Genomic DNA, 144,179 nt, shown 5'->3' with positions numbered 1-144,179 from the left:
CCCCACACAGTTTATTTCATTGTGTGACCTATCCTGCATAGTTCCAGGTCAATTGACTGGAAATCAATGCAGGGAATGTCTAATTTGAAAGTTGGTTCAAAAACAAAAAACAAAAACAACAAAACCTACTGTGACCATTTACTGGTTTGAAGTTTGCTTTTATAATATGACTAAAAGGAATGTTTTTATCCCCTCTCTTTAACTCTGTAACTCTTCTACCTTTGCAGACAGTTCAGCTATATTTATCAGAGAGAGAAATACTCAAGTCAAGAGTGAAAGGCTACAGAGCAAGGAGAGGGAGGATAACAATTCACTTCAACAACAGCAGCAGCAACAACAACAAACTGACAAAACAAGCAAAGAAACCCACCTTACCCATCTTTTTGAGAAGTAACTCAAGAGCCATCATAATGGTATATATATATTTATATAAAAATATATATAAATATATTTTTAATTGTGATTCTCCTTTGAGGGGCCCATACCACACACTAGCTTTCTATGATTGTCTGTTGGAGAAGCCCATACTCTGGCTCTCTAGTGTGTCTTATTTCCTTTGTTCAATGACACTTTCCCTTGACCTTTAAACTTAAGCCTGTGTTATCTCCAATCCAGCCTTTGTCACACAGGCTATGCCTGTTTCCCCAACAAAGTCAGGAGTCCTGGTTTGGCCTGATCGAGTCCCTCAACATTTGGAGAAAGGCTTCAGGCTGCCATGTGACTCCTCATAGCTGTGTCTCTGTCCCCTTGCTACTGACAAATGAATCTTGGCAGAAGGAGACTCTAGGCTGAGCTCTGGAGAGGCAGAGAAGTGGGCATCAGTCACTCAGGTACTCACACCCTCACTGAGGACCACAGGCAACCTGCAAATATCTGCACAACCATAAGAGCACAGCAAAGAGAATCTCACCAGATCAAGCACAGAAAAGGGATACACAACTCCCAGGTCCCAGGGTCTAGTCTACTCAACGTGGCTTTTTTCTTCTGCTCAATGACCTAGGTTTGGGAGTGCTGTAATTTTCTCATTCTTTCCAGAAACTCCAAGGTCTATCTACTTTTTTTGTTTGTTTGTTTCTTGTGTTTTAATAAACCAATGAAAAGAAACAAAACCCATGAAACAGACAAGCAGCTCACCTCAGTGCTGCGGGGTAACCTAGTCAACCTTTAAATTAAAAAGCCTAGGGCTCCCAGCAGTCTGCTCTGAGCGTTCTGAGTGCAGCCTGTCTCCCTGCTGATAGGAGAAATTCAGGAACTTTATCTTAAGAAAGAAAAGTCTGGGACAAAAAGCAGCAAGGGATACAAGCAAAACACAGCAGACCATGAAAAGAAGCCCAGATGCAGGGAGAAAGGCAACTGCATCGCCTGTGTGGGCAGGAGAGCAGCCATCTTTGCAGGGACGGGACTGGTTTGAGGTGTTTGTCCATGAATAACAGATGTCAGTTTGACTGCAATTATTGCACTACAGCTTTTAGATGAGAGATGTTGTACATATGACTTTAAAGAGGACTGAGAAAACGTGGTAGTTGCTCTGTGAATTATAAATGAAAAGGCTATAAAAAAAGAAATTAGGGCAAATTTTTCATAAACAAAAAAAATTGGATGTACTGATCACATTTGAAAATAGTGCTTAAACGCTGAGAAGAATGAGACTAATAATAGCCAATAATATCTTTTTATATGAAGAAATCTCATTAAGTCATATTTGATATGGTCAAATTTATTTTTGTACAATTTAGCTCGTAAATCAAAGGTTGGACTGGTCTAGAAGGTGATTCAAAATTCATAATTAAAGCCATCTGGCCTGTTACTAGGAAGACAGAATAATCTTTCTTTCACTGCATAGCTAAAATAAAAGTCCTTGGCCCTGTTTCTCCAAATTCTTTTTGGTGCTATCATGAGTCCTATTGTTAATTTTGTTCTTTAGTCTTGTCATGCTTTTTAAAAAGGGTTATCTTGGTATCTTTATTTATGTGAATATGTGTGCATGCATGTATGCATACATGTATATGACTGCCCCAGGACACCAGATGAGGATGCTGGATTCACTAGAGCTAGAGTTAAGAACATTTGTGTGACTTCTGACATAGGTACCAGGAGCAAAATCTCAACATCCCCAAACCACTGAGCCATCTTTTAGCCTGGGTTGGTTGGTTGGTTGGTTGGTTGGTTTGGTTGGTTAGTTGGTTGGTTGGTTGGTTGGTTGGTTGGTTGGTTGGTTGGTTTTTCTGTTTGTTTTTTATCTGACAGTCACTTCTTAGAGTATAAAACAGCTTCAATCTGAGAAGAAAAAGAAATACACCTTTACCTACAGGTAATGAGTCAGAGGATTCAAGACATACAACATAAAGTTCCTTTCAGTCCACACCCGTATCTCAAAGGTGGCCTGAGTCATTCCAAAGCAGAAGGCTACAGAGGAGACTTGTAAGGGAAAAGGGCAAAACAAAATGACCCCCAACCCATATCACCCCACCCCCAAAACACCAAAACAAAAATCATGGAGATTAGCATTTTGATTTTCTCTGTATTGCCAGCATCAGAAAGGCCATGCCACATTCTGATGTTTTGTTTGTTTGTAAGATGAAACATTGAGATTTTATTTTTTTCCCCAAGGTTTATCTTTATCATGTGTACAGGCTGTGCCTATGCGAATGGATGTCATGTGTGTGCAAGAGGTCAGGAGGCCCACAGACGATGTGGAATCCCCTGGAGCCAGAATTATAGGCCATTCCTGATGTGGAGAATAGATACAGGCGAAGTAGGCTCTTTGAGGACAGCAAAAAACACAAAATAAAATACTTTTACCTGCCCAGCCAACTTACGACCCCTGAGAAATCACCATCCTTGATGCTTGAACTTGTTTTTAAATTTATTTGTTTTTGTGAAATTACTTTTATTGTGTCCTATACTTATGACATATAAAATAGGGTGGTTTTTCTTTTTTTTTTTTTTTTTTTTGAAGAATTATTAAGTTCTTTCCATAAAACAGAGCAGCAGGATGAATGATGAAAAAAATGTGAGCAGACACTTAGGGGCAAATACTGGGCCTTAACAAGGTAAGGTTAGCTACCCATCCCCAATATGCCAATTAAAGAGACAAATGAGAGTGAAAAGAAGAGAAAGGACAGTCATTCAATGTGACCATGTTTAGGTTCATTGCCCACCCCTGTGCCCAGTCCATCTGTGTTGCACTAACTTAAGCTTAAGTTTATACAGAGGAAGGAACACATCTTCCTGGTGAAGGAGAGGTCCCATCCATCACTGTCAGGATCTGTTATGCAAGTTACTCCCGTGGCTGCGATGCAGACCTCAGCCTTTTCCTCCTCCCAGCATCTGATTCCTGGGAAGTTTTTTGATTCTATGGGATCCACGGTTTCAACAGTCTTGTGTCAAAAGTTCAAAATATAGACTCCTCTGCCAGGACAGTTGCAATCCCACTGAGAAACAGCACAAATGATGCAGGGTCCTATCGAAAGTTCACAGGTGTGATTAGAACACAGAGGGTCCTGAGAATTCCATTATTTATGGAGCTTGCATCACGTCAGGCCCTTGCTAAACTCCTCTAATTATTTTAACCCATTCTCCCAAATAATTCAATAGTGGAATTGTGTCCATTTTAGATCAGGAAATTACAGTTTAGCAAAGTTAAGCAAATGATTCAGGTGCCGTAAGTGTCACTAAATTAGTATGAAATTGCTTTTTTTTTTCTTATGAATACAAATTGTGATAGCTAATAGTGGTTGTCAACTGGACTACATTGGGAATCAACTAACACCCAAGCTACTGGGTGCTCCTAAGAGGGCATTTCTTTAATCAGATTACTTAAAGCAACTAGCCTAAATATGAACTGTAATTTCCAAATAAGAGGACACAAAAGAAGGAAATATTGCTTTTTGCCTGCTTGGCCTCAGGCTCCCTGGAAAGGTCATCAGTCCTGAGAGGATGCTTAGGCATTCCTTCACTGATATTACTCCAAACTTCTTTAGGATCCCAATCTAGACTGAATACCAGCAGCTCTCCAACGCCAGACTGGAGCTGTTCAGACATCCAGCCTTGTGGATTGAACAACTAGTAGATTCTCAGACTTATCAGTATGAGATAACTATTGTTGAACTACTCAGACCTCAGCATATCCTCTAAGCATGTACACACACACACACACACACACCCAAATGTGAGTAAAACAGAATTAAAGCAAGAACCAAACAGATTTTGAAAGTACTGCCTAAAGAAGGTTGGCCTTTTGAAAACCCAAGTCTACTGAAACCTGTTTCTGTGCTGACTCTTCAGTCCAATCAGGTGGTAGCAACATTTGTCTCATCTTGCAAGGAAAACAACCACCTCAAACCAAATCTCTATTTAGGAAGGTCATGGAGATGGCCACTGGAAGGTTCTCCTCTAGTATCATGGTGTAGGTTTGACTTCTTCCTACTAATTTTATCAAGGAGCAGTACTTGGATGCACCTTAGTTTAGCAACCAGAACAATACGATGCATTAAACTGAACCCACACTTGCCTTTTCCTAGAAAACAGAACACACACACACACACACACAAAAAAAAATTACCCCTGCTGCGAACAGCCAGATTCTATGTGCAAAGAGGAAAACTAACAAATTCTTTCTTGATAGACAAAGGATAGAAAGTCCAAGCGAGACAACCAAATCCATTCTTTAATTTGCAGCCAAGTAATTAGACTGCAATGAAATGCATCCTAAGTCCCTCGTACAAAACCCAACAAACAACCAGAGAGGGAATGCAATTATTTAAAGACAGTGGAAGTTTGTATATATGCTAATGACATGATAGGAAATAAATCCCTTACCAAAAGAATGTCTAACGACTGTGAAAAGTGCACAGCATCCCTATGATGAAAAGAGATAGAAAAACGTAGTTTTCTTAAATTTATCAGTCTCTAAGTGCCGCTGCTCATCAGGCAGGGAAACCTGGGGATGGAGACTAGTCAGCTTTTAATCCTCATGTTCTTTCTTGTTCAGAATCGATCATAATACTTTGGTATTGTAGAAATGTAGTTCTTTGAGGCTAGAAGAATATTAAAACTTGGGTGTCAAACATCTCATTAAATTGGACAGTTTTACTTGTTTCCAGACAACAGAATAACTTAAAATTGGAACCTGATATTTTTATTATACAACCATAGTCCCATATTTTTAAATCAAAAGTAATAAATGTGTTTGTTTTATGTGTTCTGTACCAAAAATTTCTCTGAAAGTGTTTTACATACTGTAATTATATAGAATTATATGTACTTGCTGTTTGCATAATTGTAAATTTTACAAAGAAGTAAGAGTCAAATTGTAGGCTGGCATTTTTAAAAATATGTATTATATACAAATTGCAACTCAAGTAACATATACTTTTGCATTTACTGAGCTGAGAACTTTTGTATTGCAGACTGGAAGTGTATTTCTGTGTCATTAAAGAGAATCCCAAGCCCATTGTCAGCTCTTTATTATGATAAATATGATATATATTTATATTAACATTTCCTTTCTGTTTCTAGTTAAGATTTCTTATTCTATTCTTCTTAAGATATGCTTAATTCCTTGAGTAAATTAACATTCCTTTCTACTCCTTCAGAAGCAAGGCACTTGGGTTTGATAATTGTACTCACTCATGGGTCACTAATTACCTTTGGTTTTGTTCTCTCTGACTCCATGACTATTTCAGTTCTTTTCTTTCATCTAACTTTCTGTTTTCATTTCATGTGTCCCCCTCAGATTAATTAGCACATGGATTTGGTTTTTGTTGTATGGTGGTTGGGGTGAAAATGGCCCAAAGTGGGCAGGTCCCTGTGTTTGCACACTCAGTTCACAGTTGGGGAAAAAAATAAGAGGTGTGTCCTTGTAGAAGCAGCTGTGTCCTTTTAGAAGCAGCTGTGTGCTTGTGGGAGGAGGTATATCACTGGGGATGGGTGCTGAGATTTCTTTTCTTCTTTCTTTTCTTCCTCTTCCTCTTCTTCACCTTCATATTCAAGATTTACTTATTTTATATATGTGAGTACACTGTTGCTCTCTTCAGACACACCAGAAGAAGGCATCAGATCCTATTATAAATGGTTGTAAACCACCATGTGGTTGCTGGGAATTGAACTCAGGACTTCTTGAAGAACAGTCAGTTCTCTTTATTGCTGAGCCATCTCTCCAGCCTGAGATCTGAGATTTCAAAAACCCATGTTAGGCCCAGTGTCTCTGTCTCTCTTTGTCTCTCTTTGTATTTTTCCACACACCCCCTCCTTCTGTTTCTCTGTCTGTCTCTGTTTCTCTGTCTGTCTGTCTGTCTCTCTCTCTCTCTGTCTCTCTCTCTGTCTCTTTCTCTGTCTCTCTCTCTGTCTCTTTCTCTGTCTCTCTCTGTGTTTCTGTCTCTGTCTCTGTCTCTCTCTCTGTCTCTCCCTCTCTCTCCCTCTCTCTCTCTGTGTCTCTGTCTCTCTGTCTGTCTCTGTCTCTCTCTGTCTCTCTCTCTCTCTCTGTCTCTCTCTCTCTCTCTCTCTCTCTCTCTCTCTCTCTCTCTCTCTCTCTCTCTCTTTCTCTGCCAGCTGCCTGAGGATCAGGATACAAAGTTCTCAGCTACTCTAGAACCATTCCTGTCTGCTTCTAACCACAACCATCATGGACTAACCCTCTGAAATTATATGCAATCACCAATTAAATGATTTCTCTTATAACAGTTAGTAGCCTTTTTCAGCTTCTCTCTTTAACAGCAATAGAACAATAAATAAGTCATGCAGTTTTGGCAGTAATGAGAGTCAGAGAGCCAGCTCTATACTGACAACTTTGGCAGCCTGAAGAGGTCCCTAAGTCTTTTAGGAATTTGACTCAAACCAAACCAGGATTCATGGCATTGGTGCAGAAAAGAATTATAGCCATAACCAGTTAGATGCAAAGCTGGAGGTTTGGTTAAAGATACTTTCGTGTAGGCTTTAAGTAAGGGTTTCGAGACAGAGAGGTATGCATACAGAAACCAGGACATATCCAAGTGAGCATCATGAAGGAAAATAGGGAGAAAGTAGGAAATATCTAAGTGTGAGTATGGGCTCCTCAAAGGAGAGTCACTAGTGATCATATTACTATTATCCACACACACTATTTTGGGTAGCTCATATACTGAATTTCTAAAGGTTGCTGTGAGGGTCATTCTTGGTTGCCAAGTTACATGCATCAAGAATTAACTAAAATAAAAAAGAAATAGAGGGGAACACCTGTGCGGGACTCTTGGTTAATATAAAGTAGGAGAATCCCCTTCTAATCTAGATCTTTGAGGTAAGAAGGCATACCTTTAATCCAGATCTTCTAAGATGAGAAGTCTTACCTCTAACCTGGGCCACATCTTCTGCTTCAATCCTATATAGGGACATTGGAAGAGCAAACTTTTGCTCTCTCTGTCTTCTTGCTCCCACTTTTCTAATGACTTACTTTATACATTCCATCACTCTAGAGAGCTCTGACTCATACAGTTGCTACAAAAATGTATTTTTTTCTTTTACTCTTTTCTGTTGATGGAAGTAGAGCATGATTGTGCAGCTGCTTTGGATGGAATTATAATCTGATCAAATAAAACCAAGAGACACAAGGCTTACATAGAGGAGTGGAGATTAGTTCATGTCCTTTGTGTCCAAATGGGATTTCTGGTGAGATTTCTCCCCCCCCCCCCCCCGCCCCGGTAAATGCCTATGAGGGATTTTCTTTTTTCTTTTTTTTTTAATTAGGTATTTTCCTCGTTTACATTTTCAATGCTATCCCAAAGGTCCCCCATACCCACCCCCCCAATCCCCTACCCACCCACTGCCCCTTTTTGGCCCTGGCGTTCCCCTGTACTGGGGCATATAAAGTTTGCAAGTCCAATGGGCCTCTCTTTGCAGTGATGACCGACTAGGCCATCTTTTGATACATATGCAGCTAAAGACAAGAGCTCCCGGGTACTGGTTAGTTCATATTGTTGTTTCACCTATAGGGTTGCAGATCCCTTTAGCTCCTTGGGTAATTTCTCTAGCTCCTCCATTAGGGGCCGTGTGACCCATCCAATAGCTGACTGTGATCATCCACTTCTGTGTTTGCTAGGCCCCGGCATAGTCTCACAAGAGAGAGCTATATCTGGGTCCTTTCAGCGAAATCTTGCTAGTGTATGCAATGGTGTCAGAATTTGGAAGCTAATTATGGGATGGAACCCTGCATATGGCAATCACTAGATGGTCCATCCTTTCGTCACAGCTCCAAATTTTGTCTCTGTAACTCCTTCTATGGGTGTTTTGTTACCATTTCTAAGAAAGGGTAAAGTGTCCACACTTTGGTCTTCGTTCTTCTTGAATTTCATGTGTTTGGCAAGTTGTATCTTATATCTTGGGTATCCTAAGTTTCTGGGCTAATATCCACTTATCAGTGAGTACATATTATGGGAGTTCCTTTGTGATTGGGTTACTTCACTCAGGATGATACCCTCCAGGTCCATCCATTTGCCTAGGAATTTCATAAATTCATTTTTTTAATAGCTGAGTAGTATTCCATTGTGTAAATGTATCCACATTTTCTGTATCCATTCCTCTGTTGAGGGGCATCTGGGTTCTTTCCAGCTTCTGGCTATTATAAACAAGGCTGCTATGAACATAGTGGAGCATGTGTTCTTCTTACCGGTTGGGACATCTTCTGGATATATGCCCAGGAGAGGTATTGCTGGATCCTCCAGTAGTACTATGTCCAATTTTCTGAGGAACCGCCAGACTGATTTCCAGAGTGGTTGTACAAGCTTGCAATCCCACCAATAATGGAGGAGTGTTCCCCTTTCTCCACATCCTCGCCAGCATCTGCTGTCACCTGAGTTTTTGATCTTAGCCATTCTGACTGGAGTGAAGTGGAATCTCAGTGTTGTTTTGATTTGCATTTCCCTGATGATTAAGGATGTTGAACATTTTTTCAGGTGCTTCTCTGCCATTCGGTATTCCTCAGGTGAGAATTCTTTGTTTAGCTCTGAGCCCCGTTTTTTAATGGGGTTATTTGATTTTCTGGAGTCCACCTTCTTCAGTTCTTTATATATATTGGATATTAGTCCCCTATCCGATTTGGGATAGGTAAAGATCCTTTCCCAATCTGTTGGTGGACTTTTTGTGTTATTGACGGTGTCTTTTGCTTTGCAGAAGCTTTGCAATTTTATGAGGTACAATTTATAGATTCTTGATCTTACAGCACAAGCCATTGCTGTTCTATTCAGGAATTTTTCCCCTGTACCCATATCTTCAAGGCTTTTCCCCACTTTCTCCTCTATAAGTTTCAGTGTCTCTGGTTTTATGTGGAGTTCCTTAATCCACTTAGATTTGACCTTAGTACACGGAGATAGAAATGGATCAATTCGCATTCTTCTACATGATAACTGCCAGTTGTGCCAGCACCATTTGTTGAAAATGCTGTCTTTTTTCCACTGGATGGTTTTAGCTCCCTTGTCAAAGATCAAGTGACCATAGGTGTGTGGATTCATCTCTGGGTCTTCAATTCTGTTCCATTGGTCTACTTGTCTGTCACTATACCAGTACCATGCAGTTTTGATCACAATTGCTCTGTTGTACAGTTTTAGGTCCGGCATGGTGATTCCACCAGAGGTTCTTTTATCCTTGAGAAGAGTTTTTGCTATCCTCGGTTTTCTGTTATTCCAGATGAATTTGCCGATTGCTCCTTCTAATTCGTTGAAGAATTGAGTTGGAATTTTGATGGGGATTGCATTGAATCTGTAGATTGCTTTTGGCAAGATAGCCATTTCTACAATGTTGATCCTGCCAATCCATGAGCATGGGAGAGCTTTCCATCTTCTGAGATCTTCTTTAATTTCTTTCTTCAGAGACTTGAAGTTTTTATCATACAGATCTTTCACTTCCTTAGTTAGAGTCAAGCCGAGATATTTTATATTATTTGTGACTATTAAGAAGGGTGTTGTTTCCCTAATTTCTTTCTCAGCCTGTTTATTCTTTGTGTAGAGAAAGGCCATTGACTTGTTTGAGTTAATTTTATATCCAGCTACTTCACCGAAGCTGTTTACCAGGTTTAGGAGTTCTCTAGTGGAATTTTTAGGGTCACTTATATATACTATCATATCATCTGCAAAAAGTGATATTTTGACTTCCTCTTTTCCAAATTGTATCCCCTTGATCTCCTTTTGTTGTCGAATTGCTCTGGCTTACTTCAAGTACTATGTTGAAAAGGTAGGGAGAAAGTGGGCAGCCTTTTCTAGTCCCTGATTTTAGTGGGATTGCTTCCAGCTTCTCTCCATTTACTTTGATGTTGGCTACTGGTTTGCTGTAGATTGCTTTTATCATGTTTAGGTATGGGCCTTGAATTCCTGATCTTTCCAAGACTTTTTATCATGAATGGGTGTTGGATCTTGTAAAATGCTTTTTATGCATCTAACGAGATGATCATGTGGTTTTTGTCTTTGAGTTTGTTTATATAATGGATTACATTGATGGATTTCCATATATCAAACCATCCCTGCATCCCTGGAATAAAACCTACTTGGTCAGGATGGATGATTGTTTTGATGTGTTCTTTGATTCGGTTAGCGAGAACTTTATTGAGGATTTTTGCATCGATATTCATAAGGGAAATTGGTCTGAAGTTCTCTATCTTTGTTGGGTCTCTTTGTGGTTTAGGTATCAGAGTAATTGTGGCTTGATAGAATGAGTTGGGTAGAGTACCTTCCGTTTCTATTTTGTGGAATAGTTTGTGAAGAACTGGAATTAGGTCTTCTTTGAAGGTCTGACAGAACTCTGCACTAAACCCATCTGGTCCTGGGCTTTTTTTGGCTGGGAGACTATTAATAACTGCTTCTATTTCTTTAGGGGACATGGGACTGTTTAGAAGGTCAACTTGATCCTGATTCAACTTTGGTACCTGGTATCTGTCCAGAAATTTGTTCATTTCGTCCAGGTTTTCCAGTTTTGTTGAGTATAGCCTTTTGTAGAAGGATCTGATGGTGTTTTGGATTTCTTCAGGATCTGTTGTTATGTCTCCCTTTTCATTTCTGATTTTGTTAATTAGGATTTTGTCCCTGTGCCCTTTAGTGAGTCTAGCTAAGGGTTTATTTATCTTGTTGATTTTCTCAAAGAACCAACTCCTCGTTTGGTTAATTCTTTGAATAGTTCTTCTTGTTTCCACTTGGTTGATTTCACCCCTGAGTTTGATTATGTCCTGCCATCTACTCCTCTTGGGTGAATTTGCTTCCTTTTCTTCTAGACCTTTTAGGTGTGTTGTCAAGCTGCTAATGTGTGCTCTCTCTAGTTTCTTTTTGGAGGCACTCAGAGCTATGAGTTTTCCTCTTAGGAATGCTTTCATTGTGTCCCATAAGTTTGGGTATGTTGTGGCTTCATTTTCATTAAACTCCAAAAAGTCCTTAATTTCTTTCTTTATTCCTTCCTTGACCAAGGTATCATTGAGAAGAGTGTTGTTCAGTTTCCATGTGAATGTTGGCTTTCTATTATTTATTTTTTTATTGAAGATCAGCCTTAGTCCATGGTGATCTGATAGGATGCATGTTGAGAGCCAGTACGTGCTGCGAGCAATCGTGTGCGTGCCGCCAGTAATCTCTGAGGAGAGCCGTGTGTGCCGCGAGCAATCGCCATTATAAGATGGCGTGGGCCTCTGTTGTGCCTAACTAGTAAACAAGCCTTGTACGCAGGTGCAAGAGTGAATTCACTCCTAGTCACTCCCATTCTCGGGGTGTAATAGTGGGGTGATGGGCAAGCAACGAATTGGGAGCTGTCACGCCATATCAGGTGCTGAAACGTAACGCTTCGGATTATAAAAGCAGCGCCATTTTCCCAATTTGGGATCTTCCTGAGAAGCAAGCAATAAAGCTTTTGCCGCGGAAGATTCTGGTTTGTTGCGTCTCACCGAATAACCCAGGAACTGTCATCACACTGGCGCAAGGAAGATCCCTCGTTCGCGGGGCAGAATCAGAACCGTGGGACAAAAGGCTCTACAAGGTACGTACAATCTTGAAATTTCTCCAGAGTTAGAAGCCCTTTTGATTGTTTGCACGGCGATTACACTTTTCCTTTTGGTTTCGTTTTGTTTCCACCACTGGAACTGCTGACTGGTTCTTAGTCGCGGTCAGGCCTGGACAGCGCCTGGACAGCGATCAATTTCAGTCGGGTCATGCCTGGACAGCTGCAGTATGGGAATCTCCCATTCTATAGTAGTGGCCTTATGCTAGGTCCTGAAGCAGTGTGGCCTAAAAATCGCCACTAAGACCTTAGAAGGATTTGTCAGAGAGATAGACCGTGTTGCACCATGGTATGCTTGCTCAGGGTCATTAACTGTCGCCTCTTGGGACAAACTGAAAGGAGATCTAGTTAGGGAACAGCAGAACGGCAAACTTAAAGCAGGGATTATGCCGCTATGGAAATTGGTGAAATCGTCAGCAAATGGTAGAAGCGGGGCAGAAAGTTCTGGACGAAATTCAAGAAAGGTCTATCAGAGGTAGAGCGGGGAGAGAGAGTAAAAGTAGAGAGGAAACAAAGTGCACTGAAGAATTTAGGCCTTTCCACGGGCCTTGAGCCCGAGGAAAAGAGATATAAAGGAAAGAATGCCTTGGGAGAGATAAGAAAAAGGGATGGAAAGGGAGAGAAGAAGGGAGATCGAGCTGGAGAGGCACATAAGGAAAGGAGCCTCTACCCGCCACTGGTTGAATTTAAGCAGCTCTTAGTAGCTCAGAACCAGATGAAGGAGTTAGCGCCTCTGAAGAAACGGACTTGGAGGAGGAATCAGTTCGTTATAAGGGAGAAAGGTACCAGCAAGATAAAATGTAAGCTACTCAGTCCAGAAAAAGGCAAAAAGCGGCTGGCGAAAGCCAGCTTGCTGCTCGGCCTCCAGACTGTCGGCTTCAGGGTCCTAGTGCACCTCCGCTTTATGTGCAGAGGTAGTTGTCAATTTTTACCTACTCCTCATGTAGGGGTAAACCCTCGTGGTGTCAGGCCATTACAGGTCTGGCAAATGGATGTCATTCATATTTCCTCCTTTGGGAGAAATCAATATTTACATGTTTCTATTGACACCTGCTCTGGTGTAATGTTTGCCACACCTTTAACAGGTGAAAAAGCCTCTCATGTTATACAGCACTGCCTAGAAGCGTGGAGTGCTTGGGGCAAGCCCACAATTCTTAAAACGGATAATGGGCCAGCATATACTTCTACTAAATTTCAACAATTTTGTCATCAAATGGATGTTACTCACTTGACTGGCCTTCCTTATAATCCTCAAGGACAAGGCATTGTGGAACGTGCCCACCGCACACTCAAATCTTATCTTATAAAACAAAAAGGGGAGTTGATGAGACTCTGCCCTCAGTGCCAAGAGTAGCGGTATCTATGGCACTCTTTACACTTAATTTTTTGAATCTCGACGAGCAGGGACGCTCTGCAGCTGAGCGACATAGCTCAGACCCTGATAGACCAAAAGAAATGGTCAAATGGAAGGATGTTTTAACTGGTCAGTGGAAAGGCCCGGATCCTATCTTAATCAGATCCCGGGGAGCTGTTTGTGTTTTTCCACAGAGTGAAGACAACCCATTTTGGCTGCCGGAACGACTCACCCGCAGGATATTCATCAAGGATGGTGCAGAAGATGCTGACCTCCCGAGGACTGTTCCTGATCCTGACAATGCTGAACTTGTCTCAGGTTCCTAGTATAATGGGCGAGCAGAGATGGACTATTCTCTCGACTTTTCCTAAACCAATGCCAGTTCACCATGATGCTATAGTTTTTCCAAAATTCTTTACTACTGATAAAACAGTGGATTTGCCATATTTACCCTATGATCCCACCTGAGCACCATTAGGAGAAAATCGCTCTTTACTAGAACAGGGTTCTTTATGTTTTCAAATTAATGGACCAGGAAATTGTATCAACCTCACAGCCTGAGCTTTGGGGAAGTTTAATGAGCATCGAGGAGGTTGGGTGAGCACAACCCAAGATACTTCCAATGTAGATATAATCTTTACAAATCGGACCTTTTGGCAGGAGGTAAATTTGGTTAATGGTACATTTCTACCACCTAACTTTTCAGACAAAGAACGTCCACACCAACCAAAAATAGCCCCTCATTGTAGTTTGGAAGATGAAGGGCTGATCCTGCCTTGGTCTGATTGTCAATCCTCCATCACTCGTTGGGCAGATCAGAGTAAAACCTTTTCCTTTTCTCCCAACATGATAGATGACCCAGAGAAGGAATTTGTTATGAAAAAGGGACTTTTCATACAGGACTTTAGAATGCATCCCTTTCACAGTGGGTGCTTTGTGGAGTCAATGGCAGTTGTACAGAACTCAATCCTTTGATCTTTATCCAGGGAGGAGCAGTTGGAAAGGCTTCTTTTACTGGCATCTCAAGATTTGCTCAGTATTGGGGAATACATGATGCCTTCCAGGACTCTTATGGATATACTAATACCAGTGTAGAGATCACTGGGTTCAATAAAACTTTGGTAAACCAGATTAATTATCCATCTACCCCAGTCTGTGTTTACCCCCCTTTCTTGTTTATTCTTTCAAATGATTCATTTGAAGTCTGTTCCAATGATTCTTGTTGGATTTCTCAATGTTGGGATGTAACAAAGAACACCCGTGGGATCATGGTGGCACGGATCCCACATTGAATCCCTGTTCTGGTGGAAACACCCTCCACCTTATCTATGTTTCGACAAAAGAGAGATTTTGGCATTACTGCTGCCGTGATCATAGCAATTTCAGCCAGTGCAGCTGCTGCTACAGCTGCAGGGTATGCTATGGTTAGTGCGGTTCAATCAGGCACAAAATTAAATTAGCTTTCAGCAGATCTGGCTGATGCCATCACTGTCCAAACTTCTGCTAGTACCAAGTTAAAAGGGAGGGCTGATGATTTTGAATCAGCGCCTTGACCTGGCGGAGGAACAGATAGGTGTTCTATACCAGATGGCCCAGTGGGCTGTGAAAGAAAACTGGAAGCTCTGTGCATTACCAGTGTCCAATATGAAAATTTTACTTATGCAGCTAATCTGTCTAGACAGCTTTCTTTATATCTTGCAAGAAACTGGTCTGAATGATTCGATGAGACCCTTGAGGCCCTGAGAGCAGCCGTTCTAAAGATCAACTCGACACGAGTGGACCTGTCATTGACAGAGGGCCTCTCCTCCTGGATTTCATCTGTCTTTTCTTATTTTAAGGAATGGGTGGGGGTAGGTTTATTTGGTGTTGCCACCTGCTGTGGACTTGTGGTCATGCTCTGGTTGGTTTGCAAGCTCAGAACCCAACAAACACGTGACAAGGTTGTGATAACTCAAGCACTTGCTGCCATCAAGCAAGGGGCCTCCCCTGAAATCTGGCTATCTATGCTCAAAAATTAACTGACATTGGTGGCTGGCCTCTTTTATAGAGTTCGCCCTAGGTCATTTAGTAGTTAATGTCACATAGCACTGCGGTATCCAGGGACAGGCAACTTTCCTCATGCACAGATCAACCTAAGACACGGGGCCCGGTGGCGATAGGGTTACCCTATGACAGGAAAGGCTGTGACATTGGAGGAACGACCTAAGACAGGAGCCACAACGGATGGGCATAATTACACAGGCCTAGACCAGCCTCAAATTTTAATAAAATAAAAAGGGGGAGATGTGGAGAGCCGGTACGTGCTGCGAGCAATCACCATTATAAGATGGTGCGGGCCTCCGTTGTGCCTAACTAGTAAACAAGCCTTGTACGCAGGTGCAAGAGTGAATTCACTCCTAGTCACTCCCATTCTCGGGGTGTAATAGTGGGGTGATGGGCAAGCAACGAATTGGGAGCTGTCACGCCATATCAGGTGCTGAAATGTCACGCTGCGGGTTATAAAAGCAGCGCCATTTTCCTGGTTTGGGATCTTCCTGAGAAGCAAGCAATAAAGCTTTTGCTGCAGAAGATTCTGGTTTGTTGCGTCTTTCTTGCCGGTCGAGCGGGATGCAATAGATGCATGGGACAATTTCAATATTTTTGTATCTGTTGAGGCTTGTTTTGTGACCAATTATGTGGTCAATTTTAGAGAAGGTACCATGAGGTGCTGAGAAGAAGGTATATCCTTTTTTTTAGGATAAAATGTTCTGTAGATATCTGTTAAGTCCATTTGTTTCATCACTTCTGTTAGTTTCACTGTGTCCCTGTTTCGTTTCTGTTTCCATGATCTGTCCATTGATGAAAGTGGTGTGTTGAAGTCTCCCACTATTATTGTGTGAGGTGCAATGTGTGCTTTGAGCTTCACTAAAGTTTCTTTAATGAATGTGGTTGCCCTTGTATTTGGAGCATAGATATTCAGAATTAAGAGTTCCTCTTGGAGGATTTTACCTTTGATGAGAACGAAGTGCCCCTCCTTGTCTTTTTTGATGACTTTGGGTTGGAAGTCAATCTTATCAGATATTAGGATGGCTACTCCAGCTTGTTTCTTCATACCATTTGCTTGGAAAATAGTTTTCCAGCCTTTCATTCTGAGGTAGTGTCTATCTTTTTCTCTGAGATGAGTTTCCTGTAAGCAGCAAAATGTTGGGTCTTGTTTGTGTAGCCAGGTTGTTAGTCTATGTCTTTTTATTGGGGAGTTGAGACAATTGATATTAAGAGATATTAAGGAAAAGTAATTGTTGCTTCCTGTTATTTTTGTTGTTAAAGTTGGCATTCTGTTCTGTGGCTGTCTTCTTTTAATTTTGTTGAGGGATCATCTTCTTGTTTTTTCTATGGTGTGGTTCCCGTCCTTGTATTGGTTTTTTTCTGTTATTATCCTTTGAAGGGCTGGATTCGTGGAGAGATAATGGGTGAATTTAGTTTTGTCCTGGAATACTTTGGTTTTTCCATCTATGGTAATTGAGAGTTTGGCTGGGTATAGTAGCCTGGGCTGGCATTTGTGTTCTCTTAGTGTCTGTATAACATCTGTCCAGGCTCTCCTGGCTTTCATAGTCTCTGGTGAAAAATCTGGTGTAATTCTGATAGGCTTGCCTTTATATGTTACTTGACCTTTTTCCCTTACTGCTTTTAGTATTCTATCTTTATTTAGTGCATTTGATGTTCTGATTATTATGTGTCTGGAGGAATTTCTTTTCTGGTCCAGTCTATTTGGAGTTCTGTAGGCTTCTTGTATGTTCATGGGTATCTCTTTCTTTAATTTGGAAAGTTTTCTTCAATAATTTTGTTGAAGATGTTTGCTGGTCCTTTGAGTTGAAAATCTTCATTCTCATCCACTCCTATTATGAGTAGGTTTGGTCTTCTCATTGTGTCCTGGATTTCCTGGATGTTTTGAGTTAGGATCTTTTTGCATTTTCCATTTTCTTTGATTGTTGTGCCGATGTTCTCTATGGAATCTTCTGCACCTGAGATTCTCTCTTCCATCTCTTGTATTCTGTTGCTGATGCTGGCATCTATGGTTCCAGATTTCTTTCCTAGGGTTTCTATCTCCAGCGTTGCCTCACTTTGGGTTTTCTTTATTGTGTCTACTTCCCTTTTTAGGTCTAGTATGGTTTTGTTCATTTCCATCACCTGTTTGGATGTGTTTTCCTGTTTTTCTTTAAGGACTTGTAACTCTTTAGCAGTGTTCTCCTGTATTTCTTTAAGTGAGTTATTAAATTCCTTCTTTATGTCCTCTACCATCATCATGAGATATGCTTTTAAATCCAGGTCTACCTTTTCAGGTGTGTTAGGGTGCCCTGGACTGGTCAAAGTGGGTGTTCTGGGTTCTGATGATGGTGAGTGGTCCTGGTTTCTGTTAGTAGGATTCTTATGTTTACCTTTCGCCATCTGGCAATCTCTGGAGTTAGTTGTTATTGTTGTCTTTGTTTAGAGATTGTTCCTCTGGTGATTTTGTTACCCTCTATCAGCAGACGTGGGAGACTAGCTCTCTCCTCTGAGTTTCAGTGGTCAGAGCAGTCTCTGCAGGCAAGCTCTCCTCTTTCAGGGAAGGTGCACAGTTATCTGGTGTTTGGACCTCCTCCTGGCTGAAGATGAAGGCCCAAAACAGGATCTTTCCCAGAAGTTGTGTTGCTTTGGCTAGGAAGGTGGCCGGTTGTCTGTAGCCGAAGATGGCACCGCCTCAGAAGCTCTCTGGCTCTCGCCTGTCCCAGAAACGGCTGGCCTCTGTATTCCACACGGTCACCCGTGCAGCCTTCCCTCCGAGGAGTCCTGGAGCCAAGGTGGCTCCCGCCGGGGCCTGAGGCAGAAACCTCTCAGGCCGGGCGGACCCCTGTGCTCTCACCAGGAAGGTGGCCAGTTGTCTCTCTGGTGAGATTTCTAAAACTTCTCAGGTTTATAGCTGGAAGGGGAATAATGCCATAAGTGGTTCTTAGTAGTTCTGGGATTCTTAGCTCTGGGTTGGTGAGAGGCTTCGGCTGGATCCTGGGTGAGAAGCTCTACTTCATCCCCTGTGTTCTCATCAAGGCTTCTGTTTCACGTGTACATCCGTCAGTTATGGAAGGGGGTTTAAGTTTGGCCAGTGAAAATATGGTAACCCTAATCCTAAATGCATATATAAAAACTCTTGGATTAGAAGACAAAGGAATCATTAGAATTCAGATGTAAATATTTTTATTACCGAGAGAAGCAAAAAAAAAAATCCTTTACACAAATTAATAATAGTTCTATATAACTGGTATCTAACTTAGCCTTTATTGAACTTAAATCTTCTGTTCTTTGGGTTCACCAGTTGCTGCTTCAAGGTGTACACATATCTATATTTTATCGGACGCGATTGTCTGTAGTCACTGTTAATTGATATTCACAGAGGATTTTTGTTTTGTAATTACATTATTGATCTCTGGAACAGCATTATACAATATTCTTAGATTAAGAGGACGCTAGTGACTTTAGTGCTAGACCTGAGTTTAGTAGGCATTAGCAAAACAGAAGTAAAGAGAAAACGCAGTCACTTCTATCTCCCTGTGGGACATGGGAAGGAACATTTGGAAAGATCTTTGAGGTCCCCGCTACTTCCTAATTATTGATATAAAAATTTCTGAAAATGAATTTCTGGGACTACTTACTGAAGATTTAGTACCTGCCAGGTACAGCTCTTAGTATTTGACACATGTGAATCTACTTTAGATTTTAAATCCCCAGAACAAATCTTTCTGAGCTCATTTCACCTGTGAAGAAATTGACACAGTGAGCTACACAGCTATGTATATAAAAGAATCAACACGTAACAGCTTCAGTGCCAGACTGTTAACCAGAACATTGTGCTTCTCTAGATTTGTCCAGGAAAACACACATGTATGCACGCATGCACACATGCATGTACATGCACATGCACACACTCGCATACACACACATACACCACACACATGTATACACCCATACTCATACACACACCACACCCATGATACACCCATACTCATACACACACCACACCCATGATACACACAATCACATACACACACACACACACACACACACACACACACACACACACATACACAGACCTGAAGCCAGATTCCCAGTTACCACATCCGAAGTCCCTGCTCTCATCTAACAATACAACTGAGGGATGATGAACTCAATCTTCCATTAGCTCCTCCAGATCTATTTTATGCTGCTCTGTCTCAAGAGCCTCCTCTGCTATCCTGAAAAAGGAGTCAGGAAGAAGAACCCAGTAAGTAACTCTCCTACCTGCTTCGTCTTACCAAAGGCCTCAGGTGCAGTCAGGTTGCAGTAACCATGTTTACTTTGTGACTTCCTGCCTCATTGTATTTCCTCATGTGTTTGTTCATTTCTAAGGCACAGTTGTGGTTGCTTCTCTTCTAGGCTCTCCTGCTTGTGATGGTTGACATGAATCACCCATTTGACAGGATCTAAAAGCATCTAGGAGACAAACCCCTAGTTATATCGGTGAGCTGGTTTCTAGATGGAGTCAACTGAGATGGACACCTAAATTTGGGTGTCTCTCTTCAATAACCTCGAGGTGAGGGTTGAATAAAAGAAGAACGTGATCTGAGTACCAGCATTCATCTCTCTCTGCTTCCTGACTGTGGATGCAATGTGCCTAGCCACCTCACATGCCTGGTGCTATGTCTTCCTTGCTATAATGGGTTGTACCCTCTAAATTGTAAGCTTGCATACTCCCACTCATTCTTAAATTGCTTCTGGTTGGGTTGGGTATTTAACTTCAGCAATGAGAAAAGTAGCTAATACAAGTCCCTTGATTATAACACCACCAGTTATACAGACAAAACATGCATGGGCAAGTTTTGATAAATAGACTGCTAGATGCCCTCCCCTGTTCTCCTAACCTCTTGAGTATTCTTGGGATGTCAGAGTCATTAAGGTATGTGAAAGTGACTTTTATTTGCCAGATGTATTGTCACTTTGACAGTTTGCTGCTGAATAACCTCACCCTTTCTAGTTCTTTCTGAACTCTGGCTGGCTAGTTCAACTCAGCTGTTCTGGTTCAAAACTCATCTCCAAACTGACTGATTCAAACTGGCTTCTCTCAGCTTCTCACTGAATTGCTCTGCTTGGAAAAACTGCCTCTGAATTCCATGAACTGAACTGCACTGACAGCACTGATTGCATGAACTGAAGGGAACTGAATGGAACTATACAAATTAAACAGAACTGAACTCAACTGACCTTCACCATATTGCATGAAGTCAACTGAACTGCACTCTCCTGAACTGCCCTCTCTCTGACTCACTCTGTGCTGACCTTCAGTAGCCTTTCTTTCCTACCTGTTCTCCTGAGAGTTGGGTGTATCTTATCTCTGACTCATTCTGTCAAATCTTTCTCTGATTCATCACTTTGTTTGCCCTTCTTAGATGTGGCTTTCATACATGGCTTCTTCCTTTTACAAACTAAGTTTGCTTTCATTCTGGGGTGGGGTGGGGGAGGATTAAAGATGTGTGCTAAGGGTGTGTCTGTATTCTAGCCAGATCACATAGACCTAGAAGGTTTTTGGATGTGATCCTTTGTCAGAGCAGCCATGTTGCTGGATTAAAATTCTTTTACACTGATATATGTCAATATATATGGTATACAATGAGACATAACAGGAAGGTTTCCATTATTTGCACTTGTTTATTCAAAAATATTTTCTGAGCATTTATGACTAATCAGACGTTGTGCCATGCTCTGGGGGGACAGCAATAATTATGACAGAATAGAGCCTTTCTAGCATGCAGCTTACATTTCAGTGGGTGGAGCAAAATTTTTTTTTCAACAAACTGTATAATTTGGTAACTGCTATGAAGAAAATAATTATAATAGTAATGCAGAAAACAGCTGGAGGCTGAGGATTTGCTGTTTCCCACATGATAGTCTGCAGAGATTTCTTTGAAAGTTTTCTTTTGAATCTAAGATAAAGGAAAGCAGTTGGTGATGTGGAGAACTGGAAATGGAGAGTATTCCATGCTAAAGCAATGACTACGAAAGGCTACAAAGAACAGCAGCACTTTTGATGAAATGAAAGAAAGTGAATGTGGTCCAAGCATGACAGGGAATAAGGAGAGAGAGGTATATAGGAAAAAAAACATATAAGACTTTCTAATTCTTTAGAAACTGTTCATTCTTTGGCTCCTAGCAAAATTTAAGATTCTGTACAGATTTTAGTCATGATGAATATGAAGAAATCTGGGTGAACAGAGTCCAAGGAAGGCAAATATAAAAACAAAGGTGAGCCATCTTGGCTTGAAGGGCCTGCAAGGATTCTGCTATCTGAAATGATTCTTGTTCAGTTGCTGACATTTTCGAGTTGGAGAGGACATGCCCCAATGGATAACATGCATGTCTCTGAGAAGTGAGAAAATCTTCTGATGAGTAGAGGACACTCAGACGTTTGGAGAGGTTTTATTTCTCCAGGGTCCTCTTCAAACCACATAGACGGGTAGTTCACCTATCTCTGCAAACATCCCAGAAGTAATGATAAATGTTCATTCAGTTCTATGTTAATTCAGCATCCCTCAACTGGCTGAAACTTTCTGATAGAATGTGTTTATTTTTTTTATGCTCCCCGCCATTTGCTTTACTTCAATTTCTGATTTGCACATTTTAAATTTTCTATTTTTATTTATCCTCCAAGAGGGATGAACAGCATCCAGAAGTGCTAATACACACGCAAACACACAGACACACAGACACACACACATACATACACATATATAATATCCTGAAGTTATGAAGTTTTCAAAGTTGCCAGTACTGGAATTCTACATAAAGAAACTTCACTTCTATGGGCAAGGTAGGTTTTAGCTTCACTTCAAGGTTACATTCAAATCCCCTGAGACAAATCTTATTTCCAGTTCACTACAAATCTAAGACTTTCTCAATTCCATAGAGTAGGCCTGTCCTGATTCTGCCATTTAGACCACTAGAGCTTTTCTGAACCTCTCCAGCGCTTGTCTTTGCTGTGATGCTCATCGGTTTCTGTGAGGCCCATGCACTTGGGGACTCTGCAATGATTCACATGCCGAGATCAGCTGAGGCTGAGATAGAAGCGGCTTCTGGCAGACACCATTCTTAATGAGCAATCCATCACTCCCTTCGCCCCATTCTGAGATATGTCTTCTCTCTTTATCTCTCAGCTTTCCATAGCCTCTTTTCTCCTTTGCCTTTTCCTCATCCCATCCTTAACTGATCTACTCAAGCTTTTCGTGCTCCTCACATCATTGACCTGCTTCATACATTTAGCAGTCCATACTGCCGGATAGACTCAGTGAATCTATATTCCACTGTGGAAATGCATCTCCAGATGAAGGAAGAAAGAATAGAAACTGGATCTTCATTTTTACCTTGCATAACTGAAGTGTTTGAGGGCACAAAGGTCTTGCAGAAGTTAGAATGACTTTGTTTTAAAATCATGTCTAAGTTTACTTGCTTTCATCCTCCATGAATTAAACCTGACATAAATATGAACAACAAAGCTTAAGGAGGTTGAGGAGATGGCTTCATGGGTAAAATGGTTGCTGTGCAAGCATCAGGACCTAAATTTGTATCCCCAGCATCCATGTAGATGTTAGGTTTGGAGGCATGTGCCTGCAACCCTTGCTCTGGAAATGTGGAGACCTGGAAGTTTGCTGTTCACCTAGTCTAGTCAAAATAGGAAGTTACAAAGTCAACGAGAGACCTTGTCTCAAAAAATGAAAATAATAAAAGTGGCAGAGGGCCCAGGAGATAGCATCGTAGGTTAAAAAATAAATAAATAAAATCAACCAAGCAACTATAAGTTCAGATCCCTGAAACCCATATAAAAAGTCAGACATGGTAGTATGCATCTGTAATCCCAGCACTCCCAGAGCCAAGATGGCAGTCAGAGACGAGAGGGTACTCTGAAAACTAGCTGTCCAGCCTGGAGTGCCAAGCATGGTGGCAGAAACAAGAGTGGCTTGCCATAAATCAAGTAAAAGCAAGCACTGACTCCCCTGAATAATACACTCACACCATGGCATGTGTTCACACACAGTTGTTATAATGACTATAAGTTATTTTTAGTCAAGACAGTTTGTCAGCAGCATAAACAGGGGCCAAAAAAAAAAACCATAAAATCCAACTGGGTTTCAGAAAATGGGAAGAGGGATGCTTTTCTCTCCTCGTTTCTTTGGCTAAATTGAATGTAGTGGAAAAACTACCTGTGCAACCTCAGAGAGGACAACAATATCATTTAATGAAGTTAATGAGGTCAGGGAGTAAGAACATACAAGCCTGGGTGTGATGGTTTGAATAGGCATGGCCCCCATAGACATGTGTGTTTGAGTGCTTGGCCTACAGAGAGTGGCACTATTAGGAGGTGTGGCCTTGTGGAAGGAAATGTGTCCTGGTGGGAATGTGCTTTTAAGGTCTCCTATGCTCAACCTACGCCCAGTGTGACATAGAGTCTCTTTCTGCTGCCTATGTATCAGGTATAGATACATCAGCTCCTTCTCCAGCAACATTTCTGTCTGCAGGGTACCATGCTTTCTGCCATAACAATAATGGACTAAACCTCTGCAACTGTAAGCCAGCCTCGGGGAGGAGTATGTGCCCTTGTACCTTGATTGATTGGCTCTATCTCTAGGGGCCTGACTGATTCTATAATTGGTTAGGGCTCCGGAGACTTTCCAAAGTGGTTACTTACTCATTCTAACTACCTATTATTGCTTCAGGCCAGATGACAAGGTGTCCTCGGATTGGTTGCCCGAAGCTGCGGTTGGCTGACCATAGGTTCCTGTGTTAAATGTTTTCTTTGTAAGAGTTGCTGTGGTTGAAATGTCTCTTCACAGTGACGGAAACCTTAACTAAGACACTGGGTAACTTAGTTGTTTTATCCCCTTCTCTATGCTAAACACTCCAAAAGGCAAAGTCATTTAAATGAGCAAATGGATATTCTCTGGTGTTACTAGACACATCTAAGAAAATAAGCCCATAACCATCTTGAAGAGATGTCAACCACTGACTATTTTTCAGGGAGAACGGTGTTCTACTCATAGAAACCTGAGAATGTCAACTGAGAAGAAGTTGATTTTCAAAACAGGTCAACCTCCATCATTTCAAGAGGATCAGTTAGAGTATAGCGTTTGAAATAATTAATTAAATAATAATAATAATCCCTTTGGAAATCACAGGGTATTTGTTGTCCCATGGGAGAGTGTCTGAAGTCACTAGAGCTGGTCTGAAGAGCAGGGGAACAGAAAGATTGTCGCTTCCAGGCTCAGTTTCCCTCTCAAAACCACATGTATTACTAAGAGTTTAAATCTCAGTTACAGCAACCACATGAAGATTTCTCAAAAGCATATTAATAAGCAAGGAACAAAAACATTACATTGCATTTTATCACGGTCTTAAATGAATTTACATGACCTTGTATGGCGGACACAAACACCCATCTTCAACAGAAACCCAAAACTCCATAGGTTAAATTCAAGGGAAGTTGAAGAAACAGAAAACAGTAACCTGGGTTATGTAAACACCTTTCTCCCACTAACATGTTTTTTTCCTCTACACTAAAGTAGAACAAAACCGCAGGAACCCAGAGATAAACACTACCCCAAAAATACTTTTGCTGCAAAACAATTTTAGGAAGAAAATAAAAGCTATCCTCAAGGAGGCAAAAAGCAGACAAGGTAACTTTTAAATAAGATAAATAAGACAAGTCCAGGGCAAAATAAAAACAAAATGAAGTCCATAGCAGAACAAGGGAAGTCACTGGTGGCAACTAAGAACTGGTTATACTGAAAAGATGGCCAAGAGTGCAGTGGACAGAGTCAGGGGGCTACAGTCAGGTTGTTTCGATAGAAATCGATTTGGTTACTTATTAATTGTATAGTAGTGAGAAATATCCCACAGTTGCTCTATTTCTTCATATGTTAAAGGAATTGATGAGAAATATGTCCCTGTACTACTATGAGGGGTCTGGGGCACAACACGACATAAAGTATGGTAAGGTGATCAGGTAAAGTCCTACTTTGAGAAAGAAACCTGCCATCACACCTATTCTAAGCACACAGCAAACACTCTCACACATGTTAATTATAGCTGAAACCATAAAAACTCAGACATCCTGGCGAAACGCTGAATCTGCAAAGAAGAGGAAAGTAGCCGCCATACTCCGGCTACTGAAGAATAAACATAGATATTTAAAATTTCTTGGAAACATGGTGATCAAGACAAGGAAGTCCAGAAATTTATAAACGGCGACTTTCCCCAAAGCACATAGACAAAGTGGATATTAGCTGATCTAGATAGTCAGTTTACAAGATCTGCAGTCACCATGGAAACAAATCCCTGGGTGTGCCTTCAAGGGATTTTTTTTCTTTTTATAGATCTGATTAATTGAGGAGCGAAGATGAACCCCAAATGTGAGCAAAGCATCCTTAAACTGAGATCCATGACTGAACGAATGACGGAGAAAGCCAGGTGAGCAGCGTTGGTTTCAGTTGGACCAGTTGCCTCCTGCAGCTCTGGCTGCCTTGACTTCCCACCTTAGGGCGCTGTACCCTGGAACTCAGACTCCAGGTAAGATCTCCCCTCTTTGTCAGGTATTTTGCCACGGGAATGAGACAAGTGATAATCTCTCACTATTAACAACGTAAACTAAGAAAACGCTCCAAAACATAGTAACATTACAATTAGGAATTAGTTTGACCAAGAGTGAGCCCAAACTAAATTCTCCACTCCTCCTCCCGTGTCTTCTATCTGACCCCAACACAGTGTTTTTCCGCTGCATTTATTGAACAGCATAGGAAAAAATGGTATGAGAATAGATAAGCAAAGTGCGCCCCGCCCCTTTCTCCTTGCAGGCTGTTGGCCACCAGCCTGGGGGAACAAAGGGAGCGGAGGTGGGGAGCTGGATCAGCCAATACTGCAACAGAAGGACCTCTGGGGTCTGCTGCTGTGAGCAAGTCTACTTTGTTTCAGAGATAGGGTATAGGTAGAAGGGGCTAATTGGTCATAGCAGCAAGTGGACTGGAAGGGCTGATTGGTCATAATACAGCAACTAATTGTCATGCGGGCAGGAAGCCATAGAAGGATGTGTGTGCTGAGAGTCCTGTACGAGGTCACTTTTCAGACAAGGCGAGCCATGGCCACCCACCTGTGTCCAGGGACACTCTCCGGACACACTCTGCAGACAGAGGCAGAGTCATGGAAGCCCCGCTAGAAGAGGGGGTCCCCAAGTGTGCACCAAACTCAGAATGGCTACCATAATAACAGTGCTCTCCAATAGGAATTCTTTACAGAAAATTTTAATAGGGTTTTACAAAGGAGGAAGTTTTTTATTGATTCCAGCTGTAGTAGTTTGAATGTTTGGCCCGGGGAATGGCATTGTTTGGATGTGTGGCTTTGTTGGAGGAAGTGTATCACTGTGAGTATGGGCCTTAGACCCTCATCCTAGTCCCTGGAAGCCAGTCTTCTCCTATTTGCCTTCAGAACAAGATGTAGAACTCTCAGCTCCTCCTGCACTGTGCCTGCCTCAATGCTGCCCTTGACGATACTGGACTGAACCTCTGAACCGGTAAGCCAGCCCCAATTAAATTAAATTAAACAGTTCCAATTAAACAGTTGCCTTGGTCATGGTGTCTGCTTATAGCAGTAAAACCTTAACTAAGACACCAACTGACGCCAGAGTAGCATTTAAAACCACAAAGAGATGTTATCAACCTGTGTTCACATGCTGAGTACAACATTTATAGGATATGTGTTTAAGGCTGCTTTAAACAGCAAATGCTTACAATTCACATACATTATTCTGGGTCAAAGGCATGGAAGAATACATAACTCAAGGTTAAAGCTATGTATTAGTTTATGTTCCAAAGGCTGATTACGTGAGCTAACCAAAGCCTAATAAGGTTGGTTGCACTGTTTTATTAGAGGTGGGTTAAACCTAAATAAGCTGAATAGAAGGATATCAGGCTAAATACATAATTTTAAGTGACCTTAAGGCATAATACTAACTTGGCTGCAAAGTCCATCAGAAACTCAGTCTCTTTGGAATCAAGAGATGCTTTCATAAAAATTTATCCCCACAGTATCACAGAACATTTACATATTAACTTTTCAGATGAAAGTGACATCTGCAAAAACACTCAGTAACATATATATCAATATATACAATCATATATATTGTATATAGCATATAATATATATATGTCATATATAATATATGTCATATATGATATATTCCTAAAATGATTTATATTATATTTTACATAATTATATATGGATATATAAATTATAAATTATTATATATAAATAATATAAATTAATATATTGTAAATTATATATTATATATGTTGTATATATTATATATATACATACATATATTTGTTAAAATGGGAAAATTAACTATTTCAACTTTTTTTTTTTTAAATCCTGGATGCTGGGATTCACAGTGAGACCATGAAAGTTACTTCTTTATGGATTAAAGTTAGGGTTACCCTTGATATGTACAGTAAAAACCCTGTAACCCATAGCATGCATTAGTCCTGAATGTGAGCTGAGGTATTGTAGACAGTGTTATCTGTGTGCGATGAGACAGCGTGCAGTGTAGAGCAAAGCACCCATGCTGAGTTCTCAGAACCATGGTTATGCGGGACCAGCGACAATATCAGAAATTGTCTCATGCCATTGATACTGAATTAGTCATTGGTCAGTGAGTGTTTAAGAAACCTTTTATGTTGTAGAGACTTGTAATGGCCCCACCCCTCCCAATTTGGTTATGCAGTTCAGGGTCCTAGAACACATTCTGTAAGTCACAAGCAACGTATCTCTATTTAAATCTTTTAGCTATTCCCAATAGCATGGTTGTAAGGACTCCTGGTCATATTTTTTTCTAGCTAGAATGGCAACTGAGGGGCTATTTATTCCACTCCAGTCAAGCATGAAAGAAGTCAGGGTTTTTACAAACAAGTTAAAAAGCAAGGATTCTTTAAAGTATAAAATGATTTATGTAAACACCATCAAAGGATTAGAAAATATTAACACTGGGCTTTGACTTCCGATGTTAGGACTTAGAAAACAAATATTTACAGGCACTAAGTAGACTGGTTCCAAGCAAGAAGCGCTTGAAGAAATTGTACGCTGCTCTTCAGTAACTGTGTCTTGCCTCCTTGAGTTTCTTAAGCCCTTGAGGCAATCGGAATACTTGCAGTTTCTAGTTTAGAAACAATGTTAAAAAACCAGATCAAATCTGATTTTCCAAAGAGCCCCTTTATCTAAACATCCAATCCTGTATTTCCATTTTTAGTAAGATCTGAAGTCAACATGTTTAAAAGGGAAGTATCTCTGGTTAAAAAGTTAAAAGAAGCAGTGGAGAAAAATATGCCTTCTTTTCCAGAAAGTTGGTATGGAAAAAAAAATCATCTTAAAACGTTTATTTTAAGCTGTTCGGAGAGATGGATGGGAGATACACATTAACAGGAAGCTGGCAGCTCTGCCAAGCCATGGGCCTGCCAGTGTGCATGGAACTTTCCTGTCAAGCCATGGGCCTGCCAGTGTGCACCGAACTTTCCTGTCAAGCTTCTTATAACTGTACTCAGTTTAGTTGATATGGTGAAGTTTGATATTTCCGTGGCATTTCTCACTTTAAATGTCTGCAACCTTTTTAAACTTTCGTACATGGAGATCGGGGCGGGGGGAGGGGGAGATTTTGTTATTAAAAGCTAAAGCAAAAGAGAAGGTTTTAGATCGTCTGCCTTTGGTAACCTTGTGGTTCTCAGACTCTGGGTCTGAAACCTGCAACCTAAGGTGAAGGAAAAGGCTTGGCGTCCAATGGGCTCTTTGGAAGGCCGAAGTTTCTGGGCTTTCAGACAGCTCTCCCTCTCTAGCTTTTTATTATTATTATTATTATTATTATTATTATTATTTACCTTTAGTGTTGCTCTTTGCTTTGGACCTGTTTTGGTTTCTGAACTATCAAAATTCATTCTCTTTTGTTCTTTTGTGACTGTCTTCTCTTTTATCTATTGAATTTTTTGGTTAGTTGGTTGGTTGGTTGGTTGGTTGGTTTTCAAGACAGGGTTTCTCTGTTTCGCTGTGGCTGTCCTGGAACTCACAATGTAGACTAGGCGGTCCTTGAACTCAAAAGATCCACCTGCCTCTGCCTTCCAGTTTCTGGGACCATAAGCATGGGACACCAACACCCATAAGCCTATTGACTTTTTGAGACAGTGTCTCCTATAGCCCAGACTTCTCTCAAACTGGGAATTCTGAGGACGATTTTGGATTTTTGATGACCTCCCTGCTAGTGTGGGGATTACGGGCATCACACCTGGTTCCTGTGGTATTAGGGACTTGTCCCAGGGCCCTGTGCATGCTAGGCAAGTACTCTAGCAATTGAGTTACAAACCCACTTCCTATCTAAATTTGAAACCACTTGTTATATAATATATAATTATTTATCCAATTTAATGGTTATTATAGTAGAAGTCAGTTTGGTTAAACCATTATATGATAGATAAATTAAAATCACTTAAATTTATTTATATTTTTTAAGAAGACCTATTTTGTACCCTAAAACATTTCTGAGGTTTATTTTAATGTATTTGTGTTCTTATTTCTTTATTAAAGAGAATTCATTGTTCTACATGAGCAAGCTCAGAGAGTGGGAGAGAATCTCTACCAACTCTATACTTGATAGAAGATTACTAGCCAGAATATTTAAAGAACTCAAAAGAAAAAATATAAAGAGTCAAGAAAATAATAGATCCAATTTAAAAATGGGGGCTGAACAGAGTTCTCAAACGAAGAAATAATAATGGCTAAGAAACATCTCAGAGTGTGTTCAACAGTCTTAGAGATTAGGGGAAAGCAAGCTGAAACAACTTAGAGATCCATCTTGCTCTAGTCAAAGAAATGATTGAGCACATTACTGCTGAGACTGTAGGGAGAAGGATTTCTCATTCACTTCTGGTGAGACTGCAGACTGGTGCAGCCACTGGAGAAATTAGGATAGAGAATACTCAAAAGATTTTTGTTTTTCAAATATTATTTATTTATTTTTATTTATATGAGTACACTGTAGTTGTCTTCAGACACACACCAGAAGAGGGCATCACATCCCATTACAGATGGTTGTGAGCCACCATATGGTTGCTGGGAATTGAACTCAGGACTTCTGGAAGAGCAGTCAGAGCCATCTCTCCAGCCTGATTTTTTTTTTTTAAATGTTTCTTAAACTGTTTTCTAATTTCACTGTTCCTCCTCAAACAATTCTCTTCTTTCAATGTTCAGAGTGTCCTGGAGTCTTTGTCACCAGCTACAGACTATCCATGTGTGCTAGGGGTGGGAGAATTGGCCGGCACCTCTGTGGGAAGGAGTGTCATAGACATTGAACCATGGAGAGAATTTTCCATGTTTGCTTTTTGATGGTTTTTCATGCATTCCGAATACAAGTCTTTTCATGAGTTCAAATATCTCCATTCAGTTCCCTTGGTCTTGCCATTTTATCTACAACTTTTAAATGGTAGAACTTCTCAAGTTTGATGACATGTAATTGACAATCAGTCCCTTTATGTTTTGTATTGAAAAGTTGCCCTAAGAGATTCCCTAAATGTTCTTTTAAATTTATTACAAGTTTGAGTTTTGTTGTTGTTTTACTTTGTTGTGGATTCTTTTCTTTCTTTTTTTCTTTTTTTGGTTGAGACAGTTTCTCTGTAGCCTAGGTTGGCCTCAACCTTTTTATGTAACTGAAGCTGGTTTTGAACTCTTGATCCTTTGTCAAAGTGATGGTATTATAGGCATACACCACATCCTGCTCAAAGTTTAGTTTGAAGTTCATGGATGATCTATCTCATATTGAATGTTGTATATGCTACTTTAGCACTGTTTGAGGGACAGACTATCCTTTAGCCAGAACATTGCATTTGTATCACGTAAGCCCGCTGTCCACAGATGCTTGGATATATTTCTGTTCATTTCCTTTCTTTGGCACTATTGTTTTATCTCTATGCCAGTATGACTGCTCTTGAAGAAAGGTTCAGTGAGTTGTAGAGGTTTTAACTCTTATTATTTGTTTTGGTGGAGGGTGAAGAGTGGAGAAGGACCAAGGATTTAGTAGTATTGACTCAATAAGTCTTGAACCTAGCCCAAGCTCAAGTGATCCTTGCAGATCAGCCTTTGAGTGCTGGGAAAATAGTTGCACATCATTGGGCCCATTTAAAAATATATTAGAAGTATACATGGCCGGGGAGTGGTGGCACATGCCTTTAATCCCAACACTTGGGAAGCAGAGGCAGGCGGATTTCTGAGTTCGAGGCCAGCCTGGTCTACAGACTGAGTTCCACAATGGCTAAGGCTACACAGAGAAACCCTGTCTTGAAAAAAGAAGAAGAAGAAGGAGGAGGAGGAGGAGGAGGAGGAGGAGGAGGAGGAGGAGGAGGAGGAGAAGGAGAAGGAGAGGGACAAGGATCTACATGGCAAATTTCAGACTAGTTAGAGCTAAATAGTTAAGATCCATTCCCAAAAAAGAAAAAAAAAAAAAAAGAACTGAGATTTTGATGAAGTTTTCCTGAATCTGCACATTAATTTGAGGAATAATTTGCATCTTAAAATGCAGAGCCTTTAAACCCATGACTGTAATTCCATTTATTCATGAGTTTTTCTCAGCAATGTTTTACAGTTTTCTAAGTCTTATATATATTTGTTACTTTAAATCTTAAGTATTTTTATGTTTTAATGCTAATGAAAATTATATTATTTAAATTCTGACAGTATACAAGTATGCTACTTATATATAAAAATATAACTAGTGTTTTACATTGCCCTTAAACTGTTCAACCTTATTTAATCCACTTTTTTGAGATTTTTTTCATAGATCTTGCTGTGAAGCAAGTTTTTCTTCTCTATTTCAATATATGTGCCTTTACTGTCTTCTGATTGCTTCTGAAGCCTTCCCTTTGAAGTGTGTTGTCCAGATCACAAATGGCTGAGAAGGAGGGACTTTCCCTATAAGCTTGGGCGTGGTCCTTAATAAGTGCCCCCTCCAGGGGAAAGTTTTCCTCCTTATTTCTAGACATTCTGGCAGCCCTAAATTCTGTCCTTTGATACCTCAGTAAGAGATTCCTTGCTTGAGATTTAACGGTCATGTTCCCTGTAAGCTGAAGGGGGCCCTTTGAGAAATAGTTGTCGAAAACTGGTTTTACTCAATGTACATCTTTACTTTCAAAGCTGAAATTCTGAAATTCCTTCAGATTTTTGCTTGCTTTTGATCATTCTCCAATGCCAGCCTTGTTCTTTTCTTTAAAAAAAAAATAGCTTTATTTAGAATTTATCATTGTCATGCTCAGGAGGAATGGGGAGGCAATTCTCTATGATGCTACTAAACATTTCATGGCACATTTTGTCTCAAAAATTGTCACAAAAGTGTTTGAAAAAGTCCTGAAATATACAGCTTCCTACTCCAATACATTATGAACAGTAAGATCTTTTACTTTGAGCCCAGAGTCTCTATTTCGGTAGTATGTATTGGGGGGGGGGGGGGCGCACTATGGCAAGTGAACTTGTTATCTTGAGAGTCCAGTAAGGCTGAGACCTTCCACGATCTTGACAATGTGCTAGCTTCTCCTGCACCCTTACTCTCTTATGACCAAAAGTCTAAATGAGTAATATCACATGATATGATGATATGTTAACACATTTAACACAACATTTCCATATTAATGGACATTCTGTTTGTCTTAGAGTTTCTTGCTAGCTCCCACTGCCACTTTGAATAATATAGCCGTACATGTATCTCTTGTCAAAATTTCATTCTATTTTGGCATGTGTATTTTTCAGTTGCTTAGATTGCCAGGAACGTGACTACTCTTTTTATGCTGTAATTCTGTGTTTATTATCTTTTCACCACAAGAATATTTTACTGTTTGTGAAGTCAATTAAATATACTTGTGCATGTTTAAAAGTGAGTCTTTTTAGCCATAACAACCAAAGTGACTCTAAGTGCCGGAGTTGGTCCCTGTGCGACAAGTTGTGATGCTTGCTGGCACCAGTCACCCTCATCCTTCAGCTTCTTCTTGGACATGAGGTGAAGACCTTAAGGTTCTCCAAGAACTGAGCTGCTGAGAATTCCAGAGACTTTTCTCTGCTCTCCCAGACCTGGTGGTAGGTGATGGTAAAGGCTGTGGTGGTAGGAGTCTGCCTTACTCAATTAACAATCTTTGGGTATTTTCAGTGTCCCTGTTGCCTTTGAGCCTCCAATACTATGTGCCCAACTTTCTACATTAAATGTTTGGTGTTATAATTAGTGTATGTCTTGCTTTCCTAAATGGGCCCTACTATACAATTATTTAACACTTTAGAGTCTGGTGGTTGAAAAAGAACAGACCTCATAGGTTCATATATTTGAATGCTTAGTCATTACAAGGATTAAGAGGTGTGGCTTTCTTGGAGGAAGTATGTCAGTGGGGATGGGCTTTGAGGTTTCAGAAGCCCTATCTAGGTCCAGTGGTGCTCTCTCTTTCTCTCTGTGGATCCGAATGTAAAAGCTCAGCTACCTCTCTAACACCATGTCTGCCTGTGTGCCAACATATGTCCTGCCATGATGATAATGCCTAAACCTCTGAAATTGTAACCAAGCCCCAAGTAAATGCTTTAAAAAAAATTGCTGTGGTCATGCTGTCTCTTCACAGCAATAGAAAACTGACTAAGAAATAAGTTAAGTCTTTAAACAATAGCTTGTGCTTATATTTTCTTACATTTTTCTATAGTATTTAACTTTTTACACATTGAAATCTGAAATTAAGTTGGAATCATGGTATAAGGGAAAATTTTACTCAAAATGATTGTTTATTTATTATAGCAAGTATTTCTTAACTGATCCAGCCTATCCTCACTGAGTCAGAAAATAAAGATATGTTGTCAGTTACCATACATTAAGATGTGTGTGATTAACTTCTGAAACATGATCAATTTCTGATTTCTTCTGGTCTCCCCACCATGAGAAGACAAATAAACATAGTGCTTAATATTTTAAAAAATCTTGGAGTATACAAATGATAAGTTGTGGTTTGTTTGTTTGTTTGTTTTTTACAAAAGTAAGAATTTAATTTCGGGGCTTGCTTACAGTATCAGACAGTCCATGAACATCAAGGTAGGGAAAATAGCAGCAGGCAGGTAGGCGTGGTACTGGAGAAGCAGCTGAGATCTTATATACGATCCACATTCTTGCGCGCGCCCTGCCTCGCCAGCAAGAACGATGCTGCAACAGGATCCTTTTGCACATGTTTATTGGGAGAGCTTGATTGCAGAGGCGAAGAGACCCCAAGCCCAGAACTGGTGCTGCTTATATAGGCCTAGGAGAGGCGTGTCTCACACCCGGATTGGTTATGCATGGGTTATGCTTACCACCTCATTTACATGTCTCACATCTGATTGGTTAACTTGTCTTTCATCTGATTGGTTAACTTCTCTCTCATCTGATTGGTTAACTTGTCTTTCATCTGATTGGTTAACTTGTCTCTCATCTGATTGGTTAACTTGTCTCTCATCTGATTGGTTAACTTGTCTCTCATCTGATTGGTTAGCTTGTCTCTCATCTGATTGGTTAAATCTTAAAACCTCATCTTGGCAAAATAACTTTACTGCCTATGTATGCATGGTGAGCAGCAGTAGCCAGTGCCACCCTGCAACGGCACATGTGGCTTCCCACAAAACATGATGCAGAGAGAGAGACAGAGAGAGAGAGAAACGGAGAGAAGGGGAGCGAAAGAATGAGCTAATTGAAAATGACAAATACATAATTTTAGAATATCATATATTTTTCTTTATGTCTATGTTATACAATGTTGAGTTTAGCATTAATATCTTTCTAATATAACTTTTACTGAAATCATTCAAAAGCCTTTCTTCTAACTTTTCACAAAAAAAAAAAAAAAAAAAAAAAAAAAAACCACCCAGCACATTATCACTGTCTTTGGTCACCCACTATTACAACAGAAACAGTAGAATGGTTCTCGTTTCTCTCTTGTATCAATGTGGTTTGTTTCCCTTTTATGGGACTATGGTGGGTGTGCCTTTGACGTAGCCTCTCATATCTTCCAGGTAAACACTCAGGTGTGGGATTGCTAGGTCATCGGCCAAACAATCGTATTTTTGATCTTTGAGGAAGCTGCACACTGTTTTCCACAGTGGCTGCGCTGATTTTTATTCTCTAACAGTGAACAAGGCTTCCTGCATGTGTCGCTTCTTACCTTGTTTCTTCCTCAAAATAGCTAGTACAACAGGCGTTACCCTAATGAAGTGTTTGCATCATTAGGTCATGGAGTAAAAGCACATTAAAAGGAGGAGAAATTTACTTTGGGTCCCAATTCCAAAGTTTTCAGTTCACGTTCCGCATGTTCCACAACCTTTTGGCGAGACCAAACAGCTTGGGAGGGTGCGCTCTTTGTCTCGGTGATGCTTGTGTTTTGGGGTATGTGGTCATTGTTTTCTCCGTTCATGTTTTCTTTTTCCATTCTAGTTCTCTAAGCACAGAGACGAGTCCTTTATTGAAGATCATCATGTCTTTTTTGATATAGACACTGAATGCTATAACCTTACCTTTAAGTACTGCACATATTGTGTCTTGCAGGATTTGGTATGTCATGTCTTCACTTTGATTTCTTTCAGGAAAAATAAATTTGATTTATTTCTTCAAAGCCAAGCACAGGGGTATATGCCTGTAATCCTTGCTCTAGGGCATTGGATGCAGGAATATTGCTTGAGGCTAGCATTTGATACAAAGTAAGTTCAAGGCCAGCTTCTCCTATATAGTGAGAGAACAAAAAAAAAAAAAATTAAAAACACTGAAATTTACTTCATGGTCCCCACCCCCTTGATCCATTGTTATAAAGTAGGTTATACAGAGGTGGAGATGTTTCAGTGAATAACGTGCTTGCAGACTGTGAGAACTGATGCTTGAGTCCTCAGAGCTTACACAAAGCTGGGCATAGCAGCACTTTTCTGTCATCCGAAGGCTTCTATAATAAAATGAAAGGTGAAAAGAAGAGAAACCTAGGAACTTCTGGCTAGCCTAACTGACCTGTAGAGTTGTGAGCGGCAAAGACACACTGTCTCAAACAGCATTTACAGTGAGGGCCACTGTCTCGCCAAAACTCTTGCATGCACACACCCTCCCCACAAACACACACTGAACACACCTATATGCAAAATAGATTATATAATTTGTTTGCATTTGTATGTGTCTTGGTGTTCTATCATTGTGAAGAGACACCACGACCAAGGCAAACGCTTACAAAGAAAAGCATTTAACTGAGGCTGGCTTACAGTTCAGAGCTTTAGTCCACCTTCATCACAGCAGGGAGCACGGTAGCATGCGAGCAAGGTGTGGTGCTGAGATGGAGCTGAGAGTTCCCCATCTGGGTCTGCAGGCATCAGGAAGGGAGACACTGAGACTAGCTTGGGCTTCTGAAACCTCAATGATCACCCCCAGGGGCACACTTCCTCCAGCAAGTACCCAGTCCTAAGTAGTGCCCCTCCCTGCTGACTAAGCATCCAAATGTATGAGCCGATGGGAGCCACTCTTATTCACAGCCAGCATTTTTTCCTTGTAACTTATTTCTAGTCCAGAAAACAATACTTCATATGATTTTTTTTTAAAAAAGGTATTTAGAATTACTCTGTAGCAAGCCATATGATGTATGAGGGGAGAATGTAGCATGCAGTGATAAAAGAAATATGTAGCAACTAGTGTTGGACAGAATGGTATAGAGATCACAGGTTCTTGTGTGTGTGTGTGTGTGTGTGTGTGTGTGCGCGCGCGCGCGTGTAATTTATTCATCTCGCATACAGTACATCTCCATTTCAACCTCCCCTCTTCCACTCCTCGTAGCGCCCCCAACTTCTTCTCTTCCCAAGATTCGTGACTTCTCCATTTCCCTTCAGGAAAGAGAAGGCCTCCCAGAGATATCAATTGTACACAGCATAACAAGATCTGGAGAGACTGGGCACAAACTCTCATATTGAGGCTAGATGAAGCGACCCCACAGGAGGAGACACCCACCACCCACATCTTCCTATTGCTAGACGTTCTAAAAGTAAGCACCAAGCTAATCACCCATAATACCTCTGCAGAGGACCAGCACCACACAAACGCAGGCCCCTTCATGCTTGCTGCTTCAGGCTCTGTGAACCCCTAAGAACCCTGCTTAGTCAATTCTGTGGTCTGTGCTCTCTTGGTGTCCACAACCATTATGGTTTCTGCAATCCTTCCTCCTCTTTCGAGGAAGGATTAAGTTCCACCTAAAGTTTCCGTGGTTCTCAACATCTGATGGGTGCAGCCTTTCTGATGATGACTGATTGGGAGAGACATCAGAGATACCAGAGGTTTGGTTTGGTTTTGGTTTTGGTTGTTGTTTTGGTTTTGGTTTTGGTGTTTTGGTGTTTTGGTGTTTGGTTTTGGTGTTTGGTTTTGGTTTTGGTTTTGGTTTTGGTTTTGGTTTTGGTTTGGCTTGGCTTGGCTTGGCTTGGTTTGGTTTGGTTTGGTTTGGTTTGGTTTGGTTTGGTTTGGTTTTGAAGCATGCTTTCTCTGGATGTTCCAGAACTCACTTTGCAGTCCAAGCTAGCCTTGAACTCAGAGATCTGTCTGCCTCTGTCTCCTCAATGCTGGGACCAAAGGCATGTGCCACCACACCATACCTAGCCTTTTAAATTTTTAAATTTTTATTTTTATTTTATGTGCATTATTTTATGTGTTCTATCTGCTTATATGTCTGTGTGAGGGTGTCTGAGTGTAGAAGGATTTTCAAATAATCAAGCTACTTTGTCTTCAGTAAACAGTAATATTATATGTATAGCAAATAATTGTTTGAAGCTTATGACTATCAGTAAATGTTTGACTTGTGAACCTATTTTGTGTACATATACCTTGAGTCCCAGAATATTGGGTAGGGAGAGAGGAAAAATATTGAGAAACCTCTTCTAGAATACCTGCAGACAGTTGAAAGTCACTGTCAATCAGATCCAGAATTTCTTTGGAGCAAAGGTTGTAAATTATATGCAAACATCATGATAAGGGAATTTCGAGATAATGTCCAACTACAGCTACCAACAACAGATGGAGAGGAGACTGCCATCAGGACTGTGGTATTATGAATGATGGAGCCATTCATTCATCAACTCTAGACTTTCCCAAGACCTCATGTGTGAGCCTGTGTATGAAACGTGCCTTCCTCCAAGCTGAGATTTTGTCTTTCAGCTCCTTTGTCTTAGAACATCAGCACCACCCACATTCTGTCATAGAGAAAACTTTGTTATGTTTCAGTTTGAAGAACTTGGAGGATGTAACTCTCATCTCTTATACTGATTGCTGCTATCAAGCAAGTATCATAAGAATCCTGCTGCAATTAAAGATTTATCTGGATTCACTGTCAGTATCTGCTCATTGACAATTGAATAAAACGTCTCCTAAGCAACATCTCTCTAGAATTGTGCAATTTGCAGGCATAGCACAAGTTATATCTGCAGTTCTGTGTGAAGGCAGTAGGATCCTAGGTTTCTGAGACAGCCTAAGATTTCAGAAACACACCTTATCTAAACAAACAAACAATCAAAATTATTACGACTCAATATAGTTGTTGAAATTTCCTTTCACAGAAAGTATCTGCTATACCTTTAATGACTAAATGTTCCCCATAAAGACAATTTTAATCAAGGTATAAGTATAATTGAGTGTGTTTTGGGGGTGTGGGTGAAAAAAATCAAAGAACAAGCCATTGTTTCAATGATTAACTATGGGATGATTGGGTAAAAGTCACTTTGTGAGCAGGTATGTCAACAGGTAAGATAACAGGTACAAAGCATCACCCTAGGTCCTTTATGTGGCTCATTCTCAGAGTAAAATGCCCAATGCAGGCACACAATGGAGCCAAATACAGCATCGAGCTCTGCCAGGCTCCACAGTTACCCAAGATGAGTTGACTTCTCCAGGGTGGAATTGTGGACCAAGGTCTCTGAGCTGCAGACAACACAAAAGGTTGGTTATTTTGTGGGAAGAGAGCAGAAAATAAGATACTAGGGTGAAGAGCTAAGTAAGCTTACTGATCCAGGTTTTAATAATCTAGTAAATTCCTGGGAGTCTTCGTTTGTTTGTTTGTTTGTTTTCCCACTATGATGAAAGTGCCCAGACGTTTAAATACCGTACATAATATTTATTTATCAGTTCCAAAAACACAGTCTGTATTAAGGTGCAGCTTTGAAGTTGCTATAACTTTTATATAGTGAGAGCTAAATAATGTTTGTTCAGATTCCGATTGCTTTATTTGACCACTATGGTAGAGGACAAATTCACATATCCATTTAAATATGGTGAGAAAGGTCCACTTGTCAACATTATTTTGATGTATATCAGAGAGTACACAGAACAAGCTGGGCCAAGGGAAAATTCTGCAGCTCTCCTAAAGGAACGGGTGAGAATAAGTGAGCTGACAGAGGCTTAGTCAACGTGAAAAGTTGAAAAAGAATCATGCAGGGAATTGTGGGGCCTCCCTATTCGATTTTTTTCTTCTTTTTTCTGTTAAGCCAAAGGGAATTGATAGTTTTGAAAGAGGTGAAATTCCCCTGGAGAAATTATTTCAACTAAATAGAGAAAGAGTGAGTAACAGACAGCCACCATGTTGGGAAAGCTACTGGAAGCCGTCCATCTTTGATATGCATGAAACCTTATCTTTTTCACAGAAAACAGACTCAGAGTAGCAGAGATGAAACATCAGAGGTTTGGCTTTCAAAGCGTCAGGAGGAAGAGTAAAGGGATTGTGACTGGGAAGAGGTTTAAAGACAGAAATAAAGCGGGGCAGGGTGGCCTTTTGTGGTCTCTGCTACACAGGAAGTTGAGGCAGTAGGGACTGTTGCAGCTCAATAGTTTGGGGCCTATTTGGGAAACCTCGAAAAACCTGTGCCCCTCGCAAAACAAACAGAGAATATGAAATCTGGAATCCCCAAAGACAAAAACTCAATTCACCATATATTGGTATTCTTATGTCTTTAAATTTTTCTTGTACACCTGTTCTAGCTATAAAATGTAATTTTAAAAACTAACTTGTTCACAGCTTTATGGAGGCATAGTTAGCAAAAATTTACATATTTTAAAAGTGTACAATGGAATGTTTTGATATACTGAAACATTGAGAAATGATTACCAAAGTCAAAATAATTAGCATATTTCTCACTTCAACTAGTGTTGTGTTGTGAAAATGGTGCTATTCTACTCTGCAAATTTGAGTATAAATTGTTAATTAAAATCGCTAGATCTATAGAAATTATTCATACTATAGTTGAATATTAATATACTTTACCAATAGCTACACCAGGACTACTGGTCCCTGGTAATCATCTTTCTACTATAATTTTATGAACTTTATACTTTTAATTCCAAGTTTTAGAAAAAATTCACTGAATAATAAGTATCTTTTGATCACTGTCTTTCTACGCCTTAGATATCTTTGTAGCCCTTTTCTTCTGGTCAGTTCATCCACAGGAAATATTCAATGAATGGGGTCAGGGATATATATGTGTTTGGTTTGTGTTTTTTCAGCATGAGTTTTGGGTCTTATAGTTTACTCTCATGACATAGACATCCATTTGAACTCTAGTGATACAACGTAAGGTCCAGTGCTCAAGCCTTTATTGAGCATGTATCAGTCAATACATGTTGGTCTAAGTGGGATGTATGGAACCGAATATACCTTACTCCACGACACATAAATCCCTCTGTGGCTGAAAGCCTGTTTTCCTAAGGCTGTGCATATGCAGCAATTATTGGAAATGTCAGCCAAGAGCCTAATATGTTCTGGATTCTGTGATTTCTTTTGATAGTTTGTGAGTGTTTTACTAAAGAAAATTATAGATATAAAAATTGCTCCCCTAAACCACTCAGTTACTAAGCATCTCCAGTTGGATTTTGACCCAAGGTCTGTCTTTTCTTTCTACTTCTGCCACAGTTAGCGGCAGCAAGCTTACAGAGTGTAAGAAAACCAAAGTCTATGTACTGACCACAAATTGTAGCCTCCAAAAGGACACCAAATGTTTTATTCCAATTTGTTTTGTTTTTATACTCTGTAGTGATGAAATATGTACAACTTTTTTCTTTATTCTGAAAGGAGAAAATGCTTTACAAATGTCAAGTTTTTTGATTCAATATGTTCTGTGAAGAGCTGAAAAGTAAATCCTTTACTCTGTACATTAAAGCAAGTAGACAAACAACACTTGGAAGACAAAGACTATACTGTTGACACTGCTAATCACCCTGAGAGAAGTGGGAGGAAGGTGTACAGTGGCCTCTGCCTCCAAATGAAGTACAAAGCTCTCTGATTGCTTCTGTACTTGAGTAACTGTCATGTTTATTCTTGCATGTCGTCTGAAGTTTGGAAAGCTGGCTTGAAGAAAATCTAATCACTAAACCATAAAAAGATGGATATATTAATACTGGATGCTTCTGTTACTAAGTTTTGTGGGGTTTGCTTTACCTTAATTTTTAATAATGGCTAAGGTATTTAGGAGTTGGTTTAATATCATACCAGTTCAGCAGTATAATAGTAGGTCCTCCTCTAGAAAGTAGAACCACTTTAAACACATCTTCTTAATCCCAATAATATTGCCACGTGTGGGTGCCATTATATGGTGTTTAAATGGTGGTTCATTGTTTTTGTTGTTTGTTTGTTTTTATTTTTTTAGAGTAGTTTATTACTCTCATGACATTTGACACTATTGTACCAGTGGACATATCTTTGGCAAGCTGACCATTACTGTAGTTTGCAGAATTCAGTTTATAGTTTATTGACAATTATTTTTCTCCTTTAGTAGTGTTCATAAAATGAACTTTCTTTCTGTCTTTCTGCTTTTCTTTCTTTTCTTTACTCTTCTTTCTTTCTTTCTTTCTTTCTTTCTTTCTTTCTTTCTTTCTTTCGGTTATTTTATTTATTTACATTTCAAATGTTGTCTTCCTTCCCAGTCTCCTCTCTGCAAACCCCCCCCCCACACCCCCTCCCCATTGTCTCTAAGAGGGTGCTCCCTCACCCACCCACCCACTCTGACCTCACTGCTCTAGCATCCCCCCTATGCTGAGTCATTGAGCCTCCATAGGACAAAGTGCCTCCCCTCCCATTGATGCCAGATAAGGAATCCTCTGCTACATATGTAGCTGGAGCCATGGACCCATACTCTTTGGTTGGTGGTTTAGTTCCTAGGAGTTCTGGGGGATCTGGTTAGTTGATATTGTTGTTCTTTCAATGGCATTTCAAACACTATGAAAGCAAGACAGTAATGATGAAGCTATCAGATTAGTATCAGCTTGATTTCTCTAAGTGCTATGACTCAAGTATATGATTTCTTCAGCAATAGGTTCTCACCATGAAATTCCAGAGTGTAACTAAGAGCATTAGCATAGCCGGTGCTGTTTGGGGAATCTGTGGTAACTCACTGGTTAACAAATCCTAAAGAAGTAACCCATTTCTAGCATTGGGATTTTGTTATCCTCTGATATCTAGTGGGGCATTGTTTCCCTGTGATAATATAACTTGATTTAAACTCGCTCTCTCATATATATGTTCTAATGGCTATTCCTGGTTGTCAACTTGACTATATCTGGAATGAACTACAATCCAGAATTAGAGGTTTAACCTGTGATCCAGATCTTGAGGCTGAAAGACACAATTTTCTGACCTGGATCTTGGCATAGAGTTCTTGAGGCATAGTGGCCACGAAAAGCTTAGGCCCAGGCAAGGTAGCACACACCCTTAATTCCAGGAGACTAGGACAAAGAGGTCTCTGAGTTCAAGGTCAGCCTGGGACAAAGCAAGTTCCACATCTAGGCACGGTGGTACACACCTTTAATCTGGACCACACCTTCTGCTGGAGGCCTACATAAGGATATTGGAAGAAAGAAGACTCAGTCTTCTTTGCCTGCTTTCATTACTTGTCAGCACATCTGTTGGAACCTTCTTCTACAGAAGACCAGCTGAAATAACTAGCCAGTGGGACTGAGCCACTACTAGATCCTTGTACTTCCCATTCACATCACAGTTGAGCATTGTTGGGTAAGTTAGACTACTGTAAGTCATCACAATAAATTCCCTCAATATAGAGAGACATTACAAAAATTCTGTGACTCTAGAGAAACCTAATACACATGTGTATATATAAATTTTATATTTGTGTGCATATATGTGTATGTATATATTATGTGTGTGTATATGTACTCTCATGACATTTGACATGTGTATCACTAAAGCACCAGTGGGCATGTCCTGGCAAGCTGATTACTGTAGTTTGTGTGTATACACACACACACACACACACACACACACACACACACACACTTTAATGGAACATGTATGGTGGTAGCTTCCATGTGACTTCTTCAAAAGTTCTTTGGTATTACTTAGCTGTCTCCTTATCCTTCTTCATAGATTAGTGCATCTATCAACCCTCAAAAGTTTATCTCATTAACTTTTTGTAATAAATGGCAATTAAAACAAAGACCCAGAACTGGTCAACATGCAGACAATAGGAGACTATGAAATGCTCAGTCCTAACAGGCACACCCATCCCACACCCCTTCCTCGTAAAGCTCAAAAATCACTGTGGAAGAGGTAGCAGAAAGACTGTCAGAGCCAGAGACAGTGGGGGACTGCAAGTAAGCAATGTCTTTTGGACACAGTACAGCAGTTACACATCTAAATTCACAGGGCTCATGACAGCATGCACAAGACCTGCGCAAGGCCAGACAAAATGCTAGCATGGGTAAGGGGCAGGTATCAGCTTCAGCCAAGGAGCTACTGGGAACTGATGAAGAGGGAGGAATGAGGAGAGTCAGTTAAGTTTAGCCATTATAAAACTAAGAAAGAACACATCAGCTGTCTTTATAAAACATGTCCTTTGTTTAGATCCACAATCCTCCCTTTAATTTTATACTTAGGTGTCTACTTAGTGTTTCTTCACTCAAACTGGTACTAGTTTTCTCCCCAATATGGGTCCTTTTTGCCTCTTAGCATTGTGGAACCAATACCATCCAGGAGACATTTACTTTGGCCAAGAAGGAAGGTGAGATAAAGCAAGTGAGCAGGAGGAACTCACAGATATTTCTGGGATTAGAAAATAGATTGCAGGGATTCCTGTTACTGCCTCACTGGATTGCTTTTATGGTCCTTTCCAGCCCTTGGCATGGCAATTGATAACTGTCTTGGATGGAACTCTAACGAGTTAGAGTTTGCTCAGGCAACTGAAGTCATCCTGGATCAGATAGGTGAGTTAACCAATCCTACAAACATCCTGTCCTTAAGTGTGAACAGGTTTATGGCAAGGGAGAAATACAGCTAGGCCCTCTGGATGGTATACATGGTAACAAACCTACTTCAAGCAATGCAATTAATGGGAAAGTGTAGAGTTTGATATGTTAAATAATAAGCATAACAAATCAAATTAGATTTTTTTTTAAATTTTGGAAAAGGGTTGTAACAGAACAGAAGTGAAAACAGAATATGTAACAACAACAACAAAAAAATCCTTGTGTAGCCTACCAAACATAAAAGTCCTAACTACTCTCTGCCCTTTCCAGAAAGGGTGCTAACACCCTGACTAAAGGGGCATTCTCAAATAACAGGTACAGAGCAGTTCCACCTTCACATTGTAAGTGTGAAATCCTTTTCTCTGCTTCCCTATCAGAGTAACTAACTTAGCAAACTACTAAATCCAAGTGTACTCATTATTGGTACAGCCTGGGCATAGACTGACATCAACTTTGAATTTTGGCACGAGAAAGGCTTTCCACTGTTATTTTGGTTCTTAACACACTTGAGCTAAAGATTAGTGGTCACCGATAATCTGCTACAATGTTACCCATCTCTCTTACTCTTAAGCAGTAGCCCCTGCTTCCCACGAACACAGCTCCATCAGGACTTCCCCATCCTTGTCTTTGCCTCTCTTACAGACTCTGCAAACGATGCTTCTTTCCTTCCACTCGGACAAATGGTTGTTTGGAAGTGGGCTGGCACTTGTTATCTTCACTCTTAGCTCTTCTATAAGTTCAAGAAGTCACCAGATGACATAACATACCTCTGATGACATTTGTGACAACAAACTGTCTAGTTTTAAGTGTGTCTCATGATTTCTAACACCTTGAAAGTAGACACTATTTTGTTTTTGTGTCTCTACTGTATAGCTGTTTCTGATACACACGAGGCATCCAAATATCAATTTGGGCAAATGCACTGGTAAATCTATTACCAAAGGCTTTCAGTCTTGATTATACTGATGAATTCTTGTATACATGAGGCACAAATTTATATTGCTCATAAATTACTCTTACTATGGAAGGTTGTTCTTTCCTTACATAGACAAAGATCTTACGTATATAAATATTTACTCACACACACACATCTGAGGTTTTCAAAAGCTTCAGGTGAATATTGTGAAAATGCTATCAAGATTAATTACTCTCACTACTTTTCTCACATCTGTGAAAATATCCCAACAAATGCAGTGCAATATAAAGAAATGAGGCTACGTTTTCATTCACGGTTTGAGGACACAGTCCATCATAGCTGGAAAAGCATGCTTGCAGGGGTTTGAGTCAGCTAATCACATTGTAGCTCTAGTTGGGTAGCAGAAAAAATAGATGCTGGTGGTTAGTTCTCTTTCTTCTTTTAATTGAGCTTGGGATCCCAGTGTGTGGCATGGTGCCACTCATATCCAGAGTAGGTCTGTTTTTGTTCTGTCAAACTATTCTAATTGCAGCCACACAGAGACACCCAGAGGCATGTTTCCATGGTGATTCAAAGTTCCATGTAGTTGTCGATGAAGATTAACTATTCCAAGTCCACTTCTAGTAGACCTAACAGTACCACTCACATTCAGGATGGATCTTGCCTGCCCTAAGTCTTTCTGAGAGCACTCTTGCTGACATATTCAGAGATGTTTCAAGAGCCTAAATCCTATCAGGTTGGCTATGAAGATTAACCATTGTTCTTGCCATTAAACATTAGAATAAACCATAGGACATAAGCCAAAATATCAGTACATTATAGATGCAAGTCACATACTCATCAAATGAACTTTGGTTTCAATACAAAATAAAAATTTTAGACATAAAATTCGCCCCGTTCCATGGATCATCCTATGGCTTTGTAGATTCTAGGCATGCACTGTACTTCTGAGCTGCATGGTTGTCTAAGACCCTTGTGCTGAGTGTAGGAGGTTCTCTGTGCCTCCCAATCTCTCTGAGTGGTAACCTAGTCACCTGATTATTAACTATCAGAAATAGATGTCATTTGTGGACCACAGGTGCTGCTGTTTCATACATACATGTTGTAGCACTCAACCTTGACCTCATTCATGTTCAGGAGCTTCAGTATTGACCTGGGGTAGAAATAAATTCATAGTGAACCCATGTAGAAAACATAAAGTAGGCCAACTTAGCTTGGGCTGCTACAAAATGCTATCCATAAACTATGGCGTAATACTTACTTATTGGCTTTATTATAAATTTCATATCCCTTGTAAAATCATCATTGAAAATTATAAGTGGTTGCAAAGGTGCCTTCATGAGAACTTTCCAATGAGTGGAATAAGATGCCTCTCAATAAAGATGTGTGTGAGGAGAGAAAATTTCCTAAAAACAGTGTAGCTTAATCTCCATGCATAAAATATTGAAAATGATAGTCTGAGATTTACTTAACGAATCACTGCTCATTAATTCATGGCAATACAGCTAAGTTTAGTAAATGAGAAATTTGTTCACCTTAAAAGTAGATATTACCGGAGGAGAGAGGCTGTGATGGTTGATCTTTGACTGTCAACTTGCTCAACAGATAGGTATATAAGGAGGGTAACTAAAGCATACGTCTAGGTGTCTGTGAAGGCATTGTCAGAGAGTACTCACATGTAGGGACACCAACTGAAGGGGAACGCCCCCACACTGAATGTTGGCAGCACCATAAAACAGCCTGAGTCTAAGGACAGAGCAAAAGTGGAAGGAAAAGAAAAGCCAGGTAGCATGGGCATACTTCGTTCTTCTGACTACATACGCCTACTATTGCTGCCATGCCTTGCAGACATCATCTTATCAGTGACTCTCAGGGAGCTTTCGGGTTCAAAGCCTCAGACCACAAACACTAGGCTTCCTTATGCTGAAGCTTGAAGCCTTTCAGATTGACCAGCTACCATGTTCTGCCTCTCCATTTTGCATGGTCTATCTTCTGATTATGTAAATCAGCCTCATAAATCTCCCCCCCATATACCTATAGCAATATATTCTTTTCCTCTAGAAAACTCTGAATAATATAAAGGTAATTTAGTCAAGACTAAAATAGTACCCCCAACTACATATCTCACATATCTTTAATCCCATACTCATCAAAAACTTGATTATGGTATCAGAAAATGATATGTTGGGCTTTAAAGACATAAGCCATTTCTGATATTGTAATTTTTTTATTGTAATTCAACTCTGATGAAGTGGCTTCTCTATATTAATTCAAGATATGTGCCACATAGAATTTTACTGTATACTAATGAGCCCATTTACTGCGAAACGCTATGCATTCCAAGATCACATTCTGAAAGCATGGGGCCATCATCTTGATTCCTAGCAACTTCTCAGTTGTCACCACCATATGCAGTATGCAGGGGAACAAATACTTGCTAAGTAAAATAAATGAAGGATCATAAACCCAGTATGTGTTGAGAATCTTGACAGCACCGAGACTTTCCTCAGAGAGCCAACATCTTGCTTTGCATATAATATATACTTTTCTATTTAAGCTTTAGTCGTCATGTGCTTATTATTCAATGTTCATGTAAGGATTCCTACTGTAATTTCCTTTTACATTTCAATGCCACTGGGAAGAACAGAAAGAAACAGGAAAATGTCTGCAGGGAACTGAGCACTGCTATCTCTTAAGTGTTAAATCCTCATCCATCATCGTTTAGTCCCGTCGGCCAGGAAACTCCAAGACTGATTTACATATAATTGCAATGGACAATTTATCTTCTAATGAAATTTCTCTATAAGTAGTATGACTTTTATCTTTAATATATTGATACAGATTTTAAAGCATTGTTCCTAAGTTTATATATTTTAAGTGTCACCTACTGAGTTGCTATGATAAGAGCTGTTTGCTTGTTTGAGACAGTAAGCCCCATTCACCTCCTCCTTCAGATCTTTCTCCCTCCTTCTTCTCCCATCTACTGCCATTGCGGTATCATCAGTCAGATGCTCAGCTGCTTACATTTACTTTCACAATTCTAAGACACTTCAGTGAGAGAATGTAATCTTTTCTCTATCTATTTCAGGATTCCAGCTGGGGCTCAGTAACAGAAGAGATTAATAGGAGAAAATCATACACGTCCACTTAAATTTTGCACAACACAGAACCCATATGGAAACGAAGACTCAAAGAGTAAATATACTCCAATGCTTCCATGCTGGACAAAGACTGGTGAGTTATGAAAATGGAACTAGGTATTAGAAAACTAGACTCTAGAAGATGGCCTCAGGCAATTGATGGTGAATAAGTAGCTAGGAAGATAGGGTCAGGGGGGAATTTTTACAGAATATATATTTAGGGAGTGCTAGTGGCAGGGATGTTACCTTTCTTCTAGTATGGGGCAGGCAGCTTCTATACAGGGACTCCTCTCCTGCTTTTAGAAAAGATGATTAGACAATGCTGGGCATGTTCAGGGTGGTATGGCGATAGACAATAATGCTACAACCCACAGACCCAGAAAGGCAAATAACAAGGACAGATCTAAGGTGGACACATGAATCTTTTTAGGAAGGGGAAATAGAATAGATTATGCATGTGGACTGGGGACAGATGGGAATGGGAATAGGAGGGAATAGGAACAGAAGGGATTCAGTGTGGAGAGGATGGAGGGAGAGAATATGGGGAGAGACAACTGGAATTAAAAGGCATTTGGGGGGTGATGTGGAACCTAGTACAGTAGAAACTCCCAGGATTCTATCAGGGTGACCCTAGGGAAGACTACTAGTAATGGAGGATATGGAACCTGAATCAGCCATCTTTTGTAACCAGGAAACTTCCAGTGGTGGGGCTGGAACACCAATCCAGCAACAAAACCTTCAACTCCCCTAAGACAGGCACAGTCTTGTTTATGAAATAAAAAAGGGAGAGATGTGGAGAGCCCTTTGGGGTCAAGTTGGCAGGAATCTGACATTGGCCAAGGACAAGAAAATAGGCTTCAGGCAGGAATCTGTCATTAAAACATAACAAAGAAGTAAGTTCAGACTGGGACACAGGCCAAGGACAAGAAAGTAAGAATCTGATTTTAGGGTGGAACAAAAGAAGTAGGCTTCAGGCAAGATTTGGGGCTTGGACAGGGAAGTTGACTCAGGTATTTTTGTCATTGTGACAAGCCCTTGGAAGCAACTGTCACAGGAGTAAACTTGACTCTTTGCTTGTTGCCTTGCAAATTCCTTACAGTACTGCTTGCTTTTAATACTTTCATGTAATTAAATGGTATAAAAGCAGATTGGGAAAAATTAAACCTGCCTTCAGTCTCAGAATTGACTGGGGTCATGCTACAGAAAACAAACAAACAAACAAACAAACAACAATAACAACAAAACAAACAAACAAACAAACAAAAAAAAACCAAACTTCAACCTACAATCTATCCTGACAGCAAGATGTGCTGGGGTAGTGCAGGCATGGAACTTGTGGGAATGGCTAACCAATGACTGGTTGTCTTAATTAGGGTTTTACTGCTATGAAAAGACATCATAACCAAGGCAACTTTCATAAGGACAATATATAATTAAGGCTGACTTACAGCTTCAGAGGTTCAGCCCATTATTAATAGTGTGGCATGGCAGTGTTCAGGCAGGAATGGCCTCAGAGAGTTCTATATCTTCATCTGAAGCCTGCTAGAAGACTAATTCTGCATTGGGCAGAGCTTCAAAGCCTACTCCCATAGTGACACAGTTCCTTTAATAAGGCCATATCCACTCCAACAAGGCCACACCTCCAAATAGTGCAAATTCCTGGGCCAAGCATATTCAAACCACCACAATGGTCTAATTTGAGGCCCGTGTCATGTGAGGGAGTCCATGCCCAACACTAATTACCTTGATGACCAGGAAACAGAGAGTGGATAGCTCAGAGACCTAGAATAGGGAGAAAAATAAGTAAAATGGTTCCTAATGATATTCTGCTATACTTATATTCAGTGTCTAGCCCAACCATCAGAGAGGCAGATAGAGACTGACAGGCAAACATTAGGTGGAAAGAGAGCCCAAATTGGAGATCCCCATGAGGACTCTCCCTTTGAAGCTTGGGGACCCCAATGAAGAGGAGGAGGAACCAGAAGGGTTAAAGACACTAAGATAAACAGGCCTGCAGAATCAACTAAGCAGGTATCATAGGGGCTCACAGAGACTGAAGCAGCAAGCACAAGCCTGCATGGGTCTGCCCTAGATCTTCTGCAAATACATTGTGTTTAGCTTGGTGTTTTTCTGGGACTCTAACTCTTTCACTTGTTCTTGGGAGTCCTTTTCTCCCACTAGGTTGCCTTGCCCAGCCTTGATATGAAGGTTTGTGCTTAGTCTTACTGTATATTGTTATGCCTTGGCTGGTGGATATTCTTGGAAGGGCTCTATTTTGAAAGGAAATGGAGGAGCAGTGAATCTGGGGGGGGTGGGGGACAGAGGGAGTGGAAACTGGTAGGGATGTATGTATGAGAGAATAATAAAAAGAAATGCTAATGACATGCAATGATTAAGGAAACTCAATGGTAAATTAATGCCACATTGAAAAAGTTAAAATCCCTATTAAGCATAACCTTATAGATTAAATATAAAATTAATATTTGCCTGATGCTAAATCCTCTCTTGTTTTAAAATGTTTGGTGTACAAAACAATAATTATAAATGAATAATTTACCTACACCATGTATAATAATGAATGAAACCAACCTAATGGAGGTGGATTTTGTGAAGCAGTGAAAGACAGAATACAAAATTTATCAGTCACAATGGCTTACCCTCTCTGAATGATCGGGGTTGAGTTCCATCTTTCTGCCCTTTGTACTGTCTTTCTTCTCAGTTTGATTGTCCCTTTTTTCTAATGTGAAGGTAAATGTCAATGAGGTCTAATTAATAGATTTATGTCTTCCTGTATCCCTATTGCATACTCACACATACAATATTCAAGTTGTTTATCAAATGATACTGTCCTGAGTATTTAAATACCTCTGGCAAATATGTCAGTATTTAATTAATGAGGAAATACTTGAAAAATCAGGCAAATGAGCTTATATCAACACAGGTAATAATCAATAAGGCCCAAGGACTTGTAGCATGAAGAGGAGGAGAAGGAGGAAAGAGGAAGAGGAGGAAGAAGAGGAGGGGAAGGAGGAGGAGGGGTAGGAGTTCCTAGTTCCCTTGCATTTGCTGTTTTTGAAATACCTTTAGCTCAAAACGATCCTTATAACAATATATTTTAAATGATATAATTTGTCATACATCAGTATGACTAGTCATATAATTGTATGACTAGTATTAGTATGACCCTTGACTAGAGATAGATTATTTGATGTTTTTTTTCCATTTGCTGACAGTTCTACATGAGCACTCAATGGCTCTTCCAGCCTAACATTCTAAACACTTCTCCAATTTTCAGAACAACAACATGGTAGGTCAGATCTGTCACAGCAATATTGTCCTTCCCGGGTCCATTCTCTCTTCTAGTCTGGTTTCCACAATTGAGATAAACACAATGACCAAAAGCAGCTTGGGAAAATTTATTTTACTTACATTTCTTTGTAACAGTCCATCACTGAAGGATGTCAGGGCAAGCACTGAAGCAGGGACCTGGAGGCAGGAACTGAAGCAGAGCCATGAAGGAATGCTGTTTACTGGCGTTCATGGACTCTGCTTGCTTTTTTTTTTTTTTTTTTTTTTTAAGATTTATTTATTACATGTAAGTACACTGTAGCTGTCTTCAGACACACCAGAAGAGGGCGTCAGATCTTGTTACAGATGATTGTGAACCACCATGTGGTTGCTGGGATTTGAACTCTGGACCTTCGGAAGAGCAGTCGGGTGCTCTTACCCACTGAGCCATCTCACCAGTCCTCTGCTTACTTTCTTAATACAACCCAGGACCATGTGCCCAGGGGTGGCATCACCCATAGTGTGGGGCCAGGCTCTTCCACATTCATCACTCATCAAGAAAATGTCCTACAGACTTACTTACTGGCCAATCTGATGGAGGCAGTTTTCTCAATTGAGAAAACAATGTGCCAAGCTTCTAGCCTTCTGGCTAGACTCCTCCCCACAGTTACCTAGCAACAGCAAGATAACAAGCCCACTATAAGAGGGGCTGCTTGGCCCCTCCTCACTTTCTTAAGCTTTTCCTTTCCTTGCTCTCTTACTCTCTAAGTTTTTATCTCTCTCTCTCTCTCTTTAAGCCTTCATTCATCTTTCTTACTCTCTCTTTCCCTTCCTCCTTCTCTCCTCTTGGCATTGGGTGGTCTCTCTCTCTCTCTCTCTCTCTCTCTCTCTCTCTCTCTCTCTCTCTCCTCTCTTTCCCCCTGCCTTTCTACAATAAAGCTCTAAAGCCATAGACTGTCTGTTCATCAAGACCCGGTCTAAGGACACTTGCCTGCATGGGAACCACCCAGCGTCCCCTTCTCCCTCTGCCCGCTTCCCTTATCTCCAGGGCCTAGTGTCGCCCTGGGACCCCTATTCTGTTCTCAGCTCCTATCCAGTGTGGGATACCAGAGACTGAAAACCTGGTACCAGGGGCTGCCCTTTGTCCACCCCCCACCATGTGGGGTCAGTGGCTTTACACAGCCAGATGCCCTCCCGGGGCTGCATGCAAAGTGTCCAGCAGTCCTCCTGCATCCCCTTGCCCAGAGCACTGGAACTCTGTCCGGATGCGGGCTCTCTTCCTCCCCCTTCCCTCCCTACACCCATGGTCCCGCAGCTAAGGTCTTCTCTCCCCCGCCCCCTGCTTTTTAAACCAACCATCATTTTACCTGCTTATTATCTTAAGTATCAGTTTCGGTTGCTAGCCTGTGGCACTGTTAAGCGATGGTGAAACCTTTAGGAGCTGAGACCTAGTGGAAGGAGTTCATTTCATGTGGTGTGTGCTCTGGAATGGGACACTGGAACCCCACACTCTCACTGCTACTGGAACACAAGGTATTTTACCCACTGTCTGATCCCTACCATGTCATTTGGCCTCACAAAAAGGTTGGGGGCAAGGAAAACATCAACTCAAACACTTGCATTTGGGAACCAAAGTTCCTTTTAATATGATTTTGTTTTGTCATAGTGACAGAAAGATGACAAAGTGGCCAACATCAAGTGTGCTGTGTCTGTAGATTGTTTCTAAATCAGTACATTACTTTAAATATGTAACATTCATAAGACCTTAGTAGTACACCAGAAAACACTATTAGTTTATGCTGCATATGTGGGAGTGCAGGCATAGGCAGGTCAGGGACCAGTCTCAGGAGCTTGTTCTCTCTGGGTCCTCTGAGATCCAGGTCTCTCTGGCCTGTTCTCCTTGGGAGACTGAGATGGGACTCAGATGGGAAGGCCTGTGTGCAAACTACCTACTGATCTTTTTTTTTTTTTTTTTTTTTTTTTTTAGTTTTTTCGGGACAGGGTTTCTCTGTGTAGCCCTGGCTGTCCTGGAACTCACTCTGTAGACCAGGCTGGCCTTGAACTCAGAAATTCACCTGCCTCTGCCTCCCAAGTGCTGGGATTAAAGGCGTGCCACCACGCCCCGAGCCACTGCTGATCTATCTTGTAGGTTCATGAAAACATTGCTACTTTATTTTTTTTTTCTCCTTGGAGCTCCTAACCAGTTTTTTACCTGCACAGTAAGGGTTTTGTTGTTGTTGTTGTTGTTTTGTTTCCTTTTTAAACTTCCTTTGCTGCAGCAGCCCTGAGCTGGCTAGAAGCTGGTTCCAGGCTTCTCATTTCCGATTCATGGCTACATAAATTGATCACTTTGAAGTCGACATGGGACATGAGGGCCCTCAGTCTTTGGAAAGCCAATGCTCTGAATGATCTCTAATTTAGGCATTTCTGTGAAGACTTCAAAGGAGAGAAGCTGTTCATTAGTCGAAGTCGTGACACTTAGAAGTCAGCTTTATGGAAATATAAAGTCCAACACATTTCATTACACCAAAAGGGGGACAAAGTAGCATTTGAATAAAGTAGGCTTCTTAACACTCAGGAAATGAAAGGAGCAAAATATATATTTAAAATTTTCTTGTTTAAACAATAAAGAGTACCATGGTAAGCTAAGAAGTTGGTCTAACAAAAAAAAATCCTATCGTAAGTATATAGAATAATTAGGATATTTCTAAACTTATTAGATAGCAAAAAAAGTCTCAAAAGATATATATGCCTCCTGATACTTTGATAAAAGTATAGTTTATGTAGGCTTAACCAATGTAGACATGTTTATAGCTTCAAATTAGCAAATTCACCTATTAGTACTCTCTACATGTTATTCTACGAGTATTCTCTACGAGTTATTCTGGTTCCCAAGAACAAAGTCAGAAAACCTTTGCAATGTGCAGGTGCACATGGAAGCAGTCAGTCACCATCCGCTGTCCTGTCATGGTCCACACAAACAGCCAAGAGCCAGCATCTTCTCTCCTCCAGCCCTTAGAGGAGCAACATAACCCCAAGCCCAAGGGTTGATAAAGAATTTCCTTAGGGGAAAGGCTGCCTGGGCATTCAAGTATGCAGAAGGAACCATTCAAGTACGGCTATGAGGAATCACTCATGTAAATACAGAGGAAATGGCCAAGAGCCCTGCAAGCAAATAAAACATCAGAACGGCCTTAAATACCATGCAGGGGCTTACGGGTTTCATTTTAAAATAAGTGAAAGCCTTTCACAGCGAAGCAATGAACTAATTCCATTTCTGTTTTAAATGTCAAGAAAAAGCTGAGAGGAGTCAGGACTTGGAAGCACAGGTAGTGAGGAAGTTTAGGAGGCAGCGTGTGTTAGTTAGTTGCCTTGGCTCAATGGCAAACACCATGGACTCAATGGGTTGTCAAGTGAAAATGTATTATCCAACAGCTATGGAAGCCAGATGTTGACAGGCAAAGTGCTGGCAGAGCTGGCTTCTAGAGGTCTCTTTCTTTGGCTTATAGATTGCCTTTTTCTGTGTCCTTCCATGACTTCGTCCCCAAGCTGCCTGCAGAGCCCAGACATCTCTAGGAGGGATCCACTCAACGGCCTAATCTTACCTAGATTACCTTTCTTTGTTTAAATTTATTTATTTTATATATATGAGTGCCCTGACTTTAGAAACACCATAAAATGGCATCATATCCCATCACAAGTGGTTGCTGGCATTTGAATTCAGGACCTCTGAAGAGCAGCCAGTGCTCTTAACTGCTGAGCCATTTCTCCAGCTAGAGTGAGGACTTCAACATGTGACTTTGGAAGGATATATTCTAACAGGGTAAGTGGCACCAAGTAGATAGAAGAGAGGACAGAGTAAAGAAAAGATAGGCAGAAAAAAACCAACACAACTTCATGATGGGCTTCATATATAAGGCGGTCTTGATTTTTGGTGGGCACAATATGGGAGCCTAATACTGACAGGCCAGGCCTTTTGCTATAAACAAACAGCAGAGAGGCTTAGTGTTGCAACTGAAGCAGTAACGGAGCTTACAGACAAGCAAGAGTACAGGGTCGGGATGCAGGGGGAGGCCAAGGGACTGACCCACACCCCCAAAACGTGAACTAGGAGCAGAAGGGATCGGCATCCCGGTGAATCACATAAGAGTGGGAACAGAAGCCAAGTCTCCTAGCAGGTTCTAGAAGCTTCTCAGGTGAGGCAGGGAATCAATCAGAGCAGCAAGTACAGTCAGAACTTGGGCCGAAGATTCAGGGGCAGACGAGTTAACTCTTAGGTCTTCTCCTGAGCCATACAGATCTTTTACTTCAAGCATCCCGGTAAATACTTTTGAATAAGTCCTAGCTGACATTAGCGAATTAAGCCTTTATTTTCACTGCCCAGAACGCAGTCAGAAAACTCTGTTAAGTCACACAACTTTCATTTTCTTTCACAGGTTTCCAAATCCTTTACATGAGAAGCAGCTGAGTATGCTGTCACGTGACCTACCACGCTTAGTAAGCTCAGTCTTCAGCATTCATTCTTGACATTTCCATTTATGACCTTCCAAGTTTCAAAGCCTTCTATAAAACAAATTTTATCTACATATTCTTGTAGAGGTACTCCATGGATTAAGATCTGAACACTGCCACCTGGAACACATCTTAGAGTCTTGTGGTTTTAGGCAGTTTAACACTTTTTCACGAACTCTACTTGAGTTAGACTCATTATGTTATGGGCAGAATTGAAAGCAAGCTGCCCATGAGTTATGCTTACCCACAAGCAATACTGAGACATTGTTTAGCCAATCAGCGGAAGCTACTTAAAAGTTTCACATTATTCCAGAGACCCTAAGGCACAAGACAAAGTGACTTCTTATGTTTCTTAAAAGCAACAAAGGGAATGTATATTGTGTAAGATTTTAATAAATTTAACACTATTTTACAATAAAGAAAATTTCCACAAACATTCCCTCACAAACCTGGAAACTCTGTATTTACACAGTATTATAGCAATTTTAAATGTTAATCTATGATACAATAATGCTACTTCAGGAAACATAAAAAATATAGTACTTTTTAATGGCCATGCTCTCATTTTTGATGAAAGCTAGACAGTTCATTTTAATGTTACTTTAAACTTTTGAAAACGCATAATAGATATTCAGCCAGCTTCATTAAGCCCTTAGGACAGAAGGCCGTTCACGCAGAGTAGGCAGACGGCTCATCATCACTTAAGTCCGAATCTTCATCCACTCCTTCTATGACTGACTTCTTCCCTTTACAGCAGGATACAATTAATCCGATCAAGAACACCTTTAAATTCAAATAAGCAGTGTTACTGAAATGTAAACATTATGCAACACAGTGCCAACTCAGCAGCTGGAGTAAAGAGTGTGTGTGACACAATCGCTAAGACTTGTCACTTGGGGCAGCTAGCGAACTCCCCTAACATCATCTCCCGGAACTCTGATTCCCTTCTGGGCACCATGGGTACCTGCACACATGTGGCATTCACTCACATACATATCAAGGGCACCTCTCAAAACCATTCAGCGACAGTAATAAGATTCAGGCAGAAAACTGACATACATACAAGCATGCACTTAATTGTGTTAAAGGAAGGCCAAGTCATGTTTGGCTTCATAGACTTACCACGAGAAAGGCCCAGTTACCAAAATAGTATGCAGCACTGAAGAACCAGAACTTGTGGAGGAAAATGTATGTTCGGGTAACAGTACACTGATCTAAAGAGAGCAAATAAACAATTATGTTCAAGCTGTTTCTTTCATAAAGCAATGGCTCAGTTGATATGTTATGCAAACGATCAGCTCTGCGCCTTCTCCCATGACTGCTTTCAGTCAGAGCCAGCATTAAGCTATCAACTATTATGACATATTATGAAATAAAATGAGTGTCAATATTAGAATTTTGATACCAAAAGTAAAAGTTTTATTTATTGGCCAGTTCAACTTCTTTGAACTAGAAAAGTAAGTACAATACGGAGTCCCAGACAGATAAACAAGACAGAAAACAAGGCTTTCCTGCCAAGAAAAAAACGGAAAGAGTCATCATGCCTACTAAGTGGAGACGTGGCACTTTGTAAGGAAACTGAATCTCAGGATAGCTCACCCTTGAAAGGATTTGATGAGTTCGACAGCACCTCAGGGCATTCTAATGAAAAGCAGTTATTACTTCTAAAGAAATACCATTATCATTGTTTACAGAGAGAAATGGCCCCTGTTAGAAATGTAAACAGCATTGCCGCTTCAATCAAAAACAATTTATTAATATTTCTCCTTCAAATAAAATGAACTTAAAGAGAAAGAGGATGGTTACTTGAGAGTTACGGTAGCTTTTACTCACACTCACATCATCCAAATGCATTCTAGTCATTATTCCACCAAGTTACCAGACACAGACGCAGATGTCTTAAGTGAGGTCTGAGGAGGTATTTCAGGCTATTCAGAAAGGCTGCCGCTTGCTGCTGCTCACAGGGGTCTAACCCTCTCGCCCATCGGGGGGCCTTTATTCTCCACAACAAAACTGACTTACAACGCAACTTCTTTTCCATCTATTAAGAAGGACAGTATGACTTCTGCATTCTTACATCTGAAATGGGCAAGGGCTAAGCATCCCACATGCAATTAGGAGATATATCCTGCTGCTGATTAAGAAAATATACTTTTAGTTTTTATTCTATTTTATGAACTGTCTTCTCTTTAGTGATGGTAAGTGCCACGATTTTTTTTGTGAAACAAAATAAAGCAGGGAGGTTTTTTGGTCCAGTTTATTATTATACAAAGAACCTAAAATAATACTTTTCTAAATTTTATGGCTGACACACAGTTTTCTGAATAGATAGGTAGAAATTAGGTAATATTTTATGAGAACCCAAGGCCGGTCTAGAGATATGTTAAGTGGATATTTAAATAACCTTAATCTCCTTTACTCTGGCCATTTCCACTTCAACATGTGCTTCTGAACTGCTGAGTAGAGATGCACCTCCGGCGCCAGCCCGCCCCTTCCGCCTCCAGGGTTACTAGGGCGTCCCCAGGCTTCCCTCAGATCGTTCCTACTTTCATGGGAATTGTGTTTATTTGTTTAGTTTTCAGGCAGCGTCTTCCCATGTAGTCCAGGCAGCTCTCACCATCCTCCCACCTCAGATTCCTGAATGCTGAGATTACAGACCTGCACCACACCTGGCTCTAAACAAGTCTTTGCCCTCCTTTGACCATTTTTTTTTTTTTAGGCTGGGAAAAAGTGCACCAGAGGAAACTCATGGACTGGAAGTTATTTCTTACTTTCCTCTGCTCCTACTACATTTTGCTCTCACTTCAATTATAGAATTATTCCACAGAAATGCACAGTAATACGATGAACCAGTTTGCTCCTTACTTACTCTAAAGGCCCCACAGGGCATGCAGGATGATGCAGTAGAATAGAATCTAGGACGAGGCTGGCCTGACTGAGTCTGGATTGCTGAACAGAACCCTCTCTAATTTTCAGACTTGTCAATAGTCTAAGGATGCTAAAACAATAGCCTTGCGTGCATGTTCACAATGAAGGGTAACTAGCATAGCCGGGGCTGTGAGTGAGGCTCAGCACCACAGCCTGAGAGTGACACAGCGACTGTCACTCAGCCCCTTTGCCACGTAAACTATGGAGCCTGTGCATTGTACAGAACAGTTTCACCCTTTCTTCCCAGGCTCACCACATAGAGTAAATGAAATATCAAGAAACCTGGGCTTAGTGACAGCTACTATTTTTCCTTATTTTTTGACTAAGTATAATGAAATTCACGATAAGACAAGTTGCAAGAGCTGCAAAATGAAGCAGACAACAACTCTTAACACTCTGTGGATGCCCCACCATAGTGAGGAAGGATTTCTCTGGCAGGAGAATCATCGCCAGATTGCATATCTTCATTATTTTTCTCTACATAGAGTTGAAACAAAGCAGGTTAAGCAAAATTTAGATGTGACCATTTCGGCAACAAGATACACTGTTAAGAAGTAAGCTCCCCTTTAAAATAGGCAAGAAGAATGCTTATATAGGAAGAGAGCTATAGGTTGCAAGGTAGGAAAAGTTATTTAAAATTTTGATTGGGAGTCTCCCAGGAGATTATTTCTCTCTCTCTCTCTCTCTCTCTCTCTCTCTCTCTCTCTCTCTCTGTGTGTGTGTGTGTGTGTGTGTGTGTGTATGTGTGTGTATGTATGATTTGTTTCCAGAGAGACGTATGGAGGAGCTAATTGGATGTGGGCGTTATCATCCTCTAGACTGCTCCCAGACTGAATAAGGAGGAGACAGCAAGCTGGACACTGCATTTATTTGTTTTCTGGCTCCAGACACAATGGAGCTAGCCACCATACTGCACCATTTTGAAGGAATGTATCTCTTCTTAAACCTAAGCCCAAATAAACCCGTCTCCCCTTCTACTACCTTTGTCACAGTAACAAAAACCACAACTAATATAAAATTATTTAAAGCCAAGAGCAGTATCTTCCCTGGCTAAGTATTACGTGCAAGTATAAAACTGCCTGGGAAATGTCACTCGGAAGTCTCACGGTGAACGGCAGAGTAAACAGAGACGCAGAAGTTCTCTTCATTTCCACACTAGAAGACATGTTGGGAGTTAAGACTTGACTGAATTAGGCTCTCAGGGCCAGGAGAGGGATTAGAGGACAGCAGCTGAGCGGACAGAAGCAAGCACAAATGAAATCCCATCATTCTGTCCCAGAGGCCTAGTAATCCACTCAGTGACATTTGAAACTGTCTTAGACCGGATTACCTGGACCACCACCAAAACTGTATCTTAAATATTTTTCCCAACCACATTGTTTACGTGTTTTCCATGTTTTAAAAGTGTGCCTTTGATGCAAGCTTCCTAAAATTCAGGTGAAAATATTGTTAGTGTTTGGCTTTGTTGTAAAAAACAAAGCTACCCTAAAAACCCATGCACTAGCATACAATAGAATTTGTTATCTTTATGTGCTTGCTACATTGAGTTTATTTACATAGAGTGGCATACACTCAGAGAATAATGCTTGCAAACGAGCTCTGTGCTGCTATTTCACGCCAAGAGATGATTCCGCACTGAACAAAGGGAGAGATCCTTGTTCACCATCTGCCAGTGTCCAGCTGCTCACCTCCATCACCGGCACGTAGCACATGAAGCATAGCTCTAGCTCTTGATGTTATCCAAGAAGATGACAGCAAAACAACTGAACTTTCTTTAACCTTCAAAGCCAAGTTACGATGGAGAGATGGCTCAGTGGCAAAGTGCATGCTGTGCAGGTTTGAGGACCTGAGTCTGGAGCAGGGCACAGGAGCAGGCATCGGGAACTTCAGTACTCTCTGGGTGAGATGGGAGGTGCTGATGAGGATCCTGTAATCCTCATAGCCTGGCTAGCCTGCGGCTGAGGATGAGTGACGCTGCCTCAGATCTCACCCAAGTGGAAAGTGAAGGCCAACCAGAAGTTGTCTTGACATATACACACACATACATACCAGCATGCACCCACACACGCAAATACATGGGCAGGTGAGTGCACACATACATGCACACACACACAGTGAGAGAGACAGACAGACACTGAATTGGTGGATGACCAGTGTGGGGTTGTGTCTTAAAATTAGAAGCAGTCAGGAGTCTGACCATTGTCATGGAAAAAGGCATACAAAGTTCCAACCACTAAAGACTAAATGCTTAGCATGAAAACTTAAAACTTGTTTTTCTCTTGGAGTATACAAGTTAAGTGCTGAGCAAGCGCACCATGAGCCCATGAGTAAAATGGAAAGCCTTTTTAAAGTCTCCAGTTTGCTTCCTTCCGCCACTGCTTCTCACAGGCTATCAGAAACAGATGTAACAAAACCACTATGTCAGAGCAAGATTTATCTTACCTGGTCATTCTAATTTTACACATTTCTTCCTTTTTGTACCACTAAAGGCATTTTTTAATGCACGTTGACTTTCGCTAAAATAGCGCTGATTAATAGCTGTAATAACAACACTTTTTATTTTAAGTTTACTTTTACTAAGCAGCGTCAATGTACTGCACAGCTAAGAGCATTTCCAGGGTTTCTGGGTAAAAGGTGTAATCACAATTGAGTCATCGTGTTAAACTGTTACCAAGAACTAACATAGATATTTAGACTCTGCATTTGTAATTATTTATCAAGACATTTTTTTTATCAAAAATGTAATTATGTATTAAATGGTTAAAACAAAGAAAATACCCCGTGAAGAACAGCCTGAGCATGGGAGAAAGGATCGCGAAGGCAGGAGATGTGTGCATGCAGGAAACTCTGGGATCTTTACCACACACATGAACTACATACATCTGAAACGATCTGAGACACATGTAAAGCCAGACACGTGAGGAGAAGAAAAGAGGAAACTGCAACAGACAGCAAAGCTGAACTAATGAAGTTAAAGCTGAATAAACGCCACACAGCTGAATCAGCATTTCATGAAATCTCATGGAAGGTCTAGATAAAGGGAAATGAGACATGATGTACATTAAAGATGATAGAAGCCTAAAGAAAACAATTTTATTATATTTTAAGAATATATGGGGCTGGTAAGATGGCTCAGTAGGTAAGAGCACCCGATTGCTCTTCCAAAGTTCCTGAGTTCAAATCCCAGCAACCACATGGTGGCTCACAACCATCAGTAACGAGATCTAACTCCCTCTTCTGGAATGTCTGAAGACAGCTACAGTGTACTTACATATAATAAATAAATAAATAAATAAATAAATAAATAAATAAATGAATCTTAATATATGTACATTATATATATGTATAATATATATATATATACATATATATGAATGAGGCTGGTGAGATGGCTCAGCAGTTAAGAGCCCTGAGCACTCTTCCAGAGGTCCTGAGTTCAATTTTCAGAAACCACATGGTGGGCTCAAAACCATTTGTAAATCATATCAAATATGTAAATCATATGCAAATCATATCAAAATCTGATGCCCTCTTCTGGTATAAATAAAATAAATAAATCTTTTAAAAACAAAAAGAATATATGAACCATACTAGGCTAATAAAGAGAATCTGTCAGATATTTTATGCTGGCGAGCAAGTTTTATAGTGACCAGTTTTTAACATTTTATTTATTTTTATGTGTACTGATGTTGTGCCTGCATGTATGTCTGTGTGAGGGCATCAGATCTTGGAGTTACAGACAGTGGTGAGCTGCCATTTGAGTGCTGGGAATTGAACCTGTGTCCTCTGGGAGAGTAGTCAGTGCTCTTAACAGCTAAGCCATCTCTCTAGCCCCTCCAGATGATTACATTTCAGGTTTAAGCTAAGCATGTGGTCACACTTGTAATCCCAGCACGAGGGTGTGGAGGCAGGAAGATGTTACACAGAGTGAAGACAGCCTGTGCTACTTTGAATCATCTCAAAACAAAGGGTGGGGCTGCAGAGATTCTTTAAAACATTTCTGGGGTGCTAAAATATATGCCTTGCTCCTTTAAGAAAGAATGTTTCCATTTCATTTATATCACCAATTGACCACATAAAACTTGGCATATTATATTCACATAAACCCAGGGTCTCATTAGACTGCTCACAGGTAGTAAACAAGCTAATATCTTTCTTTTGCTTTCTTCTTCTTCATCTATAAGGTAATACCATAACATGCATACATATATACATGTCATATTACAAGTACACAAATACTTCTTGTCATGAGGAAAACTTAATGAGTGGTGTGCAGTATCCAACTGTGGTTCTGAGTAGCTAGTAAGTTATACAAATAGTTATAATAATAAGCTTACATTAAGTATAGTACATCACACTATTAATCCTCTATTTATGAAGGAAGCCCCACCAACCACAAAGTTGTTCAGGCTTAAATAACTTAAGTGTGTAGAGACTATTAAATAAATTGTTTACAAATTATCAAAAACAAAGCAAGACTTTCAGGAGATATGTTCTAAAATAAGACCCAGGTAGTGGTTACTCTTGACAATGTCTGTGTACTAGAGGCTAAGGCAAGATGACTGTGAGTTTGAGGCTAGCCTCAGGCCACACAGGGTATTCTAAGGCCAACCCAGGCTATGGAGCAAGACCCTATCTCAAAACAAAACAAAAGTTTAAAGCTACCCTCTCCACCCCTGCCACCAAATCAGTAACAACAAAACTAAATTTATGTGTGTGTTGTCTCTGGTCAGTTTCTCATCTGTCATCTTCTAGGCCCATCAGAGAATCCTATTGTCTCTACATTTAAATTATACCCAGGCTCTGACCACTCTTTGACAATTAGGACCACGAGTGCTTCGCTTCCTTGGATTACTGCAAACAGCCTGTCACCCTGCCTGTGCCCCTGGCTTATCCCGGTCGGTTCAGGGGCCAGTAGACCACGGCATACAGAGCACGTCAGGGTCTCCACCTGTTTCTGTGTTTAGGGAAATACTGACGTCACTATGCCAGGGCCATTCTCGTGATACACAGACCAAGCTGAATGGCCACAAAACCTTAAAGATCCTTATAAACAGTCTGCGGGGTTCTGCTCTATCTGAAACACTGCTGTCAGCGTTATCCCTTAGGAACTGAAATCACATTATACCATTCTTCTGCTCACAATCTCCCACCAAATATTTTTCTCTGAATAGAAAAGCTGAAGACCTTAAAACCTATCTGTTTGCTGTTACTATTCCCAGCATGCTCTACCGAGCTTATTCCTCATCTCAAGGTGTTTCAAGTGTCATCATATTGGTAACAATTCCTTCCAATCACACCTCACAGCCTGCTCCATCCCTCCCCCATAGAGGGCCCACACCGCTCTCTATGGTTCTCACACCCTAACACTTTTAGACTTGGGCCCACCTTTTACTCAAAGGACTCTGGGCAGGGATTCTGTTCACTAAGACACCCCAACATTGACAACACTGACCCATGACATCAACATGGATCTATGAAACGACGCCAAGGAAATAAGCAGAACTGCGTTATCATATGAGATACTCAAAAGTAAAATGTTCAGGCTGTGGGTCTACTCTGCATTACTGAAGGTAAGTTATCCCCCAAACACACTTAAGTGAAACACACATATTATTTAATGTTGCATCCTTCAAGTAAATCAGCACAATTCTGTTGGAGTTAGTTGACTGGTTTTCATCTTACACACTGTACTGGCTAGTTTTGTGTCAACTTGACACAGCTGGAGTTATCACAGAGAAAGGAGCTTCAGTTGAGGAAATGCCTCCATGAGATCCAGCTGTAAGGCATTTTCTCAATTAGTGATCAAGGGGGAAAGGCCCCTTGTGGGTGGGACCATCTCTGGGCTGGTAGTCTTGGTTCTATAAGAGATCAGGCTGAGCAAGCCAGGGGAAGCAAGCCAGTAAAGAACATCCCTCCATGGCCTCTGCATCAGCTCCTGCTTCCTGACCTGCTTGAGTTCCAGACCTGACTTCCTTGGTGATGAACAGTAGTATGGAAGTGTAAGCCGAATAAACCCTTTCCTCCCCAACTTGCTTCTTGGTCATGATGTTTGTGCAGGAATAGAAACCCTGACTAAGACACACACTAAATCTTTAATATTTTACTTAATATTTTTAATATTTAAAAATTCTAATCCCCACCTTTATATGTGTAAATTATTTGACAAAAGGATCATATATTCTTTTAAAAAAATTAGTAATGCCTCAAATCCTTGGGTACAAGGGATTAGGTAACTTCCAATGTCCTAACGAGGGTTATTCAAGGAGCGAGTAGAATATCTTCATCTAAGATGGGCAAGAGGGTAAAGAGGGTCACATTCCAACGTGACCTTCGAATCAGGACAGTAGGAGCCTCCCACCATCTTCAGTCCACATTACATTGATGGGCTACCCTAGCCACAGAGCACACACAGACATTATTGAATCCATCACAAAGCATCACTATGGCATTTCTCCCAGAATTGTCAGTTTTAGGTTCTAGAGAAATCCATGTCAGACACTGTGAAATGGACATTGCTTAAAATAATCATTTATGTAAACATTAAATGCCAAGTACCGACTAGTGTGGTAAAAAGATACAAATGGTAAACACGTTTGATGTCTAAGAAGTTGGTCTTTTTTTAATATGTAATTTTTAAATCACACAAATCCATAGGACAATGAATCTACTTAAGCAGTACTGCCTGGGTGCTGAGATATTCAAAATAGACTCCCTGAAAAGGTAGATAGATACTCAAGAATACCTAAGTATCTAATGCTTTGGGGGAAGATGGTAAAAGGGATTTCCTAACACAATCTTGAGGAAACGTCTCTCATGGTTGTCCACTTTTCGATAAATGCAAAAAACCAATCTTGCCAAAAAAAAAAAAAAAAAAAAGAGTGTTTCCTGCGTGCCAGAGGCTTGACCTAGTTATCCTAAAAATGCTTGCTGGTGCTTCTTTTCCCTTTAATTATAAGTAATAGGATGTGTTTATCTTAAGAGGCACAAAGAAAATATTCAAGTCGACAGATGGAAGTAAAGTATTGACAAGTAAGATATATACCTAAATATATCCACAGTCTTCCCCTCCCATTATAGGAGCATGCTTTCTGTGTGAAGGTGTGTGCAGGCAGAGCAGTGCATTCCCTGTGTGAAGGTGTGTGCAGATATATATATCAATAAGTCTTATATAGTACGAAATTAGATTTTAAAAATACTGTGTTTAAACTCCAAATGACCTTTTGTGGTCCCCAATCTTGGTCTACACTTGGTGTGTTCTTTAGGCAGCAGCTCAAGGGGGACAGACGGGCTCTTCCTGTTGTCCTCAACTGTGTACCCCGAGGCGTGACTGCCTAATATTCCAGCAATTTTGTTGTTGTTCTTTTATTTGTGCTTGGTTTTCCATGACAGGGTCTGATTATGAAGCTCTGGCTGTCCCAGTTCTCACTCTGTAGACCAGGCTGGCCTCTGCCTCCTGAGTGCTGGGATTAAGTGTGTGTGCCAGTACACTGGCTACATTTCAGCACTTTTACGGCAGGCTAATCTCTGTGTAACTATAGTACAGGAGCACATGCTACAATTTAACCCTGATAGGACACGCTTTATCTCGTGTACTTTCCATCCATTCCCTAGCTCAGTAATATCCTTCAGGACTTTCATCTCTACTCCAGGGTCCAATTCAGCACCATGCACCACATCTGAGCATGGCTCCTTTACATTCTTACTTCTGTAACATTTTCTCCCCTTGCCTTTTAAGACACTGCATTCTGAGGCACCGAGGGTGATTACTGATCATGCTCTCCGGCCTGGCATTGGGAGATGTATTAGCCCACTGGCTCATGTTTTCCACTGTTGTCGGGCTGTTGTTTCATAAGGCGCACGAAGCTCATTTGCTCCTCAGTGATGCTGATTTTGATCTCTTGATGCAGTCTTTGTCCGATTCCTCTGAGGTTCAGCTACAATTTTCTTCTTTCTTTCAACTTATTCAATATTACCTTCACTGAATCACCTTCAATCATTCCAGTTATATTTATCTCAAATTAGAGTCACTTATAAATCTGCTAGGAATTTATTTACTCGTTTTTAGCTTGTTGTTATGTGCTGGTATTTTGAGCTTGTTTTATTCTTTCCCTCCTGTTAGACACTCTACTCTGTGGCGATAATCCCAACATTAAGTCTGGGCAAGTCTTTATCCATACTCACTTTCCTGGCAACATCTTATTAAAAGTCTTTCCAATGATTCTACACTGTGTCAAATTGACAGTTAAAACTAACTAGCATACATACAGAATTAAGAACATATTCACTTTTACAAAAAGACTCAATAAAAATTGGTTAAATGGTAAGCTAAGTGTCTCTTAGTCTCAGTCTGTATTAAGAATTAGATTTACATACGATTAGTAAGGCTACTTCAAAGCTGCATTAAGATAGGGAACTTCCTTAATTTTACAATTCCTCTCCTTGATTCTCTAGTACTGCAGTTTATTCTATTCTATTAAAACAGCATCTTCAAAGGCTTAAGGCCTTCTAATTATCAAGTACTTCTGTATCTACACTACTGACCAGTGCGTGAGGCATTTTCTAGGCTAATATGCTAATCTTCTGTTCTCTCTCTCACTTTCCACGCTGTGTCTTCTCTAATGCCCTAGGTTTATCCTGTGTGTTCTGGTCAGTCCCTTTATGTTGTCTGCGACTTCCATTACTGCTCTGCTTGGAATGAGCATTCCACTGTATTTAGAAAGCATTCCACTGTTTTTAAATTTTAAAGGACAGATGAGGTAATGCTGTTAGACTTCTCTCTTAAAGGAAAACACAAAAACACAATGTAGAGGAAACAACCTAGAAGACTTGGAGTCTGGCCCCTCGGCTTAAAGCTGAAGGCTCACCCTATCTACATAGCTCAGGTGGCATTTCTAGATGACTTCTTTGTAATATTATGGTTTATATTTAGAGCTATTTCCATGCCCCGCCCCCCATGTGTGAGTGGGGTAAGCTCTTTAACCCTAACCTGTAGAGGAGCTTAGGTAAATGGCCTTGGGGCCAGAGTGGATCACTTGTACCTGCTGGAAGAGAAAAGGACTTGGCAAACATTTTATCTGTGCAGCCTGGTTTTCTGAGTCATCCTGGATGATGGGCTCATTGAGTGCAAAGCACAGTGGTCAACTCTTTCTGCAGTAAGATCATGATGCACAGCTACTCTCCTAATGTCCTTCAACATCAGGATTAGTCATGGAACATGCGCCTCACCTCTTCCTGTCTCCAACACATGGGCTCATGTCTTCTTCAGCTTTTTGCAGTTGGGATGGCATATCAACTTACAGGTTAGTATTTGAGTGTATAACCCTACAGATGATTTGATTCCTTCTGAGACTTTACTCTGTTGTGAGCAAATACATTTCAATAGAATGAGTGCGCAAGAATCAAATTTGCTCTACAGAGAGGGTTACATTTACAGCTACTCTAATGTCCAAAAAATGTACTTCAAGAACGCTGAAAATGACGGAATGTGACAACAGAATAAGACTCTGCGGTTGAGGAATTTCTAATACTAAGATTTAGGAACATAATATTCTCCAAGTCTAAACTTGCACCTTGCTTTCCATCTTAAATTCAGCCCTCAAGGTCACATGCTCCCCAAACAATCTCACTACTATTGGAGGCAATCATACCAGTTCTGTTGACTTAAGAAAAGACAGAAGCTGGAAAGAATCCAGATGTCCCTCAACAGAGGAATGGATACAGAAAATGTACATTTACACAATGGAGTACTACTCAGCTATTAAAAACAATGAATTTATGAAATTCTTGGGCAAATGGATGGATCTGGAGGATATCATCCTGAGTGAGGTGACCCAATCACAAAAGAACACACATGATATGCACTCACTGATAAATGGATATTAGCCCAGAAACTTAGAATATCCAAGATACAATTTGCAAAACACATGAAACTCAAGAAGAAGGAAGACCAAAGGTGTGGATACTTCGCTCCTTCTTAGAATGGGGAACAAAATACCCATGGAAGGAGTAATAGCCATTACAGAGACAAAGTTTGGAGCTGAGAAGGAAGGGCCATCCAGAGACTGCCCCACCCAGGGATCCATCCCATATACAACCACCAAACCCAGACACTATTGCATATACCAGAAAGACTTTGCTGACAGGACCCTGATATAGCTGTCTCTTGTGAGGCTATGCCAGTGCCTGGCAAATACAGAAGTGGATGCTCACAGTCATCTATTGGATGGAACACAGGGCCCCTAATGAAGGAGTTAGAGAAAGTACCCAAGGAGCTAAGGGGGTCTGCAACCCTATAGGAGGAACAACAATATGAACTAACCAGTTACCCCACCCCCCACCCCAGAGCTGTGTCTCTAGTTGCATATGTAGCAGAGGATAACCTAGTCAGCCATCAATAGGAGGATAGGCCCTTGGTCTTGTGAAGATCATATACCCCAGTACCGGGGAATGCCAGGATGAGGAAGTGGGAGTGGGTGGGTTGGGGAGCAGGGTGGAGGGAGGGTATAGGGGGCTTTGGGGATAGCATTTAAAATGTAAATGAAGAAAATATCTAATAAAAAAAAGAACAGATGGATAATTTCATCTCATTCCCTATATATCTATTTATATCTATCATTAGCTTATTTTCAGATGAACTCTTTGGGTCCCTTCTATGAACTATCAGAAAGCACTACCACTTCCTTCCATTGTTAGCTTCATGGTCCATCAAATTCTGGAGGATGGTTTGGACTTACACTCTATGGAGAACTGACATAATCAGGTATTAATGGTTCTTCTCACCAACCCTCAGGCCTCAGTACTTCCATGCTGATCTGAAACCCCTTCTGTGTATAACTACAGAATTCAACTTTTAGAAGAAGAAGCCACAAGATGACTTCTATGTCCTTACTTCAAGCTTTGCATGGATCAGTTGCCACTTTCAGACTTTTTAATGATGTCATTCTACTGGTTCTTGTCTAAGGGTCATGACCCTTTGAGGTGGAACATCTCTTTCGCAGGTTTCACATATCAGATATTTACATTATGATTCACAATAGTAGCAACATTACAGTTATGAAGTAGCAATGAGGATAGTTTTATGGTTTGGGGTCACCACTACATGAGGAACTATATTAAAGGGTCACAGTGTTAGGAAGGTTGAGAGCCAATGATCTCATTCCTAATTCTGCAATTTCCTTTCATTATCATTATAACCCTCATGCCCATAAGCCAAAAAAAAAAAAAGAAATGTCAGAACAGTCATAATGTAAACGTCTGTTTTCCAATGATCTTAGGCAATCCTTGAAAGGGTCATTTGACTCCAAAGGGGTCATGACCCACAGGTTGGTTGAAAACCACTATGTTAAAGTAATGATGTTTAAAACTCTCGAGCATACAACTGTGTGCTTTTTTTCTTTAGCAAGGGGCAGCTTGAGCTTGATGCACAAACTAAATACATTCTTGAAACACTGCTTCAGTATGTCTGATCCGAAAGTTCCCTTTGACCATCATTCCATCACGCTCCACTCGGGAGAGCTAACCACACCTCCCCATGGCCAACCTCAGCAAGTCCGTACAGATTATGAATTCTAAAACAGTGTGGCAACAGCTGCTTTACCTTTAGGGGCATCTGCGTCACATCTTTTTGGCACAGCGAGGGTTGAATTGCCTTTATGGGCATCAGAAGTTATATTGCTCTGAAAGACGAGAATGTGATTAAAATATAAATACTGCAGTCATGAATATATTTAAATTAAAGTAGTCACATTGCCAATTTAATGTTCTACTTTCTACTAATGATGTAGGTTAGTCATTAATATTAGATTAATATTAATTTAGAATAAGATTCTAAAAGCTAATTTAATACATAAGGCAAGGAGTTATGGTACATTTAATATTAAGGTGCTTTTGCAATAATGATTTAGGTCATTTACTAAACAACAGAGCTTCTTTTCAGAAGGAGGTGACATCAAAAAAGGAACAGGCAAGGCCTTAGAGCTTGGGTTCTATTTGAAATTCTAGTAGTTTGGAGTCTGAAGCAAGACTTTGAGAAAAAAGCCCTATTCAAAAAGCACTCTTTGCCACTCCACAAAAGAAACAGAGATGTGGATGGGACTGGGCAGGGGCAATAAAGGAAGGTGGGTGGGTGGGGAGAAACGTGGGAAGGTAGAAAGAGGAAAGATATTTTTCTCAATACAATAGAATAGTCTTCATCCCCAGAAGAATACATCCAGGGTGTCAGCTGGGAAAGCAGATCTGTGGTGAGGCAGGAGAGCAACAGGTCATGTAGCCTGGTGTCCCAGACTCCTGTACCACTCCTCTGACTTAAGTGACAAGCACTTTGCAATACAAGTGATGTTACTGAGCAAATTCTGTTTTGTTTTGTTTTGTTTTTTCATGTAAAAATAAACAAAGATTGGAGGGCGTACAGGAGAAGAGAGATCTGGGAAGGCAGATGAATCACTGAATAATGGAGGCTCCACTTAAGCAGCTGGTGAAATGGGTGGATATGAGGATGTATAGGATGCATTTTATGAAATGTAGGTGAAAGAAATGTAGTGTTTTGAATGAGAAAGTCCCCTGCACTGTCCCACATCTTGAGTCTTTAAATATTTGGCCCTCAGTTGATGGTGTGGTTTGGGGAGGTTAGAAGGTGTGGCCTTGCTTGAGGAAGAGCATCAGCAGTAGATGCGCTTTCAGAGTAAGAAGGCTCCCCACTCCCTCGCTGCTTTGTGGCTGGAGTTAAGGTGTGAGCTCTCTGTACCTCCTTGCTTCCTCTTCGATCAGATCCACCGGCTGTCTGTCTGTCTATCACTAAATAACAGCTATCCATGCTTGCCTGCCTGCTACGTGCTCCTTGACATTGTGTACAAACCATTCCTGCCCCAACCCGGAACCACAGCCAAAATAAACCCTTCCCTTTCATATACTGCCTGTCTTGGTGTCTAAGACAACAGCAGATAAGCAATGAATATGTTAGACAAACACTGAATCCAGTTTGGCCAAAGTAAATCCAAACTTGCTACTCAATTAAACCTAAATAGCATAGTTGTTTATTATTAGTCAACGATATCAAGAAAACAGAAAAATATAGCAGGGAATCTATTCTGCTTAAGAGAATCCCAATTATTCCCAGAAAAAAACTGTCCAGGAAGTTCCTCTCACCAAGTTACAGCAGGAATATATAAACGTGACATGTTTTCTGAAACTTTTGGGGATACGTTATTGAAATTACTTATGCTACTATTTTTGTAGAAGCATTAGGAATCTTAGTCAATAAATTAATGAGGAAAAGAACACTTAGCTTAGTGTCATAGGATCCACTTAATGAATATTTATAATGAAATTATGTTATTTTAAAAAGTATGAAACAAACATAAAATGTTCACAAACATTGAAAAGCCAGTTTTGTCAATAATGAATTTAATAATTACTGAATAAAATGTTTTTTAAATGTCTCTAAAGCTCTATTTAAATTTATTTTTATTTTTATCATTATTTCTAAAATATAGAAATAGCAAAATGTTATATCCCGCACTTACCTCTATTAAGTAATTCTGGCTTCCGTACATCACGTACTGAGGCGCGAGACTGTAGATCATGTAGCTGGTATGAAGGACAATGAGCAGGAGGATCATGCAGAGAAATAAGAGTGCCTGAGGCCTGGTTCGCCCTCTTCTGATTTTATATAACTGGAGAAAAATGACAAAGTTTCACCAACATTATTTTGAAACGTCCAGTCCTTCTGTGGACAAACTCCTACAGTTCCACTGTTCCAAAACTAACACAGTAACTTCAGAACAAAAGAGGAAAAAGACCACTTTTTTTCCTGTACAGTTTTTAGTGTTAACCTTATGTGGATATGAAAATACTGTCAGAGCACCTATTTCCAAAGGATACTACTTAACTATTTCAGACTAAAGTAAAATAAACATGATTCACTAGCAATCGCCAGCTCACACATGCCTGGCCTGACTTCCTCTGTGATCCTTTCAGATGCTTACAGAACTAAGAACTGTGAACACAAAGTCTAAGTATTCAGAATATGTGCTTTGGTTTTATAACGTTATCACGTAAACACAGATATGACCCACTTTTAAGTACTAATTTCTATAAAATCACCATGATACCCTCATACCAAATTCTGCTTTAAAAATCAGTTGTGGAAGTTTATGATAATCTGGTTATAATTGTGACATTTTTATCCGTGCTAAAGCAAAGAGGAATTAAGTGTTAACTGTATTTTAAATAATGATGTTACTTGCTCCATCTTAATGGTGAACCCCACTTTTACTCTAGTAACTGAAGCATCAGCTTCCAGCCACTTCACCGATAACAGCATAGTACAGGCTAACAGAATTTCTGTTCTGGAGCAGATGATAGCACCATCACTAAAAATGTACACTTCCCATATTCCCTTATGCCCAGGAGTGGTCGCATAGTAAAATATTCCCAGTGAGAGAAACAGAAAGGATCCCAGAACCATCAGACCTAGTACTGTGACTACTAAAGCATTTCCCCCAATAGCAAGAAAATTCTCTTTAGTTCAAATGCATATTTACTAGGTTTTCTTTGATTCTTATCTAGAAATAATGTCTATCAAATTTAGCTTTGATTTAAAATTCATAATTACTTCAAGATAAATATAAAAATAAATAAGTAGGGTTTCCACACAGCCAGTGCAGGCTCTCTTGAATCACGCCTAGGTTACTTATAACTGACATAAGTGTGGGGTCAATAATTATGTTACACTGTTCAAGACAAAAGGAAAGGGGACAAGTCTGGCCCCTGCAGTTACTTGGTTGGTTACATGTACAGATGGGGAGTCATGATACAGAGGGCTAACAGTAGCCATCCGACTCCTAACAGGGAAGGAAGTCGTAGAACTTCACTGAATCCACTGTGCTTATTTTATGTCCAATGCAATCAAACACTAAGCCAGACAACACACTTTCTACCAGGGTTTCTCCACTTGGGCAGTGCTGACATTTCCAGTTTGATTAGTCTTTGCTCTGTGTGCTACATCATGTCTAATTAGCAGCGTCACTGATCCCTATCCACTAGATTTCCCTAGCAATTATAACTAAAAAATGTTTCCAAACATTGCTAAATATCTGTGAGTGCATGTGTGCGCATGTGCTCTCTCTCCCTCTCTCGTCTCTCTCTCTCTCTCCCCTCTCTTTCTCTCTCTCTCTCTCTCTCACATACACACACACAAACTCCTACTTAATACCTCCTGTTCTACAAAGAAAGCACTTTTGTCTTAACATGAAGCAAAACATTAGTATTCTTATCACTTTTCCTACCAATCTATATGTAGCATATGCTAAATACAACAGCGGGCTATGGTTGTACACTATCCTCCTAGCAGTAGAATGGCGAAGGCAGAAGATCACAGACTTGAGCCCATCTGGGCTACAAGTTCTTTCTCAAATAACACACAAAACAACAAAGAGAATAAACTGCCATAAGAGAAGTAAGGTACAGAGTGATGAGAATAAAACCCAGAAAATAACACATACTTACCCTAATCCAAAAGAACCAAATGCCAATGTTTCGAATTCCTGCCATCGAAGTAAAAATAAAGTACATAATAATAATTGTTATAAGAATGTAATCAAGAGGGAACACCTGAAAAAAAGATGAAGATTACACTTAATACTCAAGCTATAAAAGCTCTAGAAATTAAACAAAATAGCCAGAAACAATTATTTACTTTTGATAATTAAATATTAATCCCCTTTAAGATTAGGCTAATATAAGAATATCTTAAAAAGAAAAATATTTTCATCAAACTCCAACTACTATCATGTTTTCATCCTAAGGGGGGAAAAATCCTAAAATAAATTACATTATACTTTTGTTTTGAAATAAAGTACTTAATTAAAAATTGAAACCCAAATACTGTTTGGAAGAGTTCACCTTTCGTAATACTATGCATCTCACATCAACAGTGTGCCAATACACAGGTATAACTATCTATAAACCAACATCAGTGCAGAAAATATATGCAAATAAAAAACTAGCACAGTGCTCCAACTCATGTCTGACTTTTGTAAGTTTGCATAATCACAATTTTAATGGGACAGGATAACACGGTGTTTTGATGTCATGGGAAATGGCTGACATGTTACTTACTGTTTGTAACAACGGCAAAAGCATGTTCAGTGGATTGCTCAGGTTAGTTCCGAAGATGATGAAACCCGAATCTATTCCTGCTGAATGAAGAGCTTTATCCAAACTAAAACACAGAGTTGTGAAGAGTGAATTTACGTTACACCATCACATTTGCAGCCCAGCTAGAAAGAACATGGTTTTAACCGAAGCACGCTGCTTCTGTTGAGCCATAGGAAAGAAATTAAACTCGGCTTAAATATCCCACAGAGCTTGTCAATAAGTAGAAAGGAAACACTGTGCATTGTGAGACCTTTACAGGTTCTTTGGGTTAATGTTGCACAACACTTCAGGTGGAATGGGCTACACTAATGTAACTCAGCACCAACATGTATGTTTTCTAAGTGCTTTAGAAAGCATGTCTACTGTACTTACTTTGACAGGAAGAGAGAAATTACAAACAGCAACGCAACGAGGATGAAAAATATTCCCCAAATGATCTAAAATGAAAAATATATTCATTAGAACACAGCTTTCAACATGGATACTGAAAGCACAAAATCTTTAAGCTGACAGAGTGGCTGCCATTTAGCAATGATCTAACGCACGGCACCATTTGATTTAGTACATAGTCCTAGCATTTGTACTGGAGACTTCACCGGGAGACCGCTTGCTCAATAATGCGTACACAAAGAGGCAAAACATTTAAAAAGTCTCAACTAACAAGTAAACAAAGAAAACTTTGGCTTGATCAAAAACATTCTGTTCTATTATCGGAAAGGACATTAAAGAGAAAAATAACTTCACTCACACATACACAAATGCACATGCACAGACACAGACAGAGAGAAAGACAGACAGGCAGACAGACAGACAGACACACACACACACACACACACACACACACACACACACACACACAGTGCTAAACAGATCTCAAGCCAGAAAAGTCTATGTAATGAAGCAAAATTCCTTCCAGCTAGAGGGAGGAGCTGCCATGGAAAATGTTTCTGTGGCAAACACATCAAGTGTTTGAACTCCCACGCCTTACAATATGAACTTTGTTCTAGAGATGGACATAAAAAGGTAACACAATATTGGAACTGAGTTTCAAAATGAAAAAGAAATGAACTCTACCTATGGCAGCAAAATCTCAAGGTCTGTTGTTATTGTTTTGGTTTTGCTCAAATTCAAGAACTCCTGAGCCAAAGTAAAGAGCTGGCAAGGCTGCAGGAGGAGGGGCCTTGGTCTGAGCACAGGCTAGCTCTGTAGGCCATAGGAGGAAGGGCCTTGGTCTGAGCACAGGCTAGTTCTGTTTGGCTTTTCCTTTGGAACTGTTGGGCAGAGACGAATGTGAAATTTCATTTGACATGATACTGAAGTGTCTTTCAAAATGCTGGGGGTGGGATGGGGATAAAAGATGTTATGTGAATACTAACATAAGATTTTACCCGCCCTAACAAGATGAGCTTCTGAAATCAATTCTGAAAGAGGGTTGGGCTTGCCTTTTGTGAATTCTCCAGTTCAAACATCGTGCCCTTGGGGCTTGATGGGAAGGAAGGACGACAGGAGAGGGTCAAGAGGATCTTTGTGAGCATGACGGAGCCTCTCTGAGAATTTAGTATTAGAAAAGGGTTTCCCTGGCAAGGAACTCTTCCAGTAAGTAGCACTGCAGCATGACAGAAATGACAAATCTTGAAGAGGCAAAGATCCCCTTCTGTTATATTTTTGCAAAAAAAAAAAATTATAAAAAAAGTGCTTAGTTGTCTTATCAGTGTACATATGAGTTAAGAGTATTTAGCTACTTAAGATCACAGAATAAACATGAGGAATCTAAATACTTTATGACGCTCCCATCCTGCATGCATACAGGAATTAAAATGAGTAATTAAACACTATTACAACAGTGGTGAGAATATCGAGTTAGTTGACCTAGAAGCCATAGATTATACTTTCACCAAGATGCCAATTTCTATATGAAGATGAAGCTGCATCAAATGTTTCAGAGAAAGAACTTTTAAAGCACTTATTCCCCACAGAGGCACAAAGGAGCTAGCACAAATGACTGGAACCAACTCTTTCTGCACTATGGAGATGAAGCAAAAGCAGATAGCAATGCAGGGCCATTAATTCAAGAAAATGTGGATGAACCTGGGTAGGACAGAGCGAACTTGAACTTGCCCTAGGTCCAAATCCCCCATGCTAATGCTATGGTCATCCTGAAAACAGTTACAGAGGCCAGCAGTCTGGAGATAACACAGCACACAAAAGTGGGCCGAAGCTCTTTAAAGCATCATTTCCAGAAAAATGCCATCACTTGCCCTGACTGGTGGTTCTCAAGAAAACTACTTATAAAGTGGCCTGTACTTGACCTGGATGGGTTTTCACACAGTGCTAAAAGCCTTTGTGATGGCTGCAAACAGTGACAAGCAATCTATGAACTGCATGCCCTTAAGGGTCAGTGAACAAGTGAACAAAGATATCCTAACCAAAAATCTTTAAGAGAAGGTCTAGGAAATGAGACGTCTGTTGGGAGTCTCAGGTTCTCATTTCCTAGCAGTCTAAAACGAGCTGTGTTTGCTCAGGGCTATGCACATGCTCAGAACAGATGTAAGAGAGCCTAAACTCCTGCTTGAAACTGCACAGGAAAGAAGTGCAGCAGAGGCAGAGCTGAGATTGCAGGCTTGTTGCTGCATTGTACACACAGAGATGCTCAGAGGCTGAGTCTCACTGGTTGCAAGAGGTTAAGAAATTTTCACTATTAATCAACACACTAATTGATAGGAGCTAGAGTGAACGCAGAGGCCTTGTGGAATTAATTCATAAAAACTCAAGGATACATACAACAAAGAAAGGAAAGAGAGAGGGAGAGAGGAAGGGAGGGAGGGCAGGAAGAAAGGAAGGAGGGACTGAGGAGAATCATGGATAAAACCAAACCAAGAAAACATGGTCAACACAAAGGAGATAAAAGAATTAATAAGCACTTAGGGAGCCCTAGACTTTGGAATTAATATACAAAAACTTTTCATTTGTTTTAAAACATTTTAAAAAATAAAATTAATTCATTAAAATGTTTCTGCAAATAATCAGTATCAATGAAGACATGTTAGGGATTGATCTGGAACCGCTACATATTCAAATGCTAATTTCTGTACCCCAAGATCTGTTTGCCCACTATAAGCAAATTCTCACATACTCTAGCTATTGTTGTGCAAACCATGTTTCCTAAGTTAACTGTCAATAAAACACAGGCTAAAGCCTGTGATTGGGCAGTAGACAGAGGTAGGCGGGTTCTTAGTTACCCAGCTGCCAGTCCTAGGTAGAGAGGAGAGAAGAAAGGAGAGAGAAAGAAAATTGCCATGGGGTAGGTGAATCAAGAGCTGAGCACATGGCCATTAGGGCTGGCCTGATCGAGTGGGGGGCTCACTTGGAACACCAAAAGGGAAACCTTGGAGCTCACCACAGAAAGGTAGACAAAATAGCATAGAGGGCTGATATCAGCCCAGCTCTAGTGCCTTTATGAGTATTATAAAAATCTTATTTCTGAGTCTTTTCTCTGTGAACAACATAGTCTGAAGTAGAGTAGGAACCCTGAAAGATATTTTAAGACAACAAGGGGGTTATAGCAAACGCCCAGAATAATAACTACCACAACAAAGATAAAAATGCTATTTATTAAAAAGAGTGAACTAAAATTTTGAAGCTGAAAAATAGAATAACGGAAATAAAAAGTTCCTTAGAAGGAGCCACAGCTGACTTGAGCAGGGGAGAGTTATAGAGCAAGAAGGTGAACAGATCCACCAAGCCAAGGCACACAGAGAAGAAACAAGGAAAGAGCAGTAGATGGGGCTCAAGGCATATGGGAAATCATAACGTTAACTAATAAAACAGCAGGATTTAATGAAAGAGGGAGAATATTTGAAAAATAATAGCCCAAGGCATTCCCCAACAGGATGAAAATGTTAACCTATATACTCAAGAAACTTCAATTAGAATAAGTCAAAACCATACTCCCCCCCCCCCACACACACACATACACACACAAACATACAGGTAATGAGTGAGTGTGTGTGTGTGTGTAAGGAGGGGCAGGAGGGAGAGTGACCCCCAAAGGGAGCTCCTGAGAGAACAGAAGACAAGGCAGGGGAAGAAAGGCCTCATCCCTTCAGACGCCATGGACTAAAGACCGTGAAGACAAATTAGATAAAGCCAATAGAGAGCTGAGGAGTGGGACTGAATGTCACAGGCACGCAGAAGAACCCTGCACAACATCCAGAACTTACAACCACAACACTGCATAAAGTTTACACATTCTGGGCCTGGAGAGGTGGCTCTGCAGTTCAGAGCCCTGGATGTTCTTCCAGAAAACCAGGGTTTGATTCCAGCACTGTCATGGTGGCTCAGTTCCACTGCACCTCCAGCTCTAGGGAATCTGATGTTCTCTTATGACTTTCATGGACCATGCATGCTAATGGTGTGCAGACATACATGCAGGCAAAGCACCTATGTACATAAAAATGTAAAGAAGCACAGAAATGCACTCACTATGAAGAATAAATCAAGAGAAATCAAACAGGTAAATGACTCATAAGAGATGTGTGTGTGTGCCTACTTAGCAAAAATGAAACTTTCTGAACTTTATAGTGCATTTCACCTAAGGATTTAGACGATTTAGATGCATGTGCTGGTCTGCTAGTGATGTACATGCACTCCTTCCTACACGTGACAGTTTGAGAGGTGGAGCCTTTAGGAGTGGCTCTCAGCCTTCCTAAAGCTGAGATCCTTTAATATAGTCCCTCATGTTGTGGTGAGCCCCAACCCTAAAATTCCTCTCCTGGCCTCTGTCTCTGCTGCATACACATGGTCACAATTTTAGGAAAAAGGTTGCGGTGTGTGGGCAGTACGTGGGTAGAAGGAAGTGGTGCTGCCCAGCCTAATGCCCACGCCAGCCAGACTCTCCAAGGGTTGTATCTTATCCTATTTTAGTACTTTTGCTATATATACATACTGAACAGCTTGCTGATTAGTGATATACAAAACGCTTGGTACCAGTGTCTTGACAGCAACAGTGTTTAAACAAAACCACAATTCAATCATAAGAACCAGGAAATTAATATCGATATGACCTTAGCTGACTCTGAACTGAGTTGTTCATGTGAATTACCGAAAAGCAATCTTTTCTAGTCTGAATGCAACCCAGTATCACGCAGTGCTTATGCGGCTTCAGTAACCTTCAGTTTGGATCAAATAATAATTAACCCCCAGACCCCCCCGACCTTGAGACATTTCTCCTCCAGACCTGGAGTACTCCTTATCAAGTGTGTAGGGCCAAAAGTGTTTCTGATTTTAGAGTCTTCCAGCTTTTGGCGTAATTGAATAAATGTTACCACTGCACATCCTTAGTCCAGAGACAGAAAAATGGAAATCCAACCAAATCTGAGACTTTCTGAGCACCACGGATGATAAAGCATCCCAGATCGGCAGCATCTGGATTGGGGATACGCAGCCTTAATCATTAATGTTCAGAAACTCTGTAGTGAGTTTTATTTCTGCTGTCCACTCGGTGACTATAAGGTTACTTTTCATGTAAAAGGAGCCTTAGCTTACTGATTTTGTTTAAATTTCTAGTCTCAAATAAATTCTATTTAAAATAATGTATGTATCTACTTTATAGAATGTATTGGTATTCTTCTTTATGACTCAATTAACATATAAAAAATTGTTTTCCACATGTACTTGGGCAAATGTGTGTGTGTGTGTGTGTGTGTGTGCATGTGAATGAAGGACCCAAGGGGACCAGAAGGGGATGTCAGATTTCCTGGGATTCCCCAGTCACAGTTACAGTTGACTGAACTGTCCTGTGGTTGCTGGAAGAGTAGCCAGCGCTTTAACCACGAGCCATCTCTCCAGTCCCTCCTCCACATTCTTACTCTATGCTGTTTATATAAAATATCTTACCTTGCACATGGTAGCTATTTCTTAACCACCTATTACCATGTTCAGTCTGTTTCTTGCAATCTTCCATGATTTTTGCTTCATTAAACACTGTGGTTTGGTTTCTACAACAAATATTCATAACTGCTACATTTCTATTATAAACTGGAACTTTTCAGATTAAAAATGTGTTCATTTCCTATCTCAGCTATAGTACATTTTTCCAATCTTTTGGCAAAACCAATACCCAACTAACTTCCTTTTTACCTGTTGCTGTAGGTGGTACATCTAGACAGAATGTGGCCCTTATCAGCCTCATGCCTTGACAATCTTACAGGGCCCAAGCCAGCTGTCAATAGAGCCATGTCCTCTCTGGAGTCTACGGCAGGGAAACACTCCACACTCCTCTGAGGTAAGCAGGGCTGACTCGTCCACCATCTCTTTGCCATGTTACTTCTCTGACTAATGCTACCACAGCAAGCCATCCTTACATGTTGTTGACCTCTCTGCTAGTTGTATAATTTGTTTTTGTCTCTTGTTAAAAATGTTTGGCCTTGAAATTTCAGGTTGTTATATTCAGACCACCCCCCAACATAATCTCTGTATTGTGAGGTCTATAATCACAATTACACCTCTACAGTTAAGGTAAGATATTTGCAGTCCCAGGGAAGAGGTCACCAAAAGCAGCACCCTACTAACTGAACAACATCTTTTGTTTACTAGTTTTTATTAAATCTGACTGTCAAACATCAGGATCATTTTCTGTTTTCCCATGGTTTCTGCTTGTTTGTCCCTGAGGACCTCCTTATTTTCAGTCATCTTGAGCTGCTGTTTTAAGTCTATCTCTTTTCAATAACATGTAGTTGGATCTTGTGTTGTGGTAAAAATTTTAAAATTATTGAAATAGTGGGTTGGATCATTCACATTTGTTGATACTACTGATACATTAAGCATTAACAATGCCTTACTGATGGACAGTGTGTATATACGACACTTCTTATACTCTTTGCTTTATGTATCTAGAACAGGTAAACTCTAAGAGAAAGAAGAAATAGAGTAACAGTCATCAGGAGATGGGGCTATTTTTAATGGGCAGGGTAGTTTTGTCTGGGAAATAAGCTGGGGAAAGAGTAGAGGTGACTGTCCCGAATGATGGCGTGCTTATCACCGGACATACACCTAAGAGGAAAGCGCTAAAGTACCGAAAGCTCGCGCAAGTGAGCACTGGCAATCTGTGATGTCACTAGTGACATTATAACTCTGTACAGAAATAACAAGAATCCTCAAATGATATTTAAGCGAATGGATAGGCTACCCAGGCCAGTGGATCTGTCAGATCTTTAAGAGTGGTCCCCTGCTTCTCCAGAAAAGAGTTTATCCAAGTATTGATAAACACTGGATGTAGGATGGTTACAAAAATGCTGTTAATTTAATTGATTCGGCTCAAGGAGCCTCTAACTTATCTAAATAATGTGCTTACTTTTTAAATTTGCCTCTGGAACGTAACAGTTGTCTTTAGTTCCACTGCTGTATTTTAATAGTTGCAAAGCTTGTTTATACAAACAGGAGCATCAGAAACAAACGGTGTGTGGTATAAATCACTTAATTCTCCTATAAAACTTACGTGCTATGACTTCATTCTAAAGAGATGTAAAGAGGCAGAGGAAGAGGAAAAAAGTTGTTACAAGGCTAGCAGGGTGCAGAGCACGGACAGAGCCCAGCACTAACTCACTGCAAAGCCTGTGCTCAGAGCTGTCATGCAGAAATGAGGTTTACACATCCCGAGGGGAGGGGAGAGGATGGCTATGTGAAATCACGAGATCAGCAGGCATCTTTAGGGGAGAAAAGGCAGTATTTGAGGGGGTAAGACAAAAAGTATTTCTGAATCTCTCTCTCTCTCTCTCTCTCTCTCTCTCTCTCTCTGTGTGTGTGTGTGTGTGTGTGTGTGTGTGCATGTGTGTAATGATAAAAAACAAATAGAGATTACAGAATAGAGCAATAGGCAATACTGGCACCAAATTTTCAGACAGAATGTAACTTGAGCATGGTGGCTCATGCTCCCCAAACTCAGGAGGGAGTGGCTCGTGGATTCTTATAAGTCCAGGAATGACTGGCCTACACAGTGAGTTCAATGCCAGCCAGGACTATATAGTGAGCACCTATCTCAAAACAAAGAAACAAACAAAACATATAAATAAATAAAATATTGGAACTTTTAAGTCAATTTCAGCATACAGTGTGCATAGACGGGTGAATCAACCTAAAAAAGACCTTCATCAAGACTAACTTTGATGCTTAATGTTTAAGAAACACTAAGCAAAAGGTAGTTTTCTACTTCTGAATTACATCAACTATAGATAAAACACCAAGGAGATAATTAATGACTATCATATCTCACTTAGAGAAAAAAGGAAGTGTTTATCTCCTTGCATTTATATTTAATTATTTTTTTTTAAAAAATCAGTCTACCCCCCAGAGATTTCCCTGTCTTACTTCTAGGTAATAAGCAGAATATTGGTAAGAATTCCAGTCACTATTCCAGAACGACACATTTACATAACAAATAGGAATAAACGTCGAGAAAACTATACTGGAAGTCTCAGGTAGGAAAACTGAACGGGAAAAGCTAACAACTGGAAATCCTTCGCTCATCATCAGTTCAGTCTATTGCTGATCATCACAACACAATACTTGGCGTGACAAACTTTTAAGGAAGAATGGTTTATTTTGAGTTAGTTTTAATCAGAGTCTTGGTTCATGGTTAGCTGGCTTCATGCTTTTGAGAACAGCAAGGCAATGTATCACACGCATGCAATAAAGTAAGGTGATCGCCTCAAAGCAGGTAGGAAGTGCACAGTGCGGGGTCCTACCCTCCCCCCACGAGGCACTCCCCGGGGGCCAAGACTCCTTCTAACTTTGAAAGGTCTCCTCATCTCCCAGAAGCACCAGAGTGGGACACTAAGCCGCTAATAATTATCTGCAGGGGACATTTTCCAAACCACAGTCCTCACAGTAGAAGGGACTAAGTAAGCAGTCTTTTAGTTGCTAACATAACCAAGAATAAAAACTTTCTAAGGAATCTACAATAAAGCTATAAGAATTGACAGGCCAGCCAGGTTGCAAGAATTTTACAGATGAACAATAAACATTGAAAATTGAAATCAGTAATATAATTTTCAACAGAATATAAAAGGATGCAGAAGCAATTTTTCAAGATGTTTTTAAGCCAGGATAGTGAATATAATAAACACTGACAGAGAAATATAGGATTAAATAAACAGTTCCCTCAGTAGTGTTAAGACATCAGCTCTCCCCAAATTACTTACAGATCTTGTAAAGCCAGAATAACCCCAGGAGACATCTCGACAGGTGTTTAACAGAATTATGAACTGACTCTAAACTCCAGATGGAAACGATCTGCCACAATCAAGAAAACTCGGAAAAGGAAGATAAAACTGGGAGCTGGCTGCCCGATTTCATGCTGACTACAGAGTTCCTGCAGTGAAGCTTCAGCATAGGAACACAGACCACAGTGGGCAGAGGGGCAGAGCTGGGAACACTGGGCAGGTTTTCCAACAGAGCGAGGGGCTGCCCACGTTCAAGGAGGAAGGGAAGTCTTGACATAAACTGTGCTGGAGCGGATGGGTACCAAGATAAGTCTCAAAATTAACTCAATGCAGACCACAATCCTGAAGCTGAGATTAAAGTAAAAATTCTGAGAATGTAGGAGAAAACTACCTTAAGAGAGATAAAGATTTCTAGAAACTTAGCACAAATGGTAAATAAATTGGGTTTCACAAAAATATAAGCATTATTTGTTTGAATAATAATATTAAAATAAAAAAGCACAAATTGCAATGTGATATTAGCAATGACTATATCTGACAAAGTCCTTGACATAGAATGCTTAACAAATTTATACAAGTCTGTACTGGCTAGTTTTGTGTCAACTTGACACAGCTGGAATTATCACAGAGAAAGGAGCTTCAGTTGAGGAAATGCCTCCATGAGATACAACTGTAAGGCATTTTCTCAATTAGTGATCAAGGGGGAAAGGCCCCTGGTGGGTGGGACCATCTCTGGGCTGGTAGTCTTGAGTTCTACAAGAGAGCAGGCTGAGCAAGCCAGGGGAAGCAAGCCAGTAAAGAACATCTCTCCATGGCCTCTGCATCAGCTCCTGCTCACTGACCTGCCTGAGTTCCAGTCCTGACTTCTTTCAGTGATGAACAGCAATGTGGAAGTGTAAGCTGAATAAACCCTTTCCTCCCCAACTGCTTCTTGGTCATGATGTTTGTGCAGGAATAGAAACCAAAGTCTTAGTAGAAAAACCCAATCTGATGATTATACACTGTAATGTGTACTAAGATGTCTCCATACGTAAGTTCAATATATCATTATAACACCTATTTAAGGAGAAAACTCTTATTTAGACAATGGTCAAAAGATTTATAGGCACAGTTTGTAGAAGACCTACAAACAGCAACCACATAAAACAATGTCATTACCCAGCAGATAAATTGAACGAACCAAAACATGAGCTGTTACCATTCCTTAGTAGAGCAATTCTCAAAAATATTATGTAAGATGGAAAAGGGACATGAAGCAACTGATATCTCAATATTAAATAAAACCAGAGTAACTATTGTAAAAAAAAAAAAAAAAAAAAAAAAGCCTTGGGCAGCTTCTCATGAAATTGGTCACTAAGCATTAGGCCCAACATCTCTACTTCAGGGTATTTAAGAAAAAAAAATGAATAAAAGCTTATACTTTCACAAAGACTGTCTCCAAATGAAAATAACCAAGTATGCAAATTGTGATTTGCATACATCAGAATACTACTTAGCAGTAAGGCGGAATACACCACATAAAATGAAGCCACATGGAGGGACATAAAAACACTGCCAGGGGCTGGAGAGGCAGCTCAGCGGTTAAGAGTGGGTCTGTGCTTTCAGGCAACGGGTCCCAGCAGCTATACTGGGCGGCTCCCAGCACCGTAATCACCACTCTAGTAGCTCCAAGGGCTTTCTCTCATCTGCAGAAGCACTTCTTCAACCATGGCGTACATTCACACGAAACAGACAAACAAACAAAAATACCTTTAAAAATACATGCTATACTGTACTGTGGCTAAACAGGCATTTCTGTGTTCATGAATTTCTTGAAAGCGTAAACTAAAGTGAGGTCAGAGCTACGGGGAGCAGAGGGCAAAGAGCATTTACAGGCGTATGTGGGTATTCTACGCATCCATGTAGTTATATTTGGCGAAATCAATCTGGACACTTAATACATTGCTTTAAAAACTCTTCTAAGCATATGTTCAGTGAAATAACGCACGCTTAAACAAACGTAGCTGATGACAGAGATTGCATTATCTTCTAAGTAATCATTAAATATGACAAGAATTTCGCATTAAAGTTAAGATTTGTGGTAGGATTCGATCAATCACCTTGGGGAAAAGGTCCTTTAACTAGTTCACTCTGGGCGGGGCACATTGCTTGATGGTAGAGCACTTGCTAACCATGCCTGGGGCCCTGAAACAGCCCAACACCACAAAAGTATGCAGAGATGCACTCTAAGAGACGCTTATAAAGCTGACCACCTAGAAAGATTAAATGACTTAATGGACAATATAGTCTCAGTTTTTAAATGTCAAAGGATGTTAAGGTAGTCAGCCTGTCTGATCCATCTTTTATGGCATTCTCTGAAACGTTATTCTAGGTTGTGTTTTTGAGACAGTGTCACCATGCGGCTTAGGCTGGCCTTGAACTCAGAAGCCTACAGTTCCAACCTACCAAATACTGAGACTGGAGGCATATGTCACCAGACACCAATCTATAACATTTATCTTAAGGTTTAGGCCAACCTGTTTTCTACCTTCCTGACTAACTTCACTTCCAGTCAATGTATGCAATGTGCAGCATAAATTACAACTTGAGTATTACCACATCCTGCCATCTGCCAGCCGAAAGTTTCCCAAACGCAGAACAGGTAAAGCTGGTTCCATAGCTAACACTGTCAGATACTTTATAGTCTGAGTTGCCGTCACTGCCCTAGGTACTTAAATTCTGGTACCAAAATTCAAGTGCCATAGTGGCAAGACTAGAAGGCTGGCTAACAACAGACTCTTAAATAGACAAGTAATGGTTTCCAGTTCACACACATAGCATTATGGTCTTCTAGACGCTCATCTAACAAGCTAAGCTGCCACTTGGAGGCAGGTTCCTGAGTCCTGATGTGCGTCTCCAGTCTCCCACATACAACCAGAGCACAGACCTGCAGAATATGTTCTGGCTTCTTCTGTCACTTTCCCTTCCTCCCCTTTGCATTTCCTAATGACTCACTGCACAGGAGTCCGTGGGTCTCTGATGTTACAGGCCTTGTTCAGACTACCAGCCAGAGAGCTGTGATGCAGCCTGGGTTACTTCAGCTCCAAAGCCCAGGCTCGAGAGTGTCATGGCACTGCCGCGCAGGGAGACTCACCTCTCTGAGAGGTGCTACAGAAGGCCTTGCAAGAGATTTGACTGAACTACTTTATAAAACTCCATTTACCTTCAGGGGGCGCAGGGCACCACAAAATTTCGTCCACCAGCTGTTTTCAATGAATTCCAAGTGCCGCTCTCTTTTCCTAAGCGTTCTTAGTCTTTCTTCACATTGCTTTAAGGCACGTCTATCCCTCGCTGGCAAAGGTCGACCATCTTTGCTCTACAAATAATAGAACAAAATCAAGTTTTTCCTTCCCTCCTTTCAAATCATTAAAGTCTTAACAAAATACTCACAGATTCAGCAGATCAAGCAACCTCTGTAAGGTTGGAAATTCCACAATTCCATCAACAGATACTGCCATTTAACAGACACAGCCTGGCCAAGGTCTGTGTTGAAATGGACCTGCCTGATGTGTTTCTGCAGTATTCCGAATATGTGCTAAAGATATATGAGCATAATGACTCATAAAAGTATCCCATAAAAACAAACCCAGAAAGGATGAAGAATGTACCATACATTTTTCTGCTTTTAGCAGAAGAACAAATATTTACTTAGGACTCTATTTTAAAAATGCAAAACGCCAAGTACAGGAGGGTGCCGCACTGTTCCTATTAAGGTACAAAACCCACAACCTACAGCACATGCCACTGTAGCCTCAATTTGAAAGGACAAAATGAAGATAATAGCCGAGAACCCCTTGAGAGGAGCCTCTCAGTTAGAAATGTGTCTTCCCGGTGGTACCCGGCACCCTGAAACCAACCACCCTTTTTGCATAGCTTATCAGAGGGAGCTCAGAAGGCCACAGTGTGGGACGGGGCATCAGGGTTACAGAGGATTCAGAGGGAAGAGTGATTCTAAGAAGAACCTAGCTCGGACCGTGCATGTTCCTGCAGACAGCATATCCTTCAATCTATGGAAGGCTACTGCTCAACCTGAGATTCATACTGAGCGTATGGAGCAGAAAGACAGGAAAGACAAAAAGTCTGGGGAGTACAGGAGCACAAGGAGCTCCAAGCTGTGAGCCAGATCGCTACACATAAGCATCCTTAAGTGTTTCTGAGATCGGCACCGCTGCAGAGAGATCATGGGCTCTCACCAAGTGGTAGGAAAGGGGCTGGAAGGCAAGTCTCTGCCTGCTGAGAATTTCAACAAGTAATATTTTAAACTTGAAAAGATGATACCTGAAAGGACATGTACTGTCTGGTTTTGTGTCAACTTGACACAGGCTGGAGTTAACACAGAGAAAGGAGCCTCCCTTGAGGAAATGCCTCCCTGAGATCCAGCTGTAAGGCATTTTCTAAATTAGTGATCAAGGATGCGAGGGTCCATTGTGGGTGGTGCCATCCCTGGGCTGGTAGTCTTGGGTTCTATAAGAAAGCAAGCTGAGCAAGCCAGGGGAAGCAAGCCAGTAATGAACATCCCTCCATGGCCTCTGCATCAGCTCCTGCTCCCTGACCTGCTTGAGTTCCAGTCCTGACTTCCTTTGGTGATGAACAGCAGTGCAGAAGTGTAAGCTGAATAAATCTTTCCCTCCCAAACTTGCTTCTTGGTCATGATGTTTCTACAGGAATAGAAACCCTGACTAAGACAGGACGGTTCCCTGTGGGCTTGGAAATGGCCACCAAAGGAAGTGCTTTTCTAGGTAGTCAAAAAGACACACAGAGGCCACTGCATATGTGGTTCAGGGGACTGGGCTGTATCTTGATCTGGCATCAGAAGGAGGTGTTGTACTCATAATGGTGGTTCTGAAAAATTTAAGATGCATCAGTGAGTAGGTTATGAGGCTTACAGCAGGGTTCAGGAAGTCACGGAGCCCAGGTAACAGTAGCAGGGTTGGTATTTCTACAGAGAGCTCCTGAGCAGGCTATTCATGAAGTTGTAAAGGTAAAGCCTAAATTGAAATCGAAACCTCGGGATCCTGGAGATGACAGCGATGCGAGACATCTGCTGGGGAAGGCTGGAGATGCGGAGTAAAACAGAAGCGAAGGCACACACATGTGCCACCAGTGACAGAGTCGGAAGAGCAGAGCCATGCCAAGCTCTTGTCACAGATGATGCTACCAGGAGCCCTAGATGCCAAACACGGAACTTCTGGTTTGGTGTTTGTCCTCTTTCCCTGTATCTCCCTGTTCTTCCTTTTTGCAATGGGGAAGTTCACGCGTATGCCACTGTGTGGTAGAACTGCCAGCTTTATTACTTTACAGGGTCTCGGGTGAAGAGAGCATGCCCCTTCCCCCAAGACTTTGCATTTTAGCAGCACTGGGACTTTTAAAGATAGACGAGCTGCATTTCATAGTGTGGCATGGGGGTAGAATGTTATGGGTTATGGTGATCTCTTGGGCATCTATAAAGGCTAGCCTTTTGATGATTAATTTCATCGTGAATTTACTGCATTAGGAAAGCACAAAGAGCCTGGATAAGACACACTTTGGGGTACGTCTACAAGGACTATTCCAGAATTAACTGAGGAAAATCAGACTATCCTTAAACACAGCCAGTACCACCACATGGCCTGGGGTCCTTGGACTTAATGAAAAGGTCAAGGGAGAAAGCCTGTTCTCTGAGCTGACCCACTCAGGTAACAGGCAGTCTCCTACTCTGAATCAGGAGCGGCTCCAGGTCCTGTCAGGTGTGACCCACTCAGGTAACAGGCAGTCTCCTACTCTGAATCAGGAGCGGCTCCAGGACTGTCAAGTGCTTGGTTCAGTGAGGAAGGGTGCTCACTGTTAGCCTGACGGCCTGACGGCAGCCCCACAACTCACAAGGTGAAACAGGAACTGACTCCCATACGCTGTCCTTTCCTTCTCCATGTGTGCTGTGGCATGTGCCCCCCGCCCAGGTGAACAGATAAAAAGAAAACACAGGAGTTGCTTGGCCAACAGCAGTGTGCCCACCTGATGTTAAAAGCCCTTCTAGTTGTTAAAAAAGAATTGTGTGTCTGTGACATTTGAAAAAGACTTGGGATGAAAAACTGTTATCACGTTTTAGAAATACAATTACCTCACATGATTAAACGTAACCTCAAACTGTTCAACAAATACCCAAAATTTGACTTCAACAGAGGCAATGAAACACCTTACACATAAAATCAGGGTGACTGAAAATGGTAGATGTCTTGGTCATAAGCATCCTATGTATTCTCAGAAAATGAAAACATAACATAATTCTTGAATCATTTGTTGCACGAAATTTAAATAATGTAATGGGTTCTAGGTTTGCCAGTGGCAGAGAAGCATCTTGAAGGACCACAACGGCAGGGTGACGCCACGCTTCCAGCGATGAGGCAGAGCTTACCTTGGATCGAATCGTCTGAATGTGCTGCTCCACTTCCTCGATGTCCTCCGTGTTCTCCAGGCGCTCGTAGGCAGTGCTTCTAGTGCCTTTGATTAGGTTTAAAGGTAATGCCGACATGCCGTACGCCTGAAACAGATGATGTGTAAATGTTTTTATAGAGCTACTCAGACATCTAATACACAATTTTCAGGTTCAAATTGGTGTCCCTTCGGAGTAATGACTGGCAAGTGAGCGTCAGTGAACAAGGAAAGCCGGTCACCAGGCGGTGTGCCCATGTGGCCCTCAGCAGGCTCTCAATTGCCTCGGAGTTCTTCTCTTTACCCCAGTTACATGTGTACAGGTATGTTATTAAAACAAATTAGTCAGACTCTATCAAAGTGATAAGTTACAACTTCAGACTAATCAAGTTAATATAGTAATAAGTTAGTACAAAACCTAGCAACATGTTTTTTTTTGTAATTTTCTCTAATACATAGAATAAACCTCTAGAATATATCCCTGATATTTGATGTCTAACTCGGGGACTAATTATCTATATACAATTCATTTAATATTCTACATACAAATAATCAAACTTTTTACTAAACTTCAAATACATTTCAACAATTAACTTCCAACATTGAAAACAAACAGACCATTCAGTTCCAAATTCTATTCCCAAATGTTTTACTATACCCATCAACGTAAGACTCAATGACATTTGCTATGTAGCCACTGTTCAAAGACACACTAACTTCAAGTACTTAAGAAATGCTCACAACTATTACGTAGGGGTTGCATCAACAGGCTCTGACTAGATGCAAGCTTGTCGTCTAAACTCTGTGTTGTATTCTTTTTTTTTTCCATTTTTTATTAGGTATTTCGCTCATTTACATTTGCAATGCTATACCAAAAGTCCCCCATAGCCACCCACCCCCTCTCCCCTACCCACCCACTCCCCTTTTATGGCCCTGGCGTTCCCCTGTACTGGGGCATATAAAGTTTGCGTGTCCAATGGGCCTCTCTTTCGAGTGATGGCCGACTAGGCCATCTTTTGATGCATATACAGCTAGAGTCAAGAGCTCCGGGGTACTGGTTAGTTCATAATGTTGTTCCACCTACAGGGTTGCAGATCCCTTTAGCTTCTTTGGTACTTTCTCTAGCTCCTTCATTGGGGGCCATGTGATCCATCCAATAGCCGACTGTGAGCATCCACTTCTATGTTTGCTAGGCCCAGGCATACTCTGACAAGAGACAGCTATATCAGGGTCCTTTCAGCATAATCTTGCTAGTGTATGCAATGGTGTCAGCATTTGGAAGCTGATTATGGGATGGATCCCCGGATATGCTAGTGTCTACATGGTCCATCCTTTTATCTCAGCTCCAAACTTTGTCTCTGTAACTCCTTCCAAGGGTGTTTTGTTCCCACTTCTAAGGAGGGGCATAGTGTTCACACTTCAGTCTTCATTTTTCTTCAGTTTCATGTGTTTAGGAAATTGTATCTTATATCTTGGGTATCTTAGGTTTTGGGCTAATATCCACTTATCAGTGAGTACATATTGTGTGAGTTCCTTTGTGAATGTGTTACCTCACTCAGGATGATGCCCTCCAGGTCCATCCATTTGGCTAGGAATTTCATAAATTCATTCTTTTTAATAGCTGAGTAGTACTCCATTGTGTAGATGTACCACATTTTCTGTATCCATTCCTCTGTTGAGGGGCATCTGGGTTCCTTCCAGCTTCTGGCTATTATAAATAAGGCTGCTATGAACATAGTGGAGCATGTGTCCTTCTTACCAGTTGGGGCATCTTCTGGATATATGCCCAGGAGAGGTATTGCTGGATCCTCCAGTAGTACTATGTCCAATTTTCTGAGGAACCGCCAGACTGATTTCCATAGTGGTTGTACAAGCCTGCAATCCCACCAACAATGGAGGAGTGTTCCTCTTTCTCCACATCCAGGCCAGCATCTGCTGTCACCTGAATTTTTGATCTTAGCCATTCTGACTGGTGTGAGGTGGAATCTCAGGGTTGTTTTGATTTGCATTTCCCTGATGATTAAGGATGTTGAGCATTTTTTCAGGTGCTTCTCTGCCATTCGGTATTCCTCAGGTGAGAATTCTTTGTTCAGTTCTGAGCCCCATTTTTTAATGGGGTTATTTGATTTTCTGAAGTCCACCTTCTTGAGTTCTTTATATATGTTGGATATTAGTCCCCTATCTGATTTAGGATAGGTAAAGATCCTTTCCCAATCTGTTGGTGGTCTTTTTGTCTTATTGACGGTGTCTTTTGCCTTGCAGAAACTTTGGAGTTTCATTAGGTCCCATTTGTCAATTCTCGATCTTACAGAGCAAGCCATTGCTGTTCTGTTCAGAAATTTTTCCCCTGTACCCATATCTTCAAGGCTTTTCCCCACTTTCTCCTCTATAAGTTTCAGTGTCTCTGGTTTTATGTGAAGTTCCTTGATCCACTTAGATTTGACCTTAGTACAAGGAGATAAGTATGGATCGATTCGCATTCTTCTACATGATAACAACCAGTTGTGCCAGCACCAATTGTTGAAAATGCTGTCTTTCTTCCACTGGATAGTTTTAGCTCCCTTGTCGAAGATCAAGTGACCATAGGTGTGTGGGTTCATTTCTGGGTCTTCAATTCTATTCCATTGGTCTACTTGTCTGTCTCTATACCAGTACCATGCAGTTTTTATCACAATTGCCCTGTAGTAAAGCTTTAGGTCAGGTATGGTGATTCCACCATAGGTTCTTTTATCCTTGAGAAGAGTTTTTGCTATCCTAGGTTTTTTGTTATTCCAGATGAATTTGGAAATTGCTCCTTCTAATTCGTTGAAGAATTGAGTTGGAATTTTGATGGGGATTGCATTGAATCTGTAGATTGCTTTTGGCAAGATAGCCATTTTTACAATGTTGATCCTGCCAATCCATGAGCATGGGAGATCTTTCCATCTTCTGAGATCTTCTTTAATTTCTTTCTTCAGAGACTTGAAGTTTTTATCATACAGATCTTTTACTTCCTTAGTTAGAGTCACGCCGAGATATTTTATATTATTTGTGACTATTGAGAAGGGTGTTGTTTCCCTAATTTCTTTCTCAGCCTGTTTATTCTTTGTGTAGAGAAAGGCCATTGACTTGTTTGAGTTAATTTTATATCCAGCTACTTCACCAAAGCTGTTTATCAGGTTTAGGAGTTCTCTGGTGGAATTTTTAGGGTCACTTATATATACTATCATATCATCTGCAAAAAGTGATATTTTGACTTCCTCTTTTCCAATTTGTATCCCCTTGATCTCCTTTTGTTGTCGAATTGCTCTGGCTAATACTTCAAGTACTATGTTGAAAAGGTAGGGAGAAAGTGGGCAACCTTGTCTAGTCCCTGATTTTAGTGGGATTGCTTCCAGCTTCTCTCCATTTACTTTGATGTTGGCTACTGGTTTGCTGTAGATTGCTTTTATTATGTTTAGGTATGGGCCTTGAATTCCTGATCTTTCCAAAACTTTTATCATGAATGGGTGTTGGATCTTGTCAAATGCTTTTTCTGCATCTAACGAGATGATCATGTGGTTTTTGTCTTTGAGTTTGTTTATATAATGGATTACATTGATGGATTTTCGTATATTAAACCATCCCTGCATCCCTGGAATAAAACCTACTTGGTCAGGATAGATGATTTCTTTAATGTGTTCTTGGATTCGGTTAGCGAGAATTTTATTAAGGATTTTTGCATCGATATTCATAAGAGAAATTGGTCTGAAGTTCTCTATCTTTGTTGGATCTTTCTGTGGTTTAGGTATCAGAGTAATAGTGGCTTCATAAAATGAGTTGGGTAGAGTACCTTCTACTTCTATCTTGTGAAATAGTTTGTGCAGAACTGGAATTAGATCTTCTTTGAAGGTCTGATAGAACTCTGCACTAAACCCATCTGGTCCTGGGCTTTTTTTGGCTGGGAGACTATTAATAACTGCTTCTATTTCTTTAGGGGATATGGGACTGTTTAGAAGGTCAACTTGATCCTGATTCAACTTTGGTACCTGGTATCTGTCCAGAAATTTGTCCATTTCGTCCAGGTTTTCCAGTTTTGTTGAGTATAAGCTTTTGTAGAAGGATCTGATGGCGTTTTGGATTTCTTCAGGATCTGTTGTTATGTCTCCCTTTTCATTTCTGATTTTGTTGATTAGGATTTTGTCCCTTTGCCCTCTAGTGAGTCTAGCTAAGGGCTTATCTATCTTGTTGATTTTCTCAAAGAACCAACTCCTCGTTTGGTTAATTCTTTGAATAGTTCTTCTTGTTTCCACTTGGTTAATTTCATCCCTGAGTTTGATTATTTCCTGCCGTCTACTCCTCTTGGGTGAATTTGCTTCCTTTTTTTCTAGAGCTTTTAGATGTGTTGTCAAGCTGCTAGTATGTGCTCTCTCCCGTTTCTTCTTGGAGGTACTCAGAGCTATGAGTTTCCCTCTTAGAAATGCTTTCATTGTGTCCCAAAGGTTTGGGTACGTTGTGGCTTCATTTTCATTAAACTCTAAAAAGTCTTTAATTTCTTTCTTTATTCCTTCCTTGACCAAGGTATCATTGAGAAGAGTGTTGTTCAGTTTCCACGTGAATGTTGGCTTTCCATTCTTAATGTTGTTATTGAAGATCAGTCTTAGGCCATGGTGGTCTGATAGGATACATGGGACAATTTCAATATTTTTGTATCTGTTGAGGCCTATTTTGTGACCAATTATATGGTCAATTTTGGAGAAGGTCCCGTGAGGTGCTGAGAAGAAGGTATATCCTTTTGTTTTAGGATTAAATATTCTGTAGATATCTGTCAGGTCCATTTGTTTCATAACTTCTGTTAGTTTCACTGTGTCCCTGTTTAGTTTCTGTTTCCACGATCTGTCCATTGATGAAAGTGGTGTGTTGAGGTCTCCCACTATTATTGTGTGAGGTGCAATGTGTGCTTTGAGCTTTACTAAAGTGTCTTTAATGAATGTGGCTGCCCTTGCATTTGGAGCGTAGATATTCAGAATTGAGAGTTCCTCTTGGAGGATTTTACCTTTGATGAGTATGAAGTGTCCCTCCTTGTCTTTTTTGATAAATTTGGGTTGGAAGTCGATTTTATCCGATATTAGAATGGCTACTCCAGCCTGTTTCTTCAGACCATTTGCTTGGAAAATTGTTTTCCAGCCTTTCACTCTGAGGTAGTGTCTGTCTTTTTCCCTGAGATGGGTTTCCTGTAAGCAGCAGAATGTTGGGTCCTGTTTGTGTAGCCAGTCTGTTAGTCTATGTCTTTTTATTGGGGAATTGAGTCCATTGATATTAAGAGATATTAAGGAAAGGTAATTGTTGCTTCCTGTTATTTTTGTTGTTAAAGTTGGCATTCTGTTCTTGTGGCTGTCTTCTTTTAGGTTTGTTGAGGGATTACCTTCTTGTTTTTTCTGGGGCGTGGTTCCCGTCCTTGTATTGGTTTTTTTCTGTTATTATCCTTTGAAGGGCTGGATTCGTGGAGAGATAATGGGTGAATTTAGTTTTGTCGTGGAATACTTTGGTTTCTCCATCTATGGTAATTGAGAGTTTGGCTGGGTATAGTAGCCTGGGCTGGCATTTGTGTTCTCTTAAGTGTCTGTATAACATCTGTCCAGGCTCTTCTGGCTTTCATAGTCTCTGGTGAAAAATCTGGTGTAATTCTGATAGGCTTGCCTTTATATGTTACTTGACCTTTTTCCCTTACTGCTTTTAGTATTCTATCTTTATTTAGTGCATTTGGTGTTCTGATTATTATGTGTCGGGAGGAATTTCTTTTCTGGTCCAGTCTATTTGGAGTTCTGTAGGCTTCTTGTATGTTCATGGGCATCTCTTTCTTTAGATTTGGGAAGTTTTCTTCAATAATTTTGTTGAAGATGTTTGCTGGTCCTTTGAGTTGAAAATCTTCATTCTCATCCACTCCTATTATCCGTAGGTTTGGTCTTCTCATTGTGTCCTGGATTTCCTGGATGTTTTGAGTTAGGATCTTTTTGCATTTTCCATTTTCTTTGATTGTTGTGCCGATGTTCTCTATGGAGTCTTCTGCACCTGAGATTCTCTCTTCCATCTCTTGTATTCTGTTGCTGATGCTGGCATCTATGGTTCCAGGTTTCTTTCCTAGGGTTTCTATCTCCAGCGTCGCCTCACTTTGGGTTTTCTTTATTGTGTCTACTTCCCTTTTTAGGTCTAGTATGGTTTTGTTCATTTCCATCACCTGTTTGGATGTGTTTTCCTGTTTTTCTATAAGGACTTCTACCTGTTTGGTTGTGTTTTCCTGTTTTTCTTTAAGGACTTGTAACTCTTTAGCAGTGTTTTCCTGTTTTTCTTTAAGGACTTGTAACTCTTTAGCAGTGTTCTCCTGTATTTCTTTAAGTGAGTTATTGAATTCCTTCTTTATGTCCTCTACCATCATCATGAGATATGCTTTTAAATCCAGGTCTACCTTTTCAGGTGTGTTAGGGTGTCCTGGATTGGGCGAAGTGGGCGTTCTGGGTTCTGATGATGGTGAGTGGTCCTGGCTTCTGTTAGTAGGATTCTTACGTTTACCTTTCGCCATCTGGCAATCTCTGGAGTTAGTTGTTATAGTTGTCTTTGTTAAGAGATTGTTCCTCTGTTGATTTTGTTACCCTCTATCAGCAGGCGTGGGAGACAAGCTCTCTTCTCTGAGTTTCAGTGGTCAGAGCAGTCTCTGTAGGCAAGCTCTCCTCTTTCAGGGAAGGTGTACAGTTATCTGGTGTTTGGACCTCCTCCTGGCTGAAGGTGAAGGCCCAAAACAGGATCTTTCCCAGAAGCTGTGTTGCTTTGGCCAGGAAGGTGGCCAGTTGTCTGGAGTCGAAGATGTCGCCGCCTGAGAAGCTCTGTGGCTCTTGTCCGGAAGGAGGCCGGCCGTCTGGAGCTGAGGATGGCGCTGCCTCAGAAGCTCTGTGGCTCTTGCCGGGAAGGTGGCTGGTTGTCTGGAGCTGAAGATGGCGCCACCCAGAAGCTCTGCGACTCTCGCCCGTCCCAGAAACGGCTGGCACTCTGTATTCCACACGGTCACCCGTGCAGCCTGCCCTCCGCGGAGTCCCGGAGCCAAGAAGGCTCCCGCCGGCGCCTGTGCCACAAACCTCTCAGGCCTGGCAGACCCCCGTGCTCTCACCAGGAAGGTGGCCGGCTGTCTGGAGCTGAAGATGGCGCCGCCCAGAAGCTCTGCGACTCTCGCCCGTCCCAGAAACGGCTGACACTCTGTATTCCACACGGTCACCCGTGCAGCCTGCCCTCCGCGGAGTCCCGGAGCCAAGAAGGCTCCCGCCGGCGCCTGTGCCACAAACCTCTCAGGCCAGGCAGACCCCCGTGCTCTCACCAGGAAGGTGGCCGGCTGTCTCTGTATTCTTCTAATTACACCACCAGGGCACCTGACTCAGTCTCCCCGGGAGTTAGGAAGGGGCACGAGGCTGGGCTCCCCATTCTGTGCAGGAAAGCTGTGAATTCTTTAGCGTGTTAACTCCAGCACTGTTTCACTGGGAACCTACGGCTTTAGTTAGTATCTGGGACATACTCTGGATTCAGTCTACTGTCCAAGCCCAGGGTGTGTTCATTTAACTCACTGTTCTGCTGGTCGGACTTAGTCCAAATCCATCTTCAATGCTGCTCAAAGTGATCTCGCTCCAATACCCATTTCAGACTATTATCTTCTAATTAATATCTCCAGGAGTCATGAGGATATCACTCGAAATCCTCTCACAGGACAGGATTCAGGGAAAGTGGTTCTAGGGTGAATGCAGGAGATAGGGAGGGGAACAGTACACAGTACCCACAGCTGCTATAGCTAGAGTGCTTCTACTCATCCACCCATTCTTAATATACACATATATATACATGCATACATATATGTATGTATATATGTGCGCATACATATAATATGTATATGTGTATATGTATATATATCATTTAAGATTGTGCTAAAAAGGAGTTTTACTAATTGTTTACTGTGGGCCAGGCTACTGACCGTTCTCGTAGTCATCTTGCATCCCTATCGTCTTGTTAACCTCATCTGTCCCCCAATTGCTCACCACACTTAAAACCCTCTAGTGAACCACTTCAAGCTGTGGTGGAGTGTTCTGTAATACATGCAGTGCCCTCCCAGAATGCCACTGCCTGCCTGCCTCATTAGAAAATTTCAATGCACTTCAAGTCTCAGCTTAATTATACCATGTCCGAGAAACTTCCCCAGATTTGCAAATGTGCTTTGCTTATAATAAATAACAGTGTGTGGTTAACATTCCTGGTCTGCCAGCCTTGGATCATCAGGCTTCTAGGCTATGTGGAGTCACAAGAGCAGAGACTGTTTGATGTGTTCAGGTCAGGACCCAACACTTTTCTCTCCTGTCCTTATTGTGGGAACATTTCCTAAGCTGATAATGTGCCAATGAAGATAGGACTTGATTAAAAACCTTCAGGACAAGTGAGCTCTTCATTAACATGGGAGTTATTTATTATCTTACATACACTGAGGTGTTTATTAAAAGAGCTGAAGCGAACTAACTACTCAGTAGCTTCATGCAAAGTATATTAGAAAAGAAAAGTATTTGTGTGATAACAACCTGTTTTAAGGGGACACCAGGATACCCGACCTCTTGGAACTGTCTCTGAATACAAGACAATAACCACTGGCTATTTGGCTTGCTTCTGAATTGCACGTTTACGTTTCAATGATTATCAAGAAAATTAACTACAATGTTTAGGTTTTAATAAGCTTGAGATAAACATTTTAAAATATTAAGGTTTCTAAATAATCTTTTGAATTTAACTTGATAGTTCAGGGAGGGGAAAAATGTACAAACCACTTCTATTGCTTACTACTGCCCTCCAGTGGATTTCTAGAAAACTGACAACTCTAATGAGAGTAAATTTTAAAAGCCTCTAGGTTAGCCCTAATTGCCTCCAATTTTTGTTGCTGTTTTGTTTTGCTTCCAAGAATAAATCAGCAACCAAAATGTTTAAAAACATTATCTATAAAGTTCAAACGTGTTTCCATCTTATTTCACTGATGAGTTTAGAATGGAGATTTTTCTAGGATGATGTTTCTAACTCAAAAATCTTTGATTTTTGCTAAGGTTCAACAACAGGCACATATAGAATAAGCAAACATTTCCCACGCGTTGTAAAACCTCTAATTCACTGACACACATGTTGTTACAACCAATGAGTCAATTCACTGCAAGCACTCCAGCCTTCCCATAAGGACACATACATTTTCTCATGTTTGACATCAGGGAAGGCTGACTGTGTCCTAACACTGATGACAGGGCAGAGGTCAGGACACAGCAGCATCGCTGCATGATCACAAACTCAGTCCTGGCTTCGGAGAAGTCACCTTCCATTGGGTTACACACATCACTGGTATAAAGTGTTCATCTTATCTGACACTTGCATACCTAAGCTAGCCTTACAGCACGGCACAGAGACAAACAATCCACATGGAGCAGAGAAGGAGAACAGAGAAGCACACAGAGTAAAGCTCTCTCTTCACATTCACCAGGACAACAAAATGGGGCAGCTGTCTGCAGAGCAGCATAGAGCGTTCTGTGTCCTTACAAGGAAGAGCCTCATTTAGAAGCTGTTCCACAATGTCTACCTAGGTATATGGAGGTGTACCTTTCTCCTTAAGTACTGCTGCCTTCCAGGCGGGAAGACAGAAAGCAACAAGACCATGAAAATTCACACAATGGTGTTTGTTGTCAGCAGCTTCACAGCAGGTCCCAGACATGGTTCATTATTAGTTCTCAATGGCATAAAAGGAAGTATTGTACTACATTTATTACTACAAATATAATAACTACCATAGGGTAACTAATGGCCACTAATAACTAATCTATAGCAAATGTACATAGAACTAATAGATGCTTATAACTTGAGAACTCTGGAGGACATTTTGATGTTTCCCTGATGAGTGTGCAGTTAGCACCCTTGTCACTAAGCATACCACTGGCCATATTTCATATGGAAAGATCTTTATTCAACATTTCCCCACTTGGGGGCACCAAAAAATTTACAATATCTGCATAGGTATATATCCCCAGAGGTTTCATTTTTAAAATCTGAAAGGTAGCAAATCCCTTTCAACTCAGAGAGTTTGTCATTCCCTACATTGGCTGTGTGAGGTTACACAGCCAATGCTTAAGACAGAGTAAAGGGCCAAAAGGGAAGTGAAATTTAAATGGTCAACTAAGTTTCTAAACTATATATATACTATATATAAGAAACACACTTGATTGGTAAAGAAGTGGCTGTAATTTTAATATAAAAAATTAGCTGTAAGTTCTAGGATAAGACATAATTTCCATTTAGTTGATTCTTCAGATGCAGAGTCAAATAATTTCCCACCTTGGGTGCTGCAGTTAAAATTAAATCCTTTCTACCTTTATGGATATCTTCCATGCCTCCTTTCACACTATACTTCACAAAAGACCAATTCTCAAGCTTTTCCATAATGAGGCCGGAAAAACTTTATAGCTCAACTGTAAACAAATATAATCATTAGTAATATTAATTACCTATTTACACTAAGACAGCCATCTACAAATGGTTGCTTTTTGATTAATTTTCAAAGGAATTGTGTAGCTTTCTGACTAGACTTTAATAACGTTAGGAAATCCGTGGCCTATTTCTATCAGGGAGGCCCAGGATCAGAAAGCAGACGCTATAGATGCACTCAGGCACCTGACTCAGCCATGCATGTTCTTCTTTCCACTGTCAATATCAGTAATAAACTGAGCCACACCCTGGGTGGGGGTGAAATATCACCACACTGTGCTTCGAGCATATTTTCGGTACTATTTAAATGATATTTATTCTCTTTCCTCCTCCTCCCAATTCCAACTACCCATCAATTATGAATACATGTCTGACTTGCACATCCTTGAATAATTCATTTCCTCACTCCTCATGATATAATTGCCTTGTGCATGTTTTTACTTTCAGAGAGCAGAAAGCAGCAGTAATTGTGGTTTGGTTTATATAAAACTAAATATTTAACCAAGTTAGCAATGACTGTTTCACAAGCACTCAGCAGATTGAGTCTCAGACTTACTACACCGTTTAGTTAAACCATCACCCCGAATTTCTGAAGGAATTTCATAAAGACAGTGAGATGATGAAGTAGGTTAGGGGGTTCTTGAACCTGAGCCCATCAGTAAACCTCTTCATTCTATTGTATGTTCAGCGCAAACGAAAAGCTCTAACTCCTAGGGAGTTTACAGCCACACTACTTAGCCCTTGGCTGAGGACTTGGGCAGACCTTTTCATTCTATTCAGCAGCAGCTCTCTGACCTTTGACTCCCAATCTTAGTGTAAGTCCCTGTGGTTATTTTATCAGTATCTTTAAGGTCGCTCCTCTGTATTTGAGGAAAACTGCTGTAAGAATATCTCAATTCAGCATGATCATTTGGTTTAAATGATTAAATGGAAAGGTTCAAAGTTGAACAACGTAACACATTAGTTAAAAATACGTCTCCATGGGCTGGAGAGATGGCTCAGCACAGAGAGCACTGGCTGCTTTTGCAGAGGATCCTTGTCCGGTTCCCAGCACCCACACACCAGCTCAAAATCATCTACAACTCCAGTTCCAGGGGATCTGGCTCCCTCTGCTGGCCTCTGCAGGCACCAGCACACAAGTGCATATATATGCAGGCAAAGCACCAACAAAAGTAATTAATTCATTACAATCCTCTCTGCTCCGTAGCACGGCTCACTCAGGAAGCACCTTTCAAATGGACTTGGTGACTTCACTGATTTTTCTCCTCACTTCACAAACTGGAAGCCAGGCAATATATTACCTGGCCCCTTGCCTGCCTGCCTGCCTGCCTGCCTGCCTGCCTGCCTGCCTCCCTCTCTCCCTCTCTCTCTCTCTCTCTCTCTCTCTCCCTCCCTCCCTCCCTCCCTCCCTCCCTCCCTCCCTCCCTCCCTCCCTCCCTCCCTCCCAGTAGTACCTTTCTAAGGACACAGGTATAGCAAATAGCCTAGGCAGATATAGGCAGCATCTTCCTCTGGGACAGAAGGCTTGCTGTCCATGCAAATGACTCAGCTTCCTTGAGTCAGGCTTCCTTTTCTGTAGTGCACCTCACTGTGTGCGTGCTTCCTGGATTCTACTCACAACTGTGCATGGAAACTAAACCAGAAACCTGAGCAAGACAACATCAAGATTATGGAGCACTGCTGCCGTGATTAACCAAGGCTCCTATCTGACTCAGAGAAGTCTGGCGACTTCTTAAGCCACAGACATAGAGCAGACTGGAATCAGGGTGAGTCCTTGGCCTTTCATACCACTCGCCAGTGGCACTGCAGGTTGTTGGTTTTCTCTCTTGTCCATTTGTCTCTCCTGACTAATCTTTTTCATCCACTGCTTACTTCAGTTCCCTGTAATTACCAAAGCACTTCTCAAAACAATACCTGATGAACTTCACAAACACCCGTGAAAACCTTTCCATTCACCTAGAGGACACAGACTTGGTCTTATGAGAAGGTTAAGAAACAAACTCAAAATCAGCATGGCAGACCAACCAGAGAACAGCAACTGGAGCCCCAGATCTCACTCCTGATTGGTTTACAGTTGTGACTTCTTTTTAAAGAACAAATAATATGCTGTAAGCATATTCTGTGAGACAGATAGCTCTCTGCCCACTTATAGCACATGTCAAACTTATGTATTCATATATTAAAATGCAGACAACTAAAAATGAATAATAAAACTAATACCTAAATAAAACCCTCAAGATATCAAAATGTGTGTGTGTGTGTGTGTGTGTGTGTGTGTGTTTGGACATGTATGTAGATAACTAGTGGTAGTTGCTTCTCTCCACCAAATGAGTTCTAGAACTCAAACTCAGAATACAAGTCTTGGTGGTAGGAGCTCCACCCACTAAGCAATCTTGCCAGCCCAAGGTCTTTTCATTACATATGTATGAGTGAGCATGGAATATAAGTCAATTCTGTTATTATAATAACAGCCCATTTCTTTTATGCCTAAAGAAAGCCATGCAAAACTGTTTCCAAAAGAACTGTATTTTTCATCTTTACAAGAACCAAGAATCTCAAAGGCCTCCAGATACTTTAAATGCTGCTTATTCAGCTCTGGGGGTGGGTGGGAGTGGGGTTAAGAAAGCGCACTGATTATGGTTTTAGCTTCACCGAACCACAGAGCAGTCTGTATATGTAGCAGTCATTAATCCACACTTTGCCATTCCCAGGAAAGTAAACAAAGTCAGAAAATACAGCATCACAGCCTATACACTATATACTATACAGTGTATATACTACACACTATACAGCGTATATACCATACACTATACAGTGTATACACTATACACTATACAGTGTGTATACTACAGAGCAGCCTCAGTGTCTGGCTGCACAGGTACACCCAGATAGAACGAATCTAGGAACCAGTAACATCGTAGCAAACGGATCAGAACTCCGGCATGTACACATGACTAACTCCACATCTGTACAGGACATAATTACCTGCAATTCACAAGTTATGAGAGTCACCTCTCAGTCTTAATTCTGCAAACAGGCGAGATAACCAAGTCTCAAGGAAGGAGAACAAGAATAAGAAGTTGAGGCGGGAAGAACAGTGGGCAGATGCCCAAGGTACAAAGCTGCTGCCTCGGTGACGCTCTAACTCCATCTCAGACTCTCCCATTGCACTTACTGTGTAGGTTATGGCCGCCAGCATCCCAATCAAGGTCAGAGAGCTGATGGAAAAGGACAGAGCTGCCAGGCCTTCTGTGAAAACAAAGACATTGTCAACAGAAGCGTCTCCGAGTCTGCTGTTCCTATTTATTAGAGTATACAGAATACAGGTGTCAGGCTCCTTTAGGCACATGAAGGAATGAAACAAATCGATATCACGGTGTCTGTCAAGTGCTGATTCTATTCAAGAGGAGAGTGTTTAAAGAGCTCTTTATAAATTGAGCTCAAACAGTCCTTTAGATCAGCTAAGATTTCCTTTCCTTCCCCCTATTTAAAATTAGAAATACAAATCAGATTAATGAGTGAACCTAAAAAGAAATGAATAAAATAACAGGTACATAAAAGAAATGGCCTGGACCTTTTCTTTATGCCAACTTGTGTGTGTTGGGGTGTGTGGCATTATGTACATGTGTGAGGGTGTGCATGTGTGTGTGTGTGTGCAGGAGTGAGAGGTCAGCACTGTGTTTTCCTGTTCTCCTTCTCCTCCTCCTCCTCCTCCTCCTCCTCCTCCTCCTCCTCCTCCTCCTCCTCTTCTGAGATAGGGTCTTTCATGGATCTGGAATTTCACGAATTCATCTAGACCCAGTAGCTAACAAGCTTGGGGGATCCTCCATCTGTCCCCAGCTATTTGTGGGAAGGTGACAAATCTTTTATGTTGGTGATGTTTAAACAGTAATATGTTCATGAAGGTTAACAAACTTAAATAATGTATCTTTTAACTCATCTCACTTTTATTTACCACATAAAAAAGAACATATTGACAAATTCATGAGCCAGACAGGGCCAATCCTTAAGCCTTTGTTTTTTAAAACTACATTTCAGGGTTAGAAGAGACAGTGCAGTGGCTAAGAGCATCCTTGCTCTGCCTGAGGACTGAGTTAGGTTCCCATCACTCACATCAAGTAGTCCAAGAGTGCCTGAAACTCCAGCCCCAAGGGATCTGATCTCCTCCCCTGGATACCACAGGTACCTACACATGCATGGCACTGGCACACATGTGGTATCACAACATAAATACATACACACATACACAAAAATCTCTTAAAAACTATATCTTATCAAACCAAAGGTATGTCAACATTATTTTTTTAACTGTCACAGAAGAAACAAAAGTACTATTTATAGCACCAAGCCAGGTCTGGCAGCTAGCTCACAGCTGTATCAAGGAGCCATTATTTCTAAGCTGCACATTGAGATCTGGGATGGAAACATGTGAACAGTCTGAGCTGTGGCTTAGGGGCTGCAGCATCTGGTGTGTAAACATAAGGACCCAAGCTTCAATCTCAGGCACTCATGTGAGCAGAGGATGTGCTGGCCCGCCTGCCTCCCTAGTTTAGCTAGCGAGTGGAGAAGAAACCCTTGATGTCAACCTTTGATCTACATATACACATGAGCAAGTGCCACAGTCCCATGCACGTGTGCATTAACCACACACACTAAGGACATGAAAACATATCACAGAATTAATAAAATGGAGTATTATACTAACACATTTAGACTATCAAAAGGTTAGTTTTACTAATAATCAAAATGGTCTGCTCCAAAGAATTCAAAATTAATCATTGAGAATTATTCCTAGGGCTGGAGAGATGTCTCAGTGGTTAAGAGCACTGACTGCTCTTCCAGAGGTCCTGAGTTCAAATCCCAGCAACCACATGGTAGCTTACAACCATCTGTAATGGGGTCTGATGCCCTCTTCTGGTGACAGCAACATTGTACTCACATAAAATAAATAAATAAATCTTAAAAAAAAAAAAAGAATTATTCCTATAGCAAGATGGTTCCGCATGTTAAAAAGTACATGGCCCACAAACCTGATGACCTGAGTTCAATCCCAGAGCCCACATAAAAGTAGAAGGAGAGAACTCTGTAAAGTTGTCCTCTGAGCTCCACACTTGTGCCAGGGCATCTGTCCACGGCCGCATGCATGCGCACGCACACACACACAAATATTAATATTATTTTTAAAAGACAATCATTCCTAACTGACTAAAGGATAACTAAGCTGATTGAAGATGCTAATGCTATTTCGTGGATAAAAATCTATGATCTGCGCATGCACACTGACAGATACTACTGACAGAGTAGTTGTAGAGTATTTGTAGAATTAATTACTTTGCTACAAAAAAAAAACCCTACTTGCACAAATTATTTTAAAGCATTGTTCAGTGAAAGAAGCCAGCCAGATACATATGAAAATTACAATATGTTGATATCCTTTTAAGCTAATATATAGTTTGATACATTGTAACATGGAAGGTCATAGTAACTGAATAGTACAGTAAGTGGATCCCCGTAGTGATGGACGTGCTCTACACCTTGACTGTACTCAAATATGTTCAGTCATATTTATGTAAGATGAATTCACAGTATGTGTCTGTTTTAGGACACATTAAGTAATAGTTTAGAACAGTTTAATATACTAGATATCTTACACATCTAGGAAGTAGATGAGGGCAATGAGATTAGAAATCAGGAACACTTGGGCTGGAACTGGAGGAAGGGCTCATCAATTAAGAGCATTTTTTGCTCATCCAAAAGACCCAGATTCAATTTCTAGATCCTATACAACAGCAGTTAATAGCTCTCAAAACTCTTGCAGAGGACTAGAGTTGGTGTGGTTCCTAGCAACCACATTGGAGGACTCACAGACAACTCTAACAGCAGCTCCAGGGGATCCAATGCCTCTGACCTCCACAAGTATCTGTAGTATTCTCATGGACATCTATGTACACCCTCCCCGTGTGTGTGTGTGTGTGTGTGTGTGTGTGTGTGTGTGTTTGCACACATGTGTGCGTATATGACTCTATGTGTAATTAAAATTTTTAAAAAGAAATCTTTATTAACTCAGTCAGTATGACCTAGGTTTTATTTTTTCAGATTTTCAATAAAAGCAATGCTGACATATTGTAGTACCATAAATCTACAGTAAAACAGGATTTAATTCCTACATAACTTATAATTTACTTTCTCAATATTACTTTATCTTTAGTAGCATGATAGAGCATTGTCGTATTAAAATTTTTAAATAAAAATCTATGCCCAGCACATTTCTTTAACATATTATTGCACATTATCATAAGGAATTAAAGATCACATTAAAATACCAAGCCCATTAAAATCCTTTGTACATTAAAGCGCCTCTTTAACAGGTACCTCTCCGTAGAAATGAAAAGCTGCCTATGTAACGGCCGGAAGGCAGCTTTAACAGTGTAAACCTCCTCACCGAAGTACAGAACGGTAGAGCTAAGTCCTTAGACAACTAAAAACTGGCTAATCTTCATAAATTTCCAAAAAAATGCAAAGTAGGAATTCCTTGAAAAAAATGTTTTAACACTTACGACCAGTTCCAAGGTCTTCAAACAGGAGCTTCACCTTTTCCCACTCTGTTGAGTTGTTGTTGTTGGGCAGATGCAGAGGCACAAAGGCACTACAAAGGAGAAAAGAACTCTGTCTACAGGCCTTGGAAAGAAGTTAAAGAAATAAATAATAAAAGAAAAGATCTGAAACGCAATTGAAACTTTTAAGAGAAAGATCAATTCTCCCAAATCCATGCCATCCACGCCAGACCCGGGGGGAGGAGTTTCTCCTGACGGACTTACTTTATTGCCTATTTGTTTTGAAGCATATTAGAAAAATTCTATGTTGACTTAGCAAAAAAATACATACAATCATTTCAATATATTTACATGTAAAACTGAAACAAAATGTGTCACAGTCAAAAGTACACATCACACAGTGAGGCCAGGGGTGATCTCTGCTTTTCTTTGCGATGTCTTTCAAGATCGTGCCCCATGTACACCACGGCACTTTTTTTTCTTGCCTAATCTACAGGAGAGAGGAGCATACTAGACAGAATCACAGCCGCAGAGCTAACACTAAGAAACGATGGACAACAGAATGCAGCTGGTTTATTTTCCAGGCCAGAATAATAAACAAAGACATCAAGACACTGAGATTAAAAAGCAGGATGTCCTCAAGATAACGTATGGGAAAAACCACTCTAAAGGATAAATACACTATTCATACCTCCTTTCTAAACATTTAATTATAAGGAAAGTAGTAATATGTATAAAATTTTTTAACAGAAGAAATGACTATATTGAATTGAATATATACATACAAATATATATATATATATATATATATATATATATATATATACACACACACACACACACACACACATACATACATATATATATGTATGGGTATTTTCCAAAGAAAGCAATTATTTTGAAAGTTTAGTTTTGAAAACTTTTACTCTACTCTAGTTCTTAAAAAAAGATGAATTGAATTCATGTTGGGTTATTTAATTTCCAATCATTGAGCTATAGATGAAGGCAAGAAAGAGCTACTTATATAATAACCTAGTTTCATTTAGGCATAACTTTTTTTGACAGCCCTCAAAGTATATTTTGAACTTTTTAGTTCAGAACGTGAGTTTAGAAAAAAATTCTTTTATCAAAAAATTACCTAAAGTATGATTAAAGCATATTACAAATACTTAAAAGTAGTATTGGTACTCAAAAATTCAGTTTTACAGAGTCAAAAGTACTGTAATTTGGCAGAATAGACTCTTGACTTGGAGGAATGCCTGAAGATCCAACTTCTGAGGATGGCTGTTCAACAGTTCAGAAGGGACAGAGCAATGCGAGAGGAAATGTCAGACAACCCAAATTTTTTAACTAAACTTTTAAAAGAATGATACAAACGTTAAATTGGACTGATTTCAGAGAATTAATTATTTTGATGAAATCCATCAGAGCCTTGGCACTCATTAGTTCAGACAGGAACCAGACCAGAGACTCAAAGCATCTCTCCAACCACATTACCACAGGGATTTAATCATTAATAAACAGAACCCCAATAATTTGATATAAAGAGAACTATCAATAGGCAGAATGAAAACTAATTATGTAACTAAACACTAAATTCTAAGCAATGGTACACAACTATTTAACGTAATGCACGGGAGGGAGTAATGGTCAGTGTGTACCAGTGCAAGCTTAACTCTTTACATGGGGCCAGGCTACAGTAGGAGGGCTGGGAAGCAGATCACAGCCAAGTACTGCCTCCTGGAAACGAGAGGACCTCGGTTCTCATAACTGAAGCTGAGGTGGCTGCACAGGCCCCGCAAGACACGGACGCCGACAAGCTCTGAGCAAGGTGTAGTTAGGGGCTCATCGGCACACTCCTCTGTGGACAACTGGTGGCCTCCGAGAGACGGAATGGCAGTAGAGGCTCCTGGTAGGTTGACCACGCTCACGTGGATGAGACCGTACGCACAAGTATATGAAAGGCACAAAGTGGAGTCCATAACTTTTTACATCTTTTAATGAGGGAGGGGAGAGGGGGTGAGGCTAGATCTGGGAAGAGTTAAAGGGAAGACGATGTGGGTAAATTTGATTAAAATAGATTGGGTGAAATTCTTGAAACTTCATAAAACATTTATTTTAAAAAGGCAATTGAAATCAAATACTGATGTGACACATCACTTTTGAAGCGGCAAATAAAAGCAAGACTCTCAGGCTTTTGTAAATGATGATGATTTACGGCAAACAAGCGTCATAGTTTAAAATTGCATCCTTAATTTGCCTCACTCAAAGGCAGTGACCAGAGAGAACCCCAGTTTCTACAGCCACAGTAACCAACAGAAAGGGGACACAGTAAGATTAGAACCCCCTCTCCTCACTGACAATAAGAAAGCTGACAAGTTTCTTAGTGAAAACATTCTGATGTCCGTCTGCATCACTACACTAGCTTAATGCAATGCATCTTGGGAAGAGGCAAAGAGGAGGCTAATTATCGACTTTCAGGAGACAGGAAATTGAAAGGATGAATTCAGTGCAATCAAACAAGATTTTCCCCTCCTACCTCTCCCCCTGGATCATCTGTCTCCTCCAGATCTCTGTGCATCTTCTCTTTCTGACCCTTGCCTGAATTACTAGTGGCTCACCCAGCCGACCTTTTAATACTTCACTTCCCAAACCCAACGTCCAAGAACCCCGCCCACACAACCTTTATAGTGCTCTAACTTTTAAAGCAGGACTTCGCTTGAGTCACGATCACACATCTTCTCTGCCTCCTGACTGCTAAGCAGGATAAGGCTCACCATTTCTTAAACACTGCATGCTAAGAGTCTACATACCTAATATCACGTGCCAAGGATCTAAGTGGTCACTTGAAACACCACATTGTGCTTTGTTGATTGTTTGCTTGTTGGTTTGGGGAGAAAGATGGGTTTAAGGTCACATACTTTTCACGTCACTCTTCATCTGTGTAGAGCCCTTCTGCCCTGACACGGGTATCTTTGAAAGGAGACAACAAACAGTTCCTTCCACATTGCACAGAGAAGGACACAGTAAGAGGTGGCCATCTGTAAGCCAGGCACAATTCTTACCAGAAGCCAGCCTTGCCAACATCTTGATCACAGGCTTCTACAGCTGTGAAAATTAAATGTCTACCGTTAAGCCTCTGGCCCGTGGCACTTTGTTATGGCAGGAGAAGCAAACTATTATAGTCTGCATGCCTTTTGCCTTCTCTCCTTATCTAATCTAATCAATCAGTTCAAATTTTAACTCAATGGCTGGCTACTCCCTCCGAGTCTTCTGATTCTCCATGGTGCTCTTCATCTTGTGGCGCCCCATTTTGGCTCTGGTTCGGGCCTTAAGGACAAACCTGAGACTGGCTCAGTTTCTGCGGCCATGTGGGAGAGCCTAAGTCTGGATGGCTCAGCAAGACCTGTTTGGCCCTGCCTCTGCCCCTCCATTGCTGATGTAGAGCTTGGCCCTGTCAGTCACTCCATACCCTCTGTCATCCTTCCCTGCCTGCCTCCTATGTCATCTTACCCCACCAAAAACCCCCTCCCATGGTCCGAACTTATATAAGAGAGAGGCTGATGCCATAAAGTTGAGTTCCTGCTTTGACAAGACTCCCGGCTCGGTGTGTTTCTTCTGGGCCATCGACACTCGACATCCAGCTTAGCCCCGGAGAGACCCTGGCGGGACCTGGATCTCTCTCCTCTCACCTGGACGTGCCACCAAGGAGCCGGCAACATCTCATGTGTATCTCTCACTGAAGGGCTTAAACGCTGTAATTCATTTATTTGCATGTATCCTGGGTGTGGCCCTTGAGGACAGAGGCCATCAATTTCCTTTGCTGACCCCAAGACCCAGCAGTGACACAAAACACAAGTGCTCCAAAGACTGCTGAGCCCTACAAATATCGAGCCTGCACCACACACTGGCTACACTACCTACAGATTTATCAGCAAGAAAATCTTCTCAAAGAAACTCGGGGCTTCTGCCTTAAAGGTATCCTCGAGCAACTCAGTAAAGGTGTAACAAGACAGCACTGCCCGGATAACTGAGACACTGCTAGTCCTTAATCCATTTTTCTCGTACACGGCGTGTGCACAGATAGATGCGTTTATCGATGGTTCTCGGGCTACCCTACATCAGGATCTGCTGTATGCTGAGCGCCTGGATTTACACAAATCCAAGAGTTTTACTGTTCCTTTTGCTTTCTATGCCTGTGATTGCCTCAGAGCTACGGAGGAGGGAGGGGGTACATGACTACACACGCTCAATGCATGACCAACCTAAAGCATTTGCTGCCTAGCTGCCCTTTAATCTTGCAGACCCCGTTTTAAGAAGCAGGCTAACAGACATGCCTTAAATGTCATCAAGAGAAAACTAGCATAAATACCTCGCTGGCCTTAATCATTAGAAAAGGGGGGCTTATAAGCATATTCTACAACTATAACAAATAACAAAACCCTAAATGTACAGCCCTTTATGACCCAGGAAGACAGGCAAAAAACAGGAACCATATATAACCTCCATGCTCCTTGGGAGCCATGCCGGCCACAAATCACATCATGAATGTCTCAAGGATTGAGAAGGTATTTACTAAATTATGGGCTAGTGGCTAAAGGTCACTTCAGAGAAGCCAGGTTCAGTGTTCAGCACCCATATGGCGGCTCAGGACGCTCTAGCACTCCAGTTCCAGGCCTCTGCAGGCATAAGGCACACAGGTAATACACAGATAGACATGAAGCCAAAACAACCTGACACAGAGAATAAAATTTGAACATTTGTTTAAAGCCTTCCAAATTCATCATTAAAAAATTGTTAAAAAGCATATGACTACCTAATGTGTGTCTTCAAGGGAAGGTAGACAAAGGGACTTGGAGGGATAAAAGGGAATAGGGAAATAACGTGATTGTGTTATAATATTAAAACAAGCTTAATCTAAAAAAACTTAGGAAGTTTGACATCACAAATAAAGGATCAATTTATCACCCTTTCTGCTATTAAAAGGATAAGAGCTATTTTAACAAAGACAAATGTCTCCAACAAACAAGGACAAATGTCAGACTCAGGAATCAATGAATAAAACTTCACCGATACTTCCATTAAATACATAGAGCTCTACAGACTCAGATTCAAGCTTTTAACATATGGGCAGCATGCATGTCCATGGAGGAGCCCCAGAGCTCACACTCATGAGCTGCTGTCCTCTGAGAAGGCAGAGAACTCCCCATCAGCAGGCAGAGAACTGCACACTTCCCAGGGAAGACTCCCAGAACATTGCAGCAAGCATTAATATCGAAACATCACCAAGAACTGGGTAAAATACAACACACAAAACACAAATGCATTCATGTAAAACCAGTAGCAACACGGAGGGTGCATGCAGGGGGGAGAAGTGCAAATGCCTAGAAGAAAACCAGTGCTCACTATGGCTCCACACAGTGAGAACATAAAAAGCCACTTGTTTGTTCCCCCCACTTTTGTTTATTTTCCTTGTCTAGATTTTTCTGAATGAACCTTCTGTTACCATTACTCAAATAATTCTTGTTCCCACTGGCACACTGAAATATCAAAACTTACCCAACGAGAAGCAGCAGAGCGCAGATCACAACAAATCCCAAAGTGTACTTGAGCGCCGTTTTAATTTGCTAGAGACCAGGAGGGGAGAATGTATCTCTTAGCAAGCCTTTACATAAAAAGGTATTGTGACAGCATAATAATACTCTTTCATATTGAATATACATTTCAAGTCAAGAATGCAGAGCTTCAACTGTTGGACAGAAAAGCCTTAAAATGTAAAGACAACTATAATCAGTGTTCTGCATCTTAGGTGCCTTTGCAAGTATCTGGAATGATCAAAACCCTTGAAAAGCACCACGCTGAATCCATAATTAGTCAGTGGGTGGAACTGTCAAAATAGAAAAATATTTCCCAAAACAAGCAACACTTAGCACCTGTCTATCCCTAATCCAAACACTGAAAACCGTCATAAGAATAAGCAAAATTCTTTTTGTTTGGTTTGTTTTTATTTTTTTCAAGACAGGGTTTCTCACTATAGCCCTGGTTGTCCTGGAACTCACTCTGTAGACCAGGCTAATCTCAAACTCAGAGAGATCTGTCTGCCTCTGCTTCTGCCTCTGTTTCCCGAGTACTGGAATTAAAGGTATATGACACTACGCCTGGCTAAGAATAAGTACTATTCTCATGTATGTACTTATATGCTTATGTTCATAAAATATAAATACATAACTATATAAATACTTATATGTTCACATGTTTTGTTATATATGTAAATAGAAGTATATACACATATAAATTACTATGTAGCCCGACCAGCATTCAACTTGGTAATCATCCTACCCCCATCTCCCAAGTACTGGGATTACAGGTGTGCACCACCCCACCTAGCTTGTGTGCACATTTTAAATACATGTACAACATCTGTCATGCCAGGCAGCACCGTTCCAAACACTTTACACACGTTAATTCACCCAATTCTCACAACAAGTATAAGGTAGATGATCTCACTTCTATTTTAGAGACAGGAGGCTGAGGCCCAGAGGTTAACTAGTTTTTCCTGAGCCAGCCAGGTCCTCCAGGTCTAAGGAAGCGCTAGAATACAGTCAAGAGGAGTCATGCATGGCACGCATTGAAAACTGCGGACACAATCCTGTGAGCGAGGAGGAGCCCATCGTAAGGCACTCACGGTGCATTTGCTGGCGTCGTCCTCATCCTTCTCTTCGTAGTAGAAGTACACAAACGGGATCCAGAAGAACACACAGAAGAGAATGACAGAATACAGAGCTGTGGGCAGGAACAACAAAAGCCTGATCAAACTTACGTCACGGACATCCTATAGTCCTAACTGCATACATATGGCATTCAAGCAGCCTTTGGTTTTCCATTCCAAGGAATCAACAAGATTAGAATAATACACACAACTGGAGTTAAGCTCCAGGCAATGTGTAACAAGGTCCTGTGGAAGCTAGCATCGGTTCTCACTGTATACACAGTAAACAAACCTGCACTCTCTCAGTTCAATTAGCTCTGCACTCATTCCAGCCCAGCATTTACCAGCCACTCTGGCAACTTAAAGAGCCAACAAAAAAAGATACAGGAATTTTTACAGAAATGAATTCCCTTTGCTAAATATAAAACACAAAGAATTAGCACACATAAATCAAACAAGGTGAAGAAAAGTTTAGACTAGCAATATGTTAGTAAAATGAGACTCCAAGTTATTTGGCAGGAATTATTATTCTGCTTTAAGATAATGTTAGATATGAGATATTTTTACATAGTGGAGTATTTAATTCACTACAAAGCTTAACCTGGGAGCAAAGATCCAATTCATTCATGAATTAAAAAAAGCAGTGGAAGTAACTTTGAGAGACTTAAAAAAAAACCAGGAAACCTGTTTTTTGAAATCTGTGCATAAGCATTTTCTTGCATGCACACACACACACACACACACACACACACACACACACACACACACAAAATCTGGAAAGATTGCAGCAGTTATGTCATCATCATAAGCCAGTTATGAAGGAGCAGATATCAGATTCCTCCACAAAGGGATCAATACGACCAGCTCAAACACGGCAGAATGACTACTGTGCAGGAGAAAATAACAGGTTGGTACGGGCACAGAAACCTGTGTGCTCCTGCCATGGCAAGCAGTAGGATCTTTCTCAAACACTGGAAGATACGACTGCTACATAAGTGGATGGTTATACTTCTGCATACGCATCCAAAAGAATTAAAAATGGTGTCTGAGTCATTTCTACACTCCCCGTTTTTTTTATAATAGCTTTTTTAAAAAGCTGCATTATTTATAATAGTGAAAATACAGATAAAACCAGGGCCCAATGACAAACAGTGAAGTACAATATAACCTACATGTAAAGTGGACTATTATTCAAACATAAAAGAGAAATTCTAGCATATGCTATAATGTGGATAAATTCTAAAATCACTGTAGTAAGTGAAATATACCAGTCACAAAGAAGTAAAAACTATGTAATTAAACTAAGAGGAAAAAATAAAGTAAAACGCATAAAGACAAAGGGTAGACAGATGACTGTCAGGAAGAAGTAGTTGGCTGCACATGAGTTACAAAATATTTAAACATGCTCCTAATCTTGGCAACACATGATCTCATTTATAAAACAATGTCCGTAAGTGCTGCAGGCTGTTGCCGGACTCTCTAACGAGGCATGAGGCAAACTCTGCATCAAATCATGCTGTCCCACTATAGCCACTGCCCTGAAGTCCATTTCTCTGGCTTCTTGCTATACGATGAAGCACCTTGTATATCAATAAATACACATCTCCATCCAAATATTAGGCATGCCACTTTCAAAAGTTAAAAATCAGAGCAAAACCTTAAACAAATACTCTGCTGTAGACAGAGCATCTACAGTGACCAAAAGCACATTTAAAGATGCCTGCTGTTATCGTAATCAGCAGGAAAATGTAAAGGGTCCCAACAATAAGCCCCAACAAAGCGAGCTAAGTTCTCTGCAATGATTCCAAACAACCCAAAGGGCCAACTGTCCACCAGCAGCTGGATAAACAGACTGAGATGTGATGTTGCATCCACATGAAAGAATGCAACAAAAAGACAGGCGCGACATAAATGCAGTTCCCAGATGTTACACTGAGTAAAACAAGCCCCCAACAAAAACAGTATATGCACTATGTATGAGTGACTGCAAAGTTTCTCCAAACTAGCCAAACTAGTCTCATAGGAGGCCAAAAACTGTCTACGGTTGTGACTGATGAAGAGGAAAACTCAACAAGAGAGACTTCCCAACAGTGAACAGTTCCCCAAGGCAGCAAGAAATAGAAAACTGTGGAGACTCAGCAGTCTCCAGGCAGGCGCCACACAAAGCACACCACACACCGTCCCAAAAAGCTAAACATCCAAAAAGCTGACAGCCCAGCTAAACTATCTTCTCCATCTGATTGTCTTCCTTGGTGCCCATCAAGATTTCTGTATTTGGCCCATAAGTGCTGAGCTACAAAGTAGAACTAAATTAACATTTATGATTGGGTCATTTCTATCACCCAGTTATCCTTTTATATCTATAAACAGAAACTCAAATACTGCGTCTTCTACTGTCGTGAAACAGAAGAACTACCTCTTTTAAAGATGTGTTCCAGACTCGTACTTATCATCAGAGGAAGCAGTCCTTACTTCCCAGTCAGAGCACTCTGAATCCTGACATCTTTATAATGTACTTGTGTTTCCATTACAGACTACCATTAGTAAATTACAGTAAGCAAGTTTTAGGTAGGTCGGACCACTGATATCAAGGCTCACATAAAGAAAAAGCCTCATATGCACAGAAATTGACACAGATCAGACTCATAAACTTCCCATTTCTTGTCTAAAAAATTAAATATATTTATATTTCATATGCATGTGAACATATATATGTTAATATATATCATAATACCATATCATATATCATAATATACATATATGATTCACATTATGTGTGTGTATATATATATATATGTATATATATATATACATATATATATGTGTGTGTGTGTGTGTGTGTGTATGTATGAACAAACTAGCAAAACAACTAAACAGAGAGCTACTGGCAAAGATCACATGCTAATTCCCCTATGTCAGGAACTAAAAAGGGGGCCCTGGGGAAGGAGAGGGGGGAAGACCCACACCCCACCAGAGTTCCACCTATGCTCTGGTCTGTCAGGTGTGGGGGGGCTGCTATCTACCTTCCAGTCTTCCCCAGGTGGGCATCTAAGCCTCTGACCCACTCTTCAGGAGGTGGCAAGGGGCAGCCCTACTTGGGAGTCCCAGAGCTACTTTGCTAAAGCCAGCCGGGTTATGGGAGAAAGGGATGAGGGAAAAGGGTCCCAACACCAGCGGGAGTGAGTGCAGCAGATCTTGACTGGAGCACAGGAAGGCCTGCCATCGGGAGATTAGAATCGGCTCATGAAGAGAAAGTCTGTCCCATCCTCCAAGAGCAGTGGGCCTTGATGAGCAGAGACATTCTGTGGTTTTAGAGCTTTATTGTAGAAAGGCAGGGAGAAAGAGAGAAGGTAGAAAAGAGAGAGAGAAAGAGAGAGAGAGAGAGGGTGAGAGTGAGGGATAAGAGGGAGACAAGTAAGAGGAGAGCAAGGTGGAGGCCTAACAGCCCCTTTTATGGTCTTTACTGTTGCTAGGTAACTGGGGAGGAGTTTAGCCTAAAGGTTAGAAGCTTGGGCCATTGCCTACTTGACTTCTCTTGGGGGGGGGGGGTAACTTAGGCAGAAGCCAGAGTTCCAGGAGCATGAGGGCACACCTACCATGTCATGTAGGTGAATTATCATCCTTTTTGGGGTTCAGACTTCAGCTCAACTGGAGACCAGCCCGCAATTCCCCACACCCTTACATTGTTTTTTGTAGTTACAGAAAAAGCAAGCAATCTACCTTCTAAATGCTTTGTGTCGCTAAGGGATAATGCATGTGAAATTAACTTAAATACAGTCGATTTCTGAAATATTAAAATTCAAGAGCATTTTCCTGTTTATTATTAACCTTTAACTCAAAGCACTATGATAAAAGGGAAGAGATAGGTTTCTGTGGCACACACCTGTAATCCCAGCTAATGCGGAGGCTGAAGTACCAAGATCATAAATTTGAGCACCCCTTGGATTATAAAGCAAGTTCAAGGCCACCTTAGACAAGTTACTGGTAACCTGTCTCAAAATTGAAATAAAACGGCAACAGGGATTTAGCTCAGTGGCATGGTGCTTGCCTGGCCTGCCAAAGTCAGTCTTTAACACTGAGAATCATTAGTCATTACACAAATTTTAGTTTTAGAGGGTGAAAGTATAAAGATACTGTACTCTGGGAATAAAAAAAGTTTTCCAACTTCTTTTATCCTATGAGGAAACCTGGGGTCAACTCTGAGAGCTGCACACCCAACACCCATCTTCCTTTCAACTTCTCCTGTATTTCCACCTTCCCCTTTGACCTGCTTCCTGCTTGAAACTGATACACAGTGCCCTAAAATAACTCCGCACCATTTGGACATTTTATGATTGTCAGAGACTAACTGCCAAGGGTGAAGACCAGAGAAGAAATGAACTTCGGACCCTTACAACACGACCCAGCAGCCCAGGCCAGCCTTCAATTCCAGCTCTGAGCTAGTGCGAGCACTGCCTCATCCTCTGCAGCAGGCACTCCCAACAGCTGCTAAGACAACACCTGTCACACAGTTGTTATGAAAAAGTTTCATAATGAACTACTTGAAAGCGCACTGCCCATAGCAGACTACTCACTAAGGAATGAACCAATTGTAAACCATCTTGTTCCCTTGGTAATTAGTAACCTATAGGATGTAGAAGGGAAAAGGCTCTGTGGCCTGTGACATTCTCTAAAAGAGATTTCTTAATTCATTTTATAAAGCTGCCCGAGTCTTTATATTTAAGCCTGACAAAAATCAAATAAAGGGAAGGTCACGGGCCTGTACTGATACACGTTGATTGAAGACTTCTAAACGAGAGAAGAGCAAAGTGAATCCAGCACAGTACAGTTGAAAATGGCATCGTTTTTACCAAGTTTGTAAGACATGCAAAGTTTATAATAATAATTAACCTTCAGAGTGTGCATTATTTTTAAGAGTTACACAACCCCTAAAAGGGCATGGACCTCTTCAAACATAGAAAAGGCTCCAGCTACGATGTGTTCAGTTATAAATAAGCACCCTGGATATGGTTCAGCCCCCATGAGAGGAGAATATATACTTACATCAAAATGTAGAACCCTAATCTCATGAGGTTAGACTGGAGTAAAGAAAAGATACAATATCTCAACTCTGGGAACATATTATTCATCTTATAAGGAGCACATCACCAAAGAACAGAATGCCACTCTGAGATTACAGCAAGACTGTCTTCTGTCCTGACCACACAATCCCTCTTTCTCCGAGACTCCAGCTTACATGCTGTCTTCTAGCCTGCAGAAGAGCTGTTGTACAAAACTCAGGTGGCTGGTCAACAAGTGGGCGAGCAGGGGGAGGAGCTACCGCTTCCCTAGCAGAGCCTCAGGGGGAGGAGCTACCGCTTCCCTAGCAGAGCCTCAGAGGGAGGAGCTACCGCTTCCCTAGCAGAGCCTCAGGAGGACTCCAGAACCAACAGACAACTTCCCTGCAGCTCTGCACGGGAAGCATTTAGATCCGAGATGCCAAGAAACCGCACAGAAAGTGTTGCTTCACACTGCTAATTTTCCCATACTTTAAGTGATAACCGAGATAGATTCTGAGAGCTGAGAGAAGCCATTCGAGTATTTTCCTGCATATGCACTGAGAATACAGAACGGTAAATAAAGTTGTTGGTGAGCATGAACTTATCATGAATTTGTATCACGAAGAACAGTCATTCTGTGCATGACTCCGTTGTTGCTGATTCCCTCTTTATAGTATTTATTCCACAGGTCAGAGTACAAGGTCATTTTTAATAAAATAATTGATTAAATAAAATAACCAAAATAATTAGGTATTTCTGGTACTATTCCTAATTGTCTAGCAATGTCCAAAACATTTGCTTCAAAGCTACACAAACATTGGCGCAGTAGGCAGAATCACAGAGACCAATACTACAAACTGGTTACTCTAAAGGCCGTATTTCATACAAGTCAAAGAACCACAATTCCAATTTGTAAGCTTCAGTCTTAGTCTTCAGAACTTAGGCTCACTTTGTGTGTGTGTGTGTGTGTGTGTGTGTGTGTGTGTGTGTGTGTGTCATCTGCTAATTAAAATTAAGGTAAGCTTCCAATTGTAGAAAATCACATAAAATGATAAAAACAAGAGTTCCATTGTTAAGCTTCGTGTTACTGTGAATACCTAAAAGGGTAGTTTGGGTCACAGTCTGGAGAAGTCAGTGGAAGAAGGTTGAGCGAGTGTGTGAGCTCCTGGGGAGCTGCCAGATGAGTGAGAGGGAGCTCCGTAAAGCAAACTGCACACTTCATGGTCAACAGGCAACGGAGAGGGAAGGTGCCAGGATGCTGTGACCCTAGGAGGGCACAAGTCAGAGACCTAAGGCCCCACCCCCACCACACCCCACCGCACCCAAATAAAAGTTGAAGCCTTGCTAATATTTCAAAGTGGGGCATTTGGGAAGTAAATAGGTTTGGATGATGGCATAAAGTGGGGTGTATGATGGGATTGGTGCCCTGACCCACCTCTCAGCACCCCCGCCCTCCCCCTGAAAAAAGCAAGAAGAAACAGTACACAAACTCTGCTAAGAGAACAGTGAGAATTTGCTGTCTGAGTGCCAGGGTGAAGTGAAGGCCCTCGTGAGAAACTTGCTTATGCAAGCCACCAAGTCAGCTGTATTTCAGTAGTCGGCCTCGGCTAAGCAGCCTTTCTAGCTGAGGCAGTATATCTCTTTAGAAATATAATCTATATTTCTCCAGTGATTAATAATGCTGGCACTTTTATGTATTTATTAGCCACTCATATATCTGCACTGGCGAGAATGCCTATTTAAATACTTTTCTGATTTCTAGTTCGTGAGTTTGTGTTTTTAATGTTTAATAAAAGCTGTAAGACCCACGTACACTCCCTGTCATATGATATACAACTCTGCTCTTCCTGGCTGGCAGTTCTCTTTTTCCTTCACTGGGGCTTCTCTATGCAATCCAAACTAGAGTTTTAAACTCCTGGGTCCAGGCAATGCACCTATCTCAGTCTCCTGAACACTGGGTTAAAGGTGCACACCGCACAGCCATCCAGTCATGACTGTCTGTCTCCTGTGTTCTCTGGGCAATTAATACACGTGGAGTTCAATGTACTAAAGGTTTTCCCTATGAATCAAATCCAAGTATATTTTGTCTAACCAGAGGTTGCCAGGACTCTATCTTCCACATATTTTAAACACTTGATACTTTTATAGGTTTGGGCATATTATATAATTATAGTCCTAACATTAATATAATAATAATAATAATAATAATAATAATGAATCTTTTAGTATACTACCCCTTTAACCATTATGAAAAGCTCATTGTTGTCTCAGATAATACTTATCTTAAAGTTCATCTTGTCTGATACTAATACATTTATCCCAACTGTTATAATTACTATTTGTATAGCATCTTTTTCCAATCTTTTGGGATCTATTTTCCAAACTATTACTGGTGCCACTGGACAGAAGAAGCAACCCATCACAGAGTAAATTAGTTAGAAGAGTCTCTTTTTTCAAAAATTCTCTATGCCAATCTATGGTGTGTTGATAGAGTAGTTGCATCATTTACATTTAATATATTTCTTTTAATAAAATGTATTTACATTGGTAATATGTTATCAAAAGTACAACTCTTAATTCTAACAGTAAAACCAGGATTTGGGAATAATTAAATCTACTTGCTACAATCACTGAGATTTACAACTTCAACATACATAAAGGTTTTTAAAAGGTGGTGATATTAACCAACATGTTCCAATGCACAGTACTAAACACAAGACTAGATTTTTCAGTGCGTAAATATTTGCTACATGAATATGAATACTAGCCAAAATCAAGCTCAGTAAGAGGGCCATTCATAGTATAAGTGGACCAGTGGATTTTAATAAAATGTTAAATTAAAAGGCAGTGAAGGTATAAATTCCTATCAGAAATTCGAAGGCGATTAGTACTCCTGAACATTTCACTGAGGAAAACAAACGAAACTAATGTAATGAGGGCTTTAAGAATTTAAGTCTCTTTGCCCAATTCTTCCACGGGAAATAACCTCAGACCCAGCCTTCCCCTAAACTGGAATCCACACAAAACCCGATGAGCCCAGGACAAAGCCGTGTAACAGCAGCTCTCTGAAATCAAATATGGCTTTAAGCTCTCACCTTCCTTCCTCTCATCTCTCCCCTTCCTTCTCTCTCTCTCCCTTCCCCCTCTCCACATGGCCATGGCCAGCCCTTCTCTCTCTTTCTACCCTCTCTCTTTCTCCCTGTCTTTCTACAATACAGCTCTAAAACCATAAAAAAAGACAACAATAACAAAAAACAAAAAACAAAAGAAAAATGAAATATGTTCACAAACTAAATCCTCACTAATTAGGCATTCGAGCATATATTAATCTTATTGTCTAGGAAAAAATAGCTGCCACATGATTTGCAAGTGGATTGTTTTGTGTTGAAAGCAAACCCTCCAAGACAGGTAATGCAGGTCTCTGCAGCTCAGTATTGCTGTTTGTGGTCTCAGAAGCTCTCTAAACATATGCACCCAAACATGTGCTTCCTCAATCTGAATGCTTAAATCAGTCAGAATCATTTCTTTTTCCTAATAGATTACCAAGCTGCCTATCACACCCTCTAACTCAGAAAATCTCTGCAACAGTTTTGAGTTAAAGGTCCCAGATGATCTTGAATTTGTCCTAGAGTTTTGATACTACTAATTATTCTCATAGGTCATACTCCCAGAACCACTGACTAGAAAGTGGTTAGCTCCCTTAACAGCAAACAGCTCAGCTAGGGTTGTACACATCTCTTTTGGGCATTGCCACACACTAACACGATGATCGCCAACACCAATGTCTTCGTCTACAACACAGTGCAATGGTACTGTGAGAACAAGTGGAAGAGTCCACAGCACCTAGCGAGACTAACAACAGACGCATTTATACACCAGGAGGACTAACAGGAGTTATGAATAAAAACAATGCCCTGGCCCCTGCAAAGGGAAGTGGACCTGTAGGGAGGCAGCAAAGTACAGGAACCATGAGTTATAACACTACAGCTGGTGACTCCCTTTCAAGATAACACTGCTCTTGGCCGACTTTCACCAAATGCTGCTGCTGTGTTTGGAAGACTTTGTGGGGCAAGGGTAACCCTTTTCTCCTACTTCCCCACCTATGACACCCCAGCACTGGGCTGAATTATCATAAACTTCCTGGATCATGGTGGTATTTGATGTGCTACCAACAACAAAAAAGATTAAAAACAATCTACAGTGTCTAGTAATACCACTTAGTATTAATAAAATAGTTTAATTAAGACTAAGCACATTATGTTAATTAAATTAATATTTTTAAATAATAAAATATTAACTAAGACTAAGCACATTATGGAAAAAAAAAGAATGAAGTAAAAACAGTGCCTTCGATGCTTTGAATTTTAAGATCCAGAAGAAAATCTAATAGGCAACTTGACAGATCTGACATTCGGGAGAAACAGCTGGCCTTGGGGTCAGTTAACTACTTTAGAAGCTGCACAATCCTGTCAAGGTGGTAGCCAGAGCCATAGTGAGTCAAAGCTGGACAGAGCCACAGTGAAGAAGACAAGAATAATCACCATTATCTAGATAACTTTCTCCATTTAGACTTCATGGTCATTCAAATTTCTTTTTGTAAATGACTGACTCAACTGTCCAAACGTGTGTGTTTGTGTGTGTGTGTGTGTGTGTGTGTGTGTGTGTGTGTACACTAGAGACTGAACTGAGGACTGACAATCCAACATGCAATCTGATACAGAGCTTCAGTCACCAAGACAATTTATGTTTCATCACAGGCTAACTTCTGCAGGCTCTCAGCCCTCAATCCCTAAGGCATCCCACTACTACTAATGGCAAACGTATCTCCTCTGCATTTCAATTGAGACCGGGACACTTTACCCTTGAGAAGACAGAGAACATCCTTGGGAAGGTTCAGAAAAATACACTAAAATTCTTCTCTGTGGGTTGATGGAATAAAATTAAAACATCTGCCTGAAGTAATAAACTGGTTGACAAGTGTCTTGTGGTCTTGGTAGTAATAGGTCACTGCAGGTCCTCCAAGTTCACAGATAAGATTTTTATTATTAAAAATAACAATTTTTAATAATATTCCTGGACAAGCCGGGCGTGGTGACGCACGCCTTTAATCCCAGCACTTGGGAGGCAGAGGCAGGCGGATTTCTGAGTTCGAGGCCAGCCTGGTCTACAAAGTGAGTTCCAGGACACCCAGGGCTACACAGAGAAACCCTGTCTCAAAAAAAAAAAAAAAGGGGGGGGGGGAATATATATATATATATATATATATATATTCCTGGACTCAGAATTCCCTAGCAAGTTTGGTTATCTTGTCACATGATGTACAGGCAGGTGACTAACAATCTAACAGGTGACAGGCCCAGTCCCTGAAAATAAATGTTTTAAAGAGGTCATTTGTATCATTTAAAATAACTTGTTGTGAAAAGGCAGTGCTAACACAAAATCATTTGGCATTTTTCTTCCTCTGTCCTGGTAGCTTCTAGGACTTTCTCCTAACCTGTGCTATGTTTTCCTTCTAAACGCTAATAAAATGATCCTTATAAAAAATAAATTCTACAACAATACTCTAAAAATCTTCTAAAACCTAATTAAACCAAAGGAATTCATGGTTCTTATGGATCAGGAGAAAAGAAATAGCTTAGAACCCAGATTGCTAAATTAAAGCTCAATAAACCTCTTTTAAAAATATCATTCGCAGCCAGGCGTGGTGGCCACGCCTTTAATCCCAGCACTCGGGAGGCAGAGGCAGGCGGATTTCTGAGTTTGAGGCCAGCCTGGTCTACAAAGTGAGTTCCAGGACAGCCAGGGCTATACAGAGAAACCCTGTCTCGAAAAACCAAAATAAATAAATAAATAAATAAATAAATAAATAAATAAATAAAAGTAAAAAAAATAAAAAATAATCATTCGCTTGGAGCTGGAGAGAAGGCTTGGTGGTTAAGAGCACTGTCTGCTCTTCTGGGATCCTGAGTTCAATTCCCAGCAACCACATGGTGGCTCACAACCATTTATACTGGGATCTGATGGCCTCTTCTGATATGCAGATAGAGTGCATATATAATAGTAATAAACCATTTCCTTAAGGCAAGACCTGGCTGCAGCTGTCAGGCAGAGTTCAACACCATGAGGAGAGTAAACAAACTCCCACACGTTGCCTCTGACCTGACAGGCACACTGTAACACTCACAAGCTCCCAAACACAAACATGCACACACACACAAATAAATATAGAAAAAAATTTAAATTAAAAATTTCTCTATATTTTTCACTTCCCAATAAAATGTCCTACTAAACTCAGTCAACATCTTGATTTACTGGTTTGCAGGAAATGCCATCTCTTTCCTAAGTACGCATTTATACCTTTTATGAAGGCCTCACTTGCAGGGCAGCTCACATGAAGGAAGCACGTAGGCAGCTCTATCAGCCTTTCACTATCTACTACTGGAACAGGAGGAAGAAGTGACAGAAAGAAAGCCACCATGACCCCTGTGTTAACACAGCTCTGCGGAGTAGAAGCAAGCTTGTGCTGGAGTCCCAGGGGGCAGTCAACTCCTGTCAATGTTCATTAGCACAGGAGTGCTACAAACACAAGTATCTACTACAGAGCGCCAGTGTGGGAACGCGCTGACTTAACACATAGACTTACCGTAACTCGAAACCCCCTCAAGAAGTGTTACATGTGAAACGAAGGCCAAGTAGGTTTTAAATGTTTTAGAGTGCTAAGAACAGTTGCATATTATTTATTCCTGGCGTGCAAACTATAATTTCATAATCGCTATTGATTAAGAGTGTTCATGTAGTTTACCTTACGTTCGACTGGCAACCAGGATAGAAAAGTGAAGCTGGCCGATACTTACTATAGTAGCCATACAGAACGGTATTCTCAATCTGTACGGTGACATTGGCGTCAGCCCAGTCCTAGGAGAAAAAGGAGAGAGACAGCAACTATCTTAGCTTTAGCAACAATTTGCCTCACACGTAGAGTTAAAATTTGCTACGACTGAATTTCATCTCTGAAGCCTGTTAGTAGATGAAATGGTCTCTACAAGAAATAAAACCAGAGAAGCAAACAAACACTTATCAATAAGTAATAGTAATCATAAATGTTGAGCTGTCAACATGGTTCCAGGGAGAACCAGACAATAAGAAAAGACTTCCCAAAACTGTCCCAAAATGTGACTCAAGGAATAAATGAATCTTGGAAAGAAAATACAGAGAGGGGAAGAAAAAAAAAAAAAAACTAATATACAGATCAAAACTGACAAAACCTGCAAGATGCTTAAGTCAGGCTCACCAGAACTGTGGGAAGGAAGCCGAAGCAAACACAAAGAGACGATGAGCGAATGTCAGAGGGGCCTGTGGGACGGGCAAGGATTTTGCATTTTTCATAGAATAGAAAACAGTGAAGACCTGATGCAGAATCAGAGGTCTGATTTGTGTTTTAAGAAGATTTGGATATTGTTGTGGTCAGTCCTCATTGTCAATGTGGCTATATTTAGAATTAGGTTGCAGACCTGATAGACTCCAGAGATTGAAGGAGGGAGGAAGGCACATCTTGAAAGAGGGCAGCATCATGGCTATGAGAGCTGGCCCAGGATGAGACACTCTGCTCACGTGAGTAGACTCCACCACATTCTCCACACACAGCGGGGTGTTCGGTCCAAGAACACGACTAACGCACTGAAATGTGAGCTAAGTCAGCCCTTTCTCCCTCATGGGTGTTCTGTCACAGTGACACAAAAGGAACTTGTATTTTGAGCCTTGCTGCTGTGTTGAAACTCTTACTGAAAACCAGGAGAGGAAAGGTTTTAATTCCTTTACAGGTTGCGATCCATCCTAAAGTGAAGTCAGGACAGGAACTCCAGGCAGAAACTAGAGCAGAGGCCATGGAAGAACCCTACTTATTAGCCTGCTCTCCATGGCTTGGGTGACCTGGTCGGCGGGTGCGGTGGCAGGGGCCGTGGCACTACCCACAGAGGTCTGGGCCCTTCCACACCAAACATTAAAAACTGCTCTATGGATTTGCCTATGGGACAACCTGGTGCAGCCAATTTCTCAGTCGAGGGTCTCTCTTCCCAGGTGACTCTTTGTGTCAAGTTGACAGAAACTGCTCAGCACAGTGACTGACACAAGTGTACTGTACCTTTGTTAAAAACCCCTAAAAGCTAACTGAAATGCCTCTGCATTCATCCTTTCCACCTGTTACTTCAATTGCTAAACTTGAAAATGTAATTCAAATTCACCATTTATACAGGATAAAATCTGTACACTGCTGAGACAGAACTTAGGTATGACGGCAAGTAGACACTCCAAAGGTCATTTGATAACAGACAAATGTCAAGAAAAAAATGGAGATTTCCAAATGTCTACAGAGATGAAGTATCCCAGTATTATGACAGGAGCCTTCCACATACCCAGTTCCCACAACTTAGCATGCTGGGAATAGCCAGTGGTTGAAAACTGTAGCAGAAAAAACTCTCATATAGTAAGCGCAAGATAAGTACATTCTATGCTAACTCTAACACAAAGGTCATCTGACATAGCAAGACCAATAGTGGTATTTAAATTATTTAAAGTGCTGCCCAATGAATGACTGAATGACCTTAGGACTCTTGCTGGGTTCTCTGGCAACCAAGAGTCCTAAATTGGTCTTCCTTTTCCCATCCTGAAGCAGATGGGTAGGAAATTCCAACTATTCATGGGACCTAGGAACCCAGCTTAAGGTGTTCAATAGTCAGAATATTCTATCACCCCATGAACTGCTTATAATTGCTCAGCTCAAAATAGTTGATACCTAGTTTATCTACTGACAAGATTATTCTGTCTGCCCTGGAGCAAGACAGAAGTTGAGGTATAGATGAACCTATATCCCAGTGAACTCGTCTGCACCTTTGATTTTAATTAAGAAGAGCTCTTTATAACAAAAAATATTCACTGCAATTTGTTTAAAATTAAAAAAAAAAAACAACAACGATAACAAAAACCTAAAGGCAATCACTGTCTAGAGGAAAGATGAGAAAACATATCATAAATTCTTAACAAAAATACCATGTAAATACTAAAAACTAAGGTCTTTAATAAGAGAACAAAAACCACACAGAGTTCTGGAGAGGACAGGGGACAGAAAAAGTCACAACCAACAGCTTTTAACTTCTATCTTTAAAACCAATGACAGGAAAGCATCCAAACGGACAGAGAGAAGCTGAAACTAAACAGGGCCTGATGCCTACTATGGCAAAGCAAGGATAAGTCTATGGACCAGGACAAGGCTTTGCCCCATTGTCACAAGCACCCACCGCTATAAGTAATCAGTCCTGTAAATACCCAGTGCTGCAAGTACCCACTGTGCTAAGTACCCACTGCTGGAAGCACCCAGTGCTGCAAGTACCCACTGTGCTAAGTACCCACTGCTGGAAGCACCCAGTGCTTCAAGTATCTACTGCTGGAGCCCACACTGCTGGAGCACCCAAGTGAATAATGAACACACTCGTGCGTATTAGCTAATCTGCATTGGGCTCCCTAGAGATTCCTTACACAAGGCAGAAGATTAAAAAGAATTTTAATTAAGATAATCAAATCAGTGAACTAAAGGGTGTATTTTTCTCTTTTTATTTGTTACACATTATACAAAGATTCAACAAGTTTCCCAGACAACCCCAGAGAGTAGTGCTGTCCTCAGTGAAAATGACTTAAAAGTTAGAACTTGGAAACTCCACAAAATCCCAATTTCAAAATATAAACTAAGAATAAAAAATTTAATAGTAATTTAAGGCCAAATATTCATTGAAATTTAACATCTTTTAATTAATAGGTTCTTCTGTCTGACCAAATTTTAAGACAATAGGCCAAATTGTTATTTTTTAACTACAAATTGTATAAAATAGATAACAGAGCTCAGGGCTATTAGTGCATTTGCCTTTATGTAGTTCTCTGCCCAAGTATCTGATGGACTGCTGGAAAGACTTACTTTAGAAAACCTTCCTTCTATGCCCTTATTATATTTTATAAACCCTGGCCTCCCAAAGTAGATAAACTCCAGAGGAATGGGGGAACAATCAAGAAGTAGGACTAGAGACTAATAAATTGGAATATTTCAGGAGGGTTATGAATTCCACAGATAAAAGACCAAGAGGGTTCACATATATATTCCCTGTTCTTCATGGTGAATTCAGAGCCTCCTGAAGCACAACACAACTCTCCGGCTCTCAGCCGCACCTCAAGAAAAGAATTCTAAGTCAGGAGAAATTCCTCTCTCTATGGGCATCTGGTAATGTCCCGAGAAGCTGGGCTATGGAAAGGGGGTGGTGGGGTACAGTGGCACAGGCATCTGGTATAGGAGAATCAGAACAATAATGATTATTCCGGGCAAAACAGTCATTTACAGACAGGTCTCACAGTTTGAATCTAAAGGATAGATAGATAGATAGATAGATAGATAGATAGATAGATAGACAGACAGACAGGCAGATAAATAGATAGATAGATAGATAGATAGGCAGATAGATAGATAGATAGATAGATAGATAGATAGGCAGATAAATAAGATAGATAGATAGATAGATAGATAGATAGATAGATAGATAGATAGATAGATAGATAGGCAGATAGATAGATCGATAGATAGATAGACAGACAGATAGGCAGATAGACAGACAGATAGGCAGATAGACAGACAGACAAACAGATAGAACTAATATATTTAAACCTGATCTCAATCTCTATCTTAAGCAGACAGAATTACTACTTCTTTGTTGAGATACTTGTGATGGTTCGCACATGCTCAGGCCAGGGAATGGCACTATTAGAAGGTGTGGTCCTGCTGAAGTAGGTGTGTCACTGTGGGTGTGGGCTTTAAGACCCTCATTCTAGCTGCCTGGAAGTCAATATTCTACTAGCACCTCCAGATGAAGATGTAGAACTCTCAGCTCCTCCTGTGCCATGCCTGCCTGGATGCTGCCATGCTCCCTCCTTAATGATAATGGACTGAATCTCTGAACCTGTAAGCCAGCCCCAATTTAATGTTGTCCTTAGAAGAGTTGCCTTGGTCATAGTGTCTGCTCACAGCAGTAAAACCCTAACTAAGACAGAAGTTGGTACCGGGGACTGGGGTACTGCTGTGATAGGCCTGACCATGCTTCTGTTTGGAAGAATGTGGATTTGGGGACTTTGGATTTGGAAAGCAATGGAATGCTTTAAGTGGGACTTAATGAGCCATCCGAGTAGAAATATGGGAAGACTTTGTTGCTGAGAGTAACTTGAACTATGCAGACCTGGCCCAAGAAGGTTCAGTGGAGAAGAACTTCAGCATGTGTCCTAGAGAGTGTTTTTGTGGTATATTAGTGAAGAATGTGGCTGCTTTTATCTGAAGAGCCTGCCTAAGGCTAAAGTAAAGAGATTTAGATTAGTTGCTTTGAAAAAGGAAGTCTCAAAAGAGCCTGGTATAAATTCTGTTGGGTGGTTACTGAAGTCCAATCTTATGAAGAACATTTTAATCAAAAGAAACAAGCTGAGAAAGCAAAACTACAAAATATATGGTTCAAGTATTAAAGGAAGTAGAATGGAGCTGGATTCTATGTTCTAGGAGTTAACAGATTAAGAGAGTGGGACTTTGGGGCAAGATCTCACCCATCTAAATTTAGGTCCAGGCATGGTGATACACACCTTTAATCCCAGGAGACTGAGGCAAGCAGATCTCTTAATTTCAAGAACAGCCTGGGACAAAGCAAGTTCTAGGTGAAGAAAAGCTTAAGTCCAGACAGTAAGATAAAGGAAACTAGGATTCAAACCCAGAGTCCAAGGCTTGAGACATGCTTGGCAAGAGCTCTAAAACTGGCTCACCTCCCAGTGAGAAGGAAACGGCTTGAACCCTTGCTCAGGAATATAATGAAATCTCCCAAACTAACCTAACGCAAGAGCTAGAGGTGGAGCTGATGGGTAAAGCCCTGAGTCTGATATTAGCCTGGCACTGAAAAACAAAAACAAAAACAAAGAGAATGAATCCAGACTAAATTTAAAAAAAAGGAAAATAACTACAATCCAGAAAAAGATGAGCAATTTAGGCATGGGTATGAAAAATCAGCAGTATATAACAAAGTTCATAAGCTCATAAAAACATTTACATTAGAAATTTCAAGATAGGGCTGGAGAGATGGCTCAGCGGTTAAGAACACTGACTGCTCTTCCAGAGGTCCTGAGTTCAAATCCCAGCAACCACATGGTGGCTCACAGCTATCTGTAATGGGATCTGATGCCCTCTTCTGGTGTGTCTGAAGACAGCAACAGTGTACTCATATATAATAATAAATAAATCTTAAAAAAAAAAAAAAAGACTGTCAACTGTAGGCAGTAAAGTGCTAGCATCCATGAAGCCCTAGGTTCCGCCCTCAGCACCAAAAAAAAAAAAAAAAAAAAAAAAAAGAAATTTAAAGATAAAAACATTTCCCTTAACATATAAAAACTCTCCATGAAAACCTAAAATCCAATCTCAGTTCAAACAATAATTACACAAGAGATAATTATATTGCTTCTACAGGATCAGAATACTGGTGCATTTTCATATACATATACATTAATTTCACAGGTTGCAGAGAGAAAGCATCCTGGGAGTTTATAATTATGTACTTCCTGAATTTCATTATACTACTTCTAAATAAAAACACCCTAGCATTTGATAAAGTCAGAATCATTTATCTAAGAAACAGCTGTATACCCAAACCCAATCAGTGAAAAACACAAAATACAGATTAAAGGAAAACAAAGGAAGAGAGCTGCAGACTATTGGCTAATCTACGGAAATGTGTGCTTCTTAAAGGTTCATCTTCCTCCACACAAACTAAAATGAAAAAGACCTCAGGAGGCAGAGAGCAGAGCTTCAATCTCTTTTATATTTTCAGACTGAACCTGTCTTTTTATTTTTGTTTTGAATTGTTTTTACCCATAAATCCATGAATAATCTAACTACCTCATAGGGCTGCTTGTGAGTCAACAGAAGGCAATGTATGTAAACACTTGACATACAGAAGCAGTACACAGATGTCAACTACCTCTACAACACTACACTGTCTGGCACACACCAAGACTCCATTAATACTGACTGGGAGTCTGCCCTACAGGGAAAAAAGAAATTTTAGTGTCTACAACTGTCAGAATATATCTAAAAATAGCCACAAAAATGTTATCAATTGTTGATGTCATTTAGACCAAAATCAGAGGTTTATTAAAACAGTACACATTACTGTTCATAAATTCAAAAATTATTACTTTATTCAAGTACCATGCGCCAGATACTGACATATGGTACCCACTTCACAGAGGCTTAATTAAGCTAATAAGGAACAAAAGAAATTTGTGTAACTGAAAGAGAACATCTTCCAATCTACGCCTTTCCTTTTTAAAATGAGGAAGCCAGAGTACAGAAAACTTAAGTAACTTGGCCAAAATTACTCAGCTCAGCCTAGCAACCTCCTTCTGTACCGGAAGACTATGAAGTACACTAAATGCTGTTCTGCCATTAACAAAAGTCTTCCTACACCATTTATTTGTGATATTAATGGGAATAAAATCAAATATGCCGCCAAAGATTTATAAGAAGTCCAAAAATAAAACCTCTTACAATGAACATTTTCACATTAACAAAATGGCTCTTGCTGCTGGCTGGGTGGCTGGACTGATGACTCTCATATAAGGCAGTTGTCTGCATCTTGTCCACCAGTGTGTATATTCATTTCTTTTTTGTTGTTGTTTGTTTTTTCAAGACAGGGTTTCTCTGTGTAGCCATGGCTGTCCTGGAACTCACTCTGTAGACCAGGCTGGCCTCGAACTCAGAAATCTGCCTGCCTCTGCCTCCCAAGTGCTGGGATTAAAGGCGTGTGCCACCACCGCCCGGCTGTATATTCATTTCTATACTCACTTATTCCCGATCACACCCGAGACACACACAAGGCCTGGAGGGGCTGCTCAGTGGGTACCAAGGCAAGGTGGTTGTGAAAGCAGCAACAGCTGAGTTTAGGTCCTCAGTAGCCACACAAAAGCCAAGCATGGCCACCCATGCTTACATCCTCAGCACTGGGTGGGTGGGGGCAGAAACAGGATCCCACCCACCAGCCTAACCTAAAGAGAGAAGATGCCGGATGTCCTGCTCTGGACGCCTTGTGCCTCTGCACAGGCACTCACACACCTCAGAAGAGAAAGAGAGTCAGAAGAAAACAAAACTCACTGGTTTGTTAAGTGAAGCACCTGCTAAGTACCCACAAGGAAGAATAATCGCATAGCACAATACTAATTACCTTGAATGTGCCATTTTGATTTTTCATGTAAGAAACCAAAAATATATCCACCGGCAGCAGTGCTGATGTGATCAGAGCAACAGCCAGTGAAAAAATGGCTGTCACAGTGGAGACGACCTCACTTTCCCGCTGACTCTGGTACTTCCGAACGTAGACCCAGCAAAAGGCCAAAATAGCCTGAAACACAGCAAAAAGAAATACCTCATTACCTTATACATTCGTGAGCATTAACATCAACATGTATGACAAGTTTATTTGGACAAAGTTTCTTTTTACATGTGTAAGGAAAATCTTTATTAACTTGCACAAGGTAGGATGTTAAAGCCTATTTATGAAGGCAGTACAATTTTACTTCACTGCACACACCTTATGAATCACAGCGCACAATTGCATATACCCTCACCAAACATTATTAATAGTTACACACAATGTCATTCCCCAATATATCTCTCCATTCCAAAGGAAATGTACCTGAAGTTCTTTTCCAATCTTATGGCTAAAGCATCACAGAACAGAACATGGATGGAAAATGATTTCTGCTATGACAACCCACAGATGCCATCTACCTGAAGGGTCACTGCTAATCAGCACACAGAAGCTGTAATCCAAATGTTCAGGGCATTAAAGAAAAGTCAGCAATGATAACTGAGTCATGCATTTACGTTTTCTAGTGAAAACCGTGCCCAGAGGTAAAAGAGTTGACATCTCTAGCTAAGTGGCATTTGTGGGACCTCTCTAGTTACTGACAAAGACAGGAGGTCACAATTCGACATCATGAGGCAGCACTGGGAGCATGCAGGGAGGCCCTCTAAGGCAGGGAGCTGGGGCCATCTCCCAGGGCTTCAGAATTAGAGGCTCCAGTGGGTTTTGAGCATCTCCATAATTGCTATGTTCATTCACGGCAGTACTGGTCAGGAACTGTATTTTGTATTTACTTGATTCAATGACAGAAGTTGCAGAAACACACTAGTGGTTCTCAGCCCTGACTGTGAGGCAGACCTATCTTTAAATACCTTTAAGCACCTCAACTCCATAAAGTCAACTAGCTTGTGAGAATCCTCCAAGCACCATGGCTTTAATGTGAGAGACATCTAAGTAACAGTAACGGACAGTGTTCTAAATGAGACCTGCTAGAGTGCTGAGAAAAACAAACCAAGACAAACAAACAAACACCAATCTTAACTGTACCTTCTATCTAGTTCCAAATCCTACCACAATTAAGGTACCAAGGCTGGTCCCACTACAACTGAACATTTTGATTTGACCTACTGTAAATAATACCATTCTACACTCACAGGCCCTAACCACCACCACCTGGAGTCTGTAACCACCACAACCTGATGTCTGTCACCACCACTACCTGAGGTCTGTAACCACCACTACCTGAGGTCTATAACCACCACCACCTGGGATTTGTAACCACCACCACCTGGGATTTGTAACCACCACCACCTGGGATTTGTAACCATCACCACCTGAGTGAGGTCTGTAACCACCACTACCTGGGGTCTATAACCACCACCACCTGGGATTTGTAACCATCACCACCTGGCGTCTGTCCCTACAGTTTTTGTCTTTTCTAGAGTGTCCCTGTGTAGGAATGTTACATCTCTGCTTTTGAGTTTGGCTTCTTTCACTTTGCTCAATGCATCTGGACCCCATCAAAGTTATACACCTGTCCCACACAGTGCTGGCATGTCAACTTTGTCATTTACAGAAAGGAAGAAAATAATTAAGTTTAAGGAAGGACTTTAAGCCAATAAATACATAAATAAATAAAACCACAAGAAATAAAACACCCAAGCTTGAACTCTGGTTTAAATGTTCAATGTTTTTTTTTGTTGTTGTTTTAAGAACGTTATATCTCATAAAATATTATATAACATGTAACACGTATTTTAAAGTGAATTCAAAGCTGTTGTAAGCATTCCTCAAGTTTGTTCTGAACTCATTGGAAGCTGGGCCTTATCTTTCTGCACTTACAGTACTGCTGAGTGTAGTCTACACAGACTACAAGAAAGAGATAATAGCATTTTTACCAAGCTGAAGGTGATAGGTAACACAGAGGAGGCATGCATTAACCTCACATAGACAAGTTACAAGAGAAGCCCGGCAGAATCGACCACCAAGAGGTTTCAACTTTTACTACTTTAAAAGAACCCCAAATTTCACCTTTGGATTATGAAACAGATGACAACAGTAACTGTATCAAATGAGCCAACCGTCCCAACAAGAATAAAACATAAACTGGGTGGTGGTGACGCACGCCTTTAGTCCCAGCACTTGGGAGGCAGAGGCAGGCGGATTTCTGAGGTCAAGGCCAGCCTGGTCTACAGAGTGAGTTCCAGGACAGCCAGGGCTACACAGAGAAAGCCTGTCTGGGGGGAGAGGGGGAATAAAAGACGAGACGAGAATAGAGAACTCGCCTAATGGGTTTTCAAGATTAACTAAGCTGTTGCGTAGTACATTGCTTAGGGGTGGTAACTGCTTAACAAACAGCACTGTTAAATTAGCCACTAACAAATAGTTACTAGCTACAAAGTGACACCTCAGAGCAGTTCATTTTCTTTTAAAAAGCTATTTATTATTAAAAATCAAGGAAAGATTTTTAATATAGCTCTCCAATTCTTCGAAATTTGGACTTAACGGTTCTGGCCATTTGGAATGTTAATACCTCCCTAGGTGGTTTTAATGAGTGGCCAAGGTCAGACCAATGGGGCATAGAAAAGAATCCTAAAGTGTTTTGTCAAACTAAGATGCAGAGTGGTTTCCAGGGAGCTTGTGAAATGGCAGACTGCTTGGGTGGGATGGGGTGAGGCCATAGACTGTGGAGCTCTAACAGATCCATAAGCAGTGCCCTCCCTATAAAGAACATGAATAAATCTGATTTGCAGATAGAGACTTGCCTCTGAAGTCGTGGGAAGCGCACGCGAAAGGTGGAGTGATGAACTTCCTGAGGGTCGGGGTGCTCACGGTTAACACAGACAACAGATTAAGAGCATAAGGCATCAACTGTGATTATTCTGTGTGTGGCACAGGACACTAAAGCCCGATTCTTAGTCCAAGATCATAATCAAAAGGAAAAAAAGAGGGAACAATTATTTCTGAATCTTTTCATACACTACTGGCATTTGTTTTCAAAGTATAAAGTCCCCAGACACTATGTGTTTCTAGGACAATTTTTGGATATTCAAAAATTGAAAACTATTCTCATAATAATATGTTATTTGCCACTGTTCTGGCTAAGTTTATGTCAACTTGACATACAAATTATGCCTCCATCAGATCCAGCTGTAAGGCATTTTCTTAATTAGTGATCAATGTGGGAGGGCCCGGCTCATCTTGGGTGGGGCCATCCCTCGGGTGGTGGACTTTAGTTTCATAAGTAGGCTGAGCAAGACAAGAGGAACAAGCTGTGAGGACAAGCTAGAAAGCAGCACCCCTCCATGGCCTCTGCATCAGTCTCTGCCTCCAGCTTCCTGCCCTGCTTGAGTTCCTGTCCTGACTTCTTTCAATGACGAACAGTGCTGTAGAAATGTAAGCTAAATAAACCCTTTCCTCCTCAAGTTGCCTTTTGGGCATGGTATTTCATCACAGCAATAGAAACCCTAACTAAGACATACATTTTAAAAAGCAATTCTGACATTTGGGCACATGATTTAAAGGGGATTTCGTGGGGACTGCTGGCATATTATCATGAAACAAGACCCTAACTGTCCTTGCTTTTGCATTCTTCACCACTACACACAAATACAACAACACAACTACTTATTACTTTGTTTGATGAAACAATAAAAATTCATTTTATTAAATTTCAACCTGTAAGTTTTGACCTCTGTTCGGTAAGATAAAAAAGGACGTATAGGGGCTGGAGAGATGGCTCAGAGGTTAAGAGCACTAACTACTCTTCCAGAGGTCCTGAGTTGAAATCCCAGCAATCACATGGTGGTTCACAGCCACCTGTAATGAGATCTGACGCCCTCTTCTGGTACATCTGAAGACAGCTACAGTGCACTTACATATAATAAATAAATAAATCTTAAAAAAATAAAATAAAAAAGGACGTATAATGTCCCACTCTATAGCAAAGTATGATGGTGGTTACCAGACAAGGTTCCTTAAAACTCTTAGAGCTGAAAGCCAATCTTCCTGACACAACAGCATTCTTTATTTGAAAAAACAACTGAAACTAAAGTGACTTAGACTTTGGTTTTTAGTGGTACTTCTCAAATGAACAAAAATGAAATATCACTTACAAAACCTACAGAGGGTTTAACCAGCATAGATGTTGGTGTCAGAGCTGAGCTTGTTCCCAAGACCCATAAATAGAAGGAAGTTGTCCTCTGGCCTCCACCCACACATTGCGGTGCACTCTCTCATGCATGAACACATGCACACACACACCTGCACTGACTCCACCCCAGCCCCAGGAACAACACACATACAAACCATACAAATGAATAAAGTGTAATTTAACATATATTTTTTAAAGATTGATTTATTTATTTCATGTATGTGAGCACACTATCGCTGTCCTCAGAGACACCAGAAGAGGGCATCGGGTCCTCATTACAGATGGTTGTGAGCCACCATGTGGTTGCTGGGAATTGAACTCAGGACCTCTGGAAGAGCAGTCAGCGCTCTTAACTGCTGAGCCATCTCTCCAGCCCTAAAGTGTAATTTAAAACCTCAAGCTTTTGAGTGACATTTAGAAACTTGGAAAGCTTGAACACAGTAGTGTGAGCTTGACAACTTTTCAATACTTAGGACTTCTCAGGACATTTCTGACCAGATCTGTGTTTAATAAGTGTAATATATGATGCTGCCTAATTCAGTATATCCATATTTAGGAGATGAACTGCGAGTTACCACTAGCTCCTAAGTAGCAAACAGAGATCACAAAACAGAGCCAGGAATGGGCAAAAGCTCCCCTCAGCACTTAGTCGGACTCATGGCCTTGAACGTAAGGGAAGACAACGCTCTCGGTTTTAGATTGCACACTGCCACAGAACCTGAAGAAACTGGTATGTGCTAGCTTTTGGTGCAATCACAAAGAACATCTCCAGCTACCAAAACAGTCCTCTACTTCTGACTAGGTTTTGTACACACACTTCAACCAAAATAACTTTCTTGAAGACAGAACGAAAAGCAGACATGAATACAGCTCCTTTCTAATAAGCCAAGCACTAAACAGACTGACAGTAATTTTTGTTTGTTTGGGGGTTTTTGTTGTTGTTTTTTGTTTTGTTTGTTTTTTGAGACAGAGTTTCTCTGTGTATCTGTGGCTGTCCTGGAACTCACTCTGTAGACCAGGCTGGCCTTGAACTCAGAAATCCACCTGCCTCTGACTCCCAAGTGCTGGGATTAAAGGCGTGTGCCACCACTGTCCGTTTAATTTTTAGTAAATCACATTTTGCACCTCGCAACAGTACTTCTCTACTGCCGGGTTGTTCCTGATTCAAGGCCACAAACTATCCAAAGGCTACTTTTCCACTGGCACTTTCTTCCAACAGTATCCTCTCCCAAGTCCTATTTCCCTTATAAAATCATATTTTCTCTTTCAATGCTTAAGATCTCTATTTCCTAACTTATGATCAGCCCCCTCTTAAAAAGCCACTTATTATTTTGTTTGTATCCTCCTAGATAAAACTACTGTATCCACAGTAAAACTACTGTGCTTTAAATGCTTTTTCATTAATCAAGATACTCCAACTCTACGTTCCTGCTGGTAACATGCTTATTTTTCACTAAACATATGGGCTGGGAAAGCCAGTGAATTCTCTCCTAGTACAGGGCTAGATAGCCTCCCTCCAGGACACAAGCTAAGCATGGCCCAGGGCAATGGGATTTGTTAAAGTGAAGGGAGCATGCCAGTACTAAGACTGAATTTAGGGTTCCTGAACATGCAAGGCAAGTGTCGTGTGCGTGTGTGTGTCTGTGTGTGTGTCTGTATCTCTGTGTGTGTGTGTGTGTGCGCGCGTGCGCGCGCTACCTGATGAAAAACTGAAAAACTTGACTACCTGAACAAACTACCCAAGGGTCAGTATAGGGAATCTGAAACACATCGGACGAGTTTCAAAATGCAAACACTAACTGACCATAGGACTGAAGTCTTTGTAGAGTGGGGAAGGATTTGACAATATGAAATGTCATAAGAGAAGCAAACTAAACGAAGTCAGAAAGTAACAACCAGGTCACTCTGAGTCACTACAGTTGGGTTTTGTGCACCCAATGATCAGAGAAGTCTGGAAAAGAAGGCACCTGAGGTCAGACAGGTAATAACCTCCCGCCTGGCCAAGCGGCTCTACAGCGTTCTAAGTGGAATGTAATACCTAGAACGTGACACTCACGTCATCAAGGCAGAATCGCACAATGGGCGCGGGGAAACAAGGGGGGGCGGGGGGGGAAGGAGGCATTTAAACAAATAAACAATTGATTCTGTCAGAGCCCAGAAGCCTGGCCCAGAGGCGGTGAGGACTCCAATTCAAGCCGTGATCACGCCTTTCTCCACCCCGAGGGTCGCTCGTCCCCAAACTCACCCGCCAGCTACATTCTCAGACAAGAGACAGAAGCTGGCTGAAGTTAGGAAGGAGACCGCGGAGGATCAGCGCCTCTTCGCCTTCCTCCGGAGACCCTCGCGGACCCAGCAGAGAGCAGGGCGGGCGAGGAGGGTCCCCGACAGGCGAGGCCAGCGCTGGCCCGCCCTCCTCCTCCTCCCACCCCCTCACCCTGGGAGAACTCGGAGCGCCTCCCCTACCAGGAGCAAGAGGCCGAAGATGCACCAGCCGATCACCAGCTCGGCCGCCGCCGCCGCCATCTTCGCTTCCGGTCCGGATAAGCCCAAAGGGGTGGGGAGGGAAGGCACGGGACGGGACGGGACGGAACGAAGAGGGACCCGGAACTGCGCAGCCTAAAGGTTAAAGGGGCGGAGGGGCAGAGCGGAGGGTTGCCAAGGAGACCCGGCCCGCGAGCGTCCCCTGGCGACCAGCCGAGCCGAGGCGGGGCGCACCCGACGCACCGTGACGTCACCACGCTGCCCGCCCACGCGCGGCCTGCGTGCCACTTGATCTTGCTGGCACTCTAGGAGCTTTACGGAGGCAGGGCTGTGTCTGTGCCTCTGAATGTAGAGTGACATTACGGGTTTTCATTGCTTCCAAAAACAAGGTTTTGATCCCATTATGCAATCAGAAGTCATCCTGGTGCAGGAATGACTCAGAATAAAAGAATGTCATCTGCCCAGATGACTTTATAATTTGCTGATGACCAGGTCACGTCATTGCTTGACGGCACTGTGCTACCACGTGATGTTTCGTTTTGTTTTGTTTTTTCCATCTGCGCGTACCTGTGAATTTCCATGATGGTTTCATACAATTAAAATGTCCGAGTCTATGAACTGTAGGTGCTAATAATATGCTCAAGTGAACAAAACAGAGATTGTTGTAAATCTTATGTGAAGCTGAGGGAAAACCTGGGATGCTTGCCTGGGTCCCGTGGTGTATTAGTGTGTATTTAAATTGAATAAACAAACCCCGGCGTGATATTTAGTTTTGATTGTGGACGTTTGTCTGTGGGCTTGATACAATGCAGAACCATCTCGGAAGACTCAGTGACAAATTGTCTCGAATACATTGTCCTGTGGGCTTGTGAGGGATTTTTTCCTTTAATTGGGCTGAGGTGAGAAGCCCCACCCTGAATGTGGGTGGTAACATTTCCACATCCCTGGACCAGAACTGAAGACTTACTTAGCATGCGTGCATAACTCATTGCTGTGTGCGCTTGACCTTGGATGTGAGTAGCCACCTCTAGTTCCTGCTGTCTATAACATCACCACAACAATGCGCTGAAACCTTGCACTGTGAACCCAATAAACACTTCCATCCTTAGGACACTAAGACACTTAGGATGCAGTCAAAACAGTTTATGGATGAACTCCATCGTCGCTATAGTTTATTCTGCTGTGATATTATTACTCACCTTGGTCTTATTTCTGACTGGAAGTCTGCAGTAGTTAAGGGTTGGGTAGAAGTGTCGAAATGAGAAGAAAGTGGAAACAGAATGTGTTTTATATGAACCGGTCCCATCAGAAACTCTCTGGTGGAAGTGTGTGTCCGTCTCTGAGATCTCATGTGTGTCCCCAAGTGCATCACCAACAAGTCATGCTTGTGCTTTACTTCTTGAGCCAATGCCTTTTAACCCTTCTGTAGTAGGCTTGCTGGTTAGAGGAGATATCAAAAACCACCTGAGACCAGTCATCCCTGTTGTCTTCAATGGCCCAAATCCTCTTTGAAAACGATCACATAATCAGTAATTTTGTGAGCACAAGCTGTTCCTCCTGAAGCTGCATTTCCCTAATTCTGCCATGGAACAAATAACTTACTTTTGCATATTTCCATAGGATTCAGATCCCATTCCACATTGGTATGAATCAGACAACACCTTTCTCTATATCGTAGTATTATGTCCATTTTCAAATAGGTTCCTTGAGACCTCTTCCATTAGGCAGTTGTCCATCACTAAGTGAAAGTACTTGAGATAATCAATTTATAAGTCTTATTATGGTTTATGATTTCAGAGGTTAGAACCCATGGTTATCCAATCTATTGCTTTGACTCATGGTGTCTTACATGGTATATTATGTAAGACTGTGTGGTAGAGAAAAACTTTACCTCATGGCAGCTGAAGAACAAAAATAGAGGAAGCGACTGAGTCCACTTGTGGTGGTTTTGTAGTTCTACCTCCTCTGTTTCCTCTCTAAAGTATCCAGACACAGCTGATACACACCAGGTTTGAAGGATGAAGCAGCATTCGGAACCAGTGGGGTCTACAGGACTCCAGTCTAGTGTGAGCAGGTGCCAGGGAGAAGGCCTTCTCCAAGGATTTTGATGAATAGCTCTCTTAGACCATCTTAGCTTGTGTACATACCTTTCTTCAGGGAGGGCTTGTATGCGTACACTTTATTCAGGGCAGAGAAGGACTATATATGAGCAGAGAGAAAGAGAGAGAGAGAGAGAGAGAGAGAGAGAGGTAGAAGATGAGAGAAACTGGATTCCTCAGACAAGGTTCCAGAAAGGGAAGCCTTGCTGGTGAAGGAAGTCTTCCATTTTGTGTGGAGATCAGAGGAGCTATCCCGACCCGACATGGTAGACTATCCCTTTCATTTGCAGGCTTTCCCCACAGGTTTAAATAGATATGGCTCCAATAAACTCATGTGTTTGAATGCTTGCTGGGCCCATAGGGAGTGACACTGTTAGGAGGTGTGGCCTTGTTGGAGTAGGTGTAGCCTTGTTGGAGGAAGTGTGATGTATTGTGTGGGGGAGGGGCTTTGAGGTCTCCTATGCTCAAGCTACACCCACTGGGGCTCCCAGTCTCATTTTGCTGCCTGCGTGGATCAAGATGTAAAACCCTCAGCTCCTCCAGCATTATCTCTGCCTGCGTACTGCCATGCTTCCCACCATGATGATAATGGGCTAAACCTCTGAAACTGGAAGCCAGCCCCAATTTAGTGTTTTTTTTTATAAGAGTCGCTGCGGTATCTCTTCACAGCAATGAAACTCTAACTAAGACACCTCTCAAAGGTCATGCCTTTGGTGGCCTAATTTTCATTAGGACCCACTTTCTGTGGTCTTTCCACCTCCCCAAAGCACTGCATTCTGGGGATTCCATCTCCTTCAGTACTCAAGTGTTTGCCTCATGTTTCAGATCCAGACTATGGATTTCTGTCATATGAGATTGCTTCTAATCCGTTAGTTATTTTTTTAGCAAAGGATTGCCAAAACTGTG

At 41.0% G+C, this 144,179-nt stretch overlaps 1 protein-coding gene across 4 annotated transcripts; it reads right to left on the bottom strand.

The window, feature by feature from the left end:
* Nucleotides 1–53,671: 53,671 nt before the first annotated feature.
* Lmbrd1 (LMBR1 domain containing 1) lies at nucleotides 53,672–142,981 on the bottom strand. Of its 4 annotated transcripts, none has more exons than NM_026719.2 (16): nucleotides 141,157–141,429; nucleotides 134,400–134,576; nucleotides 126,972–127,032; nucleotides 115,055–115,152; nucleotides 113,929–113,996; nucleotides 108,373–108,461; nucleotides 104,991–105,064; nucleotides 91,302–91,427; nucleotides 88,074–88,226; nucleotides 76,026–76,090; nucleotides 75,615–75,717; nucleotides 75,003–75,107; nucleotides 73,019–73,168; nucleotides 71,095–71,173; nucleotides 57,690–57,781; nucleotides 53,672–57,350 (listed from the first exon to the last, which is right to left on the bottom strand). In NM_026719.2, the coding sequence occupies exons 1-16, from the start codon at nucleotides 141,214–141,216 to the stop codon at nucleotides 57,237–57,239; spliced, it is 1,614 nt and encodes a 537-aa protein (NP_080995.2). In that variant the 5' UTR covers nucleotides 141,217–141,429; the 3' UTR covers nucleotides 53,672–57,236. The 4 variants fall into 4 exon arrangements, with proteins under 4 accessions (NP_080995.2, NP_001297412.1, XP_017177781.1 ...); NM_001310483.1 differs by lacking the exon at nucleotides 141,157–141,429 and adding an exon at nucleotides 140,939–141,055 and having other exon boundaries at nucleotides 53,674–57,350; XM_017322292.2 differs by having other exon boundaries at nucleotides 54,527–57,350; nucleotides 104,991–105,061; nucleotides 141,157–142,981.
* Between the last annotated feature and the right edge of the window lie 1,198 nt (nucleotides 142,982–144,179).

Source organism: Mus musculus, chromosome 1 (genome assembly GCF_000001635.26).
Source record: "Mus musculus strain C57BL/6J chromosome 1, GRCm38.p6 C57BL/6J".
NCBI classification, from domain to species: Eukaryota; Metazoa; Chordata; class Mammalia; order Rodentia; family Muridae; genus Mus; species Mus musculus.
Note: the sequence above shows the minus strand (reverse complement) of the source record. Positions and strands in the feature narration are given on the sequence as shown.

Bases quoted from the DNA above. Each gene is read 5' to 3' on its own strand.
- Lmbrd1 (NM_026719.2), bottom strand. From the start codon at position 141,216: ATGGCGGCGGCGGCGGCCGAGCTGGTGATCGGCTGGTGCATCTTCGGC. The intron at 134,577-141,156 runs GTAGGGGAGGCG...GCTGTGTTTCAG, and splicing joins TCTTCGGCCTCTTGCTCCTG to GCTATTTTGGCCTTTTGCTG. The intron at 113,997-115,054 runs GTGAGTGCCTTA...CCTGGTCTCTAG, and splicing joins ACGACGCCAGCAAATGCACC to CAAATTAAAACGGCGCTCAA.